Genomic DNA, 144,179 nt, shown 5'->3' on the forward strand with positions numbered 1-144,179 from the left:
AGATAGAGTTTTAGGACAAACAGTATGCTGATCCATGGATTTTGTGGAGAATTGAGACTTCATAAACCCCTGGACACAGCATTCCCACAATTCAGCATCCCCCCTCCCCTCCAGGGTTGTCTCTCTGTGAAAGTCTATGTCAGGAGGTGACCAGATTATCAACTTGGTCCCAGTGTCTGCCTTCCTTGGGGTGGACCTGCCAATCACTCCACATGGTCAGATGTGGTTTCCTCTCCTCCCCACCTCTGAGCATCCCAAAGTTTCCACCCATAGCATCACTTCCTAACATACTCAATTCTGAACATCTCGAGACTTCACAGAGTTGACTCCCCCGTGGTCCCCAAGGCCCTGTGTCAGGTCCAGACTTGCCAGGCCTCTGGCCCTGGTAACAGCAGAAGATGGTGACGCATCCATCCACCACCCACCCATCCATCCATCAGCCACTCACCCATCCACCCACCCATCCATCCACCACCCACCCATCCATCCATCAGCCACTCACCCATCCACCCACCCATCCATCCACCACCCACCCATCCATCCATCAGCCACTCACCCATCCACCCATCCATCCATCCACCACCCACCCATCCATCCATCAGCCACTCACCCATCCACCCACGAATCCATCCACAACCTACCCATCCATCCATCAGCCACTCACCCATCTACCCACCCATCCATCCACCACCCACCCATCCCTCCATCAGCCACTCACCCATCCACCCACCCACCCACCCATCCACCCACCCATCCATCCATCAGCCACTAACCCACCCACCCACCCATCCATCCATCAGCCACTCACCCATCTACCCACCCATCCATCCACCACCCACCCATCCATCCATCAGCCACTCACCCATCCACCCACCCATCCACCTACTATGCACCCACCCATCCATCCCTGTGTTGGATGTACTCGTGGAGGACCATGAGTACCCAGAGAAAGGCAAGACAAACCATGCTTGGGAAGGTGGAGAGAGCAGTTACACATACCCTCTTCCTTCAAATACTCCTCACAAATCAATTTCCTTCTTTCTATTATCCACCCTCTCTGTGGCCCAAAATTTGCAAGACGGAATGAGTAGACCCCAGACATCGTGACAGTCCTAAGCATCCCCAGCCCCTCCTTTAATTCTGGGCTCTTCACGCAGGGTGGTGGGAAGAGAACCGACCATGGAGGCAGATGTTGCCAATGACAAGTTTGAGTTCCTCATGCCTTATTTCTCCATTCTGGCCTCAACTGCATCATCTGTAAATGAGGGAGGTTGACCCTGACTGTGCCTCTTAAAATTATCCCCTGAAATATCCAAAGCAGAGAGGACAATCAGGGGTGGATTCACAATATGCACACTAATTTTGCATCTGAATACATGACATATGTTAGTTTTAAGTAAAAAAACAAAAAAATTGTTTTAATTAGCAGTGAGTTATAAAAGCTCTGCTCCAAGGAGCTGCTTCGTGCTTATCTTGAGAACCCATGTTTCCTGTCGCTCTTTGTGGAATGCCCCAAACTCCTGGGGGGGACTAAGCCCAGGAACTAGGTGACCCCAAGGTCCTTGTGATTCTGTGACTTGGACCCAAAGGCTCTGAAAGTGAGAATGGCTCACGTAATTGAAGTGGCCATGGTGGGAAGGGCTGTGAATGGGCTCTCTGGGGCTCTCTGACTCAGATGGCACGATTCATCTTTCAGTGGAGGGCATGCTGGTCGAGCCAGTGGCCACACCATGTCATTCAGGTTTGAGTAATGGTCATGATTCATCGACAAGACATCATGCAGCTCCACATCTGCTCTAGATTTAGACTTTTTCCCTCAAATGTTGACTAAGCTCTCTCTTTTTATGAGCAAGCAAGAGCCCATTTTGGAGAGGCCATTCACAAAGAGAATGGGAAACGGCTTGAATGGAATGTGATTTGAGCACCAGGGCCATGCTCTTCTGTGTGGATGAAGCAGGATGAATCCGAGAATGGGGACTAATAGTGGCAGCGGCAGACCGGTGACCAGGACGTTCTCCTGGAGTGTCGCCGCGCCTGTGGATGGAACCACCGCTGGAAGTCTACCAAAAGCAATAAGGAAGGAGCTCTCTTTTTCTTCTTTTCAGGTGGTGGGACATTTTGAACATCTGTGGTCTGTGACTGCATTAGTGCTGGTTGTGTGAACTGGGCAAAGCTACCTCAACTTACTTGTAAAATAGAGACAATCTGACCACTCCACAGGGTTCTTGTGAGGATTAAAGCGGGAGGCCTGAGGGCCAAAGTCTCTGTGGCCTGTTTTGGTCTGCCCACCAGACATTTTTAAAGGGTTGTAGAAAAACAAAACACAAAGAAGAATATACCACAGACTGCACGATAATCCGCTAAGTGTAAAGTATTTTCTATCTGGCCCTTTACAGAAAAGTCTGTGGGTCTCTGGATTGAAGGAAGAAATATACTTGAAAACAACTTGCTCATGGGTCTAGGATATCGGGGACACTTGGAAAAGGTGGAATTTCACTCCAAAAAAAGGGACAACTTTCTGGGAGTAATTTAGTTGCAAGAAAAGGGTAAACGAGATTCAACATATGGGACAAAATCTGTAGGATTTGTAGAATATATAAATAATTCTATTTGGCCTCCCCACCGTGTTAGTCTGCTGGGGCTGCCATAACAAAATACCACAGACCGTGCGGCTTAAACAACCAACATCTATTTTCCTCACAGTTCTGGAGGCCAGTAGTCCAAGATCCAGGTGTCAGCATGTTGGCTTTCTCCCGAGGCCTCTCTCCTTGGCTGGCAGACGCTGCCTTCTCGTTGTGTTTTCACATGGTCTTTTTCCTCTGTCTGGTGTCCCCTCTGTGTATCCAAATTTCCTCTTCTTATAAGGACACCAGTCAGATTGAATTAGAGCCCACCCTAATGGTGGCCTTTTTAAAACTCACCTCTTTAAAGGCCCTATATCCAAACACAGCCACATTCTGAGGTACGGAGGGTTAGGCCTTCAATCTATGAATTTTTGAGGGCATACAATTCAGCTTATAACACTCTTCTTAAATTAAAGGAAGTATCTATAATTAACAATGCTTATCCCTTTATGTAGAACAAACAGTTCTTACACGTGAAGAGGGGCCATAACTGTGGAACAATGGGAAAGGCCAACCCAATTTTAGGGAACCTTTAAGGGAGAGGCATCTGTATTTCCCCTGTGGCAGAAACGTTCACTGCACCCAAAATATCCATATGGTCCCACACATTTCTCAGCCTCTCGCTCACAGGCAGGACCATAGGACTAGTTCCAGCTCTCACGAAGCTCTCAGGGGCCAGGGGAAGCCCTCCAGCTCGCCCTTCTTGGCTGTAGCAGCTAGAGAAGCTTCATTTTGAGTGGACAGAACTGGAAGCTGGAAGCAGCCTGGATCCCTGAGTCACCACATGGAGGACAGCTACTCTGGAGTCAGCCAAAGTGCATAAATGTTTGTGTAAGTAAGAAATGAAGCTTTATTGCACAAATCACAGAGATTTGGGGTTGAATTTATCAGAGCAAAGCCTGATCTATCTAACACACTGGCTGTCAGAGAAGAGTAACTGGTGAAGGATCACAGAAGGCACGCTCATTTCAGACCTGCCGTGAATTCACTACCTAACCTGGACAAGAAGCCTTAGTCCTGACACAGGCTTGCACTCTGCCTTTTGTTAGCTGGCTGTGGTAACACGGCCTAGAAAAAATAAATTTTGTTATTCCTGAGGGTTTATCTATAATATCAGCCAAAGACTTTCCTTTCAAAATAGCTATGGGGGGACTTCCCTGGTGGCACAGTGGTTAAGAATCCGCCAGCCAATGCAGGGGACATGGGTTCAATCCCTGGTCCGGGAAGATCCCACATGCCACAGAGCAACTAAGCCCGTGTGCCCCAACTACTGAGCCTGCGCTCTAGAGCCAGCGAGCCACAACTACTGAAGCCCACGCACCTTGATCCCGTGCTCCGCAGCAGGAGAAGCCACCGCAATGAGAAGCGCTCGCACCGCAACGAAGAGTAGCCCCCGCTCGCCACAACTAGTGAAAGCCCGCATGCAGCAACGAAGACCCAATGCAGCCAAAAATAAACAAATAAAGTAAATAAATAATTAAAAAAACAGCTATGGGCCATCTTCTGAACAAGGAATGTGTTGTGTAACTAACTCAGGCCCTTAAATTGGAGCCATTTATTAAATAAAAATGCAGCGTCCTGGCATTGTCCACTCTGTGATGTGTCACTGGTTAGTCCCTGAGTTTGCTGCACATTAGTCTACTCTACACTCCCAGAGCTCATGCCCCCAAAGACCTCCTTATCCGCACACCAGCTCAAACGTGGATATACATGTAGAAGGAAATTGCAAAGGCTGAGATGCTTCCCGCCCTTTCCCACCCCCAGGCCCCTTGGAGCCACAGACATCAGCTCTCAGAGATAAGTGTGTGTCCTGAAAACAGGTCCACAGAAACGAAGTGCAAATACAGACTCCATTTGTCTTTGGAACCAGGTGTCTGAAAAGCACCCTTGACCAAAAAAAAAAAAAAAAAAAAAAAAAACCTGCCACAAATAGTACCCTCATTTACCACTCAGGAAATATGCTCTTTTCATTGAAAAGTGATGACATTAAATTGAACCAGTACTGCTCTGCATTATTCTAACTGTGCCTGTAACACTTAGAGGGTCTTACAAAGAAAACAAATACAATAATCGAGAGGCTTCCAGACACCCTAAAAATATCAGTCTCACATTCTTTCTGAATTGGTCTCACGTTATGACATGGCTCTATAGAAAGTATTTTATTGACTTAATCTAGTAAAACCCAGTAGGCTTTTAACAGCTCACATAGATAACGAGGCTATCCAGGGTGGCTGCTTACTTGGGAGATCTGTTGAGAATGAAAGAGTTTTTGTCCGGTTTCAAGAGTTGCCATACTGAGTGAAGTAAGAGAAAGAGAAATATGGTATGATATCCCTTATATGTGGAATCTAAAATAAAATGACACAAATGAACTTATTTACAAAGCAGAAACACACAGATTTAGAGAACGAACTTATGGCTACTGGGGGGAAAGGGAGGGGAGAGGGTTAGGGAGTTTGGGGTTGACATGTACACACTGCTGTATTTAAAATAGATAACCAACGAGGACCTCCTGTATAGCACAGGGAACTCTGCTCAATATTATGTAACTACCTAAATGGGAAAAGAATTTGAAAAACAATAGATACATGTATATGTATAACTGAATCACTTTGCTGTACACCTGAAACACAACATCGTTAATCAACTGTACTCCCGTATAAAACACAGAGTTTAAAAAAAAAAGAGTTGATGGTAGACGGAAAGCGTGTGATGCTCAGGATCTCAAGAGGCTGCACAATTTTGAGAACAACTTAAAACAGCAAAGACCTGGCCCACGTGGAAACCCCAAAGATACATGCTGTAAGCACAGCCCGATCTGCTGTTGACTTTCCCCTCTGCCCACGGTGGCCATGCTCTCTGATTTCTCTGCGTTCTTTGAGGAAGGTGCCCTGCCCCCCAGACCCACTCAGGGACCCTGGAGAGTCCTTAAACCATTTGGGGCCCCAGTTTTCTCTTCTTCAAAAACGCTTGGGTTGAACCCCATGATCTCAGGTCCCTTCTGTTCTAAATTGTTCCGATTCCTAAAAGAAAACATCATCATCAAAACTAGACACACCTTCTTGCCTCCCCCATCCCCACCCCATCAAACTTCAGAGCAAGCTTTGCATAGTGGAAACTGTGGGCCTCTCACTTTCTACCATGCTACACCGTACAGGGGAGCCACACTGCAAGGGGGACACAGGGCTTAAGCAAGTCTGTAGATAGGAAAAAGTTTTGTGAACAGTTATGAAAGAAGTCAGAACTGGGCCAATCCGAACACCCCGTCTGGACCCCCCTTCCATTCTACTCACCACTCCTCTTCCCCCAACCCTCAAACAAGGACAAAAGCTAGAGGTTATGTTCACAGATGGCATTCTTCATGTGCCATTTTCAGAGTCTACAAGGGAGATCCTGATACCCCCGCCCCAAAAACAGAAAAATGCTGATTCGTCTTGAACGGCCACCTGCCGGACATCAGGCAGATAGATGTTGGCAGACACCCTGTGGCAAGTGAAACGAAGCCAAAAATGCCCTCAGATACCCACACCTTGATCCCCTCTTGTATCCTGTCAGTTCCTGGGCCAAGAACTTTACGTAGAAGATGATACCACTATTTTGCAACGTGCTCTTAGTTTTAAGCTATATTAGCCAATAAATGAAGCAGCCATAGTGAGGGAAAAGTGTATTTCACAGTCGTTATAAAAGTACATATATTTAATAATGGTGACACAAATACAGTCCTTACTTATGACCAGATGGTACAACGAAAGCCGACTTTTCCTCCCGGATGTCACACGAAGATAGTTGTCACTTCCGGCAGTAACTATAGGCTGACTCAGCTCACAGGTGCAGACTACTACTGAGAGACAGTCATGGGTCAAAGAGACAACACGCTTTGTACCTACCAAAGGGATACTCAAGGTCTCCATATAAATATAATAAAATAATAAAGAATTAACATTTCTTCTCTCACTCGATTCCATAGGTTTGTCAGGTGCTCACACACACAAAATACAGTTTCCCCCCTTCCTCACTCCCCCCTCACCTCTCACTGGGTTTGGAAGAAACCTGAGTTCACAGTTCAAGTTGCCAGTGGCGATGCATTTGGTCAGTTGTAGGAGAGCCTGCAGCTGCTCTGGAAGCATACGAGGATCGGGGAACACGTCCCAGCAAGCTATCAGCGACACAGAAATGCTCATGTTCTCGAGGCAAGTAAAACACAAGAGAGAGACATAAAGAGCGAGACCAAGTTCACAGGCACGTAGCCTGCAAGCCTGCAGAGCCGGCACTTGCGGCTGGAAACCATCTTCAAAAAGGCTTCTTCGGCGATCAAAAACCAAACACTTCATGTCAAATGGAGAGAGGGCCTTTTTCAGATGCTTTTCTTCTCTCGACTTAAAAAGCTCTATTTTCAACGGAAAGTTCCGCAAGCAGGTCTGCAGCCATCCAGAGGAGTGCCACCGACAGCGGGGAGCCTGACTTACTCCCTAGCCCTAGGGCTGGGGCGAGCCCATCAAGGGGGAAGCAGCAGCCCCAGGTCTTGTCAAGGTCAGCCAAGACTGGCCACGGCAGTGGCTTCCGGGGACAGCCAGGCATCCGCTGTCTCCTTGCTCAGTCAGAGACGTTTGGGGCAGAAGAAGGTCAGCAGTGCTGAATGAGAAGAAATGAAGGACCATCCCCACTACTCTCTAGCACAGGCTGGCTGCCGGTGGAAGGGACGGCAGGCTTTGCAAACGCTCAAAGGCCGTGGCCTTTGTTCGGGATCAGCGGGCTGGGAGGACTAGCCCTGGGGTGGCCACATTAGTGGTTTCTGGCCGCACCTGCACCAGCCAACAGTTGAAGACTCCAGGCTGCAGTGTAACTGTCTCCGAACTGACCTCTATCCAACCTGTGCTGATTCTTCTTCATTGGCCAGTTCTGCTCACCACCCAGTGGTCCCCGCCAAGTGCCAGGGCCCAGACCCCAGTGGAGACAGCCCCCGGTGGGCTCCAAGCTACGCACGGTCAGACAACGCTGGGGTCCACAGAACACGTACAGAGGGACGGCACAGACACAGACCCAGAGATGCATCTTTGGTTCCATCCTTGGCAAAAGGTGTGAAAACAGAACGTGGACTCAAAGCCTGCGTGAGGAACGCTGCTGTCCTCAAAGAAGATACGATACTGTATTTTGAACGTGATGCCCTCCAGACGAGCCTCTCACAGCCCACGGCAAACTGGCTGAATTCTAAATCACGCCCGTTTCCTCGGCAGCTTGAAAACCGCATTGCACAGAGCTAATGGCGCCTTCCGAGTACCTCCATATCCAACCTCAATTCTCTTCTCTCTTTCCAACTATGTGTTACACTTTCCAGCAGGATCAGGGTTCTGTTGATCCGATGGGAAGAACACACGGCCGGCTATGATCTCGCCCCTGCTGCAGGCCAGCGTAGGCCACCAGCCACTCAAAACATCACCCGGGTGAGCTCTGATGCCCTCCACGCTTATCCTCCCGTGAGAACAGGAGTTTGGTGAAATCAATTCTCATCTCTCCATCCAGGTTTTCAAAACTTACGTTGTTTCGGTCTAATGACATCACATAAAGAAAAATCATCTTCGGAGAAGAGAATTCAACCATTAGCAAGTTTCAACCAGAAGAGAAAAGAAATCTGTCAAGACCTCGCTTGGCAAATGAGTGACTCATCGGCCCTTTCCTTTCATTGGCGTCCCCACTGTTCGGATCGGTCTTTGACCAGATGCCCCTTTTTGCTCAGAGGGGACGGTGCTGGCTTCGGAGGTTCCTGCCTGTCCTCCCCAGGGGTTCATGGGACTGGGTGCTCCAGGTCGCCAACTCTTGCCACCCCTGCAGGGATCCACCTCTATGAAAAGAGGGGAAACCGTGCCTGGGTGAACCAGTTTGTGACGCCGCCATCTGACTGCTGAAAAGAGAACGGTCCGTTGAGAGGCGCACACAGAGCACGAAGTGGAGAAACAGCTCAGGAGGGTCTGTCATCTGAGTGGCCCAGAGCCCGATGCTGGCTTCTCACCCCCAGCGCAGTTGAGGGAGGTGGGTGGAGGGTTCGTGAGTGGGTGGGAGGAAGGAGGCCGTGCGTGACTGGAGCTGGATGCACGGGCAGGCAACCCTCCTGGGGGATCCCAGCATCTCCAGGGGGCCCTACTCGGGACTGGGCTGTACGGGCTCTTGGGTCTGTGGGTTTCAGCTGTGGGGACATCGCATGTCGGGAGGAGGTGAGACCGTGAAGGATGCTCTGTGAGAGGCCTTTGAGTCTTCATGCCCTGACAGATGTATGGAGCTGCTCCATTGCTTTCCTTAGAAATGCCAAGAACCCCACTGCTGGCCCAGGTTAACACTGGCCTTTGACCCCGTCAGCCACGTCGAAGGAGAGGCTCACGGGGGCCAGGGGCTGCAGCGGGGGCATGCTGGCCTCCAGGGGCCTGTCTGCGGAGGGCTGCAGGCTCTGATGCCGCTTCCTCAACATCTGTCCGATGCCCATCATGGGGAACCTGCCTCGGCTTTTCACACAGTTCGGGCTCCCCAGGGGCTGTGTGGTGCTGTTGCCGGGCCCCGGGGCTGGGGGACACATGCCCTCCTCTTTGGGGGGGCTGTTCTTATCTTCGTGGGCAAAGGAGACCAGAGTGGGGTGCAAAGGGGTTTGGAGAGGTGACGGGCTTCCGGGCAGCAGGACGGGAGAGAGCGTCCGCTCACCGGGATTCCCTCGAGCCAGGCCTCCAGGGGAGCTCAGAATCCTATAGTGATGGGACGGGGACAGCAGTTCCGTCTGGTCATCACGATCCACAGACTCAAAGGAGCGCACCATATCCAGCATCGGGGGGTCTTCCTTGGCAGGGATGCCAGCGCTCCCAGGCCCCTGCTGAGGGGCCTCTGGTTTCTTGACAATCCTGGGTGTCCTGGGGGGTGGCACAGGGATGAACTCCATGGAGGAGGAAGCCACGCAATTGGAGTCCGAGGTTTTGCGAAAAATATTGCGGCAGCCGAAGGAATCTGCACACCAAGAAAGCAAAGGAAACATGAAGACGGCCGCACAAACAGTGCCAATGGCCCACTCCCGCCTGCTCTGACCTCCAGCTCCACTGAGACAGTGTGTTATCCAGGGAGGTCAGATGCAACCATGAAGTGAATGTGCGCAGCATCCCATCCTCCCCATGGGGAATCAGACGGTCTTCCTAGAATGGAGGAGACAGAAGGCTGGTGATGGGAGGCCTCCTGGATTCTGATTTGCCTCACGGCTCCAGCTTAACATCTGTTCTCCTTTCGGTTGCTTAAAATTCCGGACCCTGCCGAAGAGCCTTTGAATGACAAGGTCCACGGCTCAACAGAACGACCACAAAACTGGGGAAGCACGTGGATGCCAGCTCTCTGAGGACTTGCAAATTTGGTCCTCAGATAATCAAAGCTGGAAGGAGCGTTTCCCTCGTGACTTTTTAAAAAAAAATTATGGTAAAAATTATACAACATGAATTTTAAAGTGTTTATTTATTACTTAACCACTTTTAAGTGTACAGTTCAGTAGTGTTCAGTACATCCACACTGCTGTGAAATAGAACACTTCACCTTGCAAATCTAACAGTGGTTGCCAGGGGCAACCGGTCTATGAATCTGACTACTCTACGTCCCTTGTATAAGTGGAATACACAGTAATACACAGTATTTGTCCTTTTGTGAGCGCCTTGTTTCACTGAGCACGATGTCCGCAAGGTTCCTCCGTGTCAGCATAGCGCGGGTCAGAACTCCCTTCCTTTTTAAGGCTCCCTCGTGTTTTTTGGTCTCACCGGAGCCTCGCCTAATTCTGAACAGGGGTGAAACACCCTTCCTCTGTATATTTAAGGCAACCAGCTGACCCCCACGGTTTCCATTTCAAGTTGGCACAGACTAGAATCCAGGTTTGCAGACTCTGCCAGAAAAGAAAGGGAAAACCTCCACGAGTTTGGAGGTGAGGGAAGTAAAGCCAAGTTCCTGTGGAACAGGCCCCGTCTTAGCTGCCTTTTCCTACCATCATATTTTATAGGCCCTGTCAGGGCTCAGAGGCAGGAGCAAGCTGCCGCCCCCGGCAGTGATTTCAGGGACAGCCCAGGGCCCTGGGAATCCTCTTCACCTTACACAAATAAATACACAGTTCCTGAAATAAACCTCCTCCTCGGGCCAGCACAGATGCCCGAGATTCACTGGCAGAGAGAAGGAAAATTTCATCGATGGCTAACGTCTCCAGTGTTCCAGCTGGCATGTGAGGTCCCTGTCCCTCCGAGATGGCTGCGTGCTCCCAACTTGTAGCCCGGCTTCTCCCTCCGTGCCGTCCTGCTTCCTTCACTTCCCCAGAGGTGCAAATCCTGGGAGGACGCCCCTCACACTGGCCCTACTGATCCCCAGCTCAGAGTCAGCCCCGGGGCATAGAGGCTGACACTGCATTGTCCCTGCAAGAAGGGCACAGTCACCAGCCCCGACCCTCGAGCGTGACTGCCGGCTCATCTTCATCCCATCCTGCCCGGCAGGCAGTAGGCTACACTGGTCAGGAGAGAAAGTTCTAGAGCCAGGCTGCATGGTTGGAAATCTGGGTGCCGTCACTCACCAGCTCTCTGACTTTGGACAACTCTCTGGGCTATTTCCTCATCTCTAGAAATGGGGGCGAGAATGATTTCACTGGGTTGAGGTAAGAGTTGAAACAGTGCCTACCACACAGTGAGCGGTCAGTGCTAGCAATTATATAGGCTCCGGGGTGCTTCTCAGCAACAGGCTCTCAAATCCCAGGAAAATGCAAAGAAACAGAGGACAGTTGGTCCAGAAAAGTATCAAGGAACGCACTCCATCTCTGGGGCTGCAAAGTTACCCCCAAATATGCAGCCCTGACCTAGACTTTCCTTGGGGAATCCACAGGACGCCACTGCCGAGGGTCCTAATAGGATTTGCTGCCTGTTCCCAAGCCAGAAAGGAGGATCCCCCCAGGAGGGACAAGCACAGTCCCTCCAGTGGGGTCCCTGCCTTCCTGAAACCTGCAGAATGAAACTGAACTAAATGGAGGTGTTCTTCTCTAGGTGAGAACCGGTCTCAGAACCAAATGCACCGCGCTGCTTGGTGCTGTTTGAATCTCTCTGATAATTTCCTGCTTGCCCAGGGAACCACTGGTTGATCTCAGACAGTCAGGGCCCTCCTGGAACCTCAGTCTCTTCATATTTCAAACAGAGAGATCGAAGACCGGACTCCACAATCTCTCCCATCCGCCGTCTGTAAGGAGAACCTCTCCCCTACCCCACAGTTGGCCTCAGGATGCTCCCCGGCTCCCTGTGCCCGCCTCCCGGCTCTCAGTGTGTGTTAAGCTCCCTTCTGCATCGCTGGATGCTTGCCCCAGAGGAAGGAGACCCGTATCGATCAGTTATCTCACGTGCTGGATGATGAACGAGGCAGAGTAGCCCACACACGTATCTCATTCGAGCCACCCGATAGCTCTGATGGGTAGATTTCCTCACAAGTGAGGGAACCAATTAAGATCCTCAGAGGGGAGGGAACTTGGGCCGCAACCAACTATAGAGCTGGGTTTGAGCACCCTACCTCCACCCCAAAGCCCACATCACTGCCTCTCAGGGTGCACTTTTCTGGTGAAGGCTCCCACAAGAGCACGCCCCCATCACGGCTCCCGCACCAAGATCTCTGCCCCTCCAGTACTGAACACCCATTCCTGGTTCCATGATACCATGCACCCCAAGCTCTGCTCCCGCAATGCCACGCACCCTATCTGCTCCTGCAAAACCATTCCTCCGATCTCTGCTCCTTCATCCTGATCTCTATTCCTGTAATACCTTACACCCTGATCTCTGCTCCCACAATCCCGTGCACCCCATCTCTGCTTTCTCAAATCCTGCCCACACCGGTGGACAACACCAGGCAGTCTGGACTTGCTTATTCTCAGGTTGCCTTGCACGCATTAATCCTGCTTTCCCACGGGCACGAGAGGTGTGTCTGTCCCAGGGGCCTACACAGCCACCAGCATGGGGTACACAGCGGCCACGCAGCTGAACACAAATGGCCTGGAGAGCCCCCCGAGCCGACCCACCTTTGTCGGGGAAGCCAGGCTTGGCGGCCTTCCGGTCCTTCAGCAGGGCCCTGGTGCTCTGAATCTGCGTGATGAGCGAGGCTGAGGGCTGTTTGTGCGATGGCAGGCTCTTATCCAACTTCTTGGAAAACGGCCGATGAAGAAAATCCCCTCTTTTCTCTTGTTCTTTGGGCTTTTTATCCTTCCAATCAGAAGCAACATAGGTACTCAGACACACAAAAGAATACACAATGGAGTCCCTCTCTGAAGAGTTATCGAATAGAGTTAAGAAACGCCAGTTTTCCAAAACGCTAGGCTCTCAGCTATGTGTTGAACAATGGAAGCGCTGAGGCCCAGCGGATGCTCCAGGGAACCTCCCTCCCTCCGCCTGGGCCACAGCAGCCTTCGGTGGTCCCCAGGTCCCTGCCTTATGCCGTTTTGATGTGTTCCAACAAGGGCAAGGTCATCCCTGGGCAGTCCATTATTCTAGAACAAGCTTGAACAAACAGGCAAAGCAGATGAGGACTCCCGGAAACCTGCTGCCTTATTTATAGCAGAGCCCTACGATTCTGCCCACAGTAGTGGTTTTGCAAAGGCAGTTCTACAAAGGCAACGCAACTGCTTCCTCAGTGCTTGTGTGTTCAGTCAAGCCAGGAGGTGGACGAGCAGCCCACGGAGCCCTGAGCCCGTCTAGGTGAGCTTCTGACCCCTTTACCCGCTCTGGGCACGCGGGCTCTTAGTTGCGTACTTAAATTGGCACGATTCAACCACTTGTGCTGTCAGTCTTGCCTTTATTTAACTCAATTATAATCCCTCTGCTAGGAGTGAATTTGACTGTTTTATATATCTTCCACCCCACAGCCTCAGGCATGAAGCCAGGCACAGAGAGAAAGCTTAATAAATAGTTATTGAAATATTAAAAAGCAAAAACAAAAAAGCCAGTGGAAACGGAACTGAATTAAAATTAATTGGGTTCAAGCTTCTGGGAAGGGTGATGCTGCTAAGAGGAAGCTTTTTTCTGGCCCTAAAGATTATGTTTGATGTTTACTGTTAAACAGAGGCAACTGAAACCGGACCTCACCACAAGGGAGGGGGGGAAAAAGAGACCGATTTTCACATTTCTTGCCTTAAAACCTTAAGAGCATTTGCAATTCAAGAGAGCTCATCTATTTTTCATTGATGTTGTTGAAAAGCTTCTCAAGGAAACATCCCCTTGCACTCAGGTAGCCCTTTCTAATGAGGATTTTCAGAGCCTTTACGAACTGGGGTTCATTATGTCCAGGTTTTGAGTGGGAAAGAACGACTGGGAAGAGATGGAAAGTGGGGATGCCCAGCACCGCCTTGAGCGTCACCATGAGGACAATAGCTCCCCGGGGCTTACGCCTTGTCACCTGGGGAAGAGTGAAGTGGGATGAAAGCAGAGGTGAAACTTCTGCAAACACCCTCCCCAGCTTCTGGACAGCCACTGCCACCTTTACTGAGGATGCCTGGAATGCAAGACACTATTCTAAGAGCACGACCCATGATGAGGCAAATACTGTTATCCCCTCTTGCAGAGGAGCCTGCAGTGGTGAAGAATTCACCCAGAATATACCCAGACAAAACTATAATTAAAAAAGAGACATGCACCCCCTATGTTCATAGCAGCACTATTCACAATAGCCAAGACATGGAGACGACCTAAATATCCGACAGAGGAATGGCTAAAGAAGATGTGGTACATATATGTAACGGAATACTACTCAGCCATAAAAAAGAACAAATCGTGCCATTTGCACCTAGAGATGATCATACTAAGTGAAGTGAGTCAGAAAGAGAAAGACAGATAGCACGTGATATCACTTATATGTAGAATCTAAAATATGGCACAAATGAACCTCCCTACGAAACAGAAACAGACTCATGGACGTAGAGATCAGACCGGTGGTTGCCAAGGCGGGGGTGGGAGGTGGGGAGGGAGAGGGATGGCCTGAGATTTGGGGCTGGCAGGTGCAAACTGTTACATTTAGAACGGGTAAACAACAAGGTCCTACTGTATAGGACACAAAAATAGATTCAATATCCTGTGATACACCATAATGGAAAAGAATATAAAACAAGAATGTCTACATGTGTATAACTGAGTCACATTGCTGTAAGGCAGAGACTGGCACAACATCGTAAATCAACTATACTTCAATTAAAAAAAAAAAGAAAAAAGAATTCATCCAGGAGCCGGACGGCAACCCAGTTTTTCACAGTCCTCCGTGAGAGTCGGTGTTCTTAACCCTTGACTCCACACTGCCCTCCAGAAGCCTGGGGCAGGGCCAGGCGTTTCCAGTGGCATAGAGAAAGGCTGGGCACAGCGACTGCAGGATCAGGGACCACACTGTAGTCCCAGGGCTCCGGGTCGGCATCTGGAATGCTACAGAGGAGGCCGTGGGCAGGACACTACGGAGGGGGGAAGGGGGCATCTGCTCCAGGCCAAGGCTAAACACAATTCTCCACTGCCCCCCTCTCCCCATTTCTATCAAACACTAACAGGCCCCCGTCTCTACGGCAAAGGAGAGTGAGCTTTCACGCTCCCCAGCCTCCCCCAAGCATCGAAGGGCCTGTCCTGAAAAGTCTGGCAGAATTCCATCCTTTTGCTCTGTTCTATCTCTGTTTTTATGAGAAAACTCATAAGTTCTACCTGATAACACCTTAAACAGGAAAAAAGAAATCAAACACGCTTTCGTGATACATTGTAAAACAAGAGTATTTGGAAGAAAAAACAAAACTGGAATCCCCCCTCCCCCCGCCCCCCGGCCCCTTTTTAAGGATTTTTTTAAGAATGCTGAGCACGCCTTCCTCTGGGCTGCCCTGCGTTCCCTACACTCAGACGGCTTCCTGCCGACAGCTTCCTGGGTCCGGCTCAGCCCTTTTCTAACTCTCCGTGGGTTCTCAAAGCTAAAGGTTCCAGGTGCAAACTTTCGGGGGGCCAATATCACCACCCAGATAGAGTTCATCGGGATAACCCGCTGGGTCAGTCAGTCCCGGTGGAAGGGTCACCAGCCCCCAGGAAACAAGTTTGTTTACAAGCAGCCATCCTCATGCCTTCCAAACACAGGTTACAAATGCAACTGATCATCCAATTCTACCTTTTCATTTGCATGGCCTATTTTCTCCAAAAGAGATTTCCCAGGGAGCAGGACGCTAAATTGCCTTATGTAACAGGAACAGATCTTCAGGAGGACTAATTACGCTCCCCCTTTGACATGCCTGCACCCATTCCCGCGCACCCCACCCAGCAACGCTGGCTGCCTTCGGGTCTCTTTGGTTTCCCTTTGATTCTCACGGGAGGGCGGTGCGCCCCTCCCCCGCGTGCGCCTAAGGTTGGGCCATGGAGCTGACGCTTCAGGGGTCTTCTCTGCCCCCTCATGCTCGGTCCGCACGCCCAAGGCAGATCCAAGAGGAGGCCACAAGCAAACCCCGCACAAAACAGCTTCTTGTTTTCTTTCAACCATGTTCCAACCACCACACATGTGCGTGGACATTTACAAAGCTGGACACTTTGAAAATGTGACCCCTTAAAGGAGTATCTACCCAAGACTCTTTGGATGTCGTGGATTGTTTGATGGAGGAGAGGGAGAAACCAGTGAGTGACGATCCACTGGGCTACGGGAGGGAGGTGTCTGCAGGCTCGGCAGCCGGGCCGGGGGGTATGGGGGAGCCAGTCCTCAGCTTCTGAGATCTGAGCTCCAGGGCGCGGGTCCCCTTAGACTCTTCCCTGCGACTCCAGGCTCCTGGCTCCAAGGAGCCGCAGCCCTCCCCCTGCCTTTCCCGTTTTGCTCCTGAAGGTACGGCCACGTGACCTTCAGCAAGTCATTTCCCCTTGAGGGACGGGCCTCCCCATCTGTAACCAAAAGGGTGGGTCCTTCCTAAGCTCTTCGGTTATATAAATGAACCCCACATCTCGCCTGCTTCACTGTCTGAAAGGCAAAGGCATTCATTCAACAAGGACAGACGCGGCCACGCCTCCTGGGCCCACCCCCTCAGCCCCGCACCCCCGAGGCTGCAGGAGGAAGTGCTGCCCAGCCGGGCCACCTGCCCCTCACGCAGTGCAGAACTGACCACAGGGTGTCAGTGATGGCACAGCGGAGGGGCCAGGGGACTGCAGGCGAGCTACAGCTGTCCTCTTTGAGGAACCTTCAAGTCCGCTCAGCTTGGGCTTTCTGGAGCCTGGTGTCCCCTTGATGATGAGACAACCTCACCTGGCTGTTTGGAACATCAGAACCAGGTGCGGATCGTGGACACCTGGGATGGCCCAGGGGCCCAGGTGTTGTCTGCTGGATGATTTTGGCTCCTTGCGGCCCATCCCATAAGGGAAAGCCACAGAGGCCTGATTTCGCCCTAGGAAACAACCAACTGAGTTGAGAAAAAAGAGCGCTTGGTTCATAAATTAGGCCACTGAGCCGGGAAGCCCTGGACTGTTGTAAACCCCACTTCGTTTTTTTTTTTTAATAGAGGATGATGTTGAATAAGTATGTCCTCATTAATTAATTAATCTATTTATTTATTTATTTTTGGCTGTGTTGGGTCTTCGTTTCTGTGCGAGGGCTTTCTCTAGTTGCGGCAAGCGGGAGCCAGTCTTCATCGCGGCGCACGGGCCTCTCACTATCACGGCCTCTCTTGTTGCGGAGCACAGGCTCCAGACACGCAGGCTCAGTAGTTGTGGCTCACGGGCCTAGTTGCTCCGCGGTATGGGGGATCTTCCCAGATCAGGGCTCGAACCTGTGTCCCCTGCATTGGCAGGCAGATTCTCAACCACTGCGCCAAACCCCACTTCTTTACAGGTAGAAACACGAACGCATAGCCAAGCGTGTAGTTTTAGCAAGACAATAAAAAAAATGGTCAACTACGCATAGACAGCACTGATCTGATCTGAGGGATTCTGACAAATCCACTTACAACAGGATTCTGCATGGTGGAATTCAGGACAGAATGGAGGCGTGCAAGGTCCAGAGCCCTGGGCAGAGACCTGCCAACCTTCAGGGTCATAGGTGATGGTTACTTTCATGTGTCAAGTTGGCTAGGCCAGGGTACCCCGTGTCTAGTCAAACACCAGTCTAGATGCTGCGGTGAAGGTATATGGTAGACGTGACTGACATTTAAATTGGTAGGCTTTGAGTAAAGCAGATTAGCCTCTACAGTCTGGGTGGGCCTCGTGTAATCAGTTAAAGGCCTTAAGAGAAAAAGACTGAGGTGTCCTGAGGAAGAAGGGATTCTGCCTCCAGGAGACATGGGGATGAAGCTGAAACATCAGCCCTTCCCTGGGTGTCCAAGCATCACACACATACACACACACACACACACACACACACACACACACACACACACACTCTATTGGTTCTGTTTCTCTGGAGAACTCTGAGTAATCCAGCATAACCCCCCAAGTTCTTACCTGCACAGCGTGAAATTCGAGGTCTCTTGTCCAGGTGCCCAGGGAGGCCTGTAAAAAGCAGCATTTTTCAACAATTCAAGAAGCTTCACTTGCTGTTTATTTCCTAAACTCTACCCCCTCCCACTTGCAGCTCCGGTTGAGGATTCTCCATTTCAAAGTTTACAGACAAGAAGCCACAGTGTCGTGGAAGCAGGCAGCAGATGTCCTAACGCCTGCCCTGGATAGATTTTCTAGGCAACATTTTTATTAAAGTCTAGGACACATAACACAAGGGTGCTCTGATGATGAGTAAGGAGTTCAATATGTTGCCTCAAACAGCAAAACCACATCGAAATGGCACCCTGATCAAGACACAGAACCCAGCTGGCACCTGGAAGTCCCTCGTTCCCAGCATCCTCTTCCTGTCCCCAAAGGTAACCACTGTTCTGATTGCTAACAATTCAGCTTGACCTGATTCCATACTTGATTTAAAAATTTGTACACGGGCTTCCCTGGTGGCACAGTGGTTGAGAGTCCGCCTGCCGATGCAGGGGACACGGGTTCGTGCCCCGGTCCGGGAAGATCCCACATGCCGCGGAGCGGCTGGGCCCATGAGCCATGGCCGCTGAGCCTGCGCGTCCGGAGCCTGTGCTCCGCAACGGGAGAGGCCACAACAGTGAGAGGCCCACGTACCGCAAAAAAAAAGAAAAAAAAAATTTGTACAGATTTTAAAATGACACAAAGAAAAATCATTGTAATATTTTACCTTTAAACTTACAGTCCCCGTTATGGGTTTAATTTTATTCCCCCCAAATTCATATGTTGGAGTCCTAACCCCCAGACCTCAGAATGTGGCCTTAGTTGAAGACAGGGTCAGGACAGGCCCATCACATCCTCTTTGAAGCTTGGGGGAGGGGGGAGTATGAAAGTTTGCTCTCCTTTGCCTTTGAGAAGAAGGAGGGTTGGTGTTACCTTGACAGAGGTAAGCAAGTTAAGATGAGGTCATCAGGGTGCGTTCTAGTGCAATGTCACTGGTATTCTAAAAGAAAGGGGGAAATGTGTCTCACACACACACACACACACACACACACACACACACACACACAGAACGCCATGTGAAGATGAAAGCGGAGATTGGGGTGATGCTGTTACAAGCCAAAGAATGCCAGGAGCCACCAGAAGCTGGGAGGCATGAAAGATTCTCCCTCACAACCCTCAGAGGGAACCAATCCTGCAGACACCTCGACCTTGGGTTTCTGGCTTCCGGAACTGGGAGACAATACACTTCTGTTGTTTAAGCCGCTCAGTTTGTGGGACTTGGTTATGGCAGCCCTAGCAAACGAATACAGTCCCTCCACACCCCTGCACAACTTTTCTTCCAAAACTGCAATGTTACTTTGACACTACAGAGAAGCCCCCCAGTCCTAACTTACATTTTGCTACAAATTAGCATTATTCTTCAAGACTAAACAAACTTGGCTCCTGGCTCTCTACAGCTTTAATAAGCCAGTTTAGAGATGATGACTGCTCTGCCACGACCCCCATGGTCCCCCAGGGCCTCTGTCTTAGGAAAAGGCATCTCTGGGGCACATGCCTAAGGTGAGACAAGTGTCCCGCTTTTCCAGACATAATCTCTGCCTGTTACAGGAAGAAGAGGGGAAGAAAGTGGTAAAGTCATAAAATGACGGTACTGTAGTCCCAAGAGGGAAGCTCTTCCCACTTAATTCAGCTCCTCCGTCTCCTTGGAGAAAAAGAACCAGGATCGAGAAGAAGAGACCATCACGTGCCCTCAGTGCCCGGACATGGCCCCGGAGCCGCTCCCCAGCCGGCTTGTGTACAACCTTGAACTTCATTCCACGGTTCCTGCTCACAACACCTCCCGCCCCTGCCACTTGGCCGCTTCTCCTCCTGGACCAGCTGATGGTAACTGGGAAGAACCCCACAGAGGCTCTGAGTGGGCTTTACCTGGAAAATCTGGCTTCTTTCAGACTTTCTCACCACTTTTTCTAACTGGCCCCATTCCACTTTCTAGGTTCCAACAGAGAGAGGAGTTGCATCATCTAGTCAGAGCTTGTAATTTAATTAGCACAAGGATCACTGCAGTTTGGAGAAAACAAGTGGATCACAGAAAATTGAAATGCTGTCTTCCCATTAGCGTTCCTATTGAAACCCTAACCATTAAATATTTCGACAAATGTTTTAAAATGCTTACTATGTGTTTTCCGGGCCAAATGAAATAATCAGCTGAGAATAATAATCTGGATGAAAAAAAGAGGCCCCTTTCCCATCGCGGTTCTGACACTTAACACACAAGCAGGGCAGGGTACTAGGGCAACCAAGGACATGGGCGTCAGCCACGTGGCTTAGAGGCTGCCTACACACACACACAAGGGCATGCGGTACGTCTAAGTTTGTGTTATTACCTGAGGCCCCAAACAGTCAAACCAAGAGGGAGGGGAGCCTAACAGTGAATCCCCTGGACCCCAGCCGAGGTGCCCACCCTCCCTGCAAGTGACGGTAAGAGGTCCCTCCCTGCCACAGGGCATGGCCATCAGGTGACGATAATTCGACTTGCACGCTATGGTGCAGGGGGTCCCCTACTTTAATCAAGCTAGGTGTCCCACCTGGAAGGTTCGACCTTCCCCAGATGCTGGCCCAGTTCTATTTTCTGAGACTACAGCCAAGGTCCACTTGATTATTTCATCTGTTCATCTAGCAAATATTTATTGAGCCTCTACTGGGTGCCAGGCATCGTGTAAGCTCTAGGGACACCGTGAGGAGCAAAAGTGACACCGTCCCTGCTCTTAAGGAGCTCACAGTCCGGAGTGGGGAAGACAGGATAATCAAATAATCCCTGAACAAACAGAACCTTGCCAATGCGATAAGCCCCAGGAAGCAGAATGTGTGTGACCGTGTGTACTGGAGGGATACAACCCAATGGCAGAGGTCAGAGGACGGCAGGGGTCCACGAGGACGTGAGCTGAAGTGGGAGCTGAAGATATACATTAACTCAGCAGAGAGGGGTGGGGAGAACATTCTGGAAGAGAGAACAGGGTGTGGCCAGCCCTGGCAGCCAAGAGAGCACAGAGTCTCAAGGCCCATGGGACTGAGCAGGAAGCAGGAAGCAGGGCTGTGTGCGGGGCCTGGGAGACAAGGCTGGAGTTGCTGGCAAAGCCAGTTCAATCCGGGGCGTGGTGGCCACGTCACAGAGTTTGCCTTCCAGGTTAAGGAAGCCTTTGAAGGTTTCAAGCGGGGAAGTGACATGGTCTGATTTGAGTGTGAATCGCTCGCTCTGGCCGGTGTGTGGACGGAGCGCCAGGTAGTCACGGGGAAGGAGCGGGACCAGTTAGGAAGGAGGCTGCAGCTGAGGTCCACGCAAGAGGTGATGGTGGCGAGGATGGGTCGGATGCAGAGTGGAGGGGTTGGAGAGTTTCAGGAGTCAAACCAGCAGAACTTGGCGACAGACTGGCTCTCGGGGTGAGGGAAAGGAATACAAAGGTCTTCCAGGTTTCTGCCCTGTACTGAGGGTGGGGATGCCATTTGCAGACAGAAAATAGGGGCCAGGGGTGGGGGGAGATGGGGCAGGAGAGGTGGGGTTGGTTCCAGGAGTGCTGGATTTGAGACCCCTTCATTCACGCCGCAGAAGGTTCAGGAAGCAACTGGCCGGAGGGGTGTGGAGCTCAGGGGAGTCTGGCCCTACACCATCTCTGCTCTCCCTCTCCCAGCCCTAGAAGCCATGCTCCCCGCCCAGCCCCAGTCCGCACCCCCCTGCTGCCCCTCCAAAAGCTTATCTCCCTCCTCAGCATGCTGGTGCCTCACAGCCAGTCGCAGAGGAAGGAGGCCTGCAGCCTGGGGTCAAGGCCAGGGCCCACCCTGGCTGCTCTGAATGCATGCCCTTCCCCCCCCATCACTGGAGTTCCTTCCTCTGCCTCCCAGCCCGCCTGCTCCCCAGCGCCTCTTCACCGCCAGCGGCAGCGACGGAGAGATCTCTGTTCATGGTCCTCACTCCCCCCAATCCACGCAATCTCCTTTCTGCCTTCTTCACCTCCTCCCGGAGGAGAAACCGCTCAGCTGTCACCACTGGCTGCTTTATACTTGACCTTTCCCATGTCCTCCCTGGCATCCCTCCCTCCTGGGTCTCCAGCTGCCCCGTTATCTTCGCTAGCTTCTCTGTCATCAGCGCCTCCTTTTCTCTGCCTCCTTAAATGGTACCATCCCCCAGGCTGTGTAGATCGACCAGCCCCGCCCTCCTCCTGCAGCTACCCCAGCCGACCCCCACCTCGATGCTCAGGGGTGGCCGCATTTACACGTGGTGCCGGCAGTTCAGCAGCCCTGTCACCAGCGTCACTGGGCTGGCCTGGGCCGTGTCCCACTTGCTTTCTGCTGCCGCCGTGGAGCGCAGCCTGGCTCGTTCCATATTCCACGGAAATGCACTGAGAAGACAGGCGGGCCCCACTGCACATAACAGCGAATGAGGAGTCCTGGTAGCGGGACCCTTACCCTGTGCTCCAGGCCTTGGATCTCGAGTTCCCAGGCACAGTCTCTTAACAAGCATGTATTTGGGGTCCAAATTTGGGGCGATATGATACCAGTTTTTACTCTGAAATCAAAGCATCTTGGTATTTTCTCTCAGGTACGTTCCAGGTAGCATCAAGTCAGCAGGGACAGCTGACTGGAAAGGACTGTTCCAGATACCTTTTCCTGTTCCTCACTGTACTTCGTTCTCCTGATGCCAAGTGTTACATACACTTATATTTTTCAGCACCTTGTTTTTAACCTCTTGGAGATCTGACAGCAGATTCCACTGGGAACCATCCAGGGAGCTTTAAAAATTACTGACCCCCGATCTCGTTGGAGATCGAGAATGGATCGATGGAATCAGTCTGAGGTACGGCCTGGGCATCCAGATGTTAAAATGCTCCTCAGGGATTCCACTATGTGGCCACAGCTGAGAACCATAGTCTAGAGACTGAACGACGGTGGCCCCGCTGTAAACCATGTCTCAAAGGCTCAGTTAAGTAAGTATTTGTCTTTGGCTACTTCTGTGTCCTACAATAATGGGTTTCCTTTCCCCTCTTCCCCCCAGAATGGAAATCCACTCTTCCTAAGGGATCCTGGGGTTTGCTCTGGGGGCCACTCACCTCATAGGGCTCCTTGGTGGGCCTGCACTTTTCTATCTGGTAGAGCTGGGTCTTGTAACAGACGCTGTCCTGGATGTCGGATTTCTACCAGAGGAGAAGAGAAAAAAAGCCTGGCTTAACTCACAGGAAATAGAAATGTCCATTAAGCATTCATTAATTTTTAAACCAGCGCTTGGCTGAGAAAAGGCAGAAAGGGGTTGGCAAGGCACTTAATTGCAGTGCAAAGCCTCATCCAAGGACGAAGTGTGGGGAGAGCTCGGCACCCAGCATCAGGTGACCTATTTCTGTTCCTGGCTCTGCCAGGAAAGGGCCAGGTGACCCTGGGCACATCACTGCTCCTTGCCGGGCCTCAGTCCTTTCATCGGTGCTTGAAGACCACTCTAAGACATGAAAAATGGATAAATAACAAGGACCTACCGTGCAGCACAGGGAGCTAGATTTAATATCTTGTAATAACCTATAATGGAAAATAATCTGAAAAAGAATATATATATATATATATATATATATATATATATGTATAACTGAATCACTTTGCTGTATACCTGAAACTAACACAACACTGTACATCAACTATACTTCAATTAAAAAAAAAAAAGCCCTAGTTCCTGCCCTCCGCCCCAATAAATGTCACAGCAATTCATAATATAGCTTAAGGAAGAAGACAGAGAACCACACCTAAGATGATCTAGGGGCACCGTTTAGGTGCAGTCCTCTCTGGCGACAGGTGAAATTAAATGACTGATTAATTTTTCAGCCAACGAATATTCACAAAATGCCTTTACAGGCTCTCCAAATTAAAATCCACGCTTCTGGGTTTTAGAAAGAGGAAACAAGAATCAAGGGATAAGGGGAGAAATGGCAAATAATTAAGTTACAATATTTTACTTTTTTTTTTTTTTGCAGGTTATTAGTCACCCATTTTGTACACATCAGTGTATACATGTCAATCCCAATCGCCCAATACAATATTTTACTTTTTAGTTCACTAGTTTTGCTTTCAAAATTATACACGGTTGTTAGTAATTGGTTAATGATATTCATAACTGGCACAGTGCACAGGTGCAATTAAATTAGCCTTGTGTGGAAATTACTGAGTGGACCAGCTATGGCTATCTGTGGGGACTAATTCATTCTTAAAAGCAGCCACCCACCTAGACAGTGGTTCCCACACCAGCTATGTCCTATGATTTAAAGTTTAAGTGTGAAACAGACAATAAAATAAGAAAGAACCTTCTCCAGTTAGAACTAAGTTAGTTGAGTTTCCAGGAACTTCTCAGGAAACAAAACCACAGAGCTTTGCAACACTGTACCATTTGTAACCCTGATGCTGGGCAAACACAGCAGATGGCAAGACAGCCAGAGAAGGCAAGACATACCCTAAGAGCTTCACACAAATGTCTCTTACTTGGAATGAGCCGTGTGATTAAGAGTGTGAGTAACCAAAGTTTGCATCTGTAGATGTGGAGGTAGACATAAGAAAGAAACTAGGGCTTCCCTGGTGGTGCAGTGGTTAGGAATCCGCCTGCCAATGCAGGGGACGCGGGTTTGAGCCCTGGTCTGGGAAGATCCCACGTGCCGCGGAGCAACTAAGCCCATGCACCACAACGACTGAACCTGCGCTCTAGAGCCCGTGAGCCACAACTACTGAGCCTGCGTGCCGCAAATTCTGAAGCCCGCATGCCTAGAGCCGGTGTTCCGCGATGAGAAGCCCTCACACCGCAACGAAGAGTAGCCCCTGCTCGCTGGAACTAGAGAAAGCCCGTGCGTAGCAACGAAGACCCAACACAGACAAAAATAAAAAATATAATTTAAATAAGGAAAGAAACTATTTTAAAAACAAAAGCCCCTCTATCTTATTGACCAGTATCCAGAAAGCTGGTTCTTCCAAAAGAAGCATGTTTGAATCCGCTAGCTCACTCAGCAAAGTAGCAATGTCATCCTTTAAATATGTGAAATCATAAACTTTAGAGTCAGTTTCATGGAAACATTTTTTAAAACGAATTTTTGAACAACATTCATCATTTCAAAAAGAAAATCAGCGTGTGACCCTCCTCTGTTCCTTTTACTTGAGAACTACTTGTCCCTAGCATGGTGGTTCCTAAATGGTGTGACCTTGAGCCCATATGAGTGAAAAAAGTTGTTAGCAGGCATCTACAATATGTGCACATTTATTTATAAATTATAAGCATGTACTGTACTAACATATCATGTACATTATAAAACAGACAATAAAATAGGAATTTAAAAGGATAAGATAAGAAAGAAATATAGGACATATGGTCTTCTTATAAAAGAGAAATGGCTTCAAGTCTAACATGTCTTTTAAGCTCATCATCATAGGTGAACAGAGGACCTCTGTCCTCTGGTGTGAGAGAATTTCTTAATCCCTCCTATCACATAATAAAATGATGTAAATAACATACTATGTATCAAAGGTCCAGTCTTTCTGAACTCCACTTCTCTCCTGCAGTAGCTTTCCCGTGACCATGACACTGGCTCTGAAATCCAGCTGCATATCCGTTCCCTTCCGAAGTTTTGTCCCATCACTGCTTCTGGAGCACGTTTTTTCCCCCCATAAAACATTGTTCTTATTTTTAAATGCCTTTTACTATAATGTTTCTTCTCACGTACATCATTCCTTTGGTGGCTCACCAAAAAGAAAAGGTGTCTGTGGATCATTTCCTGTTGAAGCCAAATCTAGGAAATACCCTAAGCTGAATCCGCTTCGAAACATCTGTACTTTTGTTCCATTGTTTAACAAATCTCCCGTCAAGCTTCTTCATCTATTCGGCAATGTTTTCTAGATGTCTCCCCAATCCATTTGCTAATGAGAGACACATTCTGATCATGCTGTCTTCTGGGCATGATTTTGGTCATTTTCTCCCTCATCAGGGAGAACAGCATTTCCCCAACTATTGGTGAATTTTCACCTTTAGCTTTAATGTAGAAACCTCATAAAAGGTTTGTAAGCCTATTGTTTGGTGGAATGTTGTGTGATATCGGGCTATCACATGACTTTAAATAGTACCGAAAACTCTAGAAGTTCCTCTTTACGCTCTGGATTCTAAATGTCTTCCTAACAGTGATGACCCCATACAACCTGATCTCAAGGCACCATACAGGCAAGGTGAAGGTCATCCTTCAGGAATGGGTATGAAATCAAATTTCAGATGGGCTTCCTGACAATTCCAGGTTTCTCTGGCTGACTTCCTGTTAGATCTGGTCAGTCCTCACCGTTCTGAGTAGGAGAAACAGAAGTGATATGCAGAATCCATACTGCCTGGGATCCAGTTTTCTTCGCAGAATTCTTTTTGAACCATTGTCCATTTGGAAAGAGTTGATTTAGTCAAAACTACATACTGAAGCATGTAAATTCCCTCATCCAGGCATGTATGAACTTCATGAGGCGGAAGGATGAAGGTGACCAAAGCATGAGGGTACCATGGTCCAAAACAGGCTCCCAGCTCTACCTCCTTCATCTTCAACACACGCGACACCTGGACTATCTGATGCCCAGACTGAGTGAAGGGGCCAAGGTTTCACTTTTGTTTTCTAGAGAAGTAAATGTAAATAGTGGCTTTCTCATCTACCATGCTTTAGAGGTGAATGCTTGAGGGGCTCTGCTCCCCAACTTTTATGATTACACAAGCCCCAGTGCATCTAAGTGGGGACCCCAAGGAGAAAAGAGAAACAGAGCCAAAAAGGCAACAAGAAGCTGAAAGGAACAGAGGCTTGAATCTCTCACGAGTCTGCCCAGAGCTTAACTCTGTGGGAGAATATTTTTAAAACACCTCAGATAAAAAGCGCTCCCTGAGAAGCAGGTTTTGCTACTATTGTATCCCACCTTCAGGAAACTCAGCCTCACATTAGTTTCAATTAACAGCTCAGATCAAGTGTCAGTAACTGGGAAACACTTCAAGTGTCAGAGCTCGTTTTTCCACAGAGAGCAGAGAAAACCACGGCGGGGCTCCACTCACCCCTGACAAATAGCGCTCGAGCTTCTTGTTTAAGAGGAAGTAGATGGCAAGGATGTGGCAGGCGCGGTTGGAGAGCACGGTGTTGATCACGTCGCTGTTCTTGTAGCCCAGCTTCTCCGTCATGTGCAGCACCACACTCGGGCTCAGGTCTTCCAGGGAAATCCTGCGGGGCGGAGGGACAGAGAACCAGTCACCTCTCCACTGTCGCTGAGAGGCTCCAGGGCCTCCTTAGCGATGCTCACAAACATGACAGCACAGAAATCGCCCCCCCCCCCGCACAACACACACACACGCCCCCTCATGAACAATCAGTCCATTCATTCACTCATTCATTCACTTGACTTTTTTTTTTTTTGCGGTACACGGGCCTCTCACTGTTGTGGCCTCTCCTGTCGCGGAGCACAGGCTCCAGACGCGCAGGCTCAGCGGCCATGGCTCACGGGCCCAGCCGCTCCGCGGCATGTGGGACCTTCCCAGACCGGGGCACGAACCTGTGTCCCCTGCATCGGCAGGCGGACTCTCAACCATTGCGCCACCAGGGAAGCCCTCACTTGACTTTTTATCATGAAAAGTTACATATTCAGAAAAGTAAAGGGAATAGTCTAATAGCTTATGTGTGTACCCAATTCCTGGTTGAACCAGTTGTTAACACTTTGGCTTTCTTTCTTCCTTCCTTCCTCCATCTCTCCCTCCCTTCCTTTCTTTCCTAAAGTATTTTAAATCACAAACATCATGACATCTTCTTTCCTAAACACCGCGACATGCATCTTTAAAAACCAAGGACATCTCCTGTAGAACCACAATACCATCAACACACCCAACAAACTGTTAGTAATCTCTTAATATTCTCTGATATCTAGAATATATTCAAATTTCCCCGGTTGTCCCAAATTTCTTTACAATTTGACATGTTTTCCTTAAAATGTATTTATTGGACATGGGGTGGGGCCCACATTTAGGTTGGGTGGAAGCTGAGTTGGGAAAGGAGGGTGTTCAGGAGACAGCCCAGAGCGTGTTTGAAGGAACAACATCAGTTCACAGTTCACAAATAGGGGATTTGGGGCTCAGCTGTAAAGTAAAGTGCTCTCAGAGGACAGGTTAAAGCTTCTACACAGGAGTATTATGAAGATAAACTCCTTGGGATAAAATGCCAAAGAAATGAATGCCAGGCATTCATTTAACCACTCATTCATTCATTCGTTTATTCAACAAGTCCCTGCCTCAGGGGGTTTACATTCCAGTGGGGAAGAGAGAAAATAACTTCATTTATTCTTCATGACAGTCTTCTGAGTAGGTACCATTATTATCCCCATTTTACAGATGGAGAAACTGAGGGCCACAACAGGGAAGTAACTTACCCAGGGACACATAGGCAAGAAGTGGCAGCTATGGAGAACACAAAAACAGGCTGAGGGGCATAGAGAGTATGTGTGTTGGTAGTGGAGGTGTGTCATCAGAGAGAACGTGCTACAGTCCTTAAGAGAGATGCAAATACAGTACTCTGTGAGCAGAAGGTGAGCACATCTGGTTAGAGAGCTCTGTAACCACCGCCAAAGAGTCTGAAGACATTTCTGGTGGAACCTCAGAACCATAACAGTAGGAAAAACCACACAGTATAACCCCATAATGGTGCAGAAGAGGAAACCGACTTGCCAGGTTCACAGGCCCGTTAGTAGGGGCAGCAAGGGCAGACCTAGGTCTCTTGACCATTGTAACCTAGGTCAGCTCTCCCTCTATTTGGCTAAGTGCCGTCCAAAGAAAAAGTACCCAAGAAACCACAAAATCTGCTTTCCTCACTCCTGTTGGCTACAAAATCACAAATTCTAGAAAGCAGGTTGGAGTATGGTTGGTATGATTAATGGTTAAAAATAAAAACGTTTGTTTAAAAAGGATACAATTACGTGAAGATTGACACAAGCATTTAACACAGAAAGCACAACTCTTTGAAACTATCTGCTAACAACCACGTGCCAGCAGCCCTGCCCTAGGTCAATGACACCACTGCTGCTTGACCTCACTTCTGGCCAATGAGATCACTGACATTGGCCAATCAGACCACAGCCTCACGGCCTCACCTCCCAGCCAATCAGATCATGAGTTTTGTGACCCTCCCCCCCACCCCTGGCCAATCATCCACAGCTACACACGGATGGCCCCACCCCCTACCAGGAGCAGGCCCTGGAAGGGAGGGTGCTCTGGGTGTGGGGTGCCACCAGGGTGGGGCTGGGGGTGGAGGAGAGAGGAAGAAAATGAGCAGGGGGAGACACCCCGTCTCTGCCGTTTGTACCCGTGTCTTCCAAATCAGGTGCACTCTGCCCAACGTAGACTGTGGACTGGCTCTCGACTGAGAGCCATATTTTAAACATTTTCAATAAGCAATGCATGTATTTAGTGCTCTCTTGTATCAGTTGTTGAACCTGTGTTATCTCTCCAAGTTTCTTTCTTTTTTAAATTTTACTTATTTTTTATACAGCAGGTTCTTATTAGTTATCCATTTTATACATATTAGTGTATATATGTCAATCCCAATCTCCCAGTTCATCCCACCACCAACCCCTCCCCCTCACCGCTTTCCCCCATTGGTGGATAAAGAAGATGTGGCATATGTATACAATGGAATATTACTCAGCCATAAAAGGAAATGAAATTGGGTCATTTGTAGAGATGTGGCTGAATCTAGAGACTGTCATACAGAGTGAAGAAATTCAGAAAGAGAGAAACAAATATCGTATATTAACGCATATATGGGTAACCTAGAAAAATGGTAGAGATGAACTGCTTTGCAGGGCAGAAATTGAGACACAGATGTAGAGAACAAACGTATCTCTCCAAGTTTTGATGATATAGACAATGGTAAAAACTGTTCCAGAACACTAGGTATAATTTTGAGTAAATTTGCATTAAATCCAATTTTATTCCACTTTGGTCTAATTCCGTCCTGTGAACCAATGACCTGCTTTCCCTCCCACTCATCTCCAGAGCTAACTGGAGGTGTGGGAGAGTGTCCAGGCCCAGGCAGGACAGGAAGGAGGTAGCCAGGGTCGGCTCTAAAAAAAATGTCTGCTCCCAGAACAGGGAGGGGAGCCTGGCACACAGCAAACATCTGTGACTAACTGGCATGAACATTTATTATAAAGAGTTTACATTTAAAGACATTTTCCTCTTGCCTCATGGGGATATCAACTTGGAGGCCCAAACAAATTAACAGAAGGCTTTAAAGAAGAGTGATATAAAACACAGGACCTTTGTTTTCTCTCTTTCCCAGAAGTAAAACATTGACAACATCTAAAATAATTAAATCTGGGGCTATGAATGTTGGGAAGCTATAAAATAGACTTTATAAAGAAAATATTCCTTTCCCTGGTCACGTATTCTTATTCTCTTTATCTGTGTGCTGGTAAAGCCAGAAAACTAATCATCAAAAGCACATTTTTTTTTGCATTATATATTTTTCACAATAAAGACTGTAAATAACTCGTGTCTTTTCCAATAGTTGCGATTTCTGGTTTCATTACTTAAAAACTGGACATTGATTTGCCTCTAGTATAAAATGCGTAACCAACCTTACCTAAACAGAAGATATTCAGCTGCCGTTTTCCTTAATATACAAGCTCTTAACCGGTTTTACAATCTACCCAACTAGATCACGTGCAGCCTGTATTGCTTTTGACCAAGTCCAAATGCAGAAATGACCCATCTGGCAAAGCCAGTATAGGTTACTAGAATTTAAGTTTTAATCTACAAAAGCCTGTTTATAAGCTACAAAATGAGATGCCTGGGCCTGAATCTTTGTGAATGAAGATGTGGTCAGCAAGGAGGGGGGGACTGTATTTTTAACAGCGGCTTTGCTTCCTTTAACAGCTGCTGCATCGAGTGGATTGATTCTGCTCATTTAGACCGTGATTACATTAGGCTAATGACCCATTTGGCTTTACAGAGAGCACACCTGGGCGTCCCAGGCAGGCAGCATGAGCCCTGGTGACGGGGCACGGCGCCTCGGCTTTGCTTTCCGTCTCACGCTGGGCTAATATTCCCGGTGTCTATTTCAGGTACTAGCCCAAACCGAGCCAGCACTGGAAACCAGCAGTCTATTTCCAGGTTCCCTTGGTAACCTAAGTAACCTAGACTTTGTTTACATTACCTCCCACAAGTCAAATGCTAGAATTGTAGATGACAGCTATCTATGGCCATGGTGAGTGCAAATGTGGCCCAGTAGCCAGGAGGCGGGTCCCAGCACCATCCACCCACACCCCCTGAAGTTCTTCTAGAACTTCCTCCCCAAGACGGAGCTCTGCCTGCCCATCTCACTTGGAGAAGTCAGTGCTGCAACTTTCATAAGTCTTGGTGGATGTTTCCAGACCTTCCTGGGCATTTTGAAGATATGATCACAGAGGACACCTCTTCCCTGCCCTGTCAGTGCTCTACCTGTCCCACTTCATCAGTGGTTCTCTTGTCTTCATCTGAGCTTCAGATCTAGAATGCACAGGCCACTCCAGGTCTGAAGGAAGAAGGGACTCAAGGTAGGTCCCAGTCCTGGGGGGTATTGGACCCATAGGTCCTCACGTTGGCTCTAAAGTCACCAAGGGGAGGGTCCTCATTCCTCCACTCGGGCTAGTTAACAACATGTCAGATGAGTAGGGAAAGGTACAAGGAAATGTTTTCCTGTACCTGCTTTCAAATCTGTACTCGATACTCGCGCATGGGGACACGTGGGCCATCATGAGGTGTCCCTCAGCGATACCTGAGGACTCCTGTGGACTCCTGCCTGTAAGCTTCCCTAAAGATTCCTCCTCACAGAAATGGCACAGGGAGACACGGCCCGAAGCAAAGGACTCCAGCTCTTGACTTTTCTTTCTGCCCCCAACATTTCAGGGCAGGGGACTTAGGGCTGAAACAAACATCGGAGCAAAGAAGTGGCAGAAGAGGAGCCCGGGGGATGGTTTGAAAAGGGAGAGAGGCGATTCCACTGGATTCCGCCCGATGCCGACAGGAGAGCTCTTGAGTGGAACACACACACACACACACACACACACACACTCAAACATACACACACAGACACACACACACTCACTCAGGTCATAGCTAGTCTACACGGTCCCTTGGTGTGAATTAGAAAGAGGTGCTGCTCTGGAAGAACGCGGGCCCTCGGGAGCAGGTTTGATAAGGGGAGTGCGGCCTGATTTCAGCGCCCGCACGCCCTCCGCCGGGCACCTCCTGCAGGGCGCACTCTGCACAGCCACAGGGGCCGGCCCCGCCTTCACTTCCTCTTGTGTGTGCAGTGGGGAAGGGCGGCCAAGAGAAGACGTGGCCTTTGCTTGAATCACGTGACGCTTCCTGTCCAGAACCATTCAGGGGCTCGTAAGACAGGCCCCATCTTGCCCGAGGAGGAGTCCCTCTGTGTGCACTTGATTACCTGTTGGGATAGGTGACATTGCATGGCGCTTTGCCCATGTAATTCTCATTAAGCCAGCGATTCGCCAGTGCCTGCTGGATATTGGGCCTCTTCACAGGATCTGGTTCCAGGAGAGAACGCAGGAAGTTCACGGCTCCTGCAAAGACATTCAGCAGAGAACACGCATGTGTTACAGGCTGAGGGAAGACCCAGGGCAGGGGACCCACCACACCTCCCGAGCCACTGCTGATCTATTTTCTGGATCTCTGGGAGTCATAAGCCAAGAGTTTAAGATATCTGTCCAAGAGGTGCACCTGGAACACGGTAGAGCACGAACCAGTACGGGTCTCCCCACATCCCGTACTTCCGCAAACCACCTGTGGTCTTATGGTCCACCGCTGTGGTTTTTTTCTCTGGTCTACTGCTAAAGGTGAGCCAAAGAGGGAGGAAAGAAAGTAAAAAGACAGTGCTTGATCTCAAGGTAGGTTTTGAGGAATATATATATATTATTATATATATAATATAATTATATATTTATATATATACAAATTCTTTTCAAATTCTTTTCTCTTTATAGGTTATTACAAAATACTAAGTATAGTTCCCTGTGCTATACATGCATCCTTTAAGATTATAACAGTGGAGACAACTACACAACATGGGAAAATACGTTTATAATGCACATGAAGGTCACAGGCTCCAAAATTGTTCAGCAGGAGAATATGCAGGTCCTCATACGAACAAGGAATGCCAGGGATTCCTTCAAAATGAAGATGGTCTGTCTTGCTTGAGCTTTGGGACCAGGATATTTTCTTATTTATACTCATTGTATGAAGCATTGTGATAGTATCCTTGCAAGAGAAAAAAATACTCATTTATGTAGCTTTGTACATGATATCCAATTTCCAATAGACCAAGTAATAGATTCCGGAAAATAATCTTAATTTGCTTGGTCACCAAACTTTTCTGTCTTCTCTCCAAAGCTATTTTTCAGTTTTCTAAGATAATCTAAGTTTTCGGTGATAAGTCATAAAAATTCTCACTTTCTCACAGGCTTTAGCTGTCATTTCAAAAACTGTCCTTTACAGAATGATGGGTGTTACTGTCAACCATTTTTTGCAGGGTAAAAATGAAGCCATCAAAAGAGGAGCTAACTCTGATGCCAGAATCAACCCCAAAGAAATAGGCTTTGCTAGTTCAGGACCCCAGGTAACCTCTCCAGGTGGGTTCCCACACAGTTGATGAGGTCACCAGAAGGTCATTTCCCTTTGAGAACGTTGTGGGTAAAAATACATGCGTAGATGCGAGAACAGTCAATGAGGCACATTAACTATTCTAAGTTTTATAGCTGGGTCTCCAAATAAAACTTTTCTAAAATGTTCTTCAATGCTCTGAAAAGCAAGTGGGGCTTCCAAAGAGGGGTTCCTCTTGTTGGAACCTCTATCTCCCTTCTCTCACCTCCCCTATATTGTAAGGTCATTTATATTTGCTTTATCGGGGCATCTATTGGTCAAAGAAAGAAAGATGTGAGCTAAATGAGTTGAAACGGGGAGGCTATTCAGTAAATGATGTTTCTTTTACAGACATCTCTGTTGCTTACCCTCAAAGGACCTGAACAGCAACCCAGGCTTTCTCAGAGTATGATTAACTAAGCTAAGAACAGAGCTAAGAACAGACTGGATGTGTGTTTTTGTTCTATTTTCAGAACAAGCGCTCTGCGCCTTCACAAATTGCTGATGAGCACAAGTAATTTTAGTTCAGATCTCTACTGGTGAATTTTCTTTCTGTGGACATCACAAATATTGCCTTACTATCCAAAAAGGACTTAGAAAACATGCTTAGAGCTCTTTGAAGTTTGTGTTAGGGTCTTGAATATCCTATGACTCACGAGCAAAAGGGATTAAAATACTCTCCACTGTCCTGGAAAGCCATGGGGGGCACAGCCATGAGTCCCAGCCCGTCTTCTAAGCTAGCGCTTGGGGTCTCCACTCGGGCTCAAGCGTAGGGATGGCCCACACAGGGCGCACTCCCTGTCTGTGCTCCATGTCACAGAAGGTACGCACTCCTCCAGTGCAAAACCTGTTACCTCCATGAGCTTCAGCTTTTCCAAAGTCTGGACTGGCTTGTGTGAGCTCCTGACCCCGTGCCTAGGGAAATAGCCGCAGGAGACAGACGAAGCCGTCAAACATTTTGCTCCAGTGCCGCCCATGGGACGACAGCTGGGGTCTCCCACACCTGAAGCTCCTTCCTCATCACCTCCCAGGAGTAAGCAGCAACAACAATTATTGGACAGTTGAGGCTTCTCAGAAATCTTTTTTTCATATGTATGTGTGTGTGTGTGTGTGTGTGTGTGTGTGTGTATATATATATATATATACACACACACACACATATATATAAAAATATATGTATTCTTTTTCAGACTCTTTTTCGTTATAGGTTATATACAAGGTACTGAATATAATTCCCTGTGCTATACAGTAGGGCCTTGTTGTTTATCTATTTTATATATAGTACTATGTAACTGTTAATCCCAAATTCCAAATTTATCTCCCCCCACCACTGCCCTTCCCCTTTGGTAATCATAAGTTTGTTACCTCTGCCTGTGAGTCTATTTCTTTTTTGCAAATAAGTTCATTTAAATCATTTTTTTTAGATTCCATATGTAAGTGATATCATATATTTGTTTTTCTCCGTCTGACTAACTTCACTTATTATGACAATCTCTAGCTCCATCCAAATTGCTGCAAATGGCATTATTTCATTCTCTTTTTTATGGCTGAGTAATATTCCATTGTACATATATACTACATCTTCTTTATCCATTCATCTGTTGCTGGACATTTAGGGTGCTTCCATGTCTTGGCTATTGTAAATAGTGCTGCTGTAAACATTGGGGTGCACATATCTTTTCCAAGTAGAGTTTTCTCCAGATATATGCCCAGGAGTGGGATTGCTGGGTCATGTGGTAGCTCTATTTTAGTTTTTTAAGAAACCTCCATACTGTTTTCCATGGTGGCTGCACCAATTTACATTCCCACCAACAATGTAGGAGGGTTCCTTTTTCTCCACACCCTCTCCAGCATTAATTATTTGTAGGTTTTTTGATGGTGGCCATTCTGACCAGTGTGAGGTGATATGTCATTGTAGTTTTGATTTGCATTTCTCTAAAAATGAGCGATGTTGAGCATCTTTTCATGTGCCTGTTGGCCATCTCAGCAATCTTAAATGGCATTGGCTCAACCCTCACAAATGCTAACACCCCACCTTCAGCATCACTTCAGTGACTTCATGGTGCAAAACCCTCTAGATCTTAACTGAGTGTCTGGAATATATTCTAGGTGCCATCATTGAGGTGTAGTGATGAAAAGGTAAATGTGAAAACCGTGAAAGGCATTCACAACTCTGTGATGTACAAGCACCAACAAGCAGAAAGAGAAACTGTCTAGAAGCCAGAATTGGCAAGATCCCAACAGCTTAAGCTTTCAAACTACATGGTGGAGAAAAGAGGCAATTCTTCAAAAGCGTGCAGAACAGACTCACAAGGGCAATAACACTGTGCTCTTTTTCAGCTCAAATACGGCAAAATTTTTTCCAACTTAATCCAAAAAAAAGAGTGCTATTATACAACAGACGTGGAAAGAGCATCACAAGCATGAATGATAGGGGACTTCCCTGGTGGCACAGTGGTTAAGACTCCATGCTCCCAATGCAGGGGGCCCGGGTTTGATCCCTGGTCAGGGAACTAGATCCCACATGCATGCCACACCTAAGAGTTCGCATGCTGCAACTAAGGAGCCCACGTGCCGCAACGAAGGAGCTGGTGAGCCACAACTAAGGAGCCCGCCTGCCGCAACTGAGACCCAGCGCAACCAAATAAATATTCTCAAAAAAAGGATGAATGATAGAATCATCAAATTAATAAAGATGTGTTAGAGAGACACAATAAAATGGCATATCCTCAATTCGGACGTTTCAATTTTGATATTACTCAAAACATGAGGACAACAGATAAAACCACCAAATCTGGGATGGGGAGGGGAGTGGAGGCATCTTATACTGAATAACATAAAGAAAGATAGGGAAGCAACCCAGTCTAGTAGGGAAGTTCAGGTTTGGGGGTCACGCAGATGCAAATTAAAAACCAGAGAAGCTATATGACCTCACCGAGACTCAGTTTCCTCCTTAATAAATTGGGAATAATAGAACTTACCTTACAGAGTTGTTTTGAGAACAGGAGGTGCTATGAAAAGCACTTACCAATGGCCATTCAGTAAATGACAGCTACTCTTGTTACTGTAAGCTTGTATTCTGGGATGTAAACAAGGCAGTATCATACAGTATCACAAATGAAGGTGGGCCAGGCACGGTGGAAGGGAGAAGTGGTAAACTCGGGGTGCAAAGAACAAAGGGTTGGAGAAGCAGGGGGCTGATGGAAGGGCAGTGGCTGATCCCCCAAACTGAAGTCATTCCCTCTGTAAACAAGATGACCTGAGCTTCCTCAGCAGCTGGGGCACAGCGCTGGGCCCTACCGCATCGAGCCAGATCCCATATCTGAGTAGTCAAATGAATCTATGGGCTGCCTTCCCAGACCACACACTTTAACACAAGTGCCAGAGACTTAGATTCCCTGAGCAACTACTATGTGCCAATGCTATGTTTTGTACCTGGCACAAAGGGTTAAAGCCCAAGTTGAGTAGATATACACATATCCCAATGGCAAAAGAATAAAAGGGGAGGGCAATGTCCACATTCCTTCATTGTAAAATCAGGTATAGAAATGCACTTCATGCTTGTTCATGTCTGACCGGTCAAGACCACAGCATCCTGTAGGAATGTGAAGATCTTTAACAAGCACACACAGAGCTTAAGGCCAAAGTCAAAACTGTCTGCCCAGCGCAGGAGCCACGTGAGGTTGGACACCAACTCCAGGGATGCTGACATTGCTGGGAACAGTTCTAATTTTTCTTCTGTGGAATTTCCTTTGGATTTTTTATTTTTTAACATTTTCAGGGGTGCAACTTTTACTTCTTTAAGGGTAAATTTAACTGTCACAATCAGAAGACACTTAGAGCCTAGACTGCTAAGGCCAGATAATAGTACTGGGGTAAAAACAAGTTTGGTTCAGAAGTAATGAGACTGATTTCCTCGTGCTCTTACTCTACCTTTCCTTGCCCTGCTGCCCAACCCTCCTCAGTGACGATGGCAGGGGCCACTGCCCTTTACAGAATGTCCTTTACAGAACCCACCCCCCCACCCCCACTCCCTCCTACAGCCTGTGGCTTGCACTGATAATGCTGTTTGGTCAACGGTTATTTCTGGCTTTCTGCCTTCCAGCTATACGGTAGGGTTGCACTTCCTCAGTTCCTTTAGCTGGGTGAAGCCATGTGACATGTTTTAGAAAGTTAGGAGTTATGAGTGGAATGTTGGTGGAAGATTTCACTGCCGACAAGAGACCTTCTAGATTTCTCTTTCCCTCTGCACAGATCAGATACATTTGAAATGGTGGCTGCCCCTTTGGTCTGGGACCCTGACTAACTAAAATGAGCAGAACCCTTTGACCTTTGATCCAACTCTCCACAGGCATAAAGCAGGAATGAGAAATGAATCTCTGTTGAATTCCCTGGTGGTCCAGTGGTTAGGACTCTGTGCTTCCAATGCAGGGGGCACGGGTTCAATCCCTGGTTGGGGAGCTAAGATCCCGCATGCCACATGGCGTGAACAAAAAAAAAAAAAGAGAGAGAATCTTTGCTGTCTTATGCCACCGAGATCTGGGGGCTGTTTGTTACTGCAGCATAACCTGGGCTATCCTGACTAATACAGTGAGAAGCAGCTCCAGCTCTTTAGGGTCTCACTGGGATTCAAAGTGAACACTGTCTGCCTTTTCCAGGCATGAGGGTACAAACAACCTCCTATTGTTCCTTGTATTGGGCCACTTAAGACAAAACAGGCTCTGAATCATAAGAGGAACTTCAGAATCACTCTGAAAGATGGCAGTACTTATGACTATATAACCCTTAAAGAGACTACCTTGAAAGATTGAATTTATTTGTAAACATTAAATCTTTTTTGTTACCACAATGAGGTATCATTAGACCCCTATCAGAATGGCTAAAATAAAAAGTAGTGAGAGTATCAGATGCTGGCAAGGATGCAGAGAAACTGGATCACTCACACATTGCCAGAGAGAATGCCAAGTGGTACAGCCACTCAGAACAGGAGTGTTAACAGTTCCTTACAAACCAAACATGTGCTTACTATACAACCCAGCGATTTCACTCCTAGGCATTCATCTCAGAGAAATGAAAACATATGCACACAAAAACCTGTAAATGAATGTTGACAGAAGATTTATTCATAGTAGCTGGAAACTGGAAGCAACCAGTTGTCCTTCAATGGGTGAATATTTACACTATGGTATATCTATACCATGGGCTACTACTCAGCAAGAAAAAGATACAAAGGATTGATACATGCAACAACTTGGACGGGTCCCAAAGGAATTATGCTGAGTGACAAAAAACCAGCATTTCTGAAAGGACACATGATAGAGTTGGAGAACACGTTAGTGGTTGCCAGGGGTTAATTAGGAGGCAGGGAGGTGGCTGTCGCTACAGAAGGGTAGGACGAGGAATCCTGGTCCTGGGACTGTTCCCTACCTTGACTGTGTAACTGTCACATGACTCTGCAGGTGTGATGAAACTTCATTGAACTAAATACACACCAACACACACAGGTGCAGGCATATCTCAATAAGCTCAATGGATTCTAACAAGGTCCTGGTGGTGATATTAAACTACAGTTACTTAAGATCCTACCAATGGGGGAAACTGGGTGAAGGGTAAACATATCTCGCTGTATGATTTCTCACTGCTGCATGTGAATCCACAATTACACCACAACAAAAAGGTGTTTAAAAATTGTAATTGGTTAAAAAACAACAAAAACCTATCTTTATTCTCTATCGCCTTATCCTGGTTTATCTTATTTTCTTTAGAGCACTTAAACTATTAAACATCACACGTGTTTGTTTATATGTTATTTTTTTGCCTCCCCTGCTGATAGGTATGCTCTATAAGGGTAGAGACTGTTTTATTCTCCTGGTGCCTAGAGCATTCCTAGCACAGAGTTGATGCCCAGGACATATTCATGGAATAAGTGAATGAATGTGAAATATGGAAGGAATGAATGAGTGTGCTTTCATTGCAGCACTTTCAACATTTCCGAAAGCTTTAAAACATAAAGATAACAATTCAATCAACATTTTTCACATTTTCTAACTCCAGGAGTTATGGCTCTTGGTACAGAACTATTTCTTTTACAGCGACAGAACTGTGTAACTCATCTTTCTAAGTACGTAATGCCTGCTTTGCTTTCAGCCTCCAGAGATTCGAACCTCCCCAGCAGAGGTGAAAGTATGAACCGAATTAGGTAATTACCTATAAGAATGCATTTCAGCTTGGGTGCCATTTGGCAAGCATTAAATTCCGCATCAGCCTCATGGATGCTTTATAAACTCAAGAAAAAAATACCTGATAGCAGTCAAACAAAAATGCTGTATTTTAACCATGTTTCATACATTGAAATTAAATAATTACTCCTTTTTTCTTTCTTGGCCACATGCCTGATCTTAGTGAAGCTGAGTTTATTCTAAGGAGCCAATTAAATGAATGTCGAGGCCAAGCCAAGGCCAGGAACTTGAAGTGAATTGTGAAACAAACCAAAGAACAAACTGTACTAATCTGCTGGATCTGAAACCAAACCTTAATACGAACTGTTTACTGAAACGTGAACCAGGTAAAGTTGAGTGTACTTTCCAAACACACCTGATGATTCAGTTTAATCAAGTAACCAAACCTATATATATTTAAAAGCTCCTGAACAGGCTCAAAAACTCACATTGCTAAACAAATCCCAGACCAAAGTTGAATGAAACTAATATTTCTTTACAGTGACTTGACTAAGGAAGACAAAACAGAAACGTGATGTTCAACATGCTTTTCAAAGTCAACATTATAATATGGTGAGTTTTAAAACAAACCAGCCTGAAAGTATTTTTCCAAGGGAGACTATACGATCCTTTTGATATGTGTATTTTGTGCAGAAGGAGGAAGTTAGGGGTTCAGAATTACAACGGAAAAAGAAAGGATTGAGGAGAGTGCCTCCTTAGGCATGGGAAACCCAACCATATTTTGCGACTTAGCTTTAATACTAGGAAGAGACCGAGTACAATCAGAGGGTCGTCCTAACTCCAGTGCTGCAAAACAAACACCGCTTCCAGTGGTCAGAGTGCAGCCCTGGACCCTGAATCGGAGTGGCAGGTGCATTACCTGTGGAGAGCTGGGTGGGAAGGGGGTTCATTTCCTTGTCCACCATCTTCTGGTACAAAGCCCTCAGGCTAAAAGGCTCCACCGTGAAGGGCAGGGTCCCGGTCAGCATGGCATACATGTTCACACCTCTGAAAAGAGAGACACCAGAGCATGAGACCAGAAGAAGACCCCGGGGAGAGGATGACAAAGAGGACGTGGGCTTGGGGAAGCTGCAGTCCTGCCACTTTCATGTCCACCTCGGTGCTCCTTCTTGGTCATTTTCTAGAACACTCAGCTCTTCTCTGAAACAGCAAATGTGAAAGGCGTGGGTGACAGCACAACTCTGACGATTTGCACAGGCAATCAGAAGAGGTTAAAGAGCTTCAAGATGATACCAATGAACTTATTTACAAAACGGAAACAGATTCACAGACATAGAAACTTACGGTTACCAAAAGGGGAAGGGGGGGATAAATTAGGAGTTTGGGGTTAACAGATACACACTACTATATATAAAATTGATAAACAACAAGGACCTACTGTATAGCACAGGGAACGCTACTCAATATTCTGTAATAACCTATTATGGGAAAAGGATCAGAAAAAGAATGGATATATGTATATGTATAACTGAATCACTTTGCTGTATACCTGAAACTAACACAGTATTGTAAATCAACCATACTCCAATATAAAATTAAATTAAAAATTAATAAATAAAGAGCTTCAAGAGCCATCCCAGTAAGGAGGGGAAACTATGTCCCTTCCTTCCGGAAGGAAGTCCAGACCAAATGATGTGAAAAATACCTGGGGAACCTCATATAAATAGGAACCTCGAATAAAAGTAGGTCTGCCATGATGTGGTTTTCCAAGTACATTTTACAAGGTGGATCCTGGAGGAGGCCAGACCAAAAAGTACACAGCAAGCCCCTGCCCAGGAGGTCAAGTCACGGCATAGCCGGCGTGCCTGGTTACCACTCAGCCCTTTGAGACAGAAGCCTCAGAGCCCAAACTGGTGTTCTGCTCTTCCCTTGAGTTCTGTTTTGGCCTGTCACTGGAGACATTCCTTTGCGGGTGGGGAGGGGAAAGGAAGTCTCTTTCCCACTCTTATTCTCTATCTTGTTTATTGAGAGATTCGGCCACCCAGCTCTGGACCAGTATCTCAGATGTGGTCAGAATACCTTCCGAACGGGCTTAACTATACTTCTATCCAAAGCCAAGCTAGAGAGCAGCAACATCTCTTGGAGGATTTTTATTTTCCTGATGTGAAATCCTAATATCATTTTGATGAGATTTCCTGACGGGGATGAAATGCCTTGCCTGCCAAGAGGTCTGAAGTGTTCAAAAGAGCCCAAGGGAATGTTTTAAAAAGAGGCAACAGGATCTCCAGTCAAAACAAATCCAATGAGACTGACTGAAATGAAGACCCTCGGGGCCCGATTCCACCATGGCGCCTCTGAATCACAGCGCTCTGGAGAAGGACAGGTACAGAGCCCACAGGCTCCAGCTAGAGATCATTCTCGAATTGCAGGCATATGCCAAGACCCAGCTCCTGCTCTGTAACTCGCAGTCGAGTTAGGGAGACTGATACATCAACATTCATTCCACAGATGCTTGCAGGTGGGCTCTCTGCCCCAGGCAGTGGAATAGATGCTGGCTCTGGGGCGGGTGGGGAGCCAGACAAGGAGCCGCCATCTTGGACTTAGAATTGGGTGAAGGCTGACAACCAGCAAGTCAACACATAAACAAGCACAGTTCTTTCCAAGAGCGAGTGCAGAGGGGGTACGAAAATGCTGGACTCTGCTGCCCTTGACACCAGAGGAGTGGAATTAAGGGCGACAGAGGACTATAATAAGTACGTGAAGATGGGAGGCCTCTCAGGGGTAAGTACATGTGTGTGAGCTTATCTGTCTCGGCCGGCTGGATATGAGGAAACTCTGTGTAGACCAAGAAATGTGGACAAGAATGAACAAAGCACATGCAGAGCCGTTTAGAGCAGCGTTTTCCTGTGTGTGCTCAGTGGAACACATTTCCCAGGACAAGCATAGATGTTGGGTGAATAAACCTTCTATGGCCAGATAATCTGGGGAGTAGTCACCTGGCATTAAGTGGATGAGGGCTCAGAATGAGCAGGAGACTGTGTCATGTTGTTATTAAAGTCTGAACGGGAGGGATGGCGTGCAGTGGAAAGAGAAAGGCAGATCAGCGATAGAGACGTCTGAAGGGGATGCAAGATGCAAACCTGGAAAGCCGGATGGTGGTGGTGAGCGTGATAGAAGACAGGAAGCTGGGAGGAGAGCCAGTTTGGGGGCAGAGGGAAGGGGTGTTAGGGGATGTAACCTGTCTGAGAAACTGGGATGCAGTGCTGCATTGTGGGTCTGTTTGAGGCAGAGCCAACCATCCTTGCTTGGAGGATGCTTGGAGACTAATGAGAGGGGAAAACTAAGAGGGCCTCCAAATTTTATCGTTTTTGCATCAAAGGGGTCTTGGACACACGGCTCTTATGGAGGGAAACCCCATGAGACACTCCACGAGGTTGTTGCTGGAGACCCCTGAAGAACCTGAGTCAAACAGCTTCCAACCTCCGTAAGGCAGCTCGGGCCATTCAGGGCAATGCATGGGGAGGGGCTTCAAATACGAAGGCCAAAGTCTACAACTTCTACCGTGTGGGACACGACCAGTCAATCCTGTCCCCGCTCACCTCTGTGTGCCTTAATCCTGGCTCTGACACTCACACCTAAAGCTGAACAGCCTGGTACTTAAACAATATCATTTAACCCACAGGTGTTTTACGGTACCCAACCCATACAGTGATTCTCAAACTGAGGCCCAGGGACACAACTTCGGGGGCTCAGCAGTCCTACTTGTGCTTTTCTTGTGGTGACAATACTAAAACATTTGACAAAGCCCAACCAGGGACATGGGCCGGCCGCCATAGAACCCAGTCACCCTCCAACTGCACACACTTGACTGCAGTGCCTGCTTTTGCGTTTGTGTTTACCAACACACACTTTTATTAAGGTGTGTGCTAACATATATCACCTTTATTATCATAGGCCAATAAGAAAGGAGCAGAGGTGGACTTAATTTGTTAGTGATGTCTCTGTGCTTATATCTGTGGGAAAGAAAGCCTCCTGATTACCTGAAGAGTGTGGTGGTTCCCAAAGTGTGGTCCTCAGGCCAGCAGCCGAGGCATCACCTGGGAAGTTGTTAGAAATGCAAATTCTTGGGCCCCGCGCCAGACCTACTGCGTTTGAAACTCTGGGGGTGGGCACCCGCCCCCCACGTGCTTCCCGTGCACACCCAAGGTTAAAAGCCACTCAAAGAGTGAAAAGTGGTGAGCGAGTGCAGTGGTCACAAGCCGGGACTGAGCAGCTCAGAAAGCCTGTGCCCAGCGGTGAGAACCACACTCGGACCGCGTACAGCAATTCAGCTCCCACCCACAGTAGCCTTAGCATTTAGTGAATGTTGCTAATTTGAATATTTGGGGGTTCTTTTAGTCTTGGTTAGATTTAACTTGTAAATGAGTTTTGGTTTTTCATTTCTACAGGACCCTAAATAAAAGGAGTTTAATTTTTTTTTTTTTTTTTTTTTTGCGGTACGCGGGCCTCTCACTGTTGTGGCCTCTCCCGTTGTGGAGCACAGGCTCCGGACGCGCAGGCTCAGCGGCCATGGCTCACGGGCCCAGCCGGTCCGCGGCACGTGGGATCTTCCCGGACCGGGGCACGAACCCATGTCCCCTGCATCGGCAGGCGGACTCTCAACCACTGCGCCACCAGGGACGCCCGAAAGGAGTTTAATTTTACATGCAAGCACAATAAGTAAAACTTAAATAAAAATCACGAGTCAACACGCAGGGTTATAAGAAGAGTGAACGATACTGAAGTTTGACGAATATCGCCCTATGACCGTTTCTATTTCCCTTTATCTTTAGGGACACAGAGCATCCTGTGACAGGTGGGGTGCCTGAAATAGTGCAGAATGCTACATAAGGTAGCATGTTATGGTAATGGGACGGGGATCCAACTGAAGAAGTTTGATGAGTGTGATATGGGGTCAGAGAACTGACTCTAAAAGCTTTATGAACTTTCTTCCTTCAAGGAGTTCTTAAGACGTCAAAATGCTTGTCTCCTTGTCACCCCTGGCTGCAAAAGATGACAGAAATCTCCTCCAGGGCTTCCCTGGTGGCGCAGTTGTTAAGAATCCGCCTGCCAATGCAGGGGACACGGGTTCGAGCCCTGGTCCTGGAAGATCCCACATGCTGCGGAGCAACTAAGCCTGTGTGCCACAACTACAGAGCCTGCATTCTAGAGCCTGCGAGGCACAACTACTGAGGCCGCGTGCCACAACTACTGAAGCCCGCACGCCTAGAGCCCGTGCTCCGCAACAAAAGAAGCCACCGCAATGAGAAGCCCGCGCACCACAACAAAGAGTAGCCCCGCTCACCACATCTAGAAAAGCCCGCGTGCAGCAACAAAGACCCAAAGCAGCCAAAAAAAAAAAAATCTCCTCCAGTCACTGCCCCTCTCCATGACCTGGCAGTGACCACAGATAAAGGTAGCAGATGCTTGTCTTAAAAATGGTGCCCGTGAACTCTGTGGTCAGACCAGGATCGAGCAAGTGGTTTTTATAGTAAGTCTACCTGATTATTTCACCAAACTCACTCCAGGTTTCCATTTCTCTTGGAGGAGTTTATCATCAACAAAAAACAGTCACAAATTTGTAAAGAAGATCCAGCTCTCTCATCCAGCGTCTCTCATCTATAGAACGTGGATAATAATAGTACCTACATCTCAGGCTGTATGAGGGTCAAATGAACTAAGCCACAGAAAGTGCTGAATGCTGTGCCTGGCATAAGTTTACTGCTTGATAAATGTGACCTGTCATTTCATCACAAAACTTTTAAAAACGAGAGATAAAAAGCTACCATTACATTTGTACCTTATTGCCAAATAATAATAGAAACGTACATTAATAGTCCTACAGCCTCAGCAGATTTGAAAACGGAAACCAGACTGAGCATCTTAATTCCCCTGCCCTAGAGTTTTCATACACGTTTAATATCTGGATAAAGAGAAATCCAGTCCCTTTGACATTTCAGAAGGATGTGAGAATACCAAGGGAAAAATGTGGAATGCGGTTTATAAACCTCTGTAATCCCATAGAATTAGTAGGAGTTTCAAAACATGCTCAGAATTTCCTGATGTGTCTTTTGAAACATGGCCCATGGGCTTTCTAGCTTCTCCATGGCAGACATGGGGCCCCCAAGAACCACAGGTAGTTTTAAAGAAAGAAAGTAATGAGATGCTGGGATGAAGGAGGGCAACAAGCACATACAATTCAGGGTTTTCCAAGCAGAAAGAAATAAGGATGGAAGCAAATCCAGAGAGACTGGCCAGGTGGAATACTGTGATGTCAAGAAAGAAGGAAAAAGTGCCACTGAAGGGCAGCTGGAAGAAGAGAGGAAGGGGCCCCAGGAAATGTAAATGTGGAATCTTTGGGATTAAATCAGGAGCCAAATGGTGGTCCTGATATTAATCCGAAACACAAAAATATTCCCTGGAGGAAAAGTTGGGGTATCACCTGGCATCTCTGAAAGGAAAGACATAGAGTCGCAGCTCCCTGGAGAAGTCAGCCAGCAACTTTAACAAGACACAAGGGACAAAGCAATTGGCAGAGCTATGGTGTCAGGGGAGGGTGTGGATACGGGTTCTCACAGGGCCGGTGGGCAGCCCAGTTTATACCAGAGTGAAGCTGAGAGAACCTTCAGCTGACACACCTTGCTTCTGTGTGATTCTTCAAGAAAGAAACTGCCTTGGAAAAATTAAAACTCTCCACTTAAAATCAATAACCTTCCATCTTTCAGTATCAGTTTTCAGTACAACTTCTGATTTAAGGTCCTAAAAACAGAGCGGGAACAGATCCATCCATTTGGTAAATCTCAAAGTTCACAACTGCTCCATTCAGTGATCTGTGTTCAGCAAGAAATTATTTTCTTGTGGATTTTAAGGCTTCCACCCCACACACACACTTTTCCTTTTCCTCTTCTATTTTAAATGCACGTGCTGGCTACAAAAACAAAAAAGTCTTGTATTTTATGACTGAAAAAGCTCAAAAGCTAAAGAAACCTTCTCTTTTAAAAGCCAAAGGCTCTAAACTACCCAAAAGAAGCCATCAGGCTCCTCTTTCTGCCTGCTTCTCCTGCCATCTTTCATTTTAAGGGGGCCTGAATGAAGAGAAAATGCTATCCTTCCAGATTTGAGCCCTGGAAGTAGCTGATGGTGTCTGGCAGTACTTTTACAAAACAGAGTCTGAGGACTGGAACAAATTCTCCCGCTCTCCCTCCTGAATGCTTAGGTCTATATGGGGATAGTAGGGCTGGGAACAAGATGACACCCCTCGGCCACCTTGTCTACCCAAAGGGACAGCACTGGAACAGAGATTTCCCACAAAGTGAAAACAGACTCACTGAGCCTGGGAAGGTGGTCTGGGTGTATTGTGCAGGACACTCCACTAAGTACCAGGTCTTCACAAAAATGCTTCCCTCACCTCAGATGCCCCCACGAAAGCAAAGAGCAACTTTGGTGAAAAAATGTTGCATTCTCAATGTTTTGGGGATAGAACTCTCACTTTCTGTTTTCCCTCCCCTTAGAGATTCACGGAAGTTCTCCCAAGAGCATTGTAATATTTTGAAAATTAAGTTAATTTGAATTCTTTTCATTTCAAAAGTACATCTGCATTAAAGGGTTTTTTTAATTAGCATATATGCCACTCTGAGGAAAAGCCAGTTGCCATAAAAAAAGTTCACTGCACCAGAATGGATATTTAATTTTTGTGTCTGAAATTTCAAAATTCACTGGAGATAGAGATATAGATATTTCATTCACAGGGGTTAAAGGAAAGAAGCAAATGATCTTAAAGGTATTCATAGGGCTTCCCTGGTGGCGCAGTGGTTGAGAGTCCACCTGCCGATGCAGGGGTCGCGGGTTCGTGCCCCGGTCCGGGAGGATCCCACGTGCCGCGGAGCGGCTGGGCCCGTGAGCCATGGCCGCTGAGCCTGCGCGTCCGGAGCCTGTGCTCCGCAACGGGAGAGGCCACAACAGTGAGAGGCCCGCGTACGGCAAAAAAAAAAAAAAAGAAAAAAAAAGGTATTCATATATAGTTCAAATACAAAAACAATGACCGTTGAAAATAACGGGAGTCCCCCAAGATGGCACACGTCTTTTTCCATTTCCATTGTTAATTCCTGATTCACTAGAGGAGGAGGATCCTGGGGGCCCCATTTGTGGGGAAGAGCTTTCTTTCCCAAGCTTTCCTTGAATGGCAAGCTGGTTTTCTCCCTGAGTCAGTGTCAGAAGTCTTGAAGAAAGGCCCCATCCCTCTGTCAAGGTCCAAAAAAAACCTCTGGAGATGGGAGTTTGCTTTGATTTTGGAAGCAAACTCTTCATTTTATTTTTTCAGAAAAATAAAAGGGATGTTTTTTAATACTGGTGTCTGACCCAGGGAGAAAATTGGTCCCACTCTCACTCCCTTTTTAAACAGCCTTTAAAATTAAATTCTCTTTGGGTTTTCCATTTCCAATGCCGCCAGCAAAGTCGTGGGCACCAAACAGAAACCTAACCAGTGTCTCAGACACAAACATCCCAAAGCAGTGGAAAATTAATCTCTCAAAGAAGGTTCTGAAGTTTTGTTTTCTCCAAGATTAAGAGCAAGAGGAATCAGACTTTTCACAACTTCCCGCCTTTGAATAGGCTGTTCCCTCTGCCTGGAAAGTTTCCCCTCCTTTTCTCCATCTGGCAAACTCCATGTCATCCCTCAGGAGCAGATTAAAAGCTCCTCTGATGCCTTCTTGAATTTAACCCAGCTGGGCATCCTCATTTGTTCCCAGCACCGTGCCTCCTGACATGCTCTATTTGTTTTCAGGTGAGACTTCTAGGTCACCTATAAGCAGGTATCTTGGTCAGCTTGGGCTGCCATGACAAAATACCACCGACAGGGTAGTTTAACCACCAGAAATTTATTTTCTCACAGTTCTGGAGGCTGGAAGTCTGGATCAGGGTGCCAACGTGGCCAGGTTCCGGGGAGGTCTCTTTTCCTGGCTTGTAGACAGCCGCCTTCTCCCCGTGTCCTCACATGTCAGGGAGTAAGCAAGATCTTCTTAAAAGAACACCAGTGCCGTCATGAAGGCTCCACCCTCATGACCCGCCAAAGGTTCCACTTCCAAATACCATCACACTGGGGGTTACGGCTACAAAGTATGAATTTGGGGGGGAACACACTTGTCCATAGGAGTAGATAAGTATGTTCAATTGCAAAACAAACAAACAAAAAAAGACAAAGGCCACAAATTCCTTGCTACTCCCCCATCAGGGGGTGGAATCTATCTCTCCTCTTGACTCTGGGCTTGGCCATGCACTCTACTTTGCCCAAAGAGACATGAGAAAAGGTGACACAGAGGCCCCTTGAAAAGTGCTTCTGCACCAAGGCTTGTCCTCTCTTGCTCCAGGGACTCTCCCACCATTATGTGAATGAAATTCTACATGTTGGTGGTTTTCTTTTGTTTCTGGTTTTCATGCAGCCAATAATGTACGGGGAACAGCAAGGACTGAGACTTCGGTATATGGTCTGACCTTTTGGTGACCTCTGCTGGGGGGCTGTGAGGGGTGACCAAGACTTCAGCTAGTCCGTTTCACTTGTCAGTTAGCGCACTTGATTCACTGGGAAGGAGAATGGCTCTTGGGATCTGGAGTGGTGAGTTTTTACTCACCTTTCACCTTTCCTGAGATTGCAGAGCTTAAACAAAGGAAATCTCACAATTCTGGAGGCGCAGAGTCTGTGATGAAGGTGGTGGCAGTGTTGGTGTCTCCTGAGGGCAGTGAATGGGCATCTGTTCCTTGCTGCTCCCTGAGCCTCTGGTGGTCTGCTGGCCATCTGGGGTTCCTTGGCTTCTAGATCCATCACCCTGATCCCTGCTTTCATTGTCACATAGTCTTCTCCCTGTGTCCAAATTTCCCCTTTATGTGAGGACACAGTCATATTGGACTACAGCCCATCCTAATGACCTCATTTAGCTCATTAAAGACCCAATCTCTAAGTAAGGTCATATTCTGAGGTCCTGGGGTTTAGGACTCCAACATACCTTTTTCTGGAGGGACACAATTCAATCCATAACTTTTTGTTACCCACATGCTTATAATTGTCCAATAGTCTCTCACTACCTTTAGGGCAAAATTCAAACCCCTTCCCACCCCTTCCCACTCTACAGCCTTCACACATCCTGTTCCGTCTGCCTACAGCCTTCTCCCACACCTTCTTCTTCCCATAGCTGATTCTTCTCATACTTAGGCTTTGGCTTTGAGGTCTTCTTCTCAAGAGGCCACCCCCATCCTTGTTCCCTGCATCCCGCCCACTTCTTCCACAGCCATTACCGCACTGAGTTTACAGCTTTTTAAAAAATTGTCCATCTGCCCCACTAGTCTGTAAACCCTACAAGAGGAAGTACAACATAGTAGAAACAGTAGAGGGTGACGATGAAAGGCAGACTCCAGAGTCAAACCCCCTCAGTCCATCTTGGCTTGATCGCACACCAGCTGTGTGTGTTATCTGGGCAAGTGCCTTCAGCTCTTCATGCCTCAGTGTCCTCATCTGTAAAGTGGGACAACAAAGCATTCCCTTGAAGCGCTGTGAGGCAGACGAGATGAGCTAAAACTCGCAGAGCCCTTGGAACGCTGCTCGTCACTCGGCGGGAGGTATGTGAGGGTTAACAGTGATCATTACAGGAGCAGGACGGACCATTGTGCACTCAGAACTCGGCACAGGGCCTGACTCCACAAATATCTGCTGAATGAACAAATCTCTAGTAAGCCAATATAGGGCTCACATAGCTTCCTTTTGTTTTTCAAGCTTTATCAACAGCTTCTAAAAAGGGCCGAGTTTATACCAGCCCTGTGAATTAGGTGTGGGTCATGTGGTCTCATCCCCTAGGGAATGTTCCAGAGTGTCAGCTAACACAGAGCTGCTCTGGGGAAACCTTGTTTCTAAGAAGGAATAAAACATGACCCTTTGTAGCTGAGCAAGGGTGAATTTACTCCACCTCAACTCCCCACCTCAGGGCACCAGAACAGGGACTCAAGGGGCTGCGGTTTCTGGTCTACCTGGACGCACCCCACACGGGCCTCCAGAGCTTTGCCGTGATCAGCTGAAGCCCAGTGTCTGTAAAGTGTATAACCGTTTATCAAAGGCTTTGACATACATTACTTGATGGTATCATGACTAAGAATATTGGCCCTATTAGAGCTTTCAGGAGACTTTCAGCTGCACATCATCTTCTGGAAAAAAAATGCGATTAAGTGGAGGTTAGCAAAGAAGTGTCCAGCTGCCCCAGACACAGCCCCACCAGGCCAGCAGCCAGGGTGGAGGCGGGAGGCGAGAGTCCGGGCATCCTGGTCTCGGGTCATCTCCATTCCTCCTGCAGCTTCCCCTTTACCTGCCCTCCTCCGAGGCCACCATTACTTCTGGGTAGAATCACTGGATGGATGGCGACACAGCAGGTGGCAATGGACCAAGTCCCTTTATTTTATTTTATTTATTTATTTTTTAATTTATTTATCTTTGGTTGCGTTGGGTCTTCGTTGCTGCGCGGGCTTTCTCTAGTTGCGGCGAGCATGGGCTACTCTTCACTGCGGTGCGTAGGCTTCTTATTGTGGTGGCTTCTCTTGTTGCGGAACACAGGCTCTAGGCATGCGGGCTTCAGTAGTTGTGGCGCGTGGGCTCAGTAGTTGTGGCTCGCGGGCTCAGTAGTTGTGGCTCGCGGGCTCTAGAGCTCAGGTTCAGCAGTTGTGGTGCATGGGCTTAGTTGCTCCGCGGAATGTGGGATCTTCCCGGACCAGGGCTCGAACCCGTGTCCCCTGCATTGGCAGGCAGATTCTCAACCACTGTGCCCCCAGAGAAGTCCCAAGTCCCTTTATTTTAATCATGGGGCCCCAAAACTAAGAAGTGGAGCATCTGTGGTCACTAGATGTGGATTCCTTTCCCACGTCAAGGGACTCAGAAGAAGAGGTAGGAACAAAGTCCGAGCTTAATACTGACCCTCAGATGGTGCTGTCTTTTGCAGCCTGTGCTTTTCATTTCCCTTTGTATTTCCCCACACAGGATAAATGATTTGTCCCCATCTTAGTGTTAGCACAAGGGGATGAGTGACCCCAGGCTGGTTATAAGGCCAGGCGCTCTCCTACAGGTCTGACAATCCACTGGCTTCTTCCTTCCTGCCTTCCTTCCTTCCTTCCTTCTACCAGCAGTTCTAGACTTTGCGGAGATGCCTGCTTTGTTAGTCGTGGGCCAGAAAGGGTCCCTCTCACACAGGCTGAGCTTCATCACCATGACAACCAGGGACGACACTGTATTATCCAGTCCCCTCTAGAGCAGGACCTCAAGAGCAAACTGTCACCTCTTCTCCAACCTCTCTTTCCCTTTGATCACTATGTCGCCCACCCCACTGCCTGTCACCACAGTTACGTGACACCCCTGAACCCCTGGTCTTTCAGACTCCCCATTCTCCACATTTTTTTTTTTTTTTTTTGTACACAGATCATCCCTCTGAAAGCTTTCCATTTAGCCTAAATACGTACCCTAACTGTTAAGGAGAGAGAATGATTATAGACTCAAACTTTCATATTCACCCATTAATAAGTAAATACTTACTAAGGGCAGATTACGTACCAGACACTTATGACACCAAGAATGGATTTCACCTGTGTATTGACTCTGATCCATTGGTGTTGGCTGCCTGGAGGGCTGTGTTGAGAAGGATTCTGAGGCCCGTCTGGGCACAGTATAAAAAGAGTCTGGGATTAGCATTGCCAGTCACACCACCCAGCGCACCTCAAAGAGAAGGTATCCTCTGCCTCTGCTTCCTTCTGCCACTCCCCCCTACCCCAGTGGCCCCCAGCAAGTCAGCAGCACACGGCACCCTCTCTACCTGCAGCCTTCACACATCCTCTGGAGAGAGGGAAGGAACCGGGAGCTCAGGCTGAGGCGTGAAGAGCCCTGAGTGCAAAGCGCAGCTCCCACACCTACAGGCTGGGTGGGTCTGGGCCACTCTAACCACAGAGCTGCCCTCCTGTCTGTGTAAAAGAGGGTAAGAGCCGGCCTCACAGGTTGTCCTGAGGAGCAAAGGGGACAGTTAGCTTCCTTCGTTCCTTCTTTCCTACCTTCCTTCTTCCCTCCCTCCAACCCTCTCCAGCCCAGGCTCTGTGCCAGGGGCTGAGGCATCCCCGGAACAAGGGATGGACTCTGCAGTGGTGACACTGGACTAACACTGGAATGTGGGAGTGGACGGGCCATTCAAAGAGCTGGGAAATGGCATTCCAGGCAAAACCAACAGCGAGTGCTGGCCAGGGGGGAGGGGGATGGGGGGGCTTGAGCAAAATAGGTGAAGGGGATTAAGAGGCACAAACTCCCGGTTATAAAATAAATAAGTTACTGAGATGTAACCTACAGCATAGGGAATATAGTCAATAATACGGCAATAACTTTGTACAGTGACAGATGGTCGCTAGACCTATTGTGGTGACCAGTTTGTAATATACATAAATGTCGAACCACTGTGTTGTACACCCGAAACTAATACGATATTATACGCCAACTCTGCTTCAATAAAAGAAAAGAAATAGCGAGTGCAAAGCCCAGAGGTGGGGAAGACAAAACAGAAGCTGACATGTGTGAAGAACCGTGAGCAGAGGGTGGGGTGATAGGTGCAGAGGCAGGAGAGGTGGGCAGACCCAGGAGGTCTGGGGCCAGGCAGCAAGGCTGGGATTTACGCTGATGCTGGTGAAAAGCTTTGGGAGACTCCAAGCAGGGGAAGGATATGAGTGACTCGTGAAACCAGAACGTGATCTCGGCGAGGGCGCGGCTCTGTTTTCTTCCCTTCCGGCACGTTAATGAATTTTGATAAAGGCCTTTCGGGCAGTTGGTGGAGAAAAGACAGAAAGAACAGAGGTGGAAATCAGGACCCCAAAGAATCACTGCATATATATCCCAGAGCCTATAATTATAATTCATGCTCATCAAATACTCAAAGGTTATTTCATAAGAAGGGAACAGCGGAGACAGCAGGAGGGCGCATTCAGTCTTAGAAGCTCAATAACTCACATGGACCAGACATCGATTTTGGGGCCGTATTTCTTCCTGGCAAGGAGTTCGGGCGCGGCATACGCGGGGCTGCCACACTGTGTGCTGAACGGGTCGGAGTGGCCCAGGATCCCGGCACAGTTGCTCAAACCAAAGTCTGCAAAGAAGGGAGGACAAAACCAGCCCTGAATTAGAAAACCATGGAAATGAAAAAGGGGGGAGGGTTGGGGGAAGCAGCAGGAAAGGAAACATTCTCTCGGGCTAACACATCATTTCACATCCAAAAGGAAACCCAGCAGCTGTGAACCGTAACCTCTGGGTATGGGTCTCAAGACAAAAGTTCCCTTGCTGAACTGGAAACATTTTCTATCAGGCCTCACAGTCAAATCCAGCGAGAGCTAAAAAGTATGTTGAACCAAAACATATTTTCATCAAATCTTGGAAATGAGTCATCCAGAAAAAAGACAGGCTTGCTTTCTAGGACTAAAGGCAGAAGGAGAAAACGAGCAGAAGTCCTTGGAGTCAGCCTGCTGGCTTCCAAGTGGCCAAGTGGGAAAAAGCCGAAGGAAGATTGATTTTCTCTGGCTGGTGTTGGTGTCACCCCAGGTGACATGCGATCTCACCAGTTAGAGTTGACTTTTTTGGCTGAATACTTTCATTTCATGCAAGTCTCTTAAAAATGCTCCTAATGCATGAGGCAACATATGGTGATTTGACGACGGGGGGGAAAAATACACTCAACAATTTAGACAACGCTGAGTGTTGGCCGGAAAAATAACGCCAGAAAGATAGCAATGAGAACTAGACTAAATGACCTCCTAGCGTTGCTTTGGTCCTGGATGATTAAGGCCGGGGGAAGAAGAAAGAAGCGCCCGGCGCATCTAAAGCCATACTGGGTCCATTGTGCCTTTTGTGCTGTGTTTACTTTTGATCTTACAGATCCTGTAACTGACAGGTCATTAGAGGGCTGTTAGTGTTAGGTGCTCATCTGATATCTTTCCTCCATCTTCGTTGATTGAAGAATTAAGAGCATGGCTCCTCCTTTGAACTTCAATGTAAATATTATGGTTCTGGTCCCCAAACAGAAGGCTCAGCCCCCGGGGCTCAGTCAGAAAGGGGCTGTGGTCAGAGACAGGCTCCACATCGGGAACAAAACCCTGGCACTTTCTCAGCTGGCAAGATATACATCTAATTTCGTTGACTGTTTTCTCCTTGAGGCTAACACGTCTCCACCTGCAAAGCCATGGCTCTCGTGAAAGCTGCGGAAAAGCTCAGGAAAGGAGAGACACAGGGTGGGTCAGTGCTATGAGTCCGCAAAGCTACTCACACACCACGGATAAAGATGCAACACCAAAAATTCTCCCCACAGTCGCTGGTGTAAGCCGTATAAGGAAAGAGCGCTTCTGAACAGAACCCCAGGACTTCCCTGGTGGCTCAGTGGTTAGGAATCCGCCTGCCAATGCCGGGCACATGGGTTCGAGCCCTGGTCCGGGAAGATCCCACACGCCACGGAGCAGCTAAGCCCATGCGTCACAACCACTGAGCCTGCAGTCTAGAGCCCGCGAGCCACAACTACTGAGCCCGTATGCCACAATTACTGAAGCCTGCGTGCCTAGAGCCCGTGCTCCGCAACAAGAGAAGCCACCACGATGAGAGGCCCACACGGCAACGAAGAGTAGCCCCTGCTCCCCGCAACTTGAAAAAGCCCGCGTGCAGCAACGAAGACCCAAAGCAGCCAAAAATAAATAAATAAAATGTTAAAAATAAATAAATAGAACCCCATCCAAGCAGAGCTCTGAAAACACATCAAGGCTCTGAAGATCACCCAAACTCTTCAGCTCAAGATTCGAATGAAGAATCAGAACCAAAACTGGGGTGAGGAAACCAACCAGGAATGCTGCCTGTTCACATACTTGACTCTTCTTTCGTTTGGGGGAGTTTTTTAAAATATGATTTTATTCCTTTCTCTTAATCTCCCTCCTCCTCTCTTCCTCTGCTCTCTACTCTTCCACTCCCACCCTGACAAATAGGGGGACAAAAGGCCCCGATTTCTTTTCCCATCGGCCCAGCCTGCACTAGCAGGCCGCACATAACCTGCCCCAAAAGGCCCTTCAGGGGCTCCACGGCTCTCCTGGATTAGCAGGAGATCTCTGTTCAAAAGGATCTGAGGGCCCTGCTCTCAGGTCCCACCCTGTAGTATCACTGAAGTAGGAGAAGTGGGGGCATCACAAGTAGAAAAATCATATTGAGCTTTAAACTGAATGGCGTTTAAAATTCCCAAAGGAAACTTAAGGAAACAACCAGTGTGTAAAGATCACCCACTGTGGTAAGATGGAGAGGCAGCACCATGGAATACACATCATATTAACTGGGCCAACATTTCAAGGAAAATTTCTTTAACAGTCATGTTAGAGGCCCAATCTCCTAAGAGCCCCTAAACTAAAAGCCTCCCTTTCGAATCTCCGTGGGGTTCCATTAACTGCGCAGTGGTTGGGAGTCCGCCTGCCGATGCAAGGGACGCGGGTTCATGCCCCGGTCCGGGAGGATCCCACATGCCGCGGAGCGGCTGGGCCCGTGAGCCGTGGCCGCTGAGCCTGCACGTCCGGAGCCTGTGCTCCATGACAGGAGAGGCCACACAGTGAGAGGCCCGCGTACCGCAAAACAAACAAACAAACAAACAAAAAAACCCACAACTCCTTCAATTACTCCTTCACCTCCTGACTTGGGGTCTACAACAAAGTGCTTCATCTTAAAAGAGGGCAGGGGAGGGGAGATAAGAGACCAGATCACCCCCTTTGCTCCCAGGCAAGCTTGTGCACACAGCGTCTTGCCTTGTCTTAAGTTTCAAGAAGATAAATAAGAAGAGGATCTGGGGAATGGAGAAGATAAAATCTACATTTTAAGTGACTTATGTTGACCTAGTCGAAAGGGTTTAATTTAAAATATATTGTAGAGAAATAACTAATATGTTTCACATTCATAACTGTAATTATTAAAATTTTACACATATGCCTATAATTAGAATTGTGAAACTAGGGAGAAGTTCGCCTCCCAGTAATGTCACATGGGTCTGCCTCAATTAGATTTGGTAAACGCATAAGCCAATTATCACTCAATTTTCTGGGAGCTACACAATGAATTTGAAAAGACGTCGTCCAAATGAACGCTGTTTTGGAAAACTGAAGTGCAAAACCGTTTTAAGTTGTGGCTGATACATTTTAAGATTATACTAAACTAAAAACATCAAACCGCCTTTTTTTTTTTAAAGGGGGTGAGGGGGAAGGATCCTGATTAAATCAAATCTCATTCCAGCTAATTCTAGTTAACTTGAAACACGGCTTACATGGCTTAAGTAAATTTATTTAAATCAGATTATTTCAAAGAGAAACTATTAAGAGAAAATGGTAATAGCTATAATCAACCTTTGAATAAACAACTAGGTAATTCCTTTGAAGAAAAGGTTCAAAGGACTTTCAAGTTGCAAAAGGACAGTTGTAGAGACATTTGATCCAAATTGCCCAACCCAGGGGCAAGAAAACCCACAAGACACTGGGCCTTCCTTGCCTCCAGCATCTTCCCTCCCCTCCTTCGGCCTCCTCTTTATGAAAAAAATGAGGAAACACAGATTCTGCTAAACAAAACGCAATTCCCAGCTGCCCTCTGGGATGGCATAATGTCTCCTTCCATTAGGAGTTTGGTTTTAGCTGATCATGAGAGAAGTAGGTGCCAAGTGAAAAGTTCTAACAAAGGGACATCTAATTATCAGAGCCTCTTTTCCAGCAATTTTGGGAATTCCAGTTTATGACATGGCCCATTTTGTCTGGATGAGCTGAAATCCCTGCGTGGGTACCAATCCACGGGGGACACGGGTTCGTGCCCCGGTCCGGGAGGATCCCACATGCCGCGGAGCGGCTGGGCCCGTGAGCCACGGCCGCTGAGCCTGCGCGTCCGGAGCCTGTGCTCCGCAACGGGAGGGGCCACAACAGTGAGAGGCCCGCGTACCGCAAAAAAAAAAAATTCACAAAGTTCTATTGATCCTTCTCTTTTCTTCTAATATAAAGTTTTTTCAAGCCATTGAGGTGGAAGAAATTACTTGCACTTGAGGTGGGAAAAGAAAGAAAGGAATAAAAGATGATGCTAAAATCTGGGTGGAAAAATGATGCCCTGAGATTTTGCCAAGAGCAACAAGACAGGCAAACAAAAGCAGAAATTCTAGAGAATAAGCCGTGGAGTGAATTCTCTTCTGGACCCTGACTTGTGAACCAATTATGATTCACTCCATCCTGGAACCTCCTTCTGACCGGGACAGACCTCTAAAGGGTCCCTCTGTGGGGATTTCTCTTTGCACGACCATCAGGGTACTGCAGGGCTTGGCTAAAGATATTAAAATGAGACGGTAGGTCACATTCCCCCTTATTTCAGTGCCTCTACAGTCACTGAAAAGTAAAATAAGGCACGGCCAAGCTAAGGGCAGCATTTCTGAACCAAACTATTTTCCACTATTTTTAAGAAGCATTCTCGTGAATTCAGATAAAAAGAACCCCTATAAAAGTTCAGCTCCATCTGACTTAACAGAGAAGCAGAAGTTTGAAGAACCCTAAGAACATGTTTTATGTCTAAATTATTCAAATTAATTTTCTTTTTCAAAACCATTGTTAAATGTTGCAGGTAAAAGGAGGTGAACTAGAAGTATTGTCTGGGGATTAGAGATAGATCATGATAATTTTCAAAGTCAGAAACAAATAACTGAGAATTGATAACACAGCACTTAAAGGATAATCTTGCTTTAAAAAAAAAGTCATACCAATCAGCTTGATATTATTGTCTTCATCTAGCAGCAAGTTTTCTATCTTCAAGTCTCTGAAATAAACAAAACCATACAACATTTCAGATAAGCACTTGAAATAGTGGAATGACATTTTGCTTCTGAAGGGAAACAAACTGTTTTAGAGCCACTTTGAACCAACCCATAAGGCTTTCTGCCAAAACTCACACAATCAATAAGTAAATATTTATAAAACATGATATAAGTAATTGCTGCAGACTGAAAAAGCTAAAGGATTTCAGATAAGATGGGGAGCAGGAAGGGCAGAACAAATAAGCTTCCAAAAGAAATGGGACCAAAGCTGAAACTTGGAAGTTATTAAGACCGGGAGACAGTGGAAGCATCACTCAAGGCAGGCACTGTTAGAACAGTCAGGGAAATACAAATGTGGCCACATGTTTGTGAGACGGTGAGCAAAACCCACCAGAGTAAGGAAGATTCAGGGAAACAGTTTTTTTTTTTAAAAAAAATGGAAAGCTAACATAATTATCGGTCCTACAACCTCCATGCTTGGAGCCCAATCCACAAATTGGCAAGTGATAATACATTAATCTACTTAGCAATCAGCTATTATGGTGGGTAGAAAAGTAGACCCCAAAGATGTCAGGGTCCTAATCCTTGGTATTATGCCCAAGGATATGTTAACATTACATGACCAAAGGAAATTAAGTTTGCAGATGGAATGAAGATTGCTAATCAGATGGGTGACTTTGATCATGGACACTGAGATGATTCAGAAGGTGGGAGGGAGAAATGCACCCAGGGTCATGCTGAGTGTGAGGGGCCTGTGGTATCTGTACAAGCTGACTGTAAGCCCCTTGAAGGCAGGAAACATGTCTGCCTTGCTTACCACTATGCCCCAGTACCTTTGCACATTCCATACTCAGCAAATACCAATGAATCTACATTACCAAAGAGATCGTTTGGGATTTCAGAAGGAAAAAACACAGGCAAAAGTATAAACCATCTATGTCAACGACTATGAGCTCTTAAGTTGCAGCCTGTCAATTCAGACACACCATGAACATTAAATATGTAAGAATATTCTTCCCTTCTGTACACACACAAAATGATTTCTTCCATCATTTTGAAACACAGCATTCTTGGTCCAGCTTTTATTTTCCCACTTCTGAATAGAGACATGGCCAATAGGATTATTTTTGTCCTCTTATCTCTATTGTTAGGACTAGAATAGTGTGGTCATGATAAACAAAAATGGCAACTGATAGCACTTCTTCAAAGTGCAGAGGCAAGGGGAGCAGCAGTTGCTAGGACCGTGGTAGCCAGGAGAGCAAAAGTGTCCCATTTAACGGGGACAGTGTCTCACAGCTTGGTCTCAGCACTGCCACCTCATCCTGCTTCCCAAGAGAAGCCAGAAATCTAGATTCGATCCCAGTTTTTTAAATGTTGGCAACAAATTCACATTTAAAACAACAATAACAATCACAGTGCGTGGGCCAACCTTGCAGGCAAGATCCAGCCTACAGACTACCAATTTTCAACCTCAGTATGGGTAGAAGCTGAGCCTGGAAAGGACATGAGATGCCCAGGGAGAGGGTAGAGAATGAGGGTGAAAAGACCAAGGACGACATGCTGGTGGGAACACCGACATTCAGAGCTGGCTGGGAAGGAAGAGTCGGGGAAGTATTGGCCCAGGACGACAAAAGGGCAGCATTTCAAGACGAGAAGAGTTAAGGAGTCAAGTGCAGAAAAAGGTGGGCTCTAAACAGTGACCAGTGGATTTCAAAATTGGAAGGTGGCCGGTAGCCTTAAGGCTGGACACTTGAATAAGGGAGATTGCGTTGAACCTGGCAGCTGGGGAAGGTAAATCGATAGTCTCTAATCCACATGCACCACCAACGGGAAGAACTGTATACCTGCACTTCAATTCAAATGAAACGATACACTTGGAAAAACTGTGCCAGGCATTAAAAGATGTCACATATGTCCAAATGCAGGGTGACCCCCAGTGCAAGATGTTCCTCCACACTTTCCCAGTGGGAGGACCCTGCCCCTCAGAAGGGTTTTTGGAAAACACAAATATATAAATTTTAGAAATGCAATGAAATTATCAAATGACTATTTATACTATTGACCTACGAAGCTGCACCTTCCTAGTTAAGAGCATATACTATCATCTTAACATAATTAATTGTAGAAATATTGTTCCCACACCCTCACATTTTACGACACAATTTCATTCAAACGTGTGGCAGGCAGGGGCAGGATGAATCCTGCTTCAGGTGATTCAGCAGAATCATTGCCCGCTGTTTCCAGTGTAAGATGATCTTTAAGTTGATTGGATATTTGAGATAAAGCACTTTTCGAATCTGTCTGTGACGCGCGCTTGCCGGAAATATTATCCCAAGTCATTTAAATAACAAGAGCCCATTTAAAATCTCTATAAATTATCTGCTGAGTGAATCGATTTTAGAGTGGTCTCACAAACTATCACAATTGTGAGTCATCTCTCTTTAGAAGTTATTATTAAAGCCACGCAAAATGCCTCCCCTTCTGTTGGTTTCCTCAGGCGACTTCTAGAGTTCCCAAAGTCCTCAGTGAGTCAGGTCAAGGTTAACTGGTCCTTTGTTGTTGAAAATAAAGAAATGGAGATTGTGCCCCCATACTATCAGAGACTTTGCAAGCACTCTGTAAGGCACGTCCTCTTTCCTGAAGAGGATGGGGACAGAAGGCAGCACCCTTATATTCAAGCATATACGGTAATTCCCAGCCACTTGCACAGACTCAGAAAAACAGTGTGCCAGCAGTAGCCCAAACTGTGATTCTGTGAAAACTGATTATAAAGCAGCAGCATTATTTTAATCTAAAGGAGAGCCACAGTTTGTTTCCAGCAAAATTAAACCTCTTTCCCTGGGAAGCATGGAAGCCACACTAGGGCATTAAAGGAGAAATTTGGTTCAGAACAAATACTATAAAGAAAAACAGCTTAAAGAGGCGAGGGAAAAGAATGCAATTGTCGAGAGTAATAAGACTAAGCTGGATAATTCTGGGGCCACAAAAGCCCAGAGAACAACCACAGCGATTAGAAGAATGATATAAATAGAAGGCTAAAACGAGAAAAATGTAGAAAAAAAGAAAAAAGCCCACTTTTAAAATCGGGAAAATGTCATATAACCAGGGGAGAAGGCATTAAAATGTAATTATTAGGCAAAATGAGAAAAATGAAATCAGTTTTTCGTTTCACCCATTGCATCCCATAGCCACCCACAACCCCTAGGAAAAATGCTCAGAACAAACTTGGTTAATGGCTTGTTTACCCATACCCTTTGGTCAAGGTTTCTAAAGGATTTCAGAGATAACCAATCTAACTGCCTCCATGACTAGTTAATGGAAAGGTAGCTACATCGGTATCTGCCCAGATCAATGTACTTAATCTACCCAAATGAAGGGAACATTCAACCTCTTTTGGCTTTATTTCCACCTCCTGCTTTGTCTTTGGAGATTTAAATAGAAAGAGGAGAAGAACACTTTCCTTCTGACTCTTTAGGAAAAAAGGGTCTAAAATCATATTTTAAAAAAGTCGTTTTAGCCTAGGTATTTACCCAAATGTGTTGAAAACTTATGGACACGAATGTTTACAGCAGCTTCATTCATAATTGTCAAAACTTGGAAGCAACCAAGATATCCTTCAGTAGGTGAATGGATAAACAAATTGGGGGACATCTCAGACAATGGAATATTATTCAGCCATAAGAAGAAATGAGTTATCAAGTCATGGAGGAACCCTAAATGCATGTTTTTAAATGAAAGAAAGTTATATGAACATACTACATACTGTATGATTCCAAATTCTGGAAAAGACAAAACTATAGACAGTGAAAAAAATCACTGGTTGCCAGAGGTTGCAGGAGGAGGGCTAGAATGAATAGGTGGAACACATTTTTTTAGGGTGGTAAAATTATTCTGTATACTATAATGGTGGCTACCTGACATCATGCATTTGTCAAAACCCGTAGAATGTATAACACAAAGAGTATCCTAATGTACTATGTACCCTAATGAACCCTAATGTAAACTGTGGATGTTAGTTAATAAGAATGTATCGATATTGGTTCACCAATTGTAACCAATGTCCTACACTATCATAAGATACTAATAATAGGGAAAACAATGTAGAAGGGAGGTGGGAACTCTGCAGTTCTGCACAATTTTTCTGTAAACCTAAAACTGCTTTTAAAAATAAAATCTAGGGCTTCCCTGGTGGCGCAGTGGTTGAGAGTCCGCCTGCCGATGCAGGGGACACAGGTTCGTGCCCCAGTCCGGGAAGATCCCACGTGCTGCAGAGCGGCTGGGCCCATGAGTCATGGCCGCTGAACCTGCGCGTCCAGAGCCTGTGCTCTGCAACGGGAGAGGCCACAACAGTGAGAGGCTCGCGTACCGCAAAAAAAAAAAAAAATCTATTAATTTTTTAAGTAGCTCTTGGATATTTTCTCCCTTCCTAGGAGATCAGTACTAGGAATGCTATGGCTACCACCAAGTACCTCATTCAGGATGTTCACTGTGGAGCATCCTTACCACCTGAAGTTAATTATGAATCCATTCAGCACAGTGGGCCACTCAGACCCTCTGCCCAGCTACTCAACATATGACCCCAAAGGCCAAAACCTGAAAGATAACTACATGAGTAATAAAAGAAGGATGAACTTATTCACAAGGTTTTAGTGTTAGTGTATCACAATGTACCTTAAATATATAATACACAGAAACACACACACACACACACACTGGCAGGCCTCTATAATCCAGAAAACCTCCCCCATGGTCCATGTGAAAAGCATGGTTTTTAGCTCCATCCCGAAAGCAAAATATTTGTCTGTGTTAAGTGTCAGATCTGTCAGATGGGAAGGAAGGTTCTGACAGCTGACTGGTTTGCACTTGATGATGGGGTAATGCTCAATTTCATATTTATGGTCCTTGATCGGATTTAGCACTTTGTGGAGATGAAAGAGAAGTGGAGGGCTCTTCCTCCCGTCCTGCAGTGTGAGAAGTTCCTCTCTGTGTCTGGCAAACTTGAGGTGGTGTGAACTTGCAACTGAAAGCCAAAGGGAAGGAAAGAAAATAGTCCCTGGATGGACAGGAAATAGCTTTTCCTCGGCCAAAGGGGCTTCCAAGAGGAGTCAGGACAAGGAAGAAAGGGGATGGGGCACATGTGGAGGATCCACTGACTAGGACAGTGCTGGGGGACAGGAGTGGCAATGGTGTGTCTTAGGAACAAAGGAGAGTAGCCAGTGAAGTGGCCTTTGGCAAAGCATGAGGCAGCCAAGCCCCGAGTGCAGGCTCAGATGCTTCTGGACCCGTCTCTAGTCACTGGGCAGTTCCAGGAAAAATGCCCAGTGGGACTCATCATGGCGGCCCTCAGCAGACCAAACATTGGGTCCTGTTCCCTACAGTGTTTGGGGGTGGGGAGTGGGGGTGGGTAGGCATCTTTCCAGAGACTGAGAGAAGGCCCAAGGGGACAGCCCTAATCACCAGCCCTTTGTTCTAGGTTATTTCAAAAGAACAAGCTCCAACAGGCCGCAGCTAATAATTAAAGGTTCACCCACAGGCTACCAAGCACCCCTCCCCCTGCCCGCCCACCCACCCAGAGGTTCCTTGCATTTCTTTAAAGATGATAATCTCTAAGATTTGGAGACTGGCCACAAGGAACTCTGCCCTCCCAGACTGAGGGGTGGAGGGGAGGGCCTTGTTGCCATAACAAACACAGGGTCCTGGGGCGCCATGGGGGAGGGGAGGGCCAGGACCGCCAGGACGCTGCGGAGCGGGAATGTGGGTGTGCATGCTTACGGGAAAAGCACACATCCGTGCATGGGTGCTCGTATGAGACTGCATGTGTGTGAATATGTGTTGCACGCACACCCACGTGTGGCGAGCACACGTGTGCGTGTGTACGTGTGTCTGTGTGCACCTGCACACACACGCTTCCAGAATACTGGGATGGGGATGAAGGAAGAGTTTCTCCCCTGGGCCTCACCTGGCCATGCAGTGAGGGTGGAAGGTCGGGCCTCTAACAGACCCCGGGCCTAAACTGAGGGGCGGGAAACTCGAGAGCCTCCAGGGGCCACTCAGGGCTGAGACCCAAGATGAAAGTGAGGAACTGAGGGGCATAAACTGGAGGCTGCCAGGCTTCCAGGGAAGGGAGAAGAGGACAGAGGGAGACATGGGGGAGCTGGGAAAGAGCTGGTGAAGGCCCAGGGTGGAGGGGCTGAGCAAGGCCTGGTCCAACACGGCAGCCTGGGGAGGGAAGGAGACAGGCTCTGGAGGCTGGGTCTCTCTCACTGACCCGCTGAGCCGCCCTGGGCAAGTTACAGAAACTCTCTGGGCTTCTGATTCTTCTTTGGAAAATGGCGTCATGAGAAGGGCCACCTGGCAGGGCCATTCACGGCGGAAATGAGAAAATGGGCCACTCTCAGCTGAGCAACCACTAATAGGTAAGAGGTGAGAGGCTGGTGTGGCCATGGGAGGATATGAAGTTAAAGGTTCTAAGACAAAGTGAATGGGGAGACTCCAGGAAAGACTTAAGTGGTTCACTTGGTGATAAGCAAACAGTACTGGGGGGCATGAGCCCTCGAAGGAAAGGTCAGAGAGAAGGGGCCCGGGCAGGAGGTGGGGAGCCTGGACCAAACCCACAGAGGATTAGGTCTGGGGGAGAACGCTGTACCTGTGGAGATGGCCACAAGATGGATTTCAGTCATAAGCTAAGAATAAAGCATTCCAGAAAAGCACAGAACTCCCCAAGGCAATAAGCATTTTGCCGTGAACAAGAGGTGTTTCTGTTTTTGATTAGGTTTTATCTTCAGAAGCACTGTATTAAAACCAAATGATTTTTTAATCTTTGATTTATTTACAAGATGGGCAATTTGGTAAAACATAAGAACAATTTGTTAAGCATGTACCTGATTTATTTATTCAAAATGAAACCTTTATTGAGTTCCTACAATGCTCCGGAAACAAATTCTGTTTATAAAATGAAAGAGCTGGTGATTCACTAAAAAGATGCCACTCTACAAATTGTGACCTGAAAAATAAACAAATTGGTATGAAGTCAATGAAGAAACTCCCTTAAAATTGCAGGGAGAATATGGAATATTCCAGAAAGAACATGAATGGGTGACCAAAAGCTTCCATCCCAGTGCTAACTCTGACACTAACTGTATCCGTTCAGTTTCCCTTCCTTTATCCAACAAAGTCTCTCTGTGTGAGTACTGGGCTGGGCGCTGGGCTATATGGTGGCCTATGCAGAAGACAGATAGCAAACAAGCCAGTTATCTTGTGAAAAGTGTTTGGAAATCAAAGTAGAAGGTGCCGGGGAATCTATGACCAGGGGTGCTAGCCTGGAGGGCATCCTGGAGGACGTGAGCTTCCTAGCTGGGACCCGAAGGATGAATATGATTCATCCAAAGATTGCAAGGGCAGTACAAGCAGAGAACAGCTGTGAGGCCTTGAGCACACAGAACTCAGCCTCGGTGGATAAAGTGAATGAGGTGGACTCAGTAGTAGTCACGGCAAAAACGTACTCAGTACTTCCTAAGGGTCTCGGTGTTAAGCATTTTACATGAACTGACTCATTTAATCCTCACAACAACAACATGAAGTGGATAATCCCTTATACCTGCTGTGTAGCTCTGGAAGGCGAGGCAAAAAAGCCTAAGTGATTTGCCCAGTGCAGCTTTTTTTTTCCTCATAAATTTATTTATTTTATTTATTTATTATTTTTGGCTGCATTGGGTCTTCGTTGCTGTGTGCGGGCTTTCTCTAGTTGCGGCGAGCGGGGGCTACTCTTCGTTGTGATGCGCAGGTTTCTCATTGCGGTGGCTTCTCTTGTTGCGGAGCATGGGCTCTAGACACGCAGGCTTCAGTAGTTGTGGCTCGTGGGCTTCAGTAGTTGTGGCATGCAGGCTCAGTAGCTGTGGCTCACAGGCTTTAGAGCAGAGGCTCAGTAGTGTGGCGCATGGGCTTAGTTGCTCCGTGGTATGTGGGATCTTCCTGGACCAGGGCTCAAACCCGTGTCCCCTGCATTGGCAGGTGGATTCTCAACCACCGCGCCACCAGGGAAGTCCAGCCACAATGCAGCTTTTAAGTGGTAGACTCCGCACGTGGACGCAGGCGGTCTGGCTTTAAATTCCACATGGCCGACCACTGTGCAACCCAGTCCACAAAGTTGTCACGTTTTTTCAAACTCAATTAAACAAAAAACCTCTGATCTATATAACCAGCACCTCCAGATATGTGCTCAGGCCCTGGTATCTCCAACAGCCCCCGATATGAGCAGAAGTCGCTCCCTTCTCGTGTGCCTTGTCCTCTCTCCCCTCTCCAAGGAAACTTAAAATTTAAAACAGCTTCTTAAAACCCCCCACCAGTACAGGACGGGCTTGCTTCTTGTCAGGCCCATGAGAACGAAGAAGACTCCCCTCTCTTGCCCCATAGTCCTCCCAAGTGCACAAGGTCCTTCCCCAATACTGATGAGTGAATAAAGACACGGCTCTGGGAGCAGCCCTGCTGACACACAGGCTCCCGTTCACTTTGATCGTCTGTGTTTCTCTCCCGGTCCTCGGGCCCCTATGGCTTGTCTCTTCCTGCTTAGGGGATGGCGGTACTGTGTTACCCAGGTATGTTTTTTCTGTACAGTTTGATTGGACTTTGTTATTTTGAGTGAACAGAGGAATCTCAAAGTAGCCTCTTGGCAGAATCGGTATTCTTGATGATGGATGTGAAGAGTCAACGCTCTTCGTACAATAGGAAAATCATCAGATTTGGGCACCCTGCTGGGTGAGCCCGGAAGAGAAAATGAAAAAAAGAAAAGAAACCCTCATTAGATTTTAAACCGAAAGCATCTCGGGCAATCCTCAAATGGTGTAATGAAGAAGTTAAGACCATATTCTAACTTTGCAAAAGTGAACGACAACCCTGTTGTAGAAGACACAGAAGCTACGGCAGGTCCCGTTTTAAATGAAGTTCTCTGCCAGCTAAGGAAATCTGCTTTATAGACGTTTAGTTTCCTTTTTCCCCTTCTACTTGTAATAGTTACGAGATTTTTAAAGATTTGCTTCCTTTAAATGATATTTAAATGGTTCTGGAGAGATAATTAAATATTTAGATTTAATTTCACAGGAAATGAGGGCTCTGCTAGGCATTAAGTTGATGATGACATGACGATACAGGACCAGCCTCATCAGGAGCTGTGCTTTTTAAAGCATCCTCTAACACACGACCAAAAGCCCTTTAAATCATATAATGTAGCCACCAAAATTCATCCTAAATCCTTTCGGAAGATCCAATCTGTTTGCTCAGAACTCTTCCCGCCAGGGACTCCAGGACATCTCTGAAATGCTATCTAAACTCTCTTACTCATTTGAAAAATCTAACCTCAAAATAATTTATGAAATTCACTCCACCTCCATAGCATAAAGGAGAAGATTCTCCACCACTGAAAAAGGCTACAGCATATAGGATACCATCCAGATTACGGCTGCTAAAAATGAGGCGTATAGAACCTTTCAAAATCAAGACAGTCCAGGTACAGCCACCCATGAATATCTTCTAAACAAACATTTTCCTGTGCTGTCTCAACCACCTAATCACCTATGCCCATGTGTGCACAGGTGACACTCATTAACATGATTTCTAGAGAAGAAAATAAAGAACTGCTCCGAAACAACACCTGTATTTCCAATCTTCCCTAACTTTAAAAGATCTGAGCCTTTGCCACTACTGGCTGATGAATATATTTCCAGGGAGGGGGGAAGAAGTAGAACGCTGGAGATCGGAGAGAGAAAACGCACACCGTCTTTGCTATCAAAACATTATTAAATTCATTCCTTTGACATTCTGACAGTAATTGCACTGAGAGGGATTGGATTTTGTTAAAATTACTTTAAAATGGTTGTTGAGAATTTCCTGTGGGAGGGACCAGCGAGCGATGCACAGCCTCTGCTGGCTTTCCCTTTGTTGTCCTCAAAGCTCCAAGCTCGGTGCACATCTGATTTCTGACAGCACGAAACCCTTGTAATAACACCTTGAGTCTCTTGGAAAGCTCTTCCCCGGGTTATGTCTTCTGCCGTGACCAGCTGAGTGGGTAACCCAAGCTGATTCATTCCTGAGGTTTCTGCCTTTGTCATCTTAGTCACCAAAGACAGAAGCAGAAGCACTTACGACCATCATTTTCCTAATAACGGCAGAGCTCTGACACGGCAGGTTACACAAGGGTATTGTTGGAAAGAGCCAAAAATAGCGTTATTCACTTAAAATTTCTGAATGTTCCCTTCCTTGCTGATCGAAACTCCAAGAGTTCTAATGAATCGTGATTTCGTGACAATGTGTGTGACTAAAAATATGTACAAGGAGAGGTTTTCTTACCTTAGTGAGAAAAGGATGTGCCTGAATGGGGGCTGGCCAAGGCTGGCTCCCTCCCCCCAGTGCCACCCCTCTGCCCCTGAGCCCGGGACCTCCCCACAGTGTCCCAGATTCAGGCACCCAAGGTAGAGCATCCCCTGGTGCCAATCCCATTGGTTAAGTTAAGTGAAAGAAGCCACTTATTAAAGACCATATATTGTTTCCATTTATATGAAACGTCCAGAATAGGCAAGTTCATAGAGACAGAAAGCAGATTGGTGGTTATTACCGGGGGCTGCTGGGAGGGCTGGGAATGGGGGGGTGACTGCCAATGGGTACAGGGTTTCTCGTTCGGGGTGATGGAAATATTGTAAAATTAGACAGTGGTGATAGTTGCACAACTCTGTGAATATACTGAAAATGACTGAATTGTACACTTTAAAATGGTGACTTTTATGGTATGTGAGTTGTATCTCAATACAAAAAATTTTAAACGTATGTGTGTGCACATATATATAATTCCTTGATCTTGCTTTTGTAAATGAGAATCAAACATGAGCCCTAAGTTTTCTCAACAACCCGGAGTAACTGTGAATTATGACTCCATGAAGGAAGAACTACGCATTTATCGGTGAAGTCAACACTTTCTTGGGAGGGAAAGAGAGCGCTTTCATTTTCTTATTTTATTGTATCGTATTGACCTTATTTAGTCTAGCGCTAAAGTCAGCACCCACCACCAATGGCAACACGGCTAAGAATCCTGTTTCCACTCGGTTTGCTTGCAAAGCTCCTCCTCAGGAAGGAACAGGCTGTTTAAAAAAAAAAGGTTGATTTTCATAATTATCTGCAACGTTGGTTTGGCTTATGGAGAACATGCCTAACTTTCAAGGGCAAGTTCACACTTCACGTGGTGATTCAGTTCCATTGAATGAAACAGCTATTAAGCGACTACCATATGTAAAGCAAATACGATGAAAGCACCGTCACTCGCTGAAAAACAATCTCACGCCATCTTAACACTGATGCTTCTTTCAGGCACCTGAGCAACTGTTCTCATTACTTTGCAAATAATAATAATGAGAGCCGCCAACACTAAACATGCCCCTTACTGTGTACCAAACGCTGTCCCAAGCTCTTTCCGTATATATATAGTTTTTCTTTAATTTTTTTTTTTTTTTTGGCCATGCCGTGCGGCATGCAGGATCTAGTTCCCCGACCAGGGATTGAACCCAGGCCCCCTCCATTGGGAGAGTGGAGTTTTAACCACTGGACCACCAGGGAAGTCCCTCTTTCTGTATATTAACTCATTTCCCCTTATACCAACCACGAGATAAGTATCACGAATATTCCCATTTTACAGAAGAAGAAACTGAGGTTCAGAGAGGTTAACTAACTAACCCAGGGGCACACAACAATTAAAGGAGAGAGCCAGGATGCAAACCCAGGCAACTCTGACTTCAAACATTATTCTTTTAACCTCATGTTAGCATTAACCCGACTCACAAAACAAGTCCATGAAACAAAACTTCAGAAGAATTGTAAAACAGGCTGCAAGGATTCAACCTTGCTTGGAGCACGCTGGAGCACAGTGCCGTCCACTCAGCACAGAACTAGCGATCAGCATCGTGGCGTGGCCCTTACCTGTGGACCACCCCGGCCCGGTGCAGGTGCTCCACCGCAGAGATGAGCTGCCTGATGTATCTGCGGGCTTCAGATTCCTCCAGCCGCTTCTTCTCATATATCTTGTGCATCAGATTGCCCCCAGGACACAGCTCCATGACCAGGTAGTAGCTGTTTTCTGTCTCTAAGATATCAAGGAGCTGGGTAATGTTAGGGTGGCGGATCATCTGCTGGATCTGCCCCTCTCGCCGAAGGTTTTTGGTGACATAGGTGTCTTTTTTGGCTCTCTTCTTGTCGATGACTTTTATGGCCACCTAAGGAGACACCAAGAATATGGCTGTTGTCAGACACTGCAGGCAAAGTTTATTCCCTGACTATTCACAAAACCCTAGGAGAATACATAGCTGCTCGTCTGCACCAGGAGAAAAACTTTATCTGAAATAGCATCAAGGGAGAAAAGAAAGATGTAACATCAGAGAAGATCAAAAGATTCAATTATGAAGGAAGAGAATGAAATTTACTCAAGCAAACTCAAACGGTGGTCCAGAAGCCTCCGTGAAGAGTCAGCATTGAACTTGGTTCTCCGCAGGGTGAAACACCAAGTTCTCCTCCAGCAAAGGGCCCCTCCCCGCTCCCTCTCCGGCCTCGCCACCATCCCTCCAAGTTGGGTCCCCCCCCGACTCCATTTCTGAAACGACCAAATCTGCCCCATCTTCAGTTCTAGGGCGTGTTTAGGGAGCTGGGGGATGCAACGCCCAGTGATGTGGCACCCCTGCCCTTCCTCCCAACCCTTCCTCTGCCCTGTACCAGGACCTCAGGCCAGGCCACCTCTGTCCAATGGTTACCTCTTTCCCTGTGAGTCACTGTACAGGTTACCTCTTGGCCCCAAGTCCAGAGAGGTATCTCAACTGCCCACTGGATGCCCCTCCTGGGTCACTTCCCCCACAATCAACATGTCACATGTGTGGACCCTCCAGCTTTTTATAAAGGGAGGGAAGGGGGGAGGGAGGGACAGGAGAATGGAAGTAACGATGGCATGAGGGAGGGGAAGGGAAGACTGTCCCTTCTGCCCAAGTCTGCACCCTTCCCCACTCTCCCTTCCTTCAACGGCTGTCACCAATCCACTGACCTGGTCTTAAAACACACCACCGTTTGGCCCTCTTCTTTTCTTACTATGTCTTCGCTCCTCTCTAACGTGACCAGCCAGGGACATCATGTCAATGACTTCTGCTAACTGCCTTCCTCACTTTCCCTTCCTCTCTGTTCCCATGCCAGGTCGGGTTCATTTAGGACTTTGTTTCGCAGCACCCAGACGCATTGTCTCTACGTGAGACTCCAGCAACCCAAGGGATGTTCTCATACAAGGCTACCAAGCCACTGGGCTGCAGGACAAAAACAGTGGACCTTCCATTTCTATTTATTTCCTTTTTTGTAATTATATTTTTTAACGGCTTCATAATGCACTCAGTGTGCAGAGGTGTGATATAGATCAATCAGCAAATGATTGATAGATGACAGATAGATAGATAGATAGATGTTTGCAGCAAGGGGCTCAAACGTTATTTTCTTGACAGAAGTTTGTAATAAAATAAAATAAAAGTCTATCCACCACTAGCCTGGACTATGATGTCAGCGTGCTACCTCTTTTTCTCTATGCTCATCCTGGCCCCTTAAATTCATACTCGAAATCAGTGGGTCTGGAACTCTGATTTCTTGCTTAAAGCTCTTCGGCGGCTCCCTGCTGCCCACAGAGCAAGGTCCACAGCCTGAGCCCAGCCCTGAAGCTCCCTCCCCATCAGCCCCGCCACTGTCCAGCCCCGACTCCCAGCTCCCCAGGGCGGGTCTCCTCACTGCCCAGACCACACGTTCTGCTACTCTCCAAGCCTGCACTCACAAGCCCACTTCACCCCTTCAAATCCGCCTGGTCCTGCAGACGCTAATTCCAGGCCCACCTCCCTTCCAGGAAGTCTCTTCAGCCCTCCTTCCTTACGCTCTCACCACACCCACTGTCTGCGATACCATTTAAAGCCCCCACCCCTCCCTTAAAACAGGGACTGCTCCCCCCTCACCACACACAGCACTTTATAAACAATGAGTGAACGACAGGTCACTAACTGAGCAAATCAGTGAACCTTTTTTTTTAACCACTGAAGCAAAAATAGCTGTAACAGCTTAATCTATTATCTCTTCTGGGGAACAGTCTTTTTTTAAGCTTTTTTTAAATTGAGATATAATTGACCTATAACAGTGTATTAGTTTGTACAACATAAGGATTTGGTATATGTATATATTGGGAAATGGTCACCACAGTAAGTTTAGTTAACATCCATCACCAGTTACAAATTTGTGTGTGTGTGTAATGACAACCATCAAGATCTTCAGTATTAGCAACTTTCAAATATACAATACAGTATTGTTAACTGCAGTCACCAGGCTGTGCATTACATCCTCAGGACTTATAACCAGAAGTGTGTATCTTTGGACCACCTTCACCCGTATTCATGGAGATTTTCAGGCCCTTAAACCAAAGATACGACTAAGAAGGGACAATCAGCCATTGGACCAGACAAGCTGGGGGCCTGTACTATCCCTGGGCCATGAGAGGATGGTGCTGTCAGCCCACAGAAGTGGGCTGTAGTTTGGCCTACGAGTCCAGTATATATGAAACTAAAAGCTTTAAAAACTGTACTCGTTTGTGTGTATATATGTATAACACATACGTATACATATATACATACAAATATATATCCATCATCTTGTGGAGGTGGAGAGAAAGAGGAATGCTGGAAAGTACAATTAGATTCTGTCTTTGCTCGAGTCTACGTTGCAATGTTTTAAAAATTACACTCTTTGGGGCTTCCCTGGTGGCTCAGTGGTTGGGAGTCTGCCTGCCGATGCAGGGGACGCAGGTTCGTGCCCCCGTCCGGGAGGATCCCACATGCCGCGGAGCGGCTGGGCCCGTGAGCCATGGCCGCTGAGCCTGCGCGTCCGGAGCCTGTGCTCCACAACGGGAGAGGCCACGACAGTGAGAGGCCCGCGTACAGCAAAAAACAAACAAACAAACAAAAAAATTACACTCTTTGGCAGTGAAATCCTCAAATGTACTCTGAATAAGTAGTCTGAAAACCCAACAGTAAAACGATCTGCCTTTCTTAACAGAGCACACAATTATTATTAGGATAGTTTATTTAGCTCTTTAATTGCCTGGAGTAGGTTATATAATGGCCACCCAAAGACGTTAAGGCCCCATCTGTGGACCAGGTGAAAGTGACCTTATTTGGAAAAAGTGAAGGGTGTTGAGATGAGATTCACCTAGATTATCTGGGTGGGCCCTAAATGTCATCACAAGTGTCCTTATAAAATAGAGGCCGTGGGAGATTTCACACGAATACACAGAGAAGTGGCGAATGGGGCAGAGATGGCAGGGATGAGCCACAAGCCAAGGAATAGTGCAGCCACCAGAAGCCGGGAGAGGCAAAGGACGGATCCCCCTAGAGCCGTCAGAGGGAGCATCAGCCCTGTCGACACCTTGATTTTGGCCCAATGAAATCGATTGTGGACTTCTGGCCTCCAGAACTGTGAGAGAATGAATTTGTTTTTTTTTTTTTTTTTTTTTTTTTTGCGGTACGCGGGCCTCTCACTGTCGTGGCCTCTCCCGCTGCGGAGCACAGGCTCCGGACGCACAGCCTCAGCAGCCATGGCTCACGGGCCCAGCCGCTCCGCGGCATGTGGGATCTTCCCGGACCGGGGCACGAACCCGTGTCCCCTGCATCGGCAGGCAGACTCCCAACCACTGCGCCACCAGGGAAGCCCGAATTTCTGTTGTTTTAAGCCACCAAGTTTGTGATAACGCATTACAGCGGGAAACCAACACACCAGGTGTCCGTTCCACCATCATGTGCCATCTTGGTTCCCAAGTTCTACTGCTTCTGAGAGTCCCTCAGTGAAAACCCTGAACCCTTAGGCAGCCTCACCTGGAGAAGGTTTTCTATAAAGCTCCCTCTCTATTTTTAAACACCCTTACTTGTAAGCGACCTTAAACTTATAAGCTCTGCATTGATAATACTGAAAATGGAATCCGTTCTTGATTACACAAAACCATTTAATCAACTTCATCTGTAACAACTGAAAAGGGAAAAACTAAATTGGAAGTTAAGGAAAAGGCAGTGATCAATGATTAGCAAAGGGAGGCATCTAATTTAATCTGACAGTAATCAGAGATTTACAGGCACTAATTCTACCCCGGGGGCAGCCCAGTGTGATGATGGGTCTCTAGCTGAAAAGATAAACTGCTTTAGTCAGGGGAGTTTTTTTTTTGTTTTTTTTTTTTTTGTTTTTTTTTGCAGTACGCGGGCCTCTCACCGTTGTGGCCTCTCCCATTGCGGAGCACAGGCTCCGGACGCGCAGGCTCAGCGGCCATGGCTCACGGGCCCAGCCACTCTGCGGCATGTGGGATCCTCCCGGACCAGGGCACGAACCCGTGTCCCCTGCATCAGCAGACAGACTCTCAACCACTGCACCACCAGGGAAGCCCAGTCAGGGGAGTTTTAAAGAGTAAAATTAAATCTGCACAGACTGACTGAGGCCCCAAGTCCCAGGACCACACTGGAACTCCCAAGCTGGTCCTCGAGTGTGGGAGGGAGGGGAGGGGACGGTGTCAGGGGAGTTCCTGAGTTGCATCCTGAGCACATTGGGACAGGAACTTTTGCTGTGAAAGGTCAATAAAACGAAGACTCCAACCCTTCGATGGATCCAAGTTGCAAAGCCTCCTGCAATTTTACAGAGGAAGCCGTTTTCAAAGATTGTCCCCATATTTCCAAGTAAGTAGCAAAGTCTTAAGGTGCTAGGAACTTAGTAGAGAGAGATTAACACAGCGCCAGTATACCACAGCTGAAACTGATCACTCATCAACTTCTTATTAAGAAGTTGCACTTCTGTGACTTCCTTGGTGGTGTAGTGGTTAAGAATCCACCTGCCAATGCAGGGGACACGGGTTCGAGCCCTGGTCTGGGAAGATCCCACATGCCACGGAGCAACTAAGCCCGTGCATCATAACTACCTAGCCTGCGCTCTAGAGCCTGTAAGCCACAACTACTGAAGCCCGCGCACCTAGAGCCCGTGCTCCGCAGCAAGAGAAGCCACCGCAGTGAGAAGTCCGCGCACCGCAATGAAGAGTAGCCCCGGCTCGCCGCAACTGGAGAAAGCCCGCGCGCAGCAACGAAGACCAAACGTCACCAAAGAAAAGAAGTTGCACTTCTCACAGTATGGCAACTCCCACCCCACCCCACCCCCCAGGCTCCCGCCAAAAAAATACCTATCAATGATGGATAAAATCAGCAAACTTTTAAATAACTAAGCTCATACGAAAGAAAAGGAAACCCTCCAAGGCCAAGAAAAAAAAAAGTGAGTAGATCTAAGATGAGGAGAGGGCAGCTATGGGGTAGTGAAATAGAAGATACAGGAAAGAAGGAGTGACTGCAAGGAAGGATCCTGAGGAAGGAAAGGAAGAGGTGGCAGAGCGCTCTGCAGGGATGGGAAGCACGACTCCCTCCCACACGGGAAGGAGGAGGGACCGAAGCGCGTGAAATCCAATTCTCCAGGAGAGGCGCCAGCTGCAGAAAGGTATTCATGCTTAATGGCCCCTGTGACGTATTAGGAGAAAAATTCCAACATAGAATTGTACTTAGAATGCGGGATGCACAAAATCACATGGCTGCAGTCACGGCACACACTCCCACAAACCAATTGGTACCTAAGATAACGTACGTAAAGCACTCAGTACAACGTCCGGCACATAGTAAGAGCGCCTGAAATTGACATTCTTATTATCATTTTACTTTCACTGAGGCAACCTGTAGAGGGTGAAAAGCATTTAAGCTTAGTTCAACCAAGAAGAAAATGTGCACTTCCTTGACCTGTCGCTTTGGCATATTTCAAAAAAGAAAAAGAAGCCTGAACCTCATTTCAGTGTTTTGAACTCTCTGGAATAGAGTTGCTTTTAAATCCCAAGGAGGAGGTTTAAAATCAGTCTAGTCTCTCATCTTCTTTAAATATTGACTTAGTTGAGACTGCCTACGTAGGATCAGAGTTAACAGGATTTAAAATTCATCCCTTCATCCTGGATCACCGTTCACTGCCTTTAAAATTCATTCCTCTGAAACACATCGAGGGTTGTTCACATAGCCGATCTCCAAAATGAAAAGGCAGAGGCAAAACAGATGGATCTTCCATACAACGGAGAGGGAGGGAAACACCGATCAAAGAAACTACTCTTTAATATCACAGAAATATACATATATGTTTTACCCATTGTACAATGTATGCTGTGTAAGTTCAGCCTTTCTTTAATTAAAGCAAGTTTATACCATGATGTTTTAAATAATCAGAATGCACAGGGAATGGGAGTATGTCATCAGCAGGATTTTCTTTTTACATGGAAATAAGCCAAAAAGAGCTTCCTTTCCAGAACATCTTGGTTTCTTAATAAATACTGTATGTTAAACGCAAGTGAATCTTTTCGTCTTCAGCAAACATTTATTAACCACCTAAAATATACATGACACTGTTCTACATGCCAAGAGTACACCATGAGAGTGATCTTCAGGCCCATTTGCGGCCATAATTCAGATTTTTTATAGTGGTTTAAAATGACCATCTGTCATGGGCTGAACTGTCTTCGCCCACACACCCCCCCCCCCCAAATTCACATGTTGAAGCCTTAATCCCTAATGTAGCTATATTTGGAGATAGGGCTTTTAGGAGGTAAAAAGGTTAAATGAGGTCATAAGGGTGGGGACCTAATCTAATAGGATTGGTGTCCATATGAGAAAAGGAAGAGATACCAGAGCTCTCTCTCTCCACACATGCACAGAGGAAAGGCCATGTGAGGACACAGCAAGAGGAAGGCCATCTACAAACCAAGGAGAGAAGCCTCACTAGGAAGTAACCCTACTGGCACCTTGATCTTGGACTTCCTGCCTCCACAACTGTGAGAAAATAAACGTCTGTCACTTAAGCCATCCAGTCTGTGGTCTTTTGTTATGGCCACCCGAGCAGACTAATGGACCACCCGAGTATCGTACAATTCTACTATGCAGAAGAGTGTAACTGTAAGAACCGAGGGCTAGCGTCCATTCTCCAGGGACTGGGGTCAGATCTGATAGTTCCTTTCCTGCCCTCCCCCAGTTTTCCACACCCCAGCAGTTCAGAGGGTGGAACGGCACAGCAGCCAGACATACAGATTCCGAGGTTGGATGCCTTGACTTCAAAGCCTGCCTCTGCCACCCAGTAGCTTGGACCTTAGTTTCCTCGCTGTTATAAAAAACGGAGTGGGGGGGTGGCTTCCCTTCCCTGGTGGCGCAGGGGTTAAGAGTCCGCCTGCCGGTGCAGTGGACACAGGTTCGTGCCTCGGTCCGGGAAGATCCCACATACCGCGGAGCGGCTGGGCCCATGAGCCATGGCCGCTGAGCCTGCGCGTCCAGAGCCTGTGCTCCGCAACGGGAGAGGCCACAACAGTGAGAGGCCCGCGTACTGCAAAAAAAAAACAACAACAAAAACCGGATGGGGGATAATAGTACCTATCTCGTGGAGATGTTGGGGATATAAATGAGGAAACCCAGGAAGGATGGTGCACACCGGGAACATTTCCGGAAGCCCTCGGTAAGTGTCCACTGTTAGGATTTGCATGTTTTGTGCAGGAAGAGAAGCCAGGAAGCCCCTGCCACCCAGCCTCCATCCCCATCACTCCCCCTCATCAGGGTCCCTGGTGCCTCTCGACCACCCAGTCCACAAGGTCACTCTCCCTCCTTGTCTCCTGCTTTTCCTCCCAGCCCAGTCTTCCCAAGGTTCTGCCCCAGGCCCCATCCTTTCTCACATTAGGGAGGTACAGTCCATCTCCTCCACTTCCAGGACTCCTACGACCGTCCACATGCTGACCAGTCCCAACACCTCCATCCTGCTTACGCCTCTTCCCCGAGCTCTGACGGCCCCGTGGACACCTCCCATTTTGGTGGTCCACTGGCTCTCCAAACCCATCACTTCCCCCTGGTCCTCCCTGGGGCTCCCCAGCTCAGCCTGAAGCACCTCCCTCCATAGGTGTCCTTGCACCCCAACTGTGCATCTTCCTCCACCCAGCGCACCGCTAGTCCCCCACCTAACTAATCACCAGGGCCAGTCACCTCCACCTGCTAAGACCTCCCCACCCCCTCTCTTCCCCCATTCCATCTGCTGCCTGCTGCACCACCATCCTCTCCTGCCCAGATGTCTCCCAACTCCGCCCACCACTGCCTGAAATTCCCTCCCACACAGGGCTGTCTGGGTCAGGCCAACTCCCAACTCCCACTCCTCTCTCCAACCTCAGATTACAGTTTGCTTCTCCATCCCAGACTGGCTCGGGCCACCCTGCAGTTCCCCAGCTGTCACACCCATCACACACACTCTTAACGGTGTGGGACACCATCCACTGTCATTTCCAGGAAGGCAGGACTTGCCCAGCCTCCCCGCTTTTGTGTTCCTGGCTTCCACACTGTGCTTGGCTCATTTAGGACAAGTATGTGAGAGAAAGAAAAAAAAAAAGAACAAAAGATCCCAGCAGTCTGCTACAGTGGGTCAGGATGGTGAGCTGGGGGTCATCTCTATGCCTGCCTTGGGTAAGCTGGCAGCACGAGCCCTCCCCTTCCTAAGCTACAACACAGGCAGACCAAAAGCCTTCCCTTCAACCATTAAGGTTATAAAACGTGATGCCACCTGTGGACGTGGTTTCAGCTCGTGCGTGATTGTGACGCGGAAACACTCCCTTCCCCTTTTGAGAGATGTCACCTCGTCAGAGGCTTCCCTAACCAGCCTAATTAGCGCTGCACCCACGCCCTCCAGCCCCACCCCCAAGGCAACACTCATAATCCCCTTACTCTACTCTGGTTTTCCACTGGGCTCCAATAGGACATTCTTCCTTCACAGCATCAAATTCTCCCAGATTTGGGGATCAGCCCTGCTGATCACCCTTCTTCAAGCCTCATCCTTTTTGTAGAATACTCTTCCAGAACCCCAATCCCCGTTGCCACTTCAAACAGTGCTCACCCTTCCACGACCTGTGCCGAGCAGTGTCAGGAATAGAGAAGAAGCTCAAGTAACGTGTACTGGACCAATGACACAGCCAACAATTGTGCAGGTTAAGGAGAGAGGAAGGGAGAAAGGGAGGGTGGGGGAGAGGGAAGATGGATGGATGGCTCCGGTCCTTCCCACTTACATGTGAGCTTTGTGGATCCCCGGATAGAAGCCAGACGATGTACCCTAAATGCCCACGCTAGAAAACATATTAGACGACATGGAACAAACAGTATCCTTGGTGACCCTCTCTGGGAAAGCCAGAGCAGACAGAGAAATTCAGAAACCCTGCTAAGCTAAAGGTGGTGGATTGTGGTTCCCTGCTCACCACGTGTGGACTGGAGCTGCCCAGCCATCCTGCTGCAGAAAGCAGTTTCTTACTTCCTGAGGGTCTGGCTGAGAGCTGGGAGAAGTCACCAAGGAGAAGGGGTGCTGGAGGACACCCATGACCAGCGGTGAAGTGTGCCGTCTGGGGACCTGGTGTCCACCACAGAAGCAGCCTCACTTTTCCCCTCATGCCCGCTAAGTCCCTCCTACCCCAACATCTTATTCTGGCCTGTGCCCCTGCCATGTACCCTTTCTCCCTCCTAAACTTGTCTGAACCATCTGTCACCTTCTCTAGAACAGCTAATCTATAGGGGCAGGAAAGTTCCCCCAAGGCAAGGACCACCCAAAAGCACCCAGAATCCCCATTTCTCCCAGAGAAAGAGCCAAAGTCCTGACAGCGCCTGGACACCCATCTCCCTCCCATTCCCTCTGCTCACTTGCAGGCCTTCCTGTAGGTCCACGAATGTGACAGGTGTATTCCTGCCCTGGCCATACACTCTCTCCCTCACCTCCAAGACTTGCCGAGACGTCACCGCTCAGAGAGGCTCCCGTGACCCACCTATTTACAGCCACACCTGGCAGTCACCCTCCCCTCAATCCAGTCTATTTGTCCCCATAGTGTTCATCACCTCTTAAATCCTATAGAACTCACTGACTGAGTGTGGAATCTGCCTGACCCATGGCAGCTCTAGAAGGGAAGAAACAGTTCTTTGTCTCCTTTGCTGGCATGTTTTCAGCATCCAGAATCGTCTCTGGCTCATAGACAACATTCAATAAATATTTCTTGAATGAATGAATGAATGCAAGTGCAGTTGGAAGAAAAAGATTCTATTAACTATATCAGAACCTGTTATGGACCAAATTGTGTCTCCCCTCAAATTCATATGTTAAAAGACCTAACCCGCAATGTGACTACTTGGAGATGGCTCTTTACAGAGGTAATTAAGGTTAAATGAGGACATAAGGGTGGGGCCCTGATCCAATAAGACTGGTGTCCTTGTAAGAAGAGGAAGAGACACCAGGGATCCACTCACAGACAGAAAAAGCCATGCGAGGACGCTGCAAGAAGATGGCCATCTGGAAGCCGAGGAGAGAGGCCTCAAGAGAAATCTAACCTGCTGACACCTTGATCTTGGACTTCCAGCCTCCAGAACTGTGAGACAATAAATTTGTTGTTTAAGCTACCCAGCTGTGGTATTTTGTTAGGGCAGCCTGAGCAGACTAATACAGAATCTTCATGAAAGTTATCAGTGATGATAGGATGGCTTGTTCTGTAGATCTCATTACAACAATAATATCTAGGTGACCATGCTGGCTGAAGTGAGTTGAGCAGGGGTGAGCTGGAGGGGACATCCCAAAAGCCATGAAGAAAACAGCAAGGGACTGAGGACTCTGAGGCTCTGGCCCAAGCCTGAATTCGGTGTAAAAGGGCTGAAAACTGTGGTGATTAGCGTGACCCAGTGGGAAGATTTGGAAATAAATTGGTTTCACGCCTTTTTCCCGTAGAAACAGTGTATGTGTAAATGGATTGGAGTAGAGAGTGTGCCTGTGCGGAGGATACTTACTTAACAGAAAGCAGAAAATATCCTCTGCTGGCTTTATAATTAATTTCAGGGTAGCTCCAATTCACAGAGAAATGATGCTGGACAGCACACACAAATAGCTCTTTTATGGGGCCCATTAATTACTGCTATTTATGTCACAGAGCACAACAGCTCTGACCCCTGGCTCCCCGCCGGCTGTCTTTGTGGAAATGAGGGGGGAACGTTTCTTTCCCCAGTTTAAACAACAGAGCTCATTAGGGCTGATCTCGGTGAGGAGAGCAGAACTCAGTGCTGGGCAGATGTGAGCAGAATCCAGCTCGCGGTGCAGGGCTGGGAGACCCTCCCACAACCCACCCTGGGAAGTTCTGAAGCCACCATCACCGGGGTTCCCTGCGCCCTGACTCCAGCTCTGATTCAGAAAGCAAATCACGTCCTGACACCCTAGAAACATCCCGTGGGTGGGAAACCAGAAACTGGTTCCTGCAAGGAGGAAAAATGCAAAGCACAGAATTTTGAGAGAGCTACGTAGACCGGCCAGGCTGCCCCCAAAGGGCAGCAGTTGTGCAGTTGTTGGAATTCTTATCAAAAGCCCGCCTACTTAGTTAGAATATGCATGCCTCATTTGTCGTCAGAATGTATCTATTATCCACAAGGATAAAAGTAACCCCCAATTCCCTGCCCAGTTGGAATTCACCAAAGCTCATGAATCCTATGGGGAGATGAGAATTAAATGATGAATTAAAACAGGTAGTGCTAGAATCATTTCTCCCTGGTTTTGGAAAAGGTTCAAAAAGCCCCAGCTCAGTAACAGATTACAAGTTTTTTGAGACCATGGTAATTCATCTTGGTATTCCCCACAGTGCCTGGCTCCGAAAGTACCAAATATATTAAATCGATAAATATATTGGTTAAAAAACTGAATGTCCGTTTGTCTCAAATACTCTTCAACTCCGATCCCCCCAGGAGCCTCTTCCTGCTCCAGTTCTAACTCCCCCCCACTTTTTAATGACCCAGAATGTAACTCGGGGCCAATATGGAGGAAGCCACAAATTACGTCATCTAGAAGCAAATCGACCCGTGGAATCCAAAAGATAATGGGATGGTTAGGCTTGACTACCCCTCGCCAGCCATCAATGTCAACTGGCTGGAAACAGCAACTCCCGGCTGCCCGCGGGACACCCACACGGAGAGCTGGCATCCAACCCTCCCATTACAGCCTCTCCAAGATCATACCCGCCATGCTCCTCCTCTGAGTGAATCGCTCTCTGTGCTCCCCTCACTGAGGCCATCATCATCCCCACCTATTGGCTGAGCACTTGACTCCCTCCCCTTCTCCCCCCAGCCCCCAATTCCCGTGGCAACCAGTCACCAAGTCTCTTCTGGAAGTTTCCTTCCTCGCCACCCCCACTGCTGCTGGCCCAGCCTCCTAAGGGCTTCCTGGGGCTCCCTCAGGTCTCCACCTTCTTCCTTCTCTACACACTGAGGCATCAGAGGTTTCTTTCTAAGGATGGTTATCATCATCTTCTGTGCTCAAAACTTTTAAAAGAAACTTGATCCCTTGAGGAGAAATTAAAAATCCTTCATGACCTGGCACAAACCACCACGCCCCCTTACCTCCCCCTCTGCATATTTTTTTTTTGAGCAAAATTTTGACTAGCTTACATTCTATCAACTTTCATTTAGCCCGACTGCTGTCAGCCAAATGACATTTTCCTTCTTTAAAGGGTTTCACATAATAGTCACAGTGAGACATATAGTCATGAATTTCTTGTTTGTTCTTTATGTTTTATTTTTATTTTGAGAAAAGACACCTAATATAAAATCAAGCATTATTTTTTTAACATCTTTATTGGAGTATAGTTGCTTTACAATGTTGTGTTAGTTTCTTCCGTACAACAAAGTGAATCAGCTATATGTATACATATATCCCCATAGCTCCTCCCTCTTGCGTCTCCCTCCCACCCTCCCTATCCCACCCCTCTAGGTGGTCACAAAGCACCGAGCTGATCTCCCTGTGCTATGCGGCTGCTTCCCACTAGCTATCTATTTTACGTTTGGTAGTGTATATATGTCCATGCCACTCTCTCACTTTGTCCCAGTTTACCCTTCCCCCTCCCCATGTCCTCAAGTCCATTCTCTACATCTGCGTCTTTATTCCTGTCTTGCCCTTAGGTTCTTCAGAAACTCTTTTCTTTTCTTTTTTTTTTTAGATCCCATATATATGTGTTAGCATACAGTATTTGTTTTTCTCTTTCTGACTTACTTCACTCTGTATGACAGACTCTAGGTCCATCCACCTCACTACAAATAACTCAATTTCGTTTCTTTTTATGGCTGAGTAATATTCCATTGTATATGTGTGCCACATCTTCTTTATCCATTCATCTGTCGATGGACACTTAGGTTGCTTCCATGTCCTGGCTACTGTAAATAGAGCTGCAATGAACATTTTGGTACATGACTCTTTTTGAATTATGGTTTTCTCAGGGTATATGCCCAGTAGTGGGATTGCCGGGTTGTATGGTAGTTCTATTCTTAGTTTCTGAAGGAACCTCCATACTGTTCTTCATAGTGGCTGTATCAATCTACATTCCCACCAACAGTGCAAGAGGCTTCCCTTTTCTCCACACCCTCTCCAGCATTTATTGTGTGTAGATTTTTTGATGATGGCCATTCTGCCCGGTGTGAGGTGATTCCTCATTGTAGTTTAAATCACGCAGTATTAAGTATACCATTCAGGGGCATCAAGTACATTCCTATTGTTGTGCACCACCACCCATCTCCAGAACTCTTTTCATCTTGCAAAAGCGAAGCTCCTTATTCTTTAAGCAACAGCGGTCTGTGACGCCCTCCTTTGGTAATCACCTTTCTACTCTTTGCTTCCATGGGTTTGATTTTTCAAGATTCCCTATAAGTGAGATCATGCAATATTTGTTTTTCTGTGTTTGGTTTATTTTACTTAGCATAATGTGCTCCAGGTTTATCCATATTGTCACAAATGCCAGGAGTTTCTTCTTTCTCATGATTACATAATATTCTATTATATATATGCCACACTTTCTTTGTCCACCCATCCAACAGATATTTAATCTGTTTCCATATTGTGAATAATTCTTAACAATCTGTTTTACGCTTTCTTTTTCATACTAAGTCTCTGACGTCTGATGTGGATTTTACACTCACGACACATCTCAGTTCAGACCAGGCACACTTCCAGTGTTCCACAGGCAGACGTGGAGAGTGGCCAGGGTTAAACAGGCAGTCCTGGTTCCATGACTTGGACCAAGTCACTCACCCTCTGAGCACAGGACCCAGCACGCTGTCTGCCTGAGACAGAGAACTCAACAAAAAAGCCTGGTGAATGAAGAAAGGAATGAAGAGGTGCTCCTTGGTCTTCATCTGCACATTGTGTAGGAGAACGCCAATCACACAGATTTGTAGCGGGAATAAAATCACACCTTTTGGAGCCAAACCAAGGTCAATCTCCAGAACTGAGAAGTCGCAGGCAAGAAACTTAACCTCAGTAAACCTCAGATTGTTGATCGGTAAACTGGGGGTGATGGTGGTGGCCGGGATACGCCGCGTAAAGTGCTCGGCACACAGGGACTGTTCATTAGTTGAGTTAAAACTGAGCAAACAATGGTGACAACACAGTGGGATAAGGATATTACTGCTCTAATCACACCGTGCTAATGGGGAGGGGAAGGAAGGAAGGGAGGGAGGAAGGGAGGAAGGAAGGATGGAAGGAAAGATGGAAGGAAAAAGGATGGAAGGGAAGAAGGAAGGATGGGAGGAAGGGAGGGAGGGAGGAAGGAAGGATGGGAGGGAGGAAGGAAGGATGGAAGGAAGGAAAGAAAAGAGGGAGGGAGGAAAGGAGGAAGGAAGGAAGGAAGGGTAGACTGCAGGGGCAGAGGGGGGGCGTCTCATGGAAGCCTTCAAGAAGAGGGACGTACTGCTCTAGGTGGAAAAGAGTTCACCAGCCCCCAGAAAATGAGGGAGGGCAAAGGCCCGGGGGAGGGAGAAATGCGGTGGTTCCAGAAAAAGAAAGTCAAAATAATAGTTGTGCACCCACCCAGCACAGGAATCTTTATCAGCCCTCCCGTCTCCAGCGCCCGGGACGGCTGCTGCCCTCTCACACGAGGTCCTCAATCAGTGTCTGCAATGGCTTCCCCGCGCCACATGCACACAAAGCTTCCTTCCTCTCCGCGTAAACCACGCGTTAAACATCAGGCCTAGCCCCAGTGCCTGTGCTCTTCAGAACGCGAAAACTAGGTCTTTTTTCCACTCTTGCTCTGATTTATACGCAGCCATTTATGGTGTCAGTCTGTGTGAAAGGAGAATTTGTGTTCCTGCAATGACACCATAAATCCTCCCGGTCTCTCTTCCATTTGCTGGGAATCCTGAAAGCTCCGCTTCCACTGACAGCAGATAATGGCTTTTAGGAAGGGCCAGGAATTCACAAGCTGATAACAAAGGGGCTCGTCAGGCAGTGTACGAGTGTTCGCAGGCACTTGTGCACAGGGTGCAGTAGGCTGCGTGGAGAGGGCCTGGGCGAAACCAGAATGCTCCAGTACTTGATTCTTTTTTTGTTTTAATGCAGGTTGTTCTTTCAATCATTTTAATTAACGTCTCCCAGTGTATTCGCTTGCAAGGGCTGCCGTAACAAATGACATCAGATCAGGCGGCTTCAACAACAGAAATTTATTTTCTCACAGTCCTAGAGGCTAGAAATCCAAGATCAAGGTGTCAACAGGGTTGGTTTCTTGTGAGGCCTCTCTCCTTGGCTTGTGGATGGCTGTCTTCTACCTGAGTCTTCACGTGGTCCTCCCTCTGTACATGCCTGTGTCCTAACCTCCTCTTCTTTTAAAGACACCAGTCAGAGCTTCCCTGGTGGCGCAGTGTTTGGGGATCCGCCTGCCGATGCAGGGGACACCGGTTCGTGCCCCGGTCTGGGAGGATCCCACATGCCACGGAGAGGCTGGGCCCGTGAGCCACGGCCTCTGAGCTTGCGTGTCCGGAGCCTGTGCTCCGCAGTGGGAGACGCCACAACAGTGAGAGGCCCGCGTACCGCAAAAAAAAAATTAAATAAACTAATCTGTTTGGCCAAGAATTAAAATTATTTCTCAACTCAACTGGATCGTCAGTACCTGGGAAACATTTTTTGTTATTCTGATGGCAAAAAAGTAACTGATGAAACAACATGAAATATACACACACAGCAACATAAATATTTATATAGTCAAGTCCAATAAAAGAATCATTTCAAGAGAACAGACTATCACAGACTTCAAAAGGATGTTTCCCACTTAAAAGAAAGGGATCACTAACCATGAAAATACATTTTAAATTCTGAGATTTTTTTTTTTTAAGTTTTGGTGGAGGTATACCTGTGATGGGAGTTATTACCCAGTTGATGATTTCCTACACTACTGGGTCCCATACTGTGAATTTCGGCCAAGTACCAGTTATCTATTTCTTCCATCGAAATTAATGGAGCTTTGCTATGTCAAAATCAGGATGGAAAGATTTTAATAGTGTCTTTCATAGGAGACAAAATTTACTGGTTGCAAACCCCACCTCTCCCCCTTCAAAAAGAAAAAAAAAATACTTTGATCATTATCATAGTTTTTAAAGTGGATCAGTAGTGATAATCTCATTATATTCAACATATTTTTATCATTACATAAAGAAAAGATTCATAGTGCAAATAGTATTAAAAATTTATTTTGTAGGGCTTCCCTGGTGGCGCAGTGGTTGAGAGTCCGCCTGCCGATACAGGGGACACGGGTTCGTGCCCCGGTCCGGGAAGATCCCACATGCCGCGGAACGGCTGGGCCCGTGAGCCATGGCCGCTGAGCCTGCGCGTCCAGAGCCTGTGCTCCGCAAAGGGAGAGGCCACAGCGGTGAGAGGCCCGCGTACCGCAAAAAAAAAAAAAAAAAAAAATTCATGTTGTAATTAGGATTGGGTCTCTGTGGTCCAGATAACTCGATCAATCAATCAATGTAGGCAACTGTCTGAATAACTGAAGCTGTGCAAATATTCAAAGTGGCTAGGGATCCATTTAGCGATCTAACTTGTCTAGCTGAGCTGTCTGTCAGCATAAAATTAACGAGCTATTTGGGCAACTGCCATTTCTTTGTCAACTGCAGAGTGTGAAAACAAATTAAAAAGTACACCCATAGACCACAGTCACCAAGCCACAGAAAGCTCAGACTGGGACTAGTCCTCTTTATTAAGTACTTGCCAAGCAAGACTCTGCAAGACGTTTTACATGCATTGACTCATGTAACTCCCATAGATCCTATTATTTTCCCTTTTTTTTTTTTTTTTAGCCACACCGCATGGCACGCGGGATCTTAGTTCCCCAAACCGGGGATGGAACCCGTGCCCCCTGCAATGCAAGCGCAGACTCTTAACCAATGGACCACCAGGGAAGTCCCTTTTTCCCCTTTTTACCAGAGGGGAAACTCTTGTTTTACACAGATTAAGAAACTTGCTCACAGGTCACCCAGCTGGGATCTGGTACAGCCTGAATTTGACTCTCAACCCACAGCTAAGCTCGTCTTGCCATGTTGAGGGGCCGTTGGATCTGAGTTGGAGCCCGAGCTGGACTACCCAGTGGATTATTTGATTATTGTAAACAGCTGAATCAGGTAATTCGATGTAACCAAGAAAAACAAAAACAACTTATTTTCCTATCCACATTAGTCACTTAAAAAGCCTAATTCCCAAATCTCTACATCTTCCCACTGCTTAATAAGACATCCTACACGAACTGACTTAGCAAACGGGCAGTAGCTCAATCACCCGCAGGAGCACAGCACTTGGTGAACAGAGAAACAAATCGTACAGGTGGGACAGTGTGAACCGAAAAGGGCAAGTGACAAGTTTAAACATTAGCTAAACACAGATGTGACTGATGCTGGGACCTTAACTCAGAGACCTCGAAAACTCTCTCCAAGAGGGCCTACCAATTCCTTCCCGTGGGAGAAGTGCTTACAGTGTATCCACAGCCAGGTGTATGGACCAGAGTTATTTCCCAGGGACTAGAGGGGAACAGGGTGGATGGGAATGGTCAGATCCTTCTCTTCACCTCCTTCACCCCTGAGGGAGCATCCCTCTGCCCTGGCAGACTTCATTGCCTCACCCAAGTCAACCTAGCAGACACACCCCAGGCTCTACGGGGTGTCATGGGTTGAACTGTGCCCCAAAACATTCAAGTTGAAGTCTTAGCCCCCAGTACCTCAGAATGTGACCTTCTTTGACATAAGGTCACTGCAGATGTAATTAGTTAAGATGAGGTCACTAGGATAGGCCCTAATCCAATGACTGGCATCCTTATAAAAAGGGGAAGTTTGGACACAGTCGCACATGGGGAGAAGGCCATGTGAAGGTCAGAGTTATGCTGCCACAAGCCAAGGAACTCCAGAGCTAGAGGGGAGGCCTGGACAGATGCTTTCTAGAGCCTTCAGAAGGAGCCTGGCCCTGTTGACAGCTTCATTTTGGACTTCTGGCCTCCAGGACTGTAAGAAAATCGTTTCTGTTGTTCTAAGCCACCCAGGTTGTGGTTCTTTGTTAGACAGTCCCAGGAAATGCATCCAGGACGCTAGGGTTACTGGCACCCAGTTCATCCTGAAACCTCTGGAAAAATCCTTTCCAACCACTCCACATCCGGTCCATCAGGAAGTTAAAAATAAACCACAATAAACCAGCGGCCGACTTTGGATAAAAGCTTTCTTCCACAGTACTGATTAACTGAGGTCTCACACAGGGCTCGGCAGTCATGTTGCCCGAAGGAAACCCTTGGACGGTGACAAAGCCTCAGAAGTACAGCCAGAGCCTCCACAGGAAGACCTCGGTTCTCCCGAGCTGCCAAGTCCCACCATGTGCGAAACATCAGGAGAAGCACAGAAGAGTATTTATTTTGAGTGACTAAAACCTGGTTCTACCTAAACAGTCCTACGAATTGATGAGGAAGCTAAAACATGCTCCCTCATGACCAAGACGTCACATGGAGTGTGAGAGGTGACAGAGGCAGGAAGACACAGAAGCAGGAGAAACTGCTTCGGGTCGGGCAGATCAGGGCAGGCTCCATGGAAGAAGGGGCATCTCAACGGGGCTGGAAGGGTGGGCCTTCGGGTGGCACCAGCAGGGAGCAGAGGCATGCCACAGGCCCCCGAGAAGGATACTCCAAGGACAGAGAATCCATCTGGCCTGGGTGAACACAAACGCTGATGGGAGAGAAACCAGAACACAGCTCGGGGACTGAACACTGGGAACCCGGGACGCAGGGGAGGGAATTTGGAATCTGCTCTGTAGAGAATAAGAAAACCAACCAATTGAGGGTGGTTTTGTTTTTGTTTTTGTTTTAAGCAGGGCCCTGGCATAGAGTTGGTTTCTAGATGGTTAGGATGGATTCTGGCCCTGAGGATCTGAGGGTGGGGCGGATGAACAAGGACTGAACCTGAATGCAGCCAAGAGACTGGTCAGTGGGTGATAAAATCAAAATGCAACGCGGAAGTGGAACTCACAGGAGCTGCAAATAACCCGGGAGGGGCTGAGGCAGCTGGAGGAGAGGACACCAAGCCTCCGAGCAGAAGAAGCAGGGAAGGCAAAAAGGCGATCGGGGGGCACAGATGGAGACAGATGTGTTTGGGGTGGAACTGTGTCCCCTCAAAATGATACACTGAAATCCTAACTCTGAGGACCTCGGAGTGGGGCCTTCTTCAGAAACAGGGTCATTGCAGAAGTAATTAGTTAAGGCAAGAGGAGGTCCTACAGGGGTAGGAAGGGTCCCTTATCCAAGGTGGCTCGTGTCCCCATGGGAAGAGAAGGGACACAGGGAGAATGCCTTGCGAAAACAGAGGGAGAGATGGAGTAACGCGGCTACAAGCCAAGAAACACAAAGCGGGCTTCCCTGGTGGCGCAGTGGTTGGGAGTCCGCCTGCCGATGCGGGGGACACGGGTTCGTGCCCCGGTCTGGGAAGATCCCACGTGCCGCGGAGCGGCTGGGCCCGTGAGCCATGGCCGCTGAGCCTGCGCGTCCGGAGCCTGTGCTCCGCAACGGGAGAGGCCACAACAGTGAGAGGCCCGCGTACCGCAAAAAGAAAAAGAAAAAGAAACACAAAGCTTGCTGGCAAACCGGAAGTTGGAAGAGGGGCAAGGGAAAACTCCCCTACGGGTTTCACAGGGAGCCTCGCCCTGCTGACACCTTGATTTCGGACCTTCTCGTCTCCAGAACTGTCAGACAATGAATTTCTGTTGTTTTAGGCCACCTTGTTCGTGGTACTTTGTTTCGGCGGGCCCGGGAAACGGATACAGAATGTGGAAACAGAAGATCTGAGCAGGGTTAGCTCATCGGCAAATCACCGCCAGCCCTAAAGCCATGTCGTCTGTAGCACTAAGTACGGGACTCAGCTTTCCCCCCATTATACTCATATACCTATCAGAGCAGTGGAAGACGGTGATAACTTATAATCACTGAAACTGTTTCCCCTGTAACATCCATCATCAATGTTAGTGACATGAAGCCATAAAGGAGAGTAAGTTCACAAACGGTGGTCCTCAAGAGGCTCCCAGCGAACTATTTAAGCATACTGATGGGATGCTTTGCGGATATCAAAGTCTTTACTTTCAAATCCATCTCTTTATCAGCAGCAACTGCCTTTCGCCCAAACTTGCCGAATCCCTTACTTCCCTCAGGGCTGGGCCAACGTTAGTCAGCCTCCGCCCCACCCCTGCCCTGGCCCACCCCAATCCACAGCAAAGTTCGACGCTGGGCCTCTCCAAGGGGCGACCCAGAGACAGAGGAGAGGCCTCCAGAGTCTGGAAGGAAAGAGAGCTGGCAAAACGCATATTCCGTACACTGACTTTTGCCCTAATAGAACCCCAAAATATAAAGCTGGTCTTGATGGTAATCACGAACCGTAAGATGGTTCTGCCAGGTGGGGAGTCACCAAGGGGCACGTGGGTGAACGTCAAGGCTCAGAAATACTGAGCTGGGAGCCCCACAGGTGGGCAGGCTTCCACGGAAGGCAGAGAGCTGAGCAACACAGGGCAGACTTTCTCAGATCCCCCCTTCTTAGGAAGGCACCAGTCCTACTGGTTCAGAGCCCTCCCGCACAACCTCGTTTTACTGTAATTACCTCTTGCAAGCCCCTATCTCCAAAGACAGCCACATTCTGAGGTCCTAGCGGTGAGGACTCCAACATGGGATTTGGGGGCAGGGGGTGGGAGTTGGGGGACACAGTTCAGCCCATAACAAAAACCCCAAGATGTGCAAGACTTGGGTCTCTCTATGGGGATGCTCAGGCTCACAACCACTGCAAACACCAAGCAGCAGCTTACACACCCTTTCAGGGGCAGAAGCCACACTGAGCAACTATATTGAAAAGGTCGCTGATGCCCGGGCACCAGTGAGGCATGGCCCACCCAGCTGCTTGTGATCAATCAGAAGTTACTTTCCTAATGTTGAAATTTTCCTCTGTCACAGTGAGACGGATGAGCCTCTCAGATTATACACGGAGAAACCCAAAACGATCACGTTCCTTTCCCAGAAAAAACAACAACGGAAACCAACTCTGTTCAAAGACTCTGGCTTCTCATTCTCTCCACTTGCGTGTAATTGTCGCTGACCCTTTATTAAGCGGTCACACTATTTACCCATCCAAGGGAGGTACTGTGCCGAGGGGCCTGAGGTGCAATCAGTGCTTTGGGGGAATTTTTCTGTTCAGACTCATAGAGCAGGGTCTATGGGACCCCAGCTGAACAGCTGCTGCAGCTCTTAACACACAGGAAGTCTGAGCCCTGGGCCTCTCCATCGGCTTGAATGATGACTCAGGAGATGGGGTGGGTCACAGGCCTTGAGGCTCCAGTGAAGGGCATTTCCCCAAGATCTTAACATTACATATGCCGGAGTATGTCTTACGTCTTCCGGACAGAGAGTAACACAAACGCAACTGAATTTATTTCTCACCCAGATGCTTCATCTTGCTTGGCTTTCTCTCATAGAGCAAAGCAACACAGTGGATGTTTCCAGAGAGGAACCAGGACTGATTCTGCAGAAGTTTACTGGAGCTTTCCTAAAACCCTAGGACTCTTCATCTGTCACTCTCTGAGGAAATTTTTTTTTTTATCTTATTGAAGTCTAGTTGATTTACAAGGTTGTGTTAATTTCTGCTGTACAGAAAAGTGATTCAGTTATACATATATTTTTTTCATATTGTTTTCCATTATGGTTTATCACAAGATATTGAATATAGTTCCCTGTGCTATACAGTAGGGTTTGAGGAAACATTTTCACTGTAATACCATGAGCTCTGTGTTTGTGGTTCACGGCTTGGTTCTGATTCTAGAACCCAGGTTTCCTGAGGGCAGATCTGATTCTTCTGCCTATTCACAGTGCATCTGGTGCCTTACACACACGCACATACACACACAAACACCCATTGGAGGGGCCGTTTGGGACAGAAACCCAGACTCCACTTGACTTGCCAACCCATGTGCCCTGGAGGTGGCAGGTACCATGGTGCTGCAGCCACTCGTGGGGGGCATCTTTTTCCAACTGGTCTAGCAAAGGAGACTCCTTTTTCTAAACAGTCTGCCCAGGGCAACACCTTTTTCTAACCAGTCTGTCTAGACATACATGTCTTTTCTAATTTGTACAAAAGCCCATACAAGTTGCCAGCAGCTGTGCATAATGAAAGAAATCAATAAATGTTTGAATGAAAAAAACACATGATCATCTCCAACGGCCAAGTAAAAGTAATGTTTTCTTTAAAAACCATCCACAATCAGGAAACTTCTCCAGCCATGAACGTTCTGACCTCACAGTACACCTAGCAAATGGCTTTAGATTAAGAAATAAATCTTTTAAAAGGACAATATGAAAATGGAAAGAGTTCTCCATGAGTGTAGAGGGAATGATTCAGAAGAGGGAGAAGAAGTCATCAGCTGTTTTCTCTTTTCCCTTCTCTTTCTTCCTTTCCCTTCCCCTCAGCCTTGGACGACCTTCCCTTGTGTAACAAAGCGATCTTAAACAGGCTATCTTCAAAAGTTGACATTGAGTACTTTAAACTCCAAAATTAGCTCTAATTCAAGAAGCATTCCTGTCCCACAGGCAACAGGAAACAATCAATAGTCTATTCTCACATCATAGGACGGCTGGCAGTCAAGTGTAGCTGAAAAAATACAAGAATAAAGTTGCCTTTGAAGGGGGGCTACGTTTGGGAGGCGCTATAGGAAATGGAAACACAGATATTTTGGCAATAATAATCCAATAAAAAATTCTCAATCCAATCCTGGACTCTAAGGAGATCTTAGATCACACTGGAAATAATGGGAACTTCTAGCAAAGGGCCAGTTAACAAATGTAGTGCCATATCCCCAAAACCACAAATGTAGAAGAAATCAGAACCCCTAAAGACAGTAAAATGTTTTACTGAGTGTTGAGGAAAGAGTTGGCTACCAAATCAAAAACATGGAGAACTAAGTTGTCTAATACATTTTTCTAAACCATACCAATCTGGTAACTCGTGGGGAATCACCTATAAATTGACTCTTTCTTCTACTGTTAAAATGATTTTTTACTGTTAAAGGATGCTCAGTGCCAAAAAGGTGACAAGAAGGTCAGGGCAGTATGGATTCAAGGATCAGACCTTCCAAGCACTATGTCACCAATTCAAAAAATGTCAGGGAACCAAATAATACTTAGAAAGAGAAGAAAGGGAAAACCAGGAGACAGAGAAGACAAAAGGCAGAGAGGGTGGGCCGGATGGAGGAATATTCCCTAGGAGCCTGGGAAGCTCCAGGCAGAGGCAGGGAAGGGAAGCGGAATGTTTGGAATGCAGACATCCAGGGCCCTGGGGAGTCCTGCAGACCTTCCAGGCCTCAGGGAGGTGCTGACTGCAGAGGTGAGAGATGTAGCCCTAGTCTTTCTTCCTCACCTTCCCTTTATCATTAAAATAAACTCCATCTTCCATGAGGAACTGAGTGGGTGTCTGTTAACTCGCTATCTGAAAGAACCTAATTACAAATCTTTAAGGATTAAATATAAATGTGAAAATAAAACAGAAGAAGATAACCAACTGCCATTTGTTCACTAACACAATATTGAAAACATTTTCAGGCTAACTATGTGCTTTACCCATATATACACATACATACACATCAAATACACATGTGTATATATATATATATATATATATATATTACATACATGTGTATTTTATACACACACATATATATTTAATCAATTTTCTATTGAATTCCCGTGAGATATTATCATTATTTTACAAATACAAAAACTGAAGTTTAGAGGATTTAAATACCTTGCACAAGATCACACAGATACTAGGTAGCAGCAGAAAGGACACAGGAACCCAGGCTTTCAGCTCCTAAGCCTGTGTTTAGTACATGACTCCATTAAGTTAAATCATGCAACAGGCTAGAAAATTCAGTCAAAAATCCCTACTCAACACAAAGATTTTTCTGCAGATGACAATGAAACACTGGCAAGACTCACTGATAATGTATAAAGCAAAATCAACAACAAATTCTCTAGTTTACTTAAGCATAAAAAATAAGAGAAAACTAAAGGGAAAAGACTAATTGGTTTAACTATACAAAATATAAAATCTTATGTACCCCCTCCCCAAAAAAGGAGCCATAAAATGAATCAAATCCAAATATCAATTGGGAGAAAATATCTGCAACATAACATATGAAAAAGCTAATATCCTTAATATGTAAAGAGTTAGTGGGAATCAACAAGACAAACAGAAGAAAAATGGGGAAAATCATTACCAGTTGTTAATAAGAGGAAACACATTTTCAATCAAGTACACAAATTACGATAAACTCTACTAATTATCAAAATATGCTTTTTAAAAGTATATACATACTCACATATGTATGTGTGTGTGTGTGTGTGTATATATATATATATATATATATATATATATATATATATGTATGTATCTGGATCACATGTAACCAGCCCAAACACCTAAACCCACTGATTATTGCTGGGTTGTATAATTACAGGTGATTTTTAATTTCTTCTTCGTGTTTGTGTTTATTTTCCACAAGGAACGAGTGGGGAAAATTACGTTTCATTAATCAGATTAAAAAAGGATTTTTTTTTTAAGGTATCTAAAACAGAAGGGGAGTATATAATGAAACATGTCAAGTGTGGTAGCGTTAATAATGAAAATAGGGCTTCCCTGGTGGCGCAGTGGTTGAGAGTCCGCCTGCCAATGCAGGGGACACGGGTTCGCGTCCCGGTTCAGGAAGATCCCACGTGCAGTGGAGCGGCTAAGCCCGTGAGCCATGGCCGCTGAGCCTGCGCGTCTGGAGCCTGTGCTCTGCAACGGGAGAGGCCACAACAGTGAGAGGCCCGCGTACTGCAAAAAAAATAAAAATAAAAAAATAATGAAAATAGGAGACAGGAGAAGATGGCGGAAGAGTAGGACGCGGAGATCACCTTCCACCCCACAGATACATCAGAAATACATCTACACGTGGAACAACTCCTACAGAACCCCACTGAACGTTGGCAGAAGACCTCAGACCTCCCAAAAGGCAAGAAACTCCCCACGTACCTGGGTAGAACAAAAGAAAAAAGAAAAAACAGAGACAAAAGAATAGGGACGAGACATGCACCAGTGGGAGGGAGCTGTAAAGGAGAAAAGGTTTCCACACACTAGGAAGGCCCTTCACGGGCGGAGACTGCGGGTGGTGGAGGGGGGGAGCTTCGGCGCCGCGGAGGAGAGTGCAGCCACAGGTGTGCGGAGGGCAAAGCAGAGAGATTCCCGCATGGAGGATCGGGGCCGACCGGCACTCACCAGCCCGAGAGGCTTGTGTGCTCACCCACCGGGGCGGGCGGGGCTGCGAGCTGAGGCTCGGGCTTCGGTGGGAGCGCAGGGAGAGGACTGGGGTTGGCGGCGTGAACACAGCCTGAAGGGTTTAGTGCACCACGGCTGGCCGGGAGGGAGTCCGGGAAAAGTCTGGACCTGCCGAAGAGGCAAGAGACTTTTTCTTCCCTCTCTGTTTCCTGGTGCGCAAAGAGAGGGGATTCAGAGTGCCGCTTAAAGGAGCTCCAGAGACGGTCGCGAGCCGCAGCTAACAGCGTGGACTCCAGAGACGGGCATGAGACGCTAAGGCTGCTGCTGCCGCCACCAAGAAGCCTGTGTGCGAGCACAGGTCACTCTCCACACCTCTCCTCCCGGGAGCCTGTGCTGCCCGCCACTGCCAGGGTCCCGGGATCCAGGAACAACTTCCCCGGGAGAAACGCAAAGCGCACCTCAGGCTGTTGTAACGTCACGCCGGCCTCTGCCGCCACAGACTCTCCCCGCATCCGTGCCCCTCCCTCCCCCCGGCCTGAGTGAGCCAGAGCCCCCGAATCAGCGGCTCCTTTAACCCCGTCCTGTCTGAGCGAAGAACAGACTCCCTCCAGCGACCTACAAGCAGAGGCGAGGCCAAATCCAAAGCTGAACACTGGGAGCTGTGAGAACAAAGAAGAGAAAGGGAAATCTCTCCCAGCAGCCTCAGGGGCAGCGGATTAAAGCTCCACAACCAACTTCATGTACCTGCATCTCTGGAATACCTGAATAGACAACGAATCATCGCAAATTGATGAGGTGGACTTTGGGAGCAAGATAGATTATTTTTTCCCCTTTTCCTCTTTTTGTGAGTGTGTATGTGTATGCTTCTGTGTGAGATTTTGTCTGTATAGCTTTGCTTTCACCATTTGTCCTAGGGTTCTGTCCATCCATTTTTGTTTGTTTGTTTTTGTTTTACTTTTTACAATTTTTTCCTTAATAATTATTTTTTAATTTAAAACTTATTTTATTTTATCTTACTTTATTTTATTTTTTCCTCTTTCTTTCTTTCTACTTTTTCTCCCTTTTATTCTGAGCCGTGTGGAGGACAGGCTCTTGGTGCTCCAGCCAGGAGTCAGGGCTGTGCCACTGAGGTGGGAGAGCCAAGTTCAGGACACTGGGCCACAAGGGACCTCCCAGTTCCATGTAATATCAAACGGTGAAAATCTCCCAGAGATCTCCATCTCAACACCAAGACCCAGCTTCACTCAACGACCAGCAAGCTACAGTGCTAGACACCCTATGCCAAACAACTAGCAAGACAGGAACACAGCCCCATCCATTAGCAGAGAAGCTGCCTAAAATCATAATAAGGCCACAGGCACCCCAAAACACACCACCAGACGTGGACCTGCCCACCAGAAAGACAAGATCCAGACTCATCCACCAGAACACAAGCACTAGTCCCCTCCACCAGGAAGCCTACACAACCCACTGAACCAACCTTAGCCACTGGGAACAGACACCAAAAACAACGGGAACTATGACCCTGCAGCCTGCAAAAAGGAGAACCCAAACACAGTAAAATAAGCAAAATGAGATGACAGAAAAGCACACAGCAGATGAAAGAGCAAGGTAAAAACCCACCAGACCTAACAAATGAAGAGGAAATAGGTAGTCTACCTGAAAAAGAATTCAGAATAATGATAGTAAATATGATCCAAAATCTGGGAAATAGAATAGAGAAAATGCAAGAAACATTTAACAAGGACCTAGAAGAACTAAAGAGGAAACAAGCAACGATGAACAACACAATAAATGAAATTAAAAATACTCTAGAAGGGATCAATAGCAGAATAACTGAGGCAGAAGAACAGGTAAGTGACCTGAAAGATAAAATAGTGGAAATAACTACTGCGGAGCAGAATAAAGAAAAAAGAATGAAAAGAACTGAGGACAGTGTCAGAGACCTCTGGGACAACATTAAACGCACCAACATTTGAATTATAGGGGTCTGAGAAGAGGAAGAGAAAAAGAAAGGGGCTGAGAAAATATTTGAAGAGATTATAGTTGAAACCTTCCCTAATATGCGAAAGGAAATAGTTAATCAAGTCCAGGAAGCGCAGAGAGTCCCATACAGGATAAATCCAAGGAGAAACATGCCAAGACACATATTAATCAAACTGTCAAAAATTAAATACAAAGAAAACATATTAAAAGCAGCAAGGGAAAAACAACAAATAACACACAAGGGAATCCCCATAAGGTTAACAGCTGATCTTTCAGCAGAAACTCTGCAAGCCAGAAGGGATTGGCAGGACATATTTAAAGTGATGAAGGAGAAAAACCTACAACCAAGATTACTCTACCCAGCAAGGATCTCATTCAGATTTGATGGAGAAAATAAAACCTTTACAGACAAACAAAAGCTGAAAGAGTTCAGCACCACTAAACCAGCTTTACAACAAATGCTAAAGCAACTTCTCTAGGCAGGAAACACAAGAGAAGAAAAAGACCTACAATAACAAACCCAAAACAATTAAGAAAATGGGAATAGGAACATATGTATCGATAATTACCTTAAATGTAAATGGATTAAATGCTGCAACCAAAAGACACAGACTGGGTGAATGGATACAAAAACAAGACCCGTATATATGCTGTCTACAAGAGACCCACTTCAGACCTAGGGACACATACAGACTGAAAGTGAGGGGATGGAAAAAGATATCCCATGCAAACGGAAATCAGAAGAAAGCTGAAGTAGCAATTTTCGTATCAGAGAAAATAGACTTTAAAATAAAGACTATTACAAGAGACAAAGAAGGACACTACATAATGATCAAGGGATCGATCCAAGTAGAAGATATAACAATTGTAAATATTTATGCACCCAACATAGGCGCACCTCAATACATAAGGCAAATACAAACAGCCATAAAAGGGGAAATTGACAGTAACACAATCATAGTAGGGAACTTTAACAACCCACTTTCACCCATGGACAGATCATCCAAAATGAAAATAAATAAGGAAACACAAGCTTTAAATGATACATTAAACAAGATGGACTTAATTGATATTTATAGGACATTCCATCCAAAAACAAAAGAGTACACATTTTTCTCAAGTGCTCATGGAACATTCTCCAGGATAGATCATATCTTGGGTCACAAATCTAGACTTGGTAAATTTAAGAAAATTGAAATCGCAGCAAGTATCTTTTCTGACCACAACACTATGAGACTAGATACCAATTACAGGAAAAGATCTGTAAAAAATACAAACACATGGAGGCTAAACAATACACTACTTAATAACGAAGTGATCACTGAAGAAATCAAAGAGGAAATCAAAAAAAACCTAGAAATAAATGACAATGGAGACACGACGACCCAAAACCTATGGGATGCAGCAAAAGCAGTTCTAAGAGAGAAGTTTACAGCAATACAATCCTACCTTAAAAAACAGGAAGCAACTCAAATAAACAACCTAACCTTGCACCTAAAGCAATTAGAGAAAGAAGAACAAAAAAAAAAAAACCCAAAGTTAGCAGAAGGAAAGAAATCATAAAGATCAGATCAGAAATAAATGAAAAAGAAATGAAGGAAACAATAGCAAAGCTCAATAAAACTAAAAGCTGATTCTTTGAGAAGATAAACAAAATTGATAAACAATTAGCCAGACTCAAGGGAGAAGACTCAAATCAATAGATTTAGAAATGAGAAAGAAGTAACAACTGACACTGCAGAAATACAAAGGAACGTGAGAGATTACTACAAGCAACGATATGCCAATAAAATGGACAACCTGGGGGAAATGGACAAATTCTTAGAAAAGCACAACCTTCCGAGACTGAACCAGGAAGAAATAGAAAATATGAACAGACCAATCACAAGCCCTGAAATTGAAACTGTGATTAAAAATCTTCCAACAGGGCTTCCCTGGTGGCGCAGTGGTTGAGAATCTGCCTGCCAATGCATGGGACACGGGTTCGAGCCCTGGTCTGGGAAGATCTCACATGCCGCGGAAAACTGGGCCCGTCAGCCACAATTACTGAGCCTGCGCGTCTGGAGGCTGTGCTCCGCCACGAGAGAGGCAGTGATAGTGAGAGGCCCGCGCACCGCAACGAAGAGTGACCCCCACGTCCCACAACTAGAGAAAGCCCTCACACAGAAACGAAGACCCAACACAGCCATAAATTAATTAATTAATTAATTTACAAAAAACAAATCTTCCAACAAACAAAAGCCCAGGACCAGATGGCTTCACAGGCAAATTCTATCAGACATTTAGAGAAGAGCTAACACCTATCCTTCTCAAACTCTTCCAAAATATAGCAGAGGGAGGAACACTCCCAAACTCATTCTACGAGGCCACCATCACCCTGATACCAAAACCAAAGTTGTCACAAAGAAAGATAACTACAGGCCAATATCACTGATGAACATAGATGCAAAAATCCTCAACAAAATGCTGGAGAACAGAATCCAACAGCACATTAAAAGGATCATACACCATGATCAAGTGGGGTTTATTCCAGGAATGCAAGGATTCTTCAATATATGCAAATCAATCAACGTGATACACCATATTAACAAATTGAAGGCGAAAAACCATATGATCATCTCAATAGATGCAGAGAAAGCTTTCGACAAAATTCAACACCCATTTATGATAAAAACCCTGCAGAAAGTAGGCACAGAGGGAACTTTCCTCAACATAATAAAGGCCATATATGACAAACCCACAGCCAACATCATCCTCAATGGTGAAAAACTGAAACCATTCCCACTAAGATCAGGAAAAAGACAAGGTTGCCCACTCTCACCACTCTTATTCAACATAGCTTTGAAAGTTTTAGCCTCAGCAATCAGAGAAGAAAAAGAAATAAAAGGAATCCAAATCCGAAAAGAAGAAGTAAAGCTGTCACTGTTTGCAGATGACATGATACTATACATAGAGAATCCTAAAGATGCTACCAGAAAACTACTAGAGCTAATCAATGAATTTGGTAAAGTAGCAGGATACAAAATTAATGCAGAGAAATCTCTGGCATTCTTATACACTAGTGATGAAAAATGTGAAAGTGAAATTTAAAAAACACTCCCGTTTACCATTGCAACAAAAAGAATAAAATATCTAGGAATAAACCTACCTAAGGAGACAAAAGACCTGTATGCAGAAAATTATAAGACACTGATGAAAGAAATTAAAGATGATACAAACAGATGGAGAGATATACCATGTTCTTGGATTGGAAGGATCAACATTGTGAAAATGACTATACTACCCAAAGCAATCTACAGATTCAATGCAATCCCTATCAAACTACCACTGGCATTTTTCACAGAAGTAGAACAAAAAATTTCACAATTTGTATGGAAACACAAAAGACACCGAAGAGCCAAAGCAATCTTGAGAACAAAAAATGGAGCTGGAGCACTCAGGCTCCCTGACTTCAGAATATGCTACAAAGCTACAGTAATCAAGACACTATGGTACTGGCACAAAAACAGAAATATAGATCAATGGAACACGATAGAAAGCCCAGAGATAAACCCACGCACATATGGTCACCTTATCTTTGATAAAGGAGGCAAGAATATACAGTGGAGAAAAGACAGCCTCTTCAATAAGTGGTGCTGGGAAAACTGGACAGGTACATGTAAAAGTATGAAATTAGAACACTCCCTAACACCATACACAAAAATAAGCTCAAAATGGTTTAAAGACCTAAATGTAAGGCCAGACACTATCAAACTCTTAGAGGAAAACATAGGCAGAACACTCTATGACATAAATCACAGCAAGATCCTTTTTGACCCACCTCCTGGAGAAATGGACATAAAAACAAAAATAAACAAATGGGACCTAATGAAACTTCAAAGCTTTTGCACAGCAAAGGAAACCATAAAGAAGACCAAAAGACAACCCTCAGAATGGGAGAAAATATTTGCAAATGAAGCAACTGACAAAGGATTAATCTCCAAAATTTACAAGCAGCTCATGCAGCTCAATAACAAAAAAACAAACAACCCAATCCAAAAATGGGCAGAAGACCTAAATAGACATTTCTCCAAAGAATATATACAGATTGCCAAGAAACACATGAAAGAATGCTCAATATCACTAATCATTAGAGAAATGCAAATCAAAACTACAATGAGATATCATTCCACAACGGTCATAATGGCCATCATCAAAAAATCTACAAACAATAAATGCTGGAGAGGGTGTGGAGAAAAGGGAACACTCTTGCACTGTTGGTGGGAATGTAAATTGATACAGCCACTATGGCGAACAGTATGGAGGTTCCTTAAAAAACTACAAATAGAACTACCATACGACCCAGCAATCCCACTACTGGGCATATACCCTGAGAAAACCATAACTCAAAAAGAGTCATGTACCACAATGTTCATTGCAGCTCTATTTACAATAGCCAGGACATGGAAGCAACCTAAGTGTCCATCAACGATGAATGGATAAAGAAGACGTGGCACATTATACAATGGAATATTTTTCAGCCATAAAAAGAAATGAAATTGAGTTATTTGTAGTGAGGTGGATGGACCTAGAGCCTATCATACAGAGTCAAGTAAGTCAGAAAAAGAAAAACAAATACCGTATGCTAACACATATATATGGAATCTAAAAAAAAAAAAAAAAAAGTCATGGAGAACCTAGAGGCAAGATGGGAATAAAGATGCAGACGTAGAGAATGGACTTGAGGACACAGGGAGAGGGAAGAGTAAGCTGGGACAAAGTAAGAGAGTGGCATGGACATATACACTACCAAACGTAAAATACATAGCTAGTTGGAAGCAGCCGCATAGCACAGGGAGATCAGCTCAGTGCTTTGTGACCACCTAGAGGGGCGGTATAGGGAGGGTGGGAGGGAGGGAGGCGCAAGAGGGAAGAGATATGGGAACATATGTATATGTATAACTGATTCACTTTGTTATAAAGCAGAAACTAACACACCATTGTAAAGCAATTATACTCCAATAAAGATGTTAAAGAAAATAATGAAAAAAGTATATGTAAGGGGCTATGCAAGAACAAAATAACAAATATTAGCCCAGGATTTATTTTGATAAATTACAACCCACAAATATTCTAGAATGTGCCAGTGACTAGACTAGCTGAAAAAATTCTAAAACACGAAGTACTTGGTCCAAAATACTTTAAAAATTTATTTTAAAAATATTTATAGCTGATCATAGGAAAAACACGGATTTATACTAGATGATTTACATATATATTTTAAAAAAATATGCCCTGCTGAAATCTGTAGCACATTATTCCAAGTCTGATTATTGGAAAGAAACCATTTGTTACTCTATGTGCTCTCAGGTGCTTTAATTTAATGGCTTCTACGACAAAAAGCTCATTTTTGATCTAGGAAGAAGCATCTCAGGGTACTGAATTGGGTGGGAGTACCATAGCCATAAAGCAGCCTCCCTCCAGAGGGAAATTCAAGTTTCATTATGTCAAATTGGGCTTGAAATTACAGCCACTGCTCACAAATGTTAGTTTTTAATAGAATAAAATGTCATCCCGGGGCTTCCCTGGTGGCGCAGTGGTTGAGAGTCCGCCTGCCGATGCAGGGGACATGGGTTCGTGCCCCGGTCCGGGAAGATCCCACATGCCGCGGAGCGGCTGGACCCGTGAGCCATGGCCGCTGAGCCCGTGCGTGCAGAGCCTGTGCTCCGCAACGGGAGACAGCACAACAGTGAGAGGCCCGCGTACCGCAAAAAAAAAAAAAAAAAAAAAAAAGTGTCATCCCGTGGAACTGACACTTTACAAACCTGAAGAAGTGTTTTCAAAACAAGTTTTTTTATTAGTATTATAAATGTAAATGTTCAACTGAGAACTGAGTCATCAACTAGTTTCTCTAATTAAATTTTTAACCTGGAATAAAGAATACACTTAAAAACCTCGACTTCTACATCAAAGCAGTAATTCCACCGAAAGACCAGATTACGTAAGTGATAACACTTATCTCTATCCATTTGGTTTCACTAAAGTAGGGCTCAGGTAACATGCTAGAATATTCTGATCCCAGACTTTACAGTCACTTTCCTTGCAGCTTCATTTTCACTTGGGCACTTCCTTCTCTTTGGCTCCAGCGTCCCTTCTTAGCCCAAATGGGGACAGAGCAAAGGCTTAGAGAAGCTAGTCTAGCTCCAACCGTCTGCATAAATAAACTAGGCAATGGTACTGGGTGTTCTGCATTGTTTTTTAATAAATAATCTGTTCATTCTTGAAGGAGGGTGGTCTAACAAGGAGACTCTCAGGGACTGTTCAGTGAGCTACATAAGACGTGCATTTGCAGCTTACCTTTATTCAAAATCCTCTCTCCCCTCATACAGATTTTTCTCCCTCCAGCGCAAAAGAAAGGTATTAAAACTAAGACTGAACGCTAATCAGAGCTGCTCAAGGTAACTCCTAGTACCCATCGCTTCCTTCATTAAGAAAATCTGCTAGCGGGTCTTCCCTGGTGGCACAGCGGTTGGGAATCTGCCTGCCAATGCAAGGGACACGGGTTCGAGCCCTGGGAAGATCCCATGCGCAGCGGAGCAACTGGGCACATGAGCCACAACTACTGAGCCTGCGCGTCTGGAGCCTGTGCTCCGCAACTAGAGGCCGCGACAGTGAGAGGCCCGCGCACCGCGATGAAGAGTGGCCCCCGGTCGCCGCAACTAGAGAAAGCCCTCGCACAGCAACGAAGACCCAACACAGCAAAAATAAATTAATTAATTAAAGAGTGAAATACCTTGTCATTAAAAAAAAAAAGAAAATCTGCTATCAAAAAAATTATGTGTGGGGACTTCCTTGGTGGTCCAGTGGTTAAGACTTCACCTTCCAATGCAGGGGGTGTGGGCTCGATCCCTGGTTGGGGAGCTAAGATCCCACATGCCTCATGGCCAAGAAAACAAAATATAAAACAGAAGCAATATTGTCACAAATTCAATAAATACTTTCAAAATGGTTCACATCGAAAAAATCTTTGAAAAGTTATGTGTGTTTATATTTAGCTCGGTATTATGATTTTTATTTAATAATACACACACACACACACACACACACACACACAGACACACAGCAGGCTCAATCTCTTCATCTCATTGTGAACTTGTAAAAGATGGCAGACCAGGACCTCTGCCCACACTGGAGACTTGGAGTGCACGGTGAACCTAACATATTGGAGCCCAGGGGTGGGAAAAGCCCCCCTCACCACCCAGGACCACGAGTGGAGGTCTTCGTCCACAACAAGCATCTCAGTTACGCCCAGGGCTTTGGGCTTTGGGGTTTGGTACGTTCATCCCTTATTCATGACCTGATTAACTGCTCTTTAATACTTTCATTTGAAAACCCTCAGTAGGATTCCAAATACTGATGAGATGTCTTCTTGGGTTCCTCTGGTTTTGCTGTTATCTTAGGAGTTTCCCCAAATGCAGGACTTTAGAGACTCTTGGGCACCCCGGATGGCTGGTCAACCTAAGCTACAAAACTGGGACAACACTGCCTACTACAAAAGCCACTGTCAGGAATAAATTCTATTCTGCAGCAAAGCATCTAGGACATGGCCTAGCAGATGCTATGCGATCCATAAATGTTAATTATCACTATTGTTATCAGTGTTACATCCTCGTGGTCAAAGCAAAGAGCAAGCACGCAATCCTCTCCTGTAGGTTTTTGGTGACTCAGAAGGTCATGAACACCCTGCTCTGCTCCAGGTAGACAAGAGAATCATTGGGATTCAGAACTGCATCCCATCATCTGAAACAGAGAGAGCAAGCCGCCTCGTGGGTGGCTGCTGCATTTTCCGCTTGCTTTGTCCGTCAGCACCATGACCAGGGAGCATCCCTCACTGCTGTTCACCCTTCCTGTGCCCTGTGCACAGAGCTCTGGCGAAGAGCAAGTCGTGACCAAGAGAAGAGATTCGTGGAACAAGAGTATGTGAACAGGGCTTCCCTGGTGGCGCAGTGGTTGAGAGTCCGCCTGCAGATGCAGGGGACGCGGGTTCGTGCCCCGGTCCGGGAGGATCCCGCATGCCGCGGAGCGGCTGGGTCCGGGAGCCATGGCCGCTGGGCCTGCGCGTCCGGAGCCTGTGCTCCGCAACGGGAGAGGCCACAGCAGTGAGAGGCCCGCGTACCGCAAAAACAAAAAATAAGAGTATCTGAACAGAGTCAGAAGGATGGCCAGACCCCTTACCAAAAAGCCATGGGGCAGGATGTAAGACAACAGAAACTCAGTAGGAGATTAAAATGACAGAGATACAACATCACTAGTTATTAGAGAAATGCAAATCAACACTACAGAGGCGCCACCTCACACCGGTCAGAATGGCCATAATGAAAAAGTCCACAAATAACACTTGCTGGAGAGGGTGTGGAGAAAAGGGAACCCTCCCACACTGCTGGTGGGAATGTAAATTGATAGAGCCACTATGGAGAACAGTATGGAGGTTCCTAAGAAAACTAAAAATAGAGCTACCATATGATCCAGCAATCCCACTCCTGGGCATATATCCAGACAAAACTATAATTCAAAAAGATACATGCACCCCTATGTTCATAGCAGCACTATTCACAATAGCCAAGACAGGGAAACAATCTAAATGTCCATTGACACATGAATGGATAAAGAAGATGTGGTACACGGAACTCCCTGGCAGTCCAGTGGTTAGGACTTGGCTTTTTCACTGCTGTGGCCCCGGGTTCAATCCCTGGTCAGGGAACTAAGATCCTGCAAGCCGCAAAGCACAGCCGAAAAAGAAAAAGATCTGGTACATATGTATAATGGAATACCACTCAGCCATAAAAAAGAATGAAATAATGCCCTTTCCAGCAACATGGATACAACTAGAGATTATCATACTAAGTGAAGTAAGTCAGAAAGAGAAAGACAAACACCATATGATATCGCTTATATGTAGAATCTCAAGTATGACACAAATGAACCTATCTATGAAACAGAAACAGAATCATGGACATAGAGAACAGACTGATGGTTGCCAAGGGGGAGGAGGTTGGGGGAGTTTGGGGTGAGCAGATGTAAGCTTTTATATATAGGATGGATAAACAGCAAGGTTCTACTGTGCAGCACAGAGAACTATATTCCATATCCTATGATAAACCATAATGGAAAAGAATATAAAAAAGGAATATATATATATACACATATATATATATATATATATATATACACACACACACACACATATATAAAACTGAATCACTTTGCTATGCAGCAGAAACTAACACAACATTGTAAGTCAACTATACTTCAAAAAACAAAACCATGACAGAGATAACGCAAGGAAAGGGATGAGAATGAATCAAATGGCTCAGAGAACAGGCAAGACAAGCAAGCAGGTTTGCTAAATGTTTCGGCAGCAATTTGGCTAAGAGACTGATAAACTTATAAAAAAATCTTTAGTTAAAGAGACAGAATCCAAAACTCCATATATCTCCATGGGAAACATCCAAAGGAATGTATGTTTGCAAATAGCAACGTCGCCCATCTGCTGCAGTGTTGGTACGTTTTCTCAGGAAAGAGCTGAGGGTCCATTAACAGTCCCATGACACTGCAGGATATCTTTCTGTCTCTGGCTGGTCCCTCTGATACCTAGGTGACTTCCTTAACAAGTCCCTGCAGAAGGCACAGCTGTCCTGGGTCTGGGATTTTTCCCAAAGAGCGCCAGCTGAACAAGCTGTCCAATCTCCTCACTGCTCACACAGGCGCACCCAGGAGCTGCAAGGAAGTGAGAGAGACAGGGCTGTCAAACCGTTCCCGGCCAAGGAATTCCCTGGTGGCCCAGTGGTTAGGACTCCATGCTTTCACTGATGGAGCCCGGATTCGATTCCTGGTCGGGGAACTAAGATCCCGTAAGCTCTGTGGCGCAACAAAAAAAACAAAACAAAACCATTCTGGCCAACCGTCCTCATGGCCTGGGGAGATCAAAGCATTCTTTGATCCATTCAAAAAATATTGACTGAGCACCGTCTCTGTACCAGATACTATTCTAGCCACCAAGCATAAAGCAGTGATCCTTTCCTCATGGGGCTTACGGTCTAATGGGGAGAAAAATAATAAACATATGAACACAGAAATACATACCATGGGGTCAGGTGATGGTATGAATTGAATGGAGCCCCCCCCCCCAATTCATCTGTTTAAGTCCTTTCTTAGTCTGTTCAGGCTGCTATAACAAATACCGTAGGCCAAATAGCTTATAAATAACAGACATTTATTTCTCACAGTTCTGCAGGCTGGGAAGTCCAAGACCAAGGCAGATGAGGCGTCTGGTGAGATCACTCTTCCTGGTTCCTAGACAGCATCTTCTTGCTATAGCCTCACATGGAAGAACAGGCAAAAGAGCTTTCTAGGGTCTCTTTTTTAAGACCAGGAATCCCATTCATAAGGGCTCTGTCCCCATGGCCTAATCACCTCCAAAAGGCCCTACCTCCTAATACCGTCACATTGGGGATTAGGTTTTAACCTATGAACTTTGAGGGGACACAAACATTCAGACTAGCCCCCAGTACCTCAGAATTTCACCTTATTCGGCAATAATGATCTTGACAGAGGTCATCAAGTGAGGTCATTAGGACGGACCCTAGTATGACTGATGTGCTCATAAAAAGGGGAAATGTGGACACAGAGACAGACACACACAGAGGAAAACAATGTGAAAATACACAGAGAGAAGAAAGCTATCCCCAAACCAAGGAGAGGGGCCTAGAGCAGATCCTGCCCTCACAGCCCTCAGGAGGAACCAACCCTGCCAACACCTTGATTTTGGGCTCTGGCCTCCAAAACTGTGTGGCAATAAGTCTCTGCTGTTTATGCCACCCAGTGTATGGTACTTTGTTACAGCAGCCCTAGCAAACTAATACAGGTGGTGAGAAGCACTTTGAAGAAAGACAAAGCAGGGTGAGGGGGCAGAGAGTGACAGGGGACAGGAGCAATAGAGAGGGTCATCAGAGCGAGGCCATGCTGCCCTCCAGGACTCCAAACAGGCCCAGTTCACTCCACCAGTACCACCCGCCAGAATGCTTCGAGCGTGGACAAAATAGCCCCAAAGGGTCCCAGGAATATTTTTACACACGTGCGTACACTTGACTCGGTGCATTTTATGTCCAAGTTAAGAGGCAGCTATTGCTCCTTTAAAGGTTTTCATTTCCCTTGATGCTCCCTCTTTTTCTTTCTTCTCAACCACCCACCATCAACTGTATCTATCACCTTTCCCATGAAGAAATAATGGGACATGATTCAAACATGTCCTAGCAAGAGTCAACGTCTTCCAAAAATCTGTCCACACTCTATCATGCCCTTTCCCTGTGACCGAGGCATGGTGGGGGACAGGAAGGCAGAAATTAGGCATGCCAAGCCAAGGTCACAGTCATAGGATCACCTGCCTAGCCCGAGTGTAACCTGCAACTTCAGCCCAGTTAGCACAGGTGCTAACACGCCAAGGTGATCCAAATCCTGATCCCAACATACAAACCTCCATTCAGACAGCATTGCTGGCACAGATGGGCAACGAAGCAGTGGTTCTTAACATTTTGGGGGTAAATAATTCCTTGTAGAATCTGATGAAGTCATGGATCCTTGCCCCAGAAATATAATTATACACATACAATTTGTAGGGGTCCATGGAACCGCAAAGCTCCTTATGGCCCCTCACTAGTTAGTAGAATCCAGGGAAATAACCTCTGCAATGGTGAGGATGACCAAGAAACAAAGACAAAGAATAAGCAGGGAGCAAGCAAGGTGGAGGAGGCTTCAAAATATATCACTGGAAGAGGACTGATGGCCTTAAAATATAAAAAGTGCCTATAAATCAATAAGAAGAAGACCAAAAACCCAAGGGAAGATGGAGAATGGACATGAACAATTAACAGAAATGAAATCCAAACTGTTTTTGGACATATGAAATATGTTCAATTCACTTACAAATATGATAAACTACACATAAAAAAGATACCATGTTTAATCTACTAGATAGGCAAAGATCAGAAAGTTTGAGAGTACCTTATATCGATAAAGATGTGGAAAGAAACTCACATACCAGGTTGATGGAAGTATAAACTAGGACAACCTCTTTGGCAGGCAATTTGGCAATATTCGTCAACAGTTAAAAGTCATACCCTTGGGAATTCCCCCGTAGTCCAGTGGTTAGGACTCAGAGCTTTCACTGCAGGAGCCCAGGTTCGATCCCTGGTTGGGGAACTAAGATCCCACAAGCTGCACAGTGTGGCCAAAAAAAAAAGAGTCATACCCTTTCGCCTAAGACTAGGAATTTATCCCTCAGATATACCTGAAACATTTACAAGATGACACAAAGGCACAGATATTTACTGCTGCACTATTGGGGAATAAGAAAAAATTGTATACAACCTAAATGTCCATTCTTTAATTGTGCTTAATTCCTTAAGTAATGTCCATTGGCATACTTATCAAGGAATGACTAAGTAAACATGGTACCTCCATACGATGAATACTATGCAGTAATTAAAAAGAATAAGGCAATTCTGTAGTAATTTGGGGGAAGGATGTTCAAGATATATTGTTAAGTGAAAAAAGCAAGATACTGAACAGCATGTATAGTGTAAAAATATATTTCCCTATATCTATACCTTTACAAATGCATGCATACGGAGTATCAAATGTATGTACACTTGTATGCAGATAGAGTATGTTTGGAAGGATACACAGGAAACTAGAAGTGGGGTTGCCTCTGGGGAGAGGAACCCATCACTGAGGCACACAGGTAAAGGCAGAATTACCCTTCACTGTATCCCCTCTTGAAACCTTTCCATTTAAGACCACGTGTCTGTATTTCCTATTGCAGACTTTAGCCAAACGAATCTTAAAATACACACACACGTGATTAAAAACCAGAAAGAAACCAGTCATTAGAAACTGCATAGCTGTAGGGAAGAGCCGGTTCGCTGGAGGTAGACGTGGTAAGAGGGTGTTAAGAGATGGCTCCCACCCGAGCAATCCTTCCTGTCACCCGAATGTCCCGAATCATGACTCTGTTTGGCAACAATCCAATTTCCCACAGCTCAGGAGTGATGGGGGAGGGACGATCTCTCCCACTGTCTCTGATTAGACACGCTGGTCGACAAGTTAGCCCGACTCTGTGGACATAAAGTCCTCAAGAGAAAACACATGAAAGTACCCCAAAGGTACCCACAAACCCAACAGTGAGCCCTGAGCATCTTATGTGAAAAGAAACGTGAGGCCAGAGTATTCCCAGGATGCTCCCTGTTAGGAAGTAGACTGTGGCTGTTCCCTCATTTCAGGTGGAGAAGCATCATAACCAGGTGGGCAAGGTAGGGCGGGAAGCTGCCCACTTTGTTTACGGATCCGGCCTGGACTCAGATCAAGACCCTGGACTCTGGCCTGTCTCTCCCAGTAAGCAGTGGACACCTGGCCGCGCTGCACCACTTCCCTTTCTGGACTAAGAACTTCCTCCCCAGCTGCTGACCTCTGCTGCGAGCTCACCCCGGGAACTACCCTCAGCAAGTGTCCAAAGCCACGCCCCTTCCCAGGGCAGCCCTCACCCAATGACGGGTCCAGGGTCCAAAGTTACAAAGGCTCAGTCCCCTCGCCCCAACCTGGACACCTCAGTAGATATAAAGATGCAGAGCCCCAGCTTGGACCGCTCAGCTCCAGAGTGCAGCATGGCATGGCGGGGGGCTTCAGCTGGGACTCCATCGGGGCCCAACTTCTGCCTCTGCCCCATGCTGCCTTGCCCCTCTCCTCGCCTCTCCTCCCCTCACAGGTGCTGGGCCCGAGTATACACCCTAAGATCACATTCCCCTCCTTCCTTATAAGGAGAGGGAGATTTGGAGACAGAGAAGACACACAGGGGAAAGAAGGGCATATGAAGGCAGAGGCAGAGATTGGGGTGTTGCATCCACAAGCCAAGGGATGCCGGGGATGGTCAGCAAACACCAGAAGCTGCAAAAGGCGTGGAAAGATCCTCCCCTAGAGCTTTCAGAGGTTCTGCCAACACCTTGATTTTGGACCTGTGGCTTCCAGAAGTCTAAGAGAATACACTTCTGTTGTTTTAAGCCACCCAGTTCGTGGTCATTTGTTAGGGCAGCCCTAGCAATAGAGAAGAGAAGAGAAGGTCAGAGGAAAAATCTACTCAGGGCATACCTCCACGTAGTCAACAAAGGTAAGGACACCAGCGAGTTGGTTCTCACCTACCCAGGGCTGCTTCTAGCAACTAATGAGAAAATGCATGGAAGACCCTGAACGTGCCACAAGGCGTTATACCGCTGAGCTGGCGTTCAGGAGACAGGAGAGGCAACAGCTCTGTCTACCTTTGTAGAAGTATCTACCTCCTCAGGTACCATTCAGGTCCCGTGGTTCACCCCTTTCCTGCTGGTCGTCCTACCAGCCAGCACCATTTCATCAGAGAGCATGAAATTCAATTCAGGTCAGCACTTGAAAGTGGCCAGGGCCCAGGCTGAGCAGAGGAAGAGGTTTCACCAGTTTGCTAAAAGTAAGGCTTGGGGATTATCTACAGGTTTCAATTAACCAAGAGAGCAGGTCGCTGGGTTACCATGAATAATCGAGATGGGACGTACATCCCGAGGTAAACGATACTTGGTGTCCAAACCACCTTCCCACAGGACACCCAGTCTGCTCCTCTCTCTGGGCAGACACGGCTGCCACTCCCCACACCTCCTGGAAAAGTTAACCCCTGGGATGGATGACTGCCACGCGGCACTGGAACAGCCACCAGCGTGCGGACCGCTGTCGTTGAGCCCAGCCTGTGCCGGTGACTCCACACCCGCAGAGAAAATGTCAGGCTGTGTCCTCTTCGTGGGCACTATTCAGCACTGTTGTGCTGACTCAAAGCGCCCTTTGAAGTCCATGGGACCTGCGTATCAATGAACACTGAGAAGTGAGCCCAAAGTGCCAATTTCCATCATTCACAAGGACTTCAAAAAGATGAGGCAGTGCAGGAAGTTCAAAAAGATTGTGCCTGTGAACTGCAGCATGCAATCTCGGAAACTATAGGCACTGCTTTATCACAAGCAACACACTGAGCAGGTGCTTTTCCCCAATGCCTTTCGCTTGCCAAGAAATCCCTGCTGGGGACTAATAGGAATTTCCAGTTCCCTAGGCATTTCTTGAGCCTCAGAGCTATTACCCCTAAATTTCTAGCACTTAAAAAAAAAAAAAAAAAAATACAGGATTTAGCACCTGTTTGTTTCCGAAATACTTGCTAAAAACAGATCTGCCAAAAGGCCACCTCTAAAATTAGTCCTATTTCCTGATCCAAAAAACATAGTAAATTGTATTTTTAGTAACTCCTTCACTCCAGGTATCTGGTGCTGTCATGCTTGAAGCATAATTATTGGCAACTTCCTAAGCAAGCAACCCTTATTTTTAGCCCCAAAATAGCTCCAATGAAAGTGATAAACAGGTTTTGTTTTTTTTTAACCAAGGGTTAGAACAAGGTAAACATCTCAACCAATCATTTTCTGTACCTAACTTTGTCTCTCAGAGAGACTTAATCACACAAAAAAAGTAACTGTGGCCTCAGCTATTTTTCCCTTTTTGCAGCTTTGCCTACCTGTGGGACCTGCTCTATACTTGAGATACCCCTATGCTCTTCTCTCTAAGCCTCTGCAACTATATTCTTTCATCTTTAAAGTGAATAACCTATCAAGTACCAGAGACTGTGCATTTCATAGGTATTGGGGCCTGATACCAAGGCCGCAAGCACACCTCTTCCTGCACATTTCAAAGTTATCACTTAATACTCCTGCACAGCAACGTTGCTATTTGTCTCAAAGCCACTGAGAATGCTTTTTTTCAAAGTCTGATTTTGTGATCATTTTCCCTTGTCTAATCATCAACTTAGTCAAAGACAGACTGAGAACGTGCGGGTTAAGAGTTTCACATGATCGAGTGAATGATTTATTTTCAAAGCCGCGTTAACGGAGGATGGCAGCAACTCAAAGCTACAGGAGGACAAAATTAGGTCTTGCCCAAAGCCATCCTTTCTTTTCCAGTGGTAAAAGGGCACTAGATTCAAATGACTTTCAAACAACTTCGGAGAGAGGCTGGCCAAAAAATAAAAATAAAAATACTGTCCCGCAGGCAGTGGTGGGAAAAGGAGCCTCTTGATAAGATAGGATTGAAGCCTGATTGAAAGTCAGGAAAAAGCGGCTCCGTTTGTCAGACGGACTCAGACGGTAATTCTCAGCGAGCCATGTAGGATGGCACCCAAAGCTTTTTGGAAACGAGCGCCAAGTCAAAACACAACACACACACACACACACACACACACACACACACACACACACACACACCCTAAGCCAGCAACACTCTGGCTGTTGGCATAAATCACCCAACACAACGTGCACAGTTTGAGACTGCAACTGCAGGCGTGGGGGTACCTCCCCTTCTTCCCTTTCTCCATCCCCCTTTGCAGATTTTTCGTGAACTGATTCCTCAGGACGGGCTGCCCTGGATCCTTCCACTCAGGGGATGGCGTGGGGGGGATACATTTATTTCTTAGGACAGCCTTCATGACTTAATTCCCCTCCCGCGGTGGTCTGTGTCCTTTCCAAAAACAAGGAATAGAGAAAAGTGAAGTGCTTTCTCCAGAAAGTATGCACCTCTGCAAAGGGGGAATTATTGAAGGGAGGGGCCCTTCTGGAACACTCACATCACCCACTCTGGGGACACTTCGTCTCCTCCCTTCCTCTGGGTCCTGTCACCTCGAGGTCTCCCCTTGTTTGGCTCACAGGAGTAACCCCTCTCTGGGTGAAAACCCTCTTAATAGGTCACCTTGTAAAGAGACCTGGAGGCTGCAAATAGTGTGAGGTTGACTTCACCTTTGTTTTGGCCTTAGTAAGACATTATCCAGCACATGAGTGGGGCTGGGGACTCATGAACTCAGCAATACTTCCCAGGCAGAATCATGTACACACACACACACACACACACACACACACACACACACACACACACACAAACATTTTAATCTCTACGATCTGCCAAAAACCAAATCTTTTAGTTAAGCATTAAGGTGTTGGATCTGGGAGATAAAAAGCTATGAATGACACCCATTGTTTCTTTCAAGCTGGCCATTAAGTGAACTAAAACCCAGATTTCTCACGACGCCTGCATTCCCTGAGCACTGATTCTCAGGGCTGAAGTAGGGCACATCGGAAAAATCTCTCAACCTCCTTCTCCACTCTAAGAACCACATTCCTTAACTAGATCCAATCAATTAGTCCAGCACAATAATTTTACATCCAATTAATTGTTCCTCCCCTTGTGGAGAGGAAGTGAGATGCATCATTTAAGAAAGACAAGATGAGATAAACGGGCGTTAGCACCTAAGGGTGAGGGGGAATCCTCACCGGACCCCATCCGGGCAGGAATTCCCCACATTTCAGTGAGCCTTCGGGCCCAGCACTGAGCTCCAGAACCCAAGCATCGGGCTAGGGACTGAGCTCTGAGTGCATCCGCGGGCAGTGCAGCCAAAACGAACAGCCTGATGTTAAGAAGCAAAAATGCAGCGGAGAGGAGCCGGACCCACAGCACGGACTGGAAAGGGGAAGGCAGCCCGAAGCAGCTGAGCCGCAGGGCAGGGGAAGCAAGCGTGCCTCTAACGTTGCCCATTCTGCTGTCAGCATAACGCCCCGTCTCTTTTTGCTAAGTTTCAAGAGGAAACACACACAACTAGACTGAATCCTATACATTTCGAATCAAAATAAAGTTCTACCCCCGTGTGCCAGGCACGGAGAATTGAGCGCACTGTAGTTAGCTAGCTGGGGCCTCGGGCATCCCCGTGCCATGACGGGATGTGTAAGTTCCCAGCCCACTGCGAACCCAGGAGTAAACGGTGCCGCGCTCCCTTTGGACTAGAATGAGGTTTGGAGTTTTTTGGTTTTGTTTTTGTTTTTCTTCTTCTTCTTCTTTGAAGAGTTACTCAATTCAGTGAGTTCATCCTGAACACTCCCATTTTGCATGGAAATTCCAGCAAGAGGCACTTTTAGAACTGCTCACCCTAACCCCACTTACCCAAAACAAAGGGCACCCCATCCAGAGCGGCTGTAGGAAAAGGACAAGTGACAAGGGTGATGGAGACCTGCACTCAAATGCAAGGGGCTCCAGGACACACTGGGGAACCGAGGAGGGAGATTACAGACAGGTGAGGCTTGGGACTGGCGGGCAGGGCAGCTCGCCCAGTAATCAGAGGTCACACAGCAGTGCATTCCCAGGAACTTCCAGGCCGGACAGAGGATCCCAGGGCAGAGGGTGGAAGGGCAGGTAGGAAGCCTGGAGCTTCCCACTCCCACCCACACTGCTGATGCCTCCCTGGTGAATGGGCCACAAAAAGGGGCTACTACCCCACCTGTGCTGAGCAAGCCCCAGCCTGGGGGGAGCCTTGAGTCTCAGAGGATCATGAGCTTGGGGCAACCCCAGCCTGAAGTGGCTCCAAGCTTAGGGTAACTCCCAGGCTGGGGCAGCCTCCCGGCTGGAGCCTCACCTCAGAAGTAAGTCATCATATTATGGGTTTCTTCTCACAGATCTAAGTTACAACTTCGGTCTAGCTGAGGCTTGCCTGGCAAGGGTTCGCACACTGCTAACGTCTCACAAGGCTGGAGGGGGTACCCTTGCAGGTGTCTGGGGTTCCTCCTTTGCTTTCCCCTCTTCTAGGAAGATAAGAAGGCGTCTCCCAACCTCTGAAATCTGGGGAGAGCGGTGTGTAGTTCTGTATCTGCCAGAGCAGGATCCTTACTGCAGCTCCCACCCCAGCGGCTGGAGTGAGGAGGGAAGGAGGGGATGATATGGGGATGCAGGCGTGGGAAGGGTGGGTAGAGGGAGGGGCGGCGCGTGAAAACCCTCCTGTGAGCACGCAAAACTTCCCCTAGCTGCCGCAGCCCACAAGCGGGTACGTCCCTGGGCTCTCGTCCTTCCCCCCACCTCCTACCCAGAGCCCAGGGTGCGGATCAGACTCTAAGTTCCCCCAAGGGCTGGCTAATCGGCTCTCCCACCCTCAGCGTAAGGGCCCACGCACTCCATTCCTGGCTCCAGCCTCTCCACTGATCTGCCGCCCCTACCGGCCCGGAGATCAGAGTCCCCCAGACCCCAGCCCACCCCACCCCCGCGCTGGTGTCCGCCAGGCGGCGCCCTTCGAGGAGCAAAACAGGCTGCGGGCGGCTTCGCGGGGAAACCAGTCGCCCCCCGGGGAAAGTGACCCCAGATCGCCCCTCGGGAAAGGCCGGTATCCCGGCTGCGAGGGTCTGCTCGCGCGTCTGGCTCGACCCCACTTTCAACCCGAGAGGAAAAGCCGACGGAGCGGGAGGCGCCCGTCCGGGGCTCCGCAGCCAGACTCGCAGCGCAGGGCTCTCCGCAGGGTCCCCGCCGCCCCTGCCTCCCCGATCCCCCAACCCGAAGGCCAGGGGCCGGCGCCCCGGGCGGCTCACCTTCTCTCCGGTCAGCACGTGCAGCCCCTCGCGCACCTTGGCGAAGGAGCCCTCGCCCAGCTTCCTGCTGCCTATGAGGTAGTTGCCCACGCGCTTGTGGTGCTGGAAGTCGCGGAGCCGCTCGCGGGGTACGCCGCTCACCCAGGCCGGCAGGAAACTTCCCTCGCAGGCCGCCGCCGGCCTGGCCGCGTCCTCGGCGCCGCCGCCGCCCCCGGGCGCCGCCGGCTCGCCCAGGAGCCCGTCCCCCGCCGCCGCCGGCATCACGCTTGCCCGCTGCCCGCGCCGCTCCGGCTCTGCTCCCACGGGCGCGGCTCCTCCTCCTAGTCCGGCCCACGCGACTCCCCCGGCTCCTCCCGCCGCCACCCCGCGCCCGGCCCCGGCCGGCCCGCGGCTCCCGCGCCCCGGGCCGCAGCCGAGCGCCGCGCGCAGACAATAGCGGTCGCCCAGGCCACAGGGTACCGGGGACCCGCCCACAAGAAGTTCTTCTTCGGAGGGTCGCCCGGGCCCCTTTCGGGACCCCGAGACCCTGCCCGGGGTCCCGTCCGGCCGGCTAGTGACAGTCGCCCCGCTCGGGTGCGCGGGGAACAAGCCGGCTGCGGAGGGGCGGGCGGGGGGGGGGGGTGCGAGGTCCGGTGCCCGGTCCCGGAGCCGGGGTGCCTGGTCCCGGAGCCCGGGCGCCTCGGCAGCCTCCGCCCTAGCCGCCGCGGGCTGGCCCGCACGGGCTCGTGTCCGGCTCGCTGGCTCCTAGCTGCGCGCCGGGCGGCCGCTCCCGCCCGAGAGCAGCGCGCGGCGGGCTGCAGGCGCCCTCTGGAAGGCAGCAGAAGAAAGCCCCATTCAGTTTGAATTTGCAGAAATTTAATCCGGGCGCGGGCGGCGGGAACAGATGCGAGCTCCACTCTGCAGCCTGTACACTTTCAAATCCCTCGTAGCCCCTCCTTCCCCGCGCGCAACAGCCAAACTCGACCCTCGCCGGAGAGGGGAGGGCCCTGGGAGGGGAGCAGCGGAGTGGGCGGCGGAGCCACCTGAGCGCCGGACAGCGGGACCTCGCGCTGCCTCGGAGACGCGCGCTCCCGGGCCGTCCAAGTCGGGCCGCCTCCGGCTGCGCCTCTCGCCTAGATTCGGGGCTCGGGCTTTCTGGACCTTTCGGCGAAGAAATCCCCCACTACCAGCCGCACCCACCCCGGGCAGGAGGAAGGGAGGGAGGCTCTCTCGAACCCGGTGGACTGTGGGTTAGGTGCCCGGTGTGCAGCCCCGGGCGTGGCACATAGTAGGACCCTCTGGACCCTGGATGGGTGGATAGATGGATGGGTGGAAGGAAGGATGGAGAGGTGGCGGGGCGTCTGCCCGGGCTCACACCAGACGGGAACGCTGTGTTGGAGGAGGAGCAGCCGCAACAATACTAGTAGCAGCAGCAACGTAGGAACCAGGGCATTTGCTGCCTCTGCTCGTACGTTTACACCTTCTCTGCTTTCCATTGAAATGATGCCGGTGATTGCAGGATGCGATGGACCAGCGCTCCCTGCTCCTGGAGGCTTTTGTTCTGTGCGCGCCCTGACTCTGCTCATCCCTCGTAAACAAGTGCAGCTGCCCTGACCACTCTGATCTTCTCCAGGATCCCCAGCGTCTTCTCAAACCAAAAATGAGGAATCTCGTGGCAGGGATGGGGGAGGAAGGGGGGGGGGGGGAGGAAGGGGGAGGCATTTACAAAATGCTACCTGTTGAGCAGCCAGATAAAAGGCACCAGCGTTTCAAGCATACTTAACCCCTGACATTACAGCATCAGAGTTCAAAGGCAGGATTCGGTCCTCAAGTTCCTTTCACTACTGACTCCGCTGTAAACAATTATGGCATGATCCACGTCAGCGCTCTGAGATAGGGGCGGGGCGGGAAGAGGAGGTGGTGCACAGCAGTCGTTAATCCAGTGTCTTGGGGGCTTTCTGACCCATGTGAAAAGTGACCCAGAGGAACGCCTGTTTTAAGTAGATCTAATTTTAAATATGCTATGATCGACTACTCACGTGTTATGACTGGGGTTGTTTTCCATCAGTCTCCTCATTGTTCCCTCTTCTCAATATTAAAAATACACTTTCAAATGTTTTTCTTGCTGTGCTTAAGGGACTTCATTACTCCCACCCCACCCCCATAATTTCCACAAGGCCAATCCAATCGCTATAATGTCTCCGATTCAATGATCAAATTTTAGGACAGTAACCTGGCGGAAGAAGGGGGCTATATGACCAGCACTGAGTGAATGTTCAACGAAGATCTGATGGGTGAGGAATATGGAGCTCACTTTGGGATCAAAACCATTCTGCATCTTCTTTCTGAAAAGGTTTTAGAGTTTCCCCAGTTAGTAGCCTATGTGTTAATAGAGTATGAATTTCTTTAAGTTTTAGGATAATTCGCTCTGTATGAAAATTTAGAAATTACTTTATTATAGAATAAGGCAAATGTCAGAGACAGTTCATCAAATTACCTTTATGGCCTAAAAAAAAAAAAAGCTAGCCAATTCAGGCACAAAAATGGTGGAAGATATTTACAATGAAATAGAGATTTTCTTTCCTTTTAATTATCCTCTCGGGGTGGAGGTCAGGAAAGGAGTGAAGAAGAGAGAAAATCCAGGCCCATTAATTCTTTTTCAAGCCTGATGCCTGGGTTTGATTCAAGTTCACTGCTAATTCCATCAGCTGGGATGGATGCCAAAGAGAAGTCCAAATCTTACCCTTCCTGGGCTTAGTAACTGGTTTTTGAACTATAGGTCCTGTCCTCTGAAATGGCCTTGTTTAATAAGGAATAAGCCCAGAAATTCCTTTATGTAGGACAAATTAGTACACGAAACAATGGACTGCCCTCATGTTAGATACGTAGGAAACATCTTGTTGAAAGTCCTAGTCCAATATTGAAGATTCTCTACTAATTATTCCAAACTATATGTCTTCTCTTCCTGTGGGATGTCCCTGAGCACTACATTTCAGCTGTCTTTATCCGGGATGGGGCTTCCTCACCTCTGCACCTTTTTTCTTTTGGCTGCATAGGGTCTTTTAGTTGCGGCACGCAGGATCTTCCTTGCGGCACGTGGGATCTTTGTCGAGGCATGCAGGATCTTTCATTGCAGCGCTGGATCTTCGTTGTGATGCGTGGGCTTCTCTCTAGTTGTGGTGTGCGTGTTTTCCATTCTCTAGTTGTGGTGCACAGGCTCCAGGGCGTGTGGGCTCTTTAGTTGTGGCGTGTGGGTTCCAGAGCATGTGGGCACTGTAGTTTAACAACAGTGAGCTGCAATAGGCTGATCACTCGTCCTTCTCTCTCACTCTATATCACTCATTCTTCTTAAGTTCTGTATTACTTCCTGTGACTATCTTTCTTCTCTTTTAGACTTTTTGAGAACAAGAGATTCTATTTGCCCTAGAGAACCTAGCACAGTGCCCTGAGACACGGTCATCATTCAATATATATTTGCATAAATGAAAGCAATCGTGGGACTTCCCTGGTGGTGCAGTGGTTAAGAATCTGCCTGCCAATGCAGAGGTCACAGGTTTGTTCCCTGGTCCAGGAAGATCCCACATGCCACGGAGCAACTAAGCCCATGTGCCAAAACTACTGAGCCTGTGCTCTAGAGCCCGTGAGCCACAACTACTGAAGCCTGCTCGCCCTAAAGTCCATACGCTGCAATTACCGAGCCCACGCACCGCAACTACTGAAGCCCACGCGCCGCAACTACTGAAGCCCATGCACCTAGAGCCCATGCTCCTCAACAAGAGAAGCTGCTGCAATAAGAAGTCCACGCACCACAATGAAAGGTAGCCCCCGCTCACCACAACCAGAGACAGCCCACGCACAGCAATGAAGACCCAATGCAGCCAAAAAATAAATTTAGAAAAAAAAAGAAAGCAATCGTTCACGGATTCTCAAATGAGTGGAGCTTCATTGCTCCAGACAGCAAGATCCCCTCTGTCCTGGTGGAAGACACTTCTAATAACTTTCTAAAAGCGTTTGCAGTTATATTGTTCGTTGCCTATGGGTAGTCAACAAATATAATTGTTTGTCTTGTCAAAGATGGGCCATTCTCTAATTCGGATGCATTAACCCTTTAAAAAACATTACCAATCACAGTGGGCTGGAAAGCCGTGAAAAGCTTTCTCAGTTGACTTGTACCAGCTGCCTCCTTCCCGTCTCTTTCACCATCTCCTCCTTCCATATGGCTGGGAGACTGTCTATGTGCTCCCACAGAATGCCAGCTAGGAGACCCAGCTGGAAGCAGTCAAAGACAATTAGAAGTAATCAGCTGGCACAACCAGGAAATGAAAGTTGTCTGGAGGGGGTTAGGATGGCAGAAGCTGGCTGGTGACTGGAGAAGGAACGGAGAGCAAAGCAAAGAGAGCAGGCATGAAGAAACTTTGCCTGGAAGACATTCTCTGAACTCGATACATTAATTCTCCCCAAACAAAGCTTCCAGTAAATCACAGAGGCAGGACTTGAACACACGTCCCCAGAGTTCACGTGCACCATTACCTTTTCACAGCACTCGGCTGTTGAATGTGCACAGTGCAAAGGCTGAGGAAGGCAGGGTCCCTCAGCCACAGACGGGGGTGTGGAGGCAACCTAAGCTGGCACTGGAGAGCAGAACGTGCAACACCCCGCAGTGATGTCCTTCTCTGAAAATGAATCGTGACTCACCACCTCCCTGTGCCTCAGTCTCCTCCATCTGTAAAAGTGGGATATTAAGGAAGCGTGAGGCTTAAATGAGATGGTGCACACGAGCACTCAGCCTAGTATCCGGCACTTAGAAACACACGGTGAACTTTAGCTCTCACTCCTTCCATCAATACCGTGATCATCACACTGGGAGAGGGCACTCAAGAAGGCCCCAGAATTCCACAAACACAACTACCCTTATTACTGAGGAAGCCAATGCATTTTCTCCAGGTGGGATCACCTCCCTGAATCCAGAGTCCTGTGACCAAACCCTCTTCTTCTCCACCAGGCTGTCTGAAAGGATCTCAGACTTAAACTGGGCTCAACACACACACACACACACACACACACACACACACACACCGTGCTCCACTCCTATTCTAGGGTTGCACCCCAACTCACCCCCAAATCTAAGAATCATCCTTTGCTTCCTCTCCTTCCTGAGCCTCGTATCCAGTCCCTCAGCAAATGCTGTGGGTTCTACTTTCACAACACACCCACATGTGACCATGGCTGGCCATTCTCACCATCGTCACCTTCTTCAAGCTACCATCCTCTCTCTCCTCCTAACTGGTATCCCTTGCTTCCATAGCAAAGCCCAAACCATGCCCTAAAAATGGGAATCCCATCACAACACCACTTCCCTTCCCCAAACTGTCCAACAGATCCCCCACCACAGAAACGATGCCCACATGCCTTATCCTGGTGCAGCCCCTGCTTCCCCCTTCAGCATCCGGCCTCCCGAGAGTCACTAGCGGTACCTCCCTCCTGCCCCGACTGCAAGCCACCCAGCTCCTTTCCACCTCAAGGCTCTTACCCTCGCTTTTCCCTCTGTGCCAATAGCACACTTCTCCTCGATCTTGGTGTGGTCTGTCCCTCCCTTCATTCAGGGTTCTGCGCTCTGGACCAGAGAGCAGGGAGACCTCCCCAGGTCCCCTCATTGCCATCCTCTAACCCCAAACTCTACTCCATATTTCCTTGTGCCATTTGGTCAGTAGCTGACAGAAGGGTGCACATTCGTTTGTTTATGCACGTCTCTCTCTCCCTCTAGACTTTAAGGTCCATGCAGCCAGGACATTGGCCGTATCCCAACCCCTGTGCATGCCCGGCATATTGTAGGAGCTCAGCAACACCTGTGGAACCCCATCTCAACTCCTGATATGCCCATGCACGGAGTCTGGATGGTGGTACCAAGCCTGCCCTCCTGCGACTGCTTCCCAGCAGCACTGAGGTGATGTCTTCCAACAAGATCCTGATGGCTGCCCCCAAGGGAGCTCGAGGCTTATCATAGTTGAACCTCCATCAGGCCCCAAGAGCCAGATATCATGGCTATTTCAGTAAGAAAAATGTACCGCCCACCTCACAGCCACACGGGAGGCTGGGCTTTAGGATTCCACATCTAAGGTTTGGTCCCTTCCTCCAAATTCCAGAGAGAGGCTATTGAGAAGGATTGGAAGTTAAAATATTTTACAGGAAGTGATCATCACATATACTCCTCTGGACCGTTTCTCCTTGCCTGCACTTCTCCTTGGCAGTCAACTCCAAGAGCACGCCCGAGAACTACGAGGCCCTTCCCCCTCCCTTTACTTCTCTGACCTGTCTCTCCCTATTCACTCCAGTGAAGCCACACTTCTCCTGCAGTGGGCCCTTTACGTTATCTATTCCCTGGAATAGCTTTCTCCCAAGTATCTGCAGAGCCAGCCCCCTCACTGTCTTTGGGTCTTGGCTCAGAGGTCACCCGCTCTGTGAGCCTGTGTCTGACCTCTTCATTTACAGCACAGACGTGCGCCAGGCTACCTCTTCCCCTATCCCCCTGCCCCTTCTCTGCTTGATGTTTCTTCCTGGCACTTAACACCATGTGACAAATCATATATTTTCCTTATTTATTTTGTTTACTATCTGTCTCCCTCCCTAGAATGGAGGCTCCGTGAGGGCAGGGATTTTTTGTTCAGTGTCCTATGCGCGGTACCAGGCACACAGGAAGTACTCAATACAAATCTGTCGTGATTAAATGAATTTGTAATTCACAGGTTCTCCCGTTGCTGAAGAGGGGACCATAATAAATGAGAAAGCAGAAAAAAGAAACACAGCAAAACTGAGTTCTGTTAGAGAAAGCTTACATCAAAAAGAAAGAATTGAGGGCTTCCCCGGTGGCGCAGTGGTTGAGAGTCCGCCTGCCGATGCAGGGGACACGGGTTCGTGACCCGGTCTGGGAAGATCCCACATGCCGCGGAGCGGCTGGGCCTGTGAGCCATGGCCGCTGAGCCTGCGCATCCGGAGCCTATGCTCCGCCACGGGAGAGACCACAACAGTGAGAGGCCCACGTACCGCAAAAAAAAAAGAAAGAAAGAATTGAAAAACAAAATCAATATTCATGCCGCAAAGATAAAGCTCCATAACAAGCTCCACATTTGTAGGATGGCAGGAAGGGAAAGGTTATTATCAGAACTAAGGCTTGTAATACGTGGCCTCCATTTACAGCTGCGAACGTCTGTCCATTTCTTGCTGGGGACTGGGCAGAACCATGCAGCATCATCAGGTCTGCAGTGGCACCTGGAGAGTGAGCACACACAGTGGGGCAACTCTAAAATGTGACCCGTAGGTGGAGGGTCAGTGAGTGGAAGGGCATTCTGGAACTGAGCCCACTCACCAGTCACATGTCAGGCACTCACGCAGGCTGATGGCAGAAGCCTGCTCTGGACGGTCAGTGGCCAGACTCAGACAACAAGAATCAGGCGCCCCCTGCTGGTTGACTCAGCTCTGCTTTCCCTCCACAGCCCAAGGAGCCACCGACAGAACACCAGTCTAGAAACAAGAAACCTCCTCACTCGCTGGCTTAGTGACCCTCAGCAGGGCACGTATTATCTCTGACATCAGTTTTCTCCACCTGTAAAGGGAATAACTCCTTTCTGTCATTCCTAGTTCCCAGGAATGTCCCCTGGATAAAAGGAGGCAAATACGCATGCATGTGCCACGAAAATAGAAGCTATTTTGGTCATTGCTGTCTTAAGTCAAAATGGAAAGTGGGGCTTCCCTGGTGGCGCAGTGGTTGAGAGTCCGCCTGCCGATGCAGAGGACACGGGTTCGTGCCCCGGTCCGGGAAGATCCCACGTGCCGCGGAGCGGCTGGGCCCGTGAGCCACGGCCACTGAGCCTGCGCGTCCAGAGCCTGTGCTCCGCAACGGGAAAGGCCACAACAGTGAGAGGCCCACGTACCGCAAAAAAAAAAAAAAAAAAAAAAAGGAAAGTATCTGGGGCATACATTAGAAATCAATGAATTTAAAATAAAATAGAAAGTGAACGGTTGAAAAGATGTAGTCAGTCAGAGCCTCTTCCTTTCAAGGTGGAGGCTTTCTGGGGAGTATTGACATGGGTAGAGACATCTTCATGCTTTGTGCCTACTGTCACAGGTCCATCCACATGCCCCTACCTCAGACCTCCTTTAATGATGATTTTCCCATGTTTCTCCTTCCAGACCTCTGATCAACTGACCAAGCCATTTGTCACTGCTGAAGAGTCTGTGTGTAGAGATAGTAGATGGATGACATATATTCTCCATCTAGACCAGTGGATGACCAGGTACACCACCGAAGCCACCCATTAGAAGGAATGCGCCTCATTCTTGTCTTTAAGGCCGATCCTGGGGCAGCCGTAGTGTCACTGTGTATTTTTGCCTAGTACCCTCACACACCAACCAAGACCCAAGCCTGTGCTTTTTCCTCCTCCATCAGTGTATCATCAGGGATGCCCTTCCAAACATGGCCATAAGTGTGAGCTGATGGAGAGTTGCGGGTGCAGAAAGGGTGCAGGTTATGGAGATCTGAGCTACCTGCTTATATCGCTTGCTTGGGCCATCAGGCCCTGCCCATGCTCCATTGCAGAAGGCTGGACTTGGGCTGAATGATCCAGTTCCAAGAGGCATGGATGGGAAAGTTCATTCTGGTTGTTCTCAGGAGGCCTCAGTTCCTTGCCGCATGGACTTCTCCAAATGGTTTGACTGTTCTTATGACAAGACAGTTGGCTTCCTCCCAGTGCAGTAGTCTGTAAGAGAAGGCAAGGCAGAAGCCTCAATCACTTTGTTTTTGAGAATTTTATTGAGTTTTAATGGACAATGAAACATTTTGTATATTTAAGAGATACAACTGGATGGTTTGATATAGTGCACATACACATTGCAAAATATTCACCACAATCAAGTCAATTAACATATCCTTTAACATATCCACCTCACATAGTTGCCTTTTCTTATCTGCGTGGTTTGAGAACACTTAAGATCTATCCTTTTAGCAAGTTTCAGCCATACAATAGAATGTTGTTAACTATAGTCACATTGTTGTACATTAGGTCTCCAGAAATTATTTATCTTGTGTAACTGAAACTTTGTACCCTTTGACCAACATCTCCTCATATTCCCTTCTCCCAGCCCCATTCTACTCTTCATTTCTTTATTTTATTTATTTTTTTAATTTTTGGCCATGCCTTGTGGCATACGGGATCTCAGTTCCCTGAACAGGGATCAAACCTGCACCCCCTGCAGTGGAAGCGTGGAGTCTTAACCACTAGACTGCCAGGGAAGTCCCATCTACTCTCCATTTCTATGAGTTTGACAATTTTAGATTCCACATGTAATTGAGAGCATGCAGTATTTGTCTTTCTGCATCTGGCTTCTTGCACTTAGCATAATGTCTTTCAGGTTCATCCATGCTGTCACAATGGCCGTATTTCCTTCTTGTTCATGGCTGAATAATATTCCATTGTATCTATACACCACATTTTCTTTATTATTCGTCCATGGACAGACATTTAAGTTGTTTCCATACCTTGGCTATTGTGAATACTGCTGCAATGAACGTAGGAGTACAGATATCTCTTCAAGATACTGATTTCATTTCCCTTAGATATACATTCACAAGTGAAAGTGCTGGATCATATGGTAGTCCTAGTTTAAATATTTTGAGGAAGCACCATACTGTTCTCCATAGTGGCTGCACTAATTTACATTCCCACCAACAGTGCAAGAGGGTTCCCTTTTCTCCACACCCTCACCAGCATTTCTTATCTTTTGTCTTTATGATAAAATCCATTCTACCAAGCCACTGTGGTATTTTTTTAACATCTTTATTGGAGTATAACTGCTTACGATGCTGTGTTAGTTTCTGCTTTATAACAAAGTGAATCAGCTATATATATATACATATGTTCCCATATCTCTTCCCTCTTGCATCTCCCTCCCTCCCACCCTCCCTAATCCACCCCTCTAGGTGTTCACAAAGCAGGGAGCTGATCTCCCTGTGCTATGCGGCAGCTTCCCACTAGCTATCGATTTTATGTTTGGTAGTGTATATATGTCCATGCCACTCTCTCACTTCGTCCCAGCTTACCCTTCCCCCTCTCCATGTCCTAAAGTCCATTCTCTACATCTGTGTCTTTATTCCTGTCCTGCCCCTAGGTTCTTCAGAACCTTTTTTTTTTTTTTTTTTAGATTCCATATATATGTGTTAGCATACAGCATTTGTCTTTCTCTTTCTGACTTACTTCACTCTGTATGACAGACTCTAGGTCCATCCACCTCACTACAAATAACTCAATTTCATTTCTTTTAATGGCTGAGTAATATTCCACTGTATATATGTGCCACATCTTCTTTATCCAGTCATCTGTCTATGGACACTTAGGTTGCTTCCATGTCCTGGCTATTGTAAATAGAGCTGCAATGAACATTGTGGTACATGCCTCTTTCAATTATGGTTTTCTAAGGGTATATGCCCAGTAGTGGGACTGTTAGGTCATATAGTAGTTCTATTTTTAGTTTTTTAAGGAACCTCCATAGTGTTCTCCATAGTGGTTGTATCAATTTACATTCCTACCAAGAGTGCAAGAGGGCTCCCTTTTCTCCACACCCTCTCCAGCATTTATTGTTTGTAGATTTTTTGATGATGGCCATTATGACCGGTGTGGAATGATATCTCATTGTAGTTTTGATTTGCATTTCTCTAATGATTAGTGATGTTGAGCGTTCTTTCATGTGTTTCTTGGCAATCTGTATATATTCTTTGGAGAAATGTCTATTTAGGTCTTCTGCCCATTTTTGGATTGGGTTGTTTGTTTTTTTGTTATTGAGCTGCATGAGCTGCTTGTAAATTTTGGAGATTAATCCTTTGTCAGTTGCTTCATTTGCAAATATTTTCTCCCATTCTGAGGGTTGTCTTTTGGTCTTGTTTATGGTTTCCTTTGCTGTGCAAAAGCTTTGAAGTTTCATTAGGTCCCATTTGTTTATATTTGTTTTTATTTCCATTTCTCTAGGAGGTGGGTCAAAAAGGATCTTGCTGTGATTTATGTCATAGAGTGTTCTGCCTATGTTTTCCTAGTATCTGGCCTTACATTTAGGTCTTTAACCTATTTTGAGTTTATTTTTGTGTATGGTGTTAGGGAGTGTTCTAATTTCATTCTTTTACATGTAGCTGTCCAGTTTTCCCAGCACCACTTATTGAAGAGTCTGTCTTTTCTCCATTGTATATCCTTGCATCCTTTACCAAAGAAAAGATGACCATATGTGTGTGGGTTTATCTCTGTGCTTTCTATCCTGTTCCATTGATCTATATTTCTGTTTTTGTGCCAGTACAATACTGTCTTGATTACTGTAGCTTTGTAGTATAGTCTGAAGTCAGGGAGCCTCATTCCTCCAGCTCCATTTTTCGTTCTCAAGACTGCTTTGGCTATTCGGGGTCTTTTGTGTTTCCACACAAATTGTGAAATTCCTTTTTCTAGTTCTGTGAAAAATGCCATTGGTAGCTTGATATGGATTGCATTGAATTTATAGATTGCCTTGGGCAGTATAGTCATTTTCACAATATTGATTCCTCCAATCCAAGAACATGGTATATCTCTCCATCTGTTTGTATCATCTTTAATTTCTTTCATCAGTGTCTTATAGTTTTCTGCATACAGGTCTTTTGTCTCCTTAGGTAGGTTTATTCCTAGGTATTTTATTCTTTTTGTTACAATGGTAAATGGGAATGTTTCCTTAATTTCTCTTTCAGATTATTCATCTTTAGTGTATAGGAATGCAAGATATTTCTGTGCATTAATTTTGTATCCTGCTACTTTACCAAATTCATTGATTAGCTCTAGTAGTTTTCTGGTAGTATCTTTAGGATTCTCTATGTATAGTATCATGTCATCTGCAAACAGTGACAGCTTTAGTTCTTCCTTTCCAATTTGGATTCCTTTTATTTCTTTTTCTTCTCTGATTGCCATGGCTAGGACTTCCAAAACTATGTTGAATAATAGTAGTGAGAGTGGGCAACCTTGTCTTGTTCCTGATCTTAGAGGACATGCTTTCAGTTTTTCACCATTGAGAATGATGTTGGCTGTGGGTTTGTCATATATGGCCTTTATTATGTTGAGGTAGGGTCCCTCTATTCCTACTTTCTGCAGGGTTTTTATCATAAATGGGTGTTGAATTTCATCAAAAGCTTTCTCTGCATCTATTGAGATGATCATATGGTTTTTATTCTTCAGTTTGTTGATATGGTGTATCACATTGATTGATGTGCATATGTTGAAGAATCCTTGAGTTCCTGGGATAAACCCCACTTGATCATGTTGTATGATCCTTTTAATGTGCTGTTGGATTCTGTTCTCTAGTATTTTGTTAAGGATTTTTGCATCTGTGTTCATCAGTGATATTAGCCTGTAGTTTTCTTTTTTTTTTTGTGACATCTTTGTCTGGTTTTGGTATCAGGGTGATGGTGGCCTCGTAGACTGAATTTGGGAGTGTTCCTCCCTCTGCTATATTTTGGAAGAGTTTGAGAAGGATAGGTGTTAGCTCTTCTCTAAATGTCTGATAAAATTTGTCTGTAAAGCCATCTGGTCCTGGGCTATTGTTTGTTGGAAGATTTTTAATTTTTAATCACTGATTTTTCAATTTCAGTGCTTGTGATCAGGTTGTTTATATTTTCTATTTCTTCCTGGTTCAGTCTCGGAAGGTTGTGCTTTTCTAAGAATTTGTCCATTTCTTCCAGGTTGTCCATTTTTGTGGCATAGAGTTGCTTGTAGTAATATCTCATGATCCTTTGTATTTCTGCAGTGTCAGTTGTTACTTCTTTTTCATTTCTAATTCTATTGCTTTGAGTCTCCTCCCTTTTTTTCTTGATGAGTCTGGCTAATGTTTTATCAATTTTGTTTATCTTCTCAAAGAACCATCTTTTAGTTTTATTGATCTTTGCTATTGTTTCCTTCATTTCTTTTTCATTTATTTCTGATATGACCTTTATGATTTCTTTCCTTCTGGTAACTTTGGGGTTTTTTTTTTTCTTCTTTCTCTAATTGCTTTAAGTATAAGGTTAGGTTGTTTATTTGAGATGTTTCCTGTTCCTTGAGGTAGGATCGTATTGCTATAAACTTCCCTCTTAGAACTGCTTTTGCTGCATCTCATAGGTTTTGGGTCATCAGGTTTTCATTGTCATTTGTTTCTAGGTATTTTTTGATTTCCTCTTTGATTTCTTCAGTGACCTCTTTGTTATTAAGTAGCGTATTGTTTAGCCTCCATGTGTTTGTATTTTTTACAGATTTCTTCCTGTAATTGATATCTAGCCTCATAGCATTGTGGTCAGAAAAGATACTTGGTACGATTTTAAGGCTTTTTAAATTTCCCAAGGCTTGATTTGTGACCCAAGATATGATGTATCCTGGAGAATGTTCCATGAGGACTTGAGAAGAAAGTGTGTTCTGTTGTTTTTGGATGGAATGTCCCATAAATATTAATTAAGTCCATCTTGTTTAATGTATCATTTAAAGCTCATGTTTCCTTACTTATTTTCATTTTGGATGATCTGTCCATTGGTGAAAGTGGGGTGTTAAAGTCCCCTACTATGATTGTGTTACTGTCAATTTCCCCTTTTATGGCTGTTAGCATTTGCCTTATGTATTGAGGTGCTCCTATGGTGGGTGCCTAAATATTTACAGTTGTTATATCTTCTTAGATTGATCTCTTGATCATTATGTAGTGTCCTTCTTTGTCTCTTGTAATCGTCTTTATTTTAAAGTCTATTTTGTCTGATATGAGAATTGCTACTCCAGCTTTCTTCTGATTTCCGTTTGCATGGGATATCTTTTTCCATCCCCTCACTTTCAGTCTGTATGTGTCCCTAGGTCTGAAGTGGGTCTCTTGTAGACAGCACATATACGGGTCTTGTTTTTGTATCCATTCACCCAGTCTATGTCTTTTGGTTGCACTGTTTAATCCATTTACATTTAAGGTAATTATCAATATGTATGTTCCTATTCCCATTTTCTTAATTGTTTTGGGTTTGTTATTGCAGGTATTTTCCTTCTCTTGTGTTTCCTTCCTAGAGAAGTTCCTTTAACATTTGTTGTAAAGCTGGTTTGGTGGTGCTGAATTCTCTTAGCTTTTGCCTGTCTGTAAAGGTTTTAATTTCTCCATCAAATCTGAATGAGATCCTTGCTGGGTAGAGTAATCTTGGTTGTAGGTTTTTCCCTTTCATCTCTTTAAATATGTCCTGCCACACCCTTCTGCCTTGCAGAGTTGCTGCTGAAAGATCAGCTGTTAACCTTATGGCAATTCCCTTGCATGTTATTTGTTATTTTTCCCTTGCTGCTTTTAACATTTTTTCTTTGTATTTAATTTTTGATAGTTTAATATGTGTCTTGGCATGTTTCTCCTTGGATTTATCCTTTATGGGACTCTCTGCACTTCCTGGACTTGATTAACTATTTCCTTTCCCATATTAGGGAAGTTTTCAACTATAATGTCTTCAAATATTTTCTCAGCCCCTTTCTTTTTCTCTTCTTATTCTTGGACCCCTATAATTCGAATGTTGGTGGGTTTAATGTTGTCCCAGAGGTCTCTGAGACTGTCCTCAATTCTTCTCATTGTTTTTTCTTTATTCTGCTCTGCAATAGTTATTTCCACTATTTTATCTTCCAGCTCATTCATCCGTTCTTCTGCCTCAGTTATTCTGCTATTGTTCCCTTCTAGAGAATTTTTAATTCCTTTATTGTGTTGTTTATCACTGTTTGTTTACTCTTTAGTTCTTCTAGGTCCTTTTTAAACGTTTCTTGTATTTTCTCCATTGTATTTCCAAGATTTGGGATCATCTTTACTCTCATTACTCTGAATTGTTTTTCAGGTAGACTGCCTATTTCCTCTTCATTTGTTTGGTATGGTGGGTTTTTACCTTGCTCCCCCATCTGCTGTGTGTTTCTCTGTCTTTTCATTTTTCTTAACTTACTGTATTTGGGGTCTCCTTTTCACAGGCTGCAGGGTCGTAGTTCCCATTGTTTTGGTGTCTGCCCCCAGTGGCTAAGGTTGGTTCAGTGGGTTGTGTAGGCTTCCTGGTGGAGGGGACTAGTGCCTGTGTTCTGGTGGATGAGGCTGGATCTTGTCTTTCTGGTGGGAAGGACCACATCCAGCAGTGTGTTTTGGGGTGTCTGTGAACTTATTATGATTTTAGGTAGCCTCTCTGATAATGGGTGGGGTAGTGTTCCTGTCTTGCTAGTTGTTTGGCATAGGGTATCCAGCACTGTAGATTGCTGGTCATTGAGTGAAGCTGGGTCTAGGTGTTGAGATGGAGATCTCTGGGAGAGCTTTCACTGTTTGATATTACATGGAGCTGGGAGGTCTCTGGTGGACCAATGTCCTGAACTCGGCTCTCCCACCTCAAAGGCTCAGGCCAGACACAAGGCTGGAGCACCAAGACCTTGTCAGCCACATGGCTCAGAAGAAAAGGGAGAAAGAAAGAAACAAACAAACAAAATAAAATAAAGTTATTAAAGTAAAAAATAATTATAAAAAATTAAAAAGTAATTTAAAAAAGAAAAAGAAAGAAAGAAGAGAGCAACCAAACCAAAAAACAAATCCACCAATGATAACAAGTGCTAAAAATTATACCAAAAAAAAAAAAAAAAAAAGGACAGACAGGACCCTAGGACAAATGGTAAAAGCAAAGCTATACAGACAAAATCACACAAAGAAGCATACACATACACACTCACAAAAAGAGAAAAAGGAAAAAAAATAATATATATATATATAAAAAGAAGAGGAAGAGAGCAACCAAAACAATAAACAAATCTACCAATGATAATAAACTGTAAGTACTAATCTAAGATAAACATAAAACCAGAAACAAATTAGATGCAGAAAGCAAACCCCAAGTCTACAGTTGCTCTCAAAGTCCACTGCCTCAATTTGGGATGATTCGTTGTCTACTCATGTATTCCACAGATGCAGAGTACATCAAGTTGATTGTGGAGATTTAATCCACTGCTTCTGAGGCTGCTGGGAGAGATTTCCCTTTCTCTTCCTTGTTCACACAGCTCCCAGGGTTCAGCTTTAGATTGAACCTCAGCATGTAGGTTGCCTGAGGGTGTCTGTTCCCCGCCCACACAGGACGGGGTTAAAGGAGCAGCTGATTCGGGGACTCTGGCTCACTCAGGTCAGGGGGGCAGAAGGGGTATGGAATGTGGGGCCAGCCTGCAGTGGCAGAGGCCAGCATGACATTGCACTAGGCTTAGGCGCGCCGTTTTTTCTCCCGGGGAAGTTGTCCCTGGATCACGGGACCCTGGCAGTGGCGGGCTGCACAGGCTCCCGGGAGGGGAGGTGTGGAGAGTGACCTGTGCTGGCACACAGGCTTCCTGATGGTTCAGCAACAGCCTTAGCGTCTCATGGCCGTCTCTGGTGTCCATGCTGATAGCCGTGGCTCGCGCCCATCTCTGGAGCTTGTTTAGGCAGTGCTCTGAATCCCCTCTCCTCGTGCACCCCGAAACAATTGTCTCTTGCCTCTTAGGCAGGTCCAGAGTTTTTCCTGGTCTCCCTCCCAGCTAGCCGTGGTGTACTAACCGCTTCAGGCTGTGTTCACGCCTCCAACCCCAGTCTTCTCCCTGGGATCCGACCTCCGAAGTCCGAGCCTCAGCTCCCAGCCCCCACCCGCTCTGGCAGGTGAGCAGACAAGCCTCTCGGGCTGGTGAGTGCTGGTCGGCACCGATCCTCTGTGCGGGAATCTCTCCGCTTTGCCCTCCGCACCCCTGTGGCTGCGCTCTCCTCCGTGGCTCTGAAGCTTCCCTCCTCCTCCACCCGCCGTCTCCGCCCATGAAGGGGTTTCCTAGTGTGTGGAAACCTTTCCTCCTTCACAGCTCCCTCCCACTGGTGCAGGTCCCGTCCCTATTCTTTGGTCTCTGTTTTTTCTTTTGCCCTACCCAGGTACGTGGGGAGTTTCTTGCCTTTTGGGAGGTCTGAGGTCTTCTGCCAGCGTTCAGTAGGTGTTCTGTAGGAGTTGTTCCATGTATAGATGTATTTCTGATGTATTTCTGGGAAGGAAGGTGATCTCCATGTCTTACTGCTCCACCATCTTGAAGGTCTCTTCTCATTGTGGTTTTGATGTGCACTTCCCTGATGATTAGTGAAGTTGAGCACCTTTTCATGTACCTGTTGGCCATCTGTGTATCTTCTTTTGAGAAATGTCTATTCAGGTCCTTTGCCCATTTATCAATATAGTTATCTGGTTTTTTGCTATTGTTACATGAGTTTCTTATTTTTTTGGATATTACCCCTTATCAGATGTGTGGTTTGCAAATATTTTCTCCTATTCTGTAGGTTGTGTTTTCATTTTCTTGATTGTTTATTTTGCTGTGAAGAAGATTTTCATTTTGATGCAATCCCACTTATCTATTTTTGCTTTTGGTGTCAGATTAAAATATATATATTGCCCAGCTTGTTAGACCCTATATGGCAGGAGAGTACTCCCAAATTGATAGGCTCTCCTTTGTCCAACTTTATATTCCACACCCCTTCATCCAGCATCTGAGAATTCAGTTCCTTGTGTTCTTTTTCCACTTTTGCCAGCACATGTCGGCTAGGTCCTGCAGCATATGGTTGCACTGTTCCCTTATTCAGACCAGCACTTTACCGGCTGTGTTATGTTGTGACTTAATCCTAACTATTGCCCTCTTGGCCAGAAGGGGAGGTTGGACCAAGACCTCTGCAACGTGCCCAAGCAAGAAGAATGTGCTAGCCCTTAACAAGGAGATGAGACTACAATAGTAAAGAAATGTGAGTCCTCCGGTGTCAAGATGGACATGAAAAGTAAAAGAAATGCAATATATACAGAGAAAACTATAATTTGAAAAGATATATTCACTTCAATGTTAATTGCAGCACTATTTACAATAGTCAAGACATGGAAGCAACCTAAATGTCAGATGACATTTGAATGGATAACAGATGAATGGATAAAGAAGATGTGGTGTGTGCATATATATACACAATGGAATAATACTCAGCCATAAAAAATGAAATAATGCCATTTGCAGCAACATGGATGGACTTAGAGATTATCATACTAAGTGAAGTAGGTCATAAAGAGAAAGACAAACACCATATGATATCACTTATATGTGGAATCTAATATATGACACAAGTGAACTTATCTACAAAACAGAAATAGACTCACAGACGTAGAGAACAGACTTGTGGTTGCCAAGGGGTGGGGCGGGTGGGGGAAGGATGGATTGAGAGTTTGGGATTAGGCAATGCAAACTATTATATGTAGAATGGATAAACAACAAAGTCCTACCGTATAGCACAGGGAACTATATTCAATATCTTGTGATAAACCATAATGGAAAAGAATATGAAAAAGAATGTATATATATCTACAATGGAATCTCTGTACAGTAGAAATTAACACAACACTGTAAATCAACTATACTTCAATAAAATCTTTTCAAAAGTAAAGGAAAGGTGAAAGCGAAATGCTACTTTTAGGTCAAAAGCATAAAACTTAAAATACAAACCAATCTCAAAAGAGAATCAGTAAAGAATATGCACATTTAAGCTTATACAAACAAATCTAAATGCACAATAGCGGGGCTTCCCTGGTGGCACAGTGGTTGGGAGTCCGCTTGCCGATGCGGGGGACACGGGTTCATGCCCTCGTCTGGGAGGATCTCGCATGCCGCGGAGTGGCTGGGCCCGTGGGCCATGGCCACTGAGCCTGCACGTCCGGAGCCTGTGCTCTGCAATGGGAGAGGCCGCAACGGTGAGAGGTCCGCGTACCACAAAAAAAATAAATAAATAAAAAATAAATAAATGCACAATAGCAAACTCAGAGTCCAGACTTATACCAAAGATGTAATAAAAGGTTTCAATGAGGTCCACCTAAATTAAAGTCAAAATTACAGCTTTTTTGATGATACATTACACTGTGCAAAAGAAAACAGGCATAAAAATAAAGCTTTGGCAACTGACTTATGGTGTACCTTCACTTCCAAGAGAATGCTGAAGACTGCCAAGGAAGAAAAAACCCAGGCACCAAGATGAAAACAACAACTCGATGGAAATATTCTAAGAGAAACCCCTGGGTTTTCTTTTTTCCATTTAATATGCAGGAAAAAAGAAATGTAAGACGTCATTGATGAGCTGACATAGTGAAATATTTCTATTTCAGTTTACTTATGCTATCAATGAATTTCTGGACTTCCTGGGATTTTTTTTCTTCCCGTTTTGTTAAGATATAATCGACATAGGGCTTCCCTGGTGGCGCAGTGGTTGAGAGTCCACCTGCTGATACAGGGGACACGGGTTTGTGCCCCGGTCCGGGAAGATCCCACATGCCGCGGAGCGGCTGGGCCCGTGAGCCATGGCCGCTGAGCCTGCGTGTCCGGAGCCTGTGCTCCGCAACGGGAGAGGCCACAACAGTGAGAGGCCCACGTACCACAAAAAAAAAAAAAGATATAATCGACATAGAACACTGTGTAAGTTTAAAGTGTACAACATAGTGATTTGACTTAACATACATCATGCAATGATTACGACAGTAAGTTTAGTGAACACCATCATCTCATATACATATAAAATTAAAGAAATAAAAAATATTTTTCCTTGTGATGAGAACTCAGCATTTACTCTCTTAACTTTCATATATAACATACGGCAGTGTTAATTATATTTACCTTGTCGTGTATTATACCCCTTGTGCTTATTTATCTTAAAACTGGAAGTTTGTACCTTTTGACCACCTTCATCCAATTCCTCCTACCCCTACCCCCCACCTCTGGTAATCACAAATCTGATCGCTTTTTCTATGAGTTTGTTTGCTTGTTTTTGAAGTAAAACTGACCTACAACACTATGTTAGTCCCTGTTATACAACATAGTGATTTGATATTTCTGTACATGTCAAAATGATCACCATGATAAGTTTAGTTATGATACGTCACCATACAAAGATATTAACATAGCTATCGACTATATTCCCCACACTGTACCTAGCAATATATACCTCTATCTATCTATCATCTATCTATCTATCTATCATCTATCATCTATGTATTTCAAGTTGCTGATCTCTTAAGTTCAGACTCATTGTAACAGTCCTGCATTTTATTCACCCCCTCCCATGTTTACTGCTTTTGGCATCATATTTTACATCTTTTTGTTTTGTGAATCCATTAACTACTTCTTGTGGATATAGATGATTTTACTACTTTTGTCTTTAACCTTCCCTACTAGCTTTGGGCGTGGATGATTTACTACCTTTACTGTATATTTGCCTTGTAATTTTCATGTTACTAGTCATGGCCCTTTCCTTTATGCATAGAGAAGTCCCTCTAACATTTCTTGTAAAGCTGGTTTTGTGGAGCTGAACTCTCTTAGCTTTTGCTTGTCCGTAACACTTTTGATCGCTCCTTCAAATCTGAATGAAAGTCTTGCCAGGTAGAGTATTCTTGGTTGTAGGTTTTTGCCTTTCATCACTTTAAATATATTGCGCCACTCCCTTCTCGCCTCCAAAGTTTCTGCTGAAAAGTCAGCGGATAGCTTTATGGGAGTTCCCTTGTACGTAACTTGTTGCTTTCCCCTTGCTGCTCTTAATATTGTCTCTTTAATTTTTTGCCATTTTAATTACAGTGTGCTTTGGTGTGTTCCTCTTTGGGTTCATCCTGTTTGGGACTCTCTCTGCTTTCTGGACCTGGAGGTCTTTTCTTTTCCCAGGTTAGGGAAGTTTTCAGCTATTATATCTCCAAAAATGTTCTCTGCCCACCCCCCTCTCTCCTCTCCTTCTGGGACCCCTATAATGTGAATGTTACTGAGCTTGATATTGTCCCAAAGGTCTCTTAAACTGTCCTCATTTCTTTTTATTCTTTTCTATTTTTTTTTCTGTTCAGCATCAGTGATTTCCACTACTCTGTTTTTCAGCTTGCTGATCCGTTCCTCTGTATCATCTATTCTACTGTTGATTCCTTCCCGTGGAGTTTTCATCTCAGTGATTGTATTCTTCTTCTCTGTTTGGTTCTTCTTTATATTTTCCAACTCATTGTTAAAAGCTTCCAACTTCTCACTCTGTTCATCCATTCTTCTCCCAAATTCTTTGAACATCTTTATGATCATTGCCTTGAAGTCTTTATCAGGTAGGCTGCTTACTCCACTTCACTTAGCTCTTCTTCTGGGGTTTTATCTTGTTTCTTTGTTTACAACATGTTTCTCTGGCATCTCATTTTACTTAATTTGATCTTTTTAATTTCTACGTATCTGGTAGGTTGCTGACTTTTCCCAACCCTGGAGAAGTGGCAGTCTCCTCTTTTGTAGGAGACATTCTATGCATCTCAACAGTGCACTACCCTCTGGTCACCAAAGCCATATACTCTAGGAGCGCCCCCTATGTGAGCTATGTGGGTCTTTCTGTTGTTGCAGGCTGACTACTGCGGGTGGTCTGGTAGGCATGACTGGCCCCCAGTCTGGTTGGTTGCCAGGTCCTGCCTTGTGCAGAGGCTGGTTTCTGGGGCCAGAGCATGCGGCTGTGGGTTGTGTGGCCCTAGGGTTCCCAGGGCTAATGCTGGCCCAATGGTGGGCAGAACTGGGTTCTGGGGTGGGTGGGTGGTTGTGAGGCCAGGGATCCCGGATCTAGTGTAGGACTACTGATGGGTGGGCCCAGTTCCTGAAAACAGCTGGCTGTGGTGTCTGGGATGTCCCAAATCTGGTGTTGGCCTGTTGGTGAGTGGGGTTGGATCCTGGGGCAGCTGGCTGAGGGGTTCAAAGTGTCCCAGTGCTGGCATCAGCCTGCTGGACAGGGCTGAGGCCCAGGGGATCCCAGGACTGGTGCCAGCTCACTGGTGGGTGGAGCCAGGTCCTGAGTCTCTGGTGACAGGGCTGGATCCCGGGGCAGTTGTGGACTCAGGGGGGCTTAGGACAGCAGGCCTGCTGGTGGGTGGGGCTATGTCTCTGCCCAGCTAGTATCTTGGCCTGAGGCCTCCCAGTACTAGTACAGAAAGGCTGGTGTATGGGGCCAGGTTTTGGTGCCAGTAAGCTAGAGGCAGGATTCCAAAGTGGTGCTTGCCGACATCGGTGTCCACATGGTAGAACTAGCTTCCCAGGATAGATGCCGCCAGTGTCTATGTCCCCAGGGTGAGCTGCAGTTGCCTCCTGCCTCTCCAGGAGATTCTCCAGGATCAGCAGGTGGGGCTGACCCAGGCTCCCTTCAGATTACTGCTTCTGCCCTGGATCTCAGAGCACGTGAGATTTTGTGTGCGCCCTTTAAGAGAGGAGTCTCTATTTCCCACAGCCCCCAGGTCTCCTGAAAATAAACCCCACTGGCCTTCAAAGCTGAATGTTCTGAGGGCTTATCTTCCAGGTGCAGGACCCCTGGACTGTGGAACCCGATGTGGGGCTTAGACCCCTCACTCCCTGGGGAGAACTTCTGTAATTGTAATTATCCTTCTGTTGTGGGTCACCTTTGGGGGAGTATGGATCTTGACTAAACCACATCTCCGCCCCTCCTACCTGTCTCATTGTGGTTTCTTCTTTATGTCTTTGGTTAGAGATCTCTTCTGCTAATCTTCTGGTTTTATTTATCAGTAGTTGCTCTGTAAATAGTCATAACCTTGGTGTGGCCATGGGAGGAGATGAGCTCAGGGTCTTCCTACTCCGCCATCTTGGCCACTCCTCTTCCTGGGATTTTAATTAAGAATAAACATATCTTGGGGATATTTTTCACAATTTCTGCAAACTCTAAATAGAATCAGACAGCTCTGATGTGGACCTGAGACTTTGTGTGGGGACTATGGAAATATCTGGAATTCTTCACAGGTGGCAGGAATTCTTCATCCTCATACTGAATGGTAAAAAACTGATAACTTTTCCCCTAAGTTGCAACATCTCATGACACTCTGAGTGATGGATAGAGACCACCAACAACAGGGGTAAACTCCTTTATCAAGGATCTTCTGGACCTCATAAAAATGGCAGAAAATAATACAGACAGTCTTAAGTGTCCAGTGTTATCTTTCAGGGCTGAGACATCTCTGGAACCCTGTTGACCTTACACAACCAGGACTCCTGTTACAAATGCATAATTCTTGAATAATGTAAGCCCCCCAAATCCTAGCTAATACAAAGTACAAATACCTTGATATAACAAAAATTTTCTGGGTCCAGTGAAAACAAAATGTGGACTGAATCTGTTAAATGAACTTATATGAGCTAATTTCACATCTGTAAAAATTTGTTTATTAAATTTTTTTTAAAAAGATCTTAAATGGTTACTTATGTTATGTTTTTAAACTCAATGTGTTTCCCCTTCAGGTGCAAATGTTCATCTTCTTCCTAGAGCCCAGAGAAGCAACTGGGAGAAAGTGCCAGTATCCCTAATGAGGAAGCAAGGTTTGAGCCCATCATCATATACTCAAGGATGTAAAGCTGTGGCTGGACCAAGATTCAAACTAATTTCAAAGAATTCCTCATGATTCTGGAGGTCACTTAATTGACATAGGAAGAGGATATGTTAAATGGGCGAGAACTTAGAAAGATATAGTAGGAAACCACTGCTAACAAAGATCTCAGTACTGTTCATTAGAAGCTAACATCAGTAATAGTGACAATGCCATTGCACATAAACCCTGCTACAGGATAGTAATCTGCTGCTACTATAACATTGCCAAAGAAAATTACTGTAATTCCTCTCAATGGATGCAGAAAAGCATTTGACAAAATTCAACATCCATTCATGACAAAAACTCTCAACACTCTGGGTATAGAAAGAGCATACTAACATAATAAAGGCCATATACGATAAGCCCACAGATACCGTCATACTCAATGGTGAAAAGCTGAAAACTTTTCCTCTAAGATTAGGAACAAGGAACAAAGATCCCCACTCTCACCACTTTTATTAAACATAGTACTGGAAGTCCTAGCCAGAGCAATAAGCGAGGAAAAGAAATAAAAAGCATCCAAATCAAAAAGGTAGAAGTAGGGCTTCCCTGGTGGCGCAGTGGTTGAGAGTCCGCCTGCCAATGCAGAGGGCATGGGTTCATGCCCTGGTCCGGGAGGATCCCACATGCCACGGAGTGGCTGGGCCCGTGGGCCATGGCCGCTGAGCCTGCGCGTCCGGAGCCTGTGCTCCTCAACGGGAGAGGCCACAGCAGTGGTAAAAAAAAAAAAAAAGGCATACCGCAAAAAAAAAAAAAAAGGCAGAAGTAAAACTGTTTCTATTTGCAGATGGCATGAACCTATATATATAAAACACCAAAGACTCCCTTAAAAAACTGTTAGAACTAATAAATTCAATAAAATTGCAGGATACAAAATTAATATATAAAAATCAGTTGCACTTCTATACACTAACAATGAAAAATCAGCAAGAGAAATTAAGAAAACAATCCCATTTTCAACTGCACCAAAAAAGAATAAAATACCAAGGTATAAATTTAACCAAGAAGTTAAAGATTTGTAAACTGAAAACTATAAGACTTTGGTGAAGGAAATTAAAGAAAACACAAATAAATGGAAAGATATTCCATGCTTGTGGATTGGAAGAATTAATACTGTTAAAATGCCCATACTACCCAAAGGAATCTATAGATTCAATGCAATTCCTATCAGAATTCCATCACATTTTTCACAGAAATGAAAAAACAATCCTAAAATTTGTATGTAACCACAAAGACCTTGAATAGCTAAAGCAATCTTGAGAAAGAAGAACAAAGCTGGAGGCATCACACTCCCTAATTTCAAACTATATTACAAAGCTATAGTAATCAAAGCAGTAAATATTGGCATAAAAACAGACACATTGATCAGTGGAACAGAATAGAGAGCCCAGAAATAAACCCATGCATGTATGGTCAATCAATTTATGACAAAGGAGAATATACAATAGGGAAAGGATAATGGCTTCAATAAATGGTGTTGGGAAAACTGGACAGCACATGCAAAAGAATGAAACTGGACCCCTATCTTACACCATAGACAACAGTCAACTCAAAATGGATTAAAGACTTGAACATAAGACCTGAAATCATAAAATTCCTAGAAGAAAACATAGGCAATGACAACTTTAACATCAATCTTGGCAATTTATTTTTTGGATTTGACATCAAAAACAAAGGCAACAAAAGCAAAATAAAAGGTGGGACTACATCAAACTAAAACTAAAAAGCTTCTGTACATCAAAGGAAGCCATCAACAAAATGAAAAGACATCTACAGAATGGGAGAAAATATTTGCAAATAATGCATCAGATAAGACGTTAATATCCAAAATATATAAAGAACTGATACAACTGAATAGTAAAAATACAAACAATCTGATTTTAAAATGGGCAGGGGAACTAAATAGATGTTTTTCATAGAAGACAGATACAAGGCCAACAGGTACATGAAAAGATATTCAACATCACTAATCTTCAGGAAAATGCAAATCAAAACCACAGTGAGGTATCGCCTCATGCCTGTTAGAATGGCTATCATCAAAAAGACAAGAGATAACAAGTGTTGGCAAGGCTTGAGGGAAACTGGAACACTTGTGCACTGGTAGTAAGAATGTAAATTGGTGCAGCCACCTTGGAAAACTATGGAGATTCCTCAAAATAAAAATAGAACTACTGTATAACCCATCAATGCCACTTCTGAATATATATCTGAAGAAAACAAAAAGACTATCTTGAAGAGATATCTGCACCCCATATTCATTGCAGCATTACTTGCAATAGCCAAGACATGGAAGCAACCTAAGTGTCCATCAACAGGTGCATAGATAAAGAAAATGTGTGTATATATACGATGGAATATTAATCAGTCACAAAAAGAAAGAAATGCTGCCATTTGGGACAACATGGATGGACCTTGAAGACATTATCGTAAGGGAAATAAGTCAGAGAAAGAAAATGCTGTATGATCTCACCTATGTGGAATCTACAGAAACCAAATTCATAGAAACAGAGATTAAATTGGTAGTTGCCAGAGTTGTAGAAGGGAGGGGTGAAGGTGGTCAAAAAGTACAAAATCCCACTTACCAGATAAATAAGTTCTGAGGATGTAATGCACAGTATCATGACTGCAATACTGTATTGTATATTTGAAAAGTGCTAAAAGAGTAGATCTTAAAAATTCTCATTG

The 144,179-nt window shown here is 46.4% G+C and overlaps 1 protein-coding gene across 1 annotated transcript; it reads right to left on the reverse strand.

Annotated features, from left to right (window-relative positions):
* Positions 1–8,949: 8,949 nt before the first annotated feature.
* HUNK (hormonally up-regulated Neu-associated kinase) lies at positions 8,950–118,339 on the reverse strand (the record flags this gene model as incomplete). Its single annotated transcript, XM_082840239.1, has 11 exons — positions 8,950–9,608; positions 12,670–12,850; positions 18,071–18,118; positions 23,191–23,274; positions 27,171–27,333; positions 32,584–32,719; positions 40,893–41,020; positions 54,021–54,156; positions 58,804–58,859; positions 70,816–71,108; positions 118,079–118,339. 11 exons carry the CDS (start codon positions 118,337–118,339, stop codon positions 8,950–8,952), a joined length of 2,145 nt encoding a protein of 714 aa, XP_082696365.1.
* Positions 118,340–144,179: the final 25,840 nt, after the last annotated feature.

This window comes from Leucopleurus acutus (genome assembly GCF_964270905.1).
Source record: "Leucopleurus acutus genome assembly, chromosome: 5".
NCBI classification, from domain to species: domain Eukaryota; kingdom Metazoa; phylum Chordata; class Mammalia; order Artiodactyla; family Delphinidae; genus Leucopleurus; species Leucopleurus acutus.